Below are 136,685 nucleotides of genomic sequence, written 5' to 3'. Positions count from 1 at the left end.
AGAAGGGGCTAATTGCAGTAAACTATTTTTTGTTGCTGTAACAAAATGCCGGAGACTGAGAAGGAAGGCTGCTCTTTCCCAGTGTGATGCCATCCACCATGATGAGATGCAGTCAGGGCCTTCACCAAAGCTGAGCTATGGGGGCCACCAGATCTTGGACTAATAAGATTACAGAGGTTAGTAATCAAAATTACTACTCTCAAAATTAATGTTTTTTCTTTATAAAGTACTCAGTCTCAGGTATTTTGTTATAGCAACAGTAACAAACTAAGATAGCCAGTTGAGTCCTGTTTAACTCTGGTTTCCAATTTGTACTCTAACATAATGGATTTATTTCTGGGGAAAGAAACAAAGCTTTACTCTGCAAAATTCAACACAAAGTACCTGGGTTCAAAAAAGACAAGGTTGATGTAGATCCCACAGACCCTTATGAGTTTATTATCTGAGCAGTAGTAATAATCCTAATCATATAGACAAGGTGTGCTTCATTCTGGGCAAAGGAATACAACAGTAACTATACGACCTTATTATTTTAAAGTGGGCAACCACATAGTTCAGTAATTTTGGGTATGTTCCCCAGTGAGTTCAGCAGGTAGGGTACCAGCCTCCAGCCCTGACAACCTGAGTTGGATTCCCAGGCCCCACAAGGTGGAAAAGGAAGCAGTTGCTGTAAGTTGTCCTCCGTATTCTGTCCTCTGTACTCTACATGCATGCCATGGCACAGGCTTGTGCCCACATGCACAGTAAATAATGGAATAAAAAGTAACGACTTGAAAGTGGGGTCTTGACCCAGTATTTGTTCCCTAGTCCATTCTAACAATAGCTAACATGAAACTCAAATAGCCGTGGATAGACAGATGCAGAAGTAGAATACCTGTATGCCAAAGGCTGGGTCTGGAGTGTTCCCCCAAAGACCTGTATGCTAAAGGGTCAGTTTCCAGGGTGCTGCTATTAGCAAGTCTGTCTTTTTTTTTCAGTGTTGGATACTGAACTCAGGGTTCATATGTGATAGGCAGTCATTCTACTAGCAGAACCCCTTCCCTTCTCTCTTCATACTTAACTGTCATGAGAATATGTTACAGTGACAGAAAGCTGACTGACATCAGGCAGTTGGAATGTTATTTAACCTTAAGAAGAACCTTCTGACAGGCTACCCTACCAGCTTAAGGACATTCTGTTAAACAAGATAAGCAGGTTTCAAATGACACATGCTGTGTGACTTCACTGAGGGGAATAGCCACCTGGAGCCTTGCATGGAAGGGAAGAAGGAACAAGTGTGTAATGGATAGAGCATCTCAGGCAATGGATGGTGATGGTGGTGTAGAACCCTGTGAGTGTTTGTATTTCTATACTTAAAATGGCCGTGGTGATAAATTACATTCTGTGTATGTCTTAGTTTGGGTTCTATTGCTGGGAAGAGACACCATGACCAAGGGAACTCTTGGAAAGGAAAGCATTTAACTGCATTTAACAGCAGGAAGAGAGCTTCAGGGCATAAAGAACACAGCCAAGCACAGTGGGAAACCTCCAGGGACAAAAGCATGTACTGGTTAAATGCACAACATAATGTTCTTTTATGACAAGTGAGAAAGTTGTGTGCAATTATTAAAAATTGCTCCAAATCTTCCCAAAATGTCACGAATAAGAACATTATAGAAGCTATTTGCAGGCTGTGTTTATATCTATGTGGATTTTCCCAGAGGACTATGCATTTCTCTTTCTAAAGCTTTGGAGCTCAGATTGCAGACTGAATGTCACTGTATCACCTTAGTAAGCATACACAGTTCCTGTCTCTAAATGGAAGCCAATACGTTCTTGGTAGGCTTGCCTCCGGGAAAGCCAGGAGCAACCACTAGTGTATTTGGTGTACCACATGCCTGGTATCTGGACTCAAAGGCCAGCACAACAAAAGAGGAGGGAAGAAGAGAGCTGTGAGGTGGTTCAGTGTGTAACATACTCGCACATACACATAAAGACTCCAGTTCAAATCCACACCACCCCCATAAAAGCTGGCGTGTCGGGAATCCCAGTGCTGAGGACAGCGGCAAAGACATGCTTAACCCAGAGGCAAACGCAGAGCTCACAGCCAGGCTGTATAGCCAAATGGGTGTGCTCCAAGCTCAGTAAGAGACCCTGACTCACAAAGTCAGGAGGGGTTGGAGCGTTAGCTCAGTGGTAGTGCTTGCCTGGGTTTGAGTCTTAGCTGGACGTGGGGAATTTAGAAAAAGACACCCAGCATTGACCTCCAGCCTCCATATGTGCAAAAGCATGTGTGCGTGAGTACACAATGCCACCAGACCAACATGCAAACATGCATACATCACACATGAACAATAAGATAAAAGGGAAGGAAGAGGAGTGAAGGAAGGAGGGAGGGAGGGAGGGCGGGAAGGAAAAGGAAGCCATTGGCTCATTCTAGGAAGGGCCAAACTCCCACAGATGCTCTCCACACACTTACTTCTCCCCTGCCCCTTCTTACCTAGGCCTGCTAAACAGGTCACTGTGTCCTCTGAGCCCACAGATGAACCCACAGGAAGGGCAGTGCAGGCATTTCCTCTGAACATATTTCCTTTCCCCTAAATCAGTGGTTCTCAACCTTCCTAATGCTGTGGCCCTTCAATAGAGTTTCTCATGCTGTGGTGACCCCAAACCATAAAATTACTTTGACTGCTACTTCATAACTGTAATTTTGCTATGGTTATGAATTGTAACATAAATGATTTTTCTGGAGATACAGGTTTACCAAAGGGGTAGCAACCCACAGGTTGCTTAAAGGGTCAAGCTTCACATTTCATTCAAAGACTCTGCAAAGTCTGATGGAAATCTTCTCACCCAAACACAATGTTCCTGCTCTAGATGAAAACCTTAGTTAATAACTTTTGGTAGAAAAGCAGTTGTGTCTCCTCCGCTGTCCAGCAGGTTGGGTTCTATGGTCTACAAGGAAGTAGGATTTATGCCTTTTTATCAAATCACCATTTCTGTGATGAAATACCACAGCCAAGAGCAAGTTGGGGAGGAAAGGATTTATTTACACTTCCACATCATAGACCATCCCTGATGGAAGTCAGGACAGAAACTCAAACAGGGCTGAATGCTGAAGGCAGGAGCTGATGCAGAGGTCATGGAGGAGTGCTGCTTACTGGCTTGCTCCCTGTGGCTTTGCTCAACCTGCCCTCATTTGAACCCAGGACCACCAGCCCAGAGGTGGCACCACCTACAATGGGCCCTCCCCCATCAATCACTGATTAAGGCAATACCTTACAGTAGATCTTCTGGAGGCATTTTCTTAATTGAGGTTCTCTCTTTCAGATGACTCTAGCTTGTGTCAAGTTGACCTAAAACTGGCCAGGAGAGTGCCTTTTCACACTTCCTTGAGGAAGTGGCTACACAGTCAGGGAACTGAGAACAGCTTTGAGAAGTCAGCTTAGGAATGGGTTTCTTGATGGCTTCGGAAACAGTGAGTGATTTGGTCCTAACATATTCACCAGGTTTCTTTCCTTTTCCCTTCCTGTGACCCCATTCCACCCAGTGACTTCCTGTTGCGACATCTTCCAGGTGGTCACAGAGTCATCTAGATTTGGGGAGAAAGTGAGGATTTCTTGGCAAGGACCCTGAGCCTTGAGTCTAAGGCAGGGTTGGGCAGGAGCTAAAAGGTTAAAGCAGGGAGAGCCATAACCAGGTAGGTACAGAAGTCACAATGTTTTCTGGTTCTGCACACTGAAGCCCCAGAACCCACAGCAGGCGTCTCAGTGTCTCTGGACCCAAACCATGGCATGTCACCCAAGCCATGCTCAGAGTCTAGGGAGACAAATTCTGACATTTGGTGTCTGCCATGCTGCAGCCAGTGATGGAAGGATGTGCAGGAACTCACAGGACCAAAGCACACCCAGAGTTAAACAACCTAAGCAAATGCATTCGTGGCCTGTGCACTGAGGTGCTCTCTCTCTCTCTCTCTCTCTCTCTCTCTCTCTCTCTCTCTCTCTCTCCCCCCCCACCCACCCAGGGCCTTCTGCACACTGGACATTGCCTTTGAACTGTACCTCCCCACTCTGATTCTTATATAAGATTTTTCTTTCATAATATATTTTTGGCATAACAGGACATACATCTAGAGCAAGGGGGAGCTGGGTGACAGCCGTTCTCCTTTTGTCATTCTGACAGAGGACGTAGAGTTGACAAGCACCCATTTCTTACCCCTTCCATGTGGGCCTGTCCTTGTGCGGCAGGTGTAGGGGGAAGCGACTCCTGGCTGTGGACATGCCTGACTTTAGCCAGAGACAGAGGCTACACTGCTGTGGGAACTGGGCTTCTGTCTGAGTAGTGAGGATAAAAGTTATGAAGGAGCCAGGCAGTGGTGGTTCATGCCTTTAATTCCAGCACTTGCAAGGCAGAGGCAGGTGGATCTCTGAGTTCAAGGCCAGCCTGGTCTACAGAGTGAATTCCAGGACAGGCATGGCTGCTACCTAGAGAATCCCTGTCTCAAAAGATAAAAACGAAACCAACAACAACCAAAGAGAAAATAAAAGGTCATGACCTCACAGGGTGATGAAGACTGGGATGGAGCAAGGAGGGTTCCCTGATACACAGTGGGAAGTTACCTTTCCTTCCTCCCAGGGTGTGACCTGTGAAGACTCCTCCTAGTGACCTTGGCCCAGGCCTGTGGTCATGTCATCTTGTGGTCACGTGATCACGTGATGGCAACGTCAGGGCCTCCACAAAAGCTGCTGCTCTTCCATTTTACATGTGAGAGACTTGAGTTAATATTTTCTTCTAAGACCACTGGCCAGAAAGCGTAGCATTAAAGGTGAGCCCCCACTTCTGTGCCTCATTTGGAGGCCCATGTCAGACCTTCTGAGACCAGGTCACTGCAAGAGGTGGAATGAGGTAGGCAGATAGTTTCTAGAAAAGGTGAACCCTGGTGATGAGTGAGCCCTGTGCGTCCCTTGTGATGCATTGAGTACAGTGTGGGAGACAAGACACACACAAGCGAGAAACACACTCACTCACGGGCCCCAGAACTTCAGCACAGCTGTGCTCCTGGGTAGAAATATACAGACAGGAAAACCCCCCTGCCTCAAGGTGCTCCAGACTGAGCCCTCGAAAAGCTTCCTACCTTGAGCCATTCATCTTCTAAAAAACAGAATCACTAAGTGTTGAAAACTTTGAACAGGATTCTTAAGGACAGTTAATGTGATGGTGCCTGAGAATCAACATAGCACAGAGTCTTTCTCTCTCTCTCTCTCTCTCTCTCTCTCTCTCTCTCTCTCTCTCTGTCTCTCTCTCTCTCCCTCCCTCCCTCCCTCCCCCACCCCCCCCTCTGTGTGTGTGTGTGTGTGTGTGTGTGTGTGTGTGTTGCAAGTCGGGAGCTGGAGCACACGAGAGCTAGGGTGTGAATGTGGAGGTCAGAGGACAACTAGGGGAAATCCATCTGTGGGGCTTAGGGGTTGAATCCAGGTCTCTTGGCTTGGTGGCCAGTGCCTCTACTCACTGATCCATTTTGCAAGCCCCAAGACCAAGAGCCTCTGTTTTGATGTAATTTCCTTTCCCTTTTATCTCTATCCCTGTTTGTTTTGATCGTTTAATGTTGCAGAGAATGGGAGGAATAAAATGAGAAATGGGGAAGGGAAAGGCAGAAAAGGAGAGACAGGTGCACCCGTGTTCCCGCACCCTTGCCGTAGACACTCGGGCTTTTTCTAGATACACTTTCAGCACACATCTCTGCTGGATGTGCTGTCTGGGCTGGATCATTCTAGGGCATAACTGTATCCTCATGAGCGAGCATTCATTCTAAGACAGTCCTCATGGCCTGTCTCTCTTGCCTGCCCCCTTGAGCATTTCCAGGGTCATCCCTAAATGTAACACTTACTGAAGCCATGCCTCAGAGTCCAGAGAAGCATTATAAAGGCTAGAGGGCTGGAGAGAGGGTGCCAGGAGAAGAGGGCCCCTGGATGAGTGTGGCCACGTCAGTGTCCCCCTACCTCCACCCCTGACAGAAACCCTGGAGGAGATCAACCCTCCTTTGAGGGAGTCTGGGTCATGGGTCAAGCATTGTCTTCTGAGTGGTGGAGATTCTGAAGCAGAGAGTGTCACGCTGGGGTTCTTGTTGGTTCTGAACAAGACTATAGATCAGTAAGCAGTGTTGCACACACATTGATGCCCTCGTCTGCTAGGTGATAACATTATGGGAAGCTTCCATAAGCATATAGAGGAGCCTTATGTTCTATGTTCATAATAATTCTATAAGATTATAATTATTATTATTTTAATTAATCAATTCCATACAGGAGATCGAACCCAGGGTTTTATGCAAACTATGAGAGTGAACGGCAAGCCCAGAAGTTATTTTCACACACCCATATTTTGGAGGGGGAGGTTATTTTCACACACTCATGTTTTGGAGGGGGAGTGTCTTTTTGCTGGATTTTCACAATCTTCCTGTTCAGGCATCTTGAGGTCTGAAATCACAGATATGCACAAACACACTCAGCTGATTAAAATGAGTATTTTAATTATTCATGTGTGTGTGTGTGTGTGTGTGTGTGTGTGTGTGTGTGTTCAAGGCTCTGTGTATGTGCATGTGTATGAAGGCCAGAGAACAACCTCGACTGTCATTTGAATATGCTCTACCAAAGCAAGCACTCTCAGCTGACATTTGTAAAAATGCTCTTTTGAGACAGAGTCTCTCATTTTCCTAGAGCAGTAATCAACCTGTAGGCCATACCCCTTTTGGGGGCCGAATGACCATTTCACATGGGTCACTTAAGACTATCAGAAAACACAGATATTTACATTACGACTCGTTAACAGTAGCAAAATTACAGTTATGAAACAGCGACAAAATAATTTTAGGGTTGGGGTTACCCCAACATGAGGAACTGTATTAAAAGTTCACAGCATTTGGAAGATTGAGAAACACTGGCCTAGAGTTTACTAATTAGTCTCGGGGAGTCTCCTGTCTCAGCAACATTGGGTAAGAAGCATGTGCCGACATGCTTGGCATTTTAAACTATTTTCTGGGGATACAATTCACGTCCTCATACTTGTAAGACAAATGCCTTAGCAGCTGAGCCATCTCCCTGGCTTCTAAAATTGCATTTAAATAAAAGCTGAATCAACCCTGCCTTGAGGAGTCAGCAAAGCCCACCTGCTCTAATGTGGAGACTGTGAGGACTGCAGTTTGGACGTGATTCCTGAGCCCAGTTTTCACCGTCACATCAGGTGTAGCATCTGCAACAGCACTGTGAGTCCTGTTCCACCCAGTCCTGAGACATTCAGGGAGGGTGATCGCTTGAGGAGGGTCTGACATGTTTGATGGACGATTGGGAGGAAAAGAAGTTGCCAGATTTGCCCAAAGCGATGCCTATCCTTCCCTGAAGCAGCGCTTTGCTGCCCTAGAAGTGATGCTTGGTTTGAAAGGCTGGCTGCCTCCCTTTCTGCTATTGCAAGCTCGGGCAGCTTCAGGGCCACTGACTGCTCCTTGCTCTTCTTGTCTGGATGCCAGGCTGGTCTACAGGGATTGAGTCTCAGACCCTTTCAAGTAGGACCATCAGCCCTCAGAATTCTCAGGTTTGGAAGCCACACATTCAACCAGCTTGGTTTGAAACTATTAAAAAGAAAATTCCAGAAAGTTCCAAAGAGCAAAGCTTAAACTGATCGCACACACAAACACAACACACTGAATTTGTCAGTGTTTCACTGCCACGGGGCACCAGGCCTGTGTGGTCATTTAGGTGCTTCCTTCCCACGTCCTGTGTCATGAGGTTCATGGTGGCTGCATTGATATTAAAGATGTACAGGCATATGTTCTTGTTACAGGGACAATTACTTATGTACTATTCACTTTTTATTAGGGATTATGAGTTCTCCAGAGATTATTTAAGGCCCACAGGCATGTGTATATAGGTCCGGGTTCTATGTAAATGTTTTTCCATGCACATAAAGCACTTGACCACTCACAGACTTTGTTATCCTGGGTTGTGGGGTCTCACAGCCAATCCTCCAGCAGATGTGTGGCAACTGTATTCCCATTGTATTGCCCTGGGTGACATGTTACAGCCAATAAGTCTAGAACAGAGGGAAGGGACATGCAAAGTGTTGTTGGAATACATAAGACGGAAGGATTAGTACCACAGGAAAATTCAAGTGAGATTCTGAGAATAGGACACCATCAAGTATAAAGGTTTGTGGCTATTCACAATGTACTTCATGAGTCAAGTGTGGCCAGAATATACAACCAGGGAGAAGGAAAAAACCAAGAGTCAGCATAGGCAAATAAACTGCCTTCATGGATTTTCTCAGCACATTTAAAATACTAACTTCCAAACATTTTAAATTCTTACCACTCTCCCTCAGCCACAGGCAAATTCTGCTGGGTTTAATGTTAAAACCATGGCTATTTGACACTTAGCAGGCTAGAAATTTAGTCCAGAATTCATGGCCCCACCTCACCGTTTTATAGGCTTTGTTTTCTCTCTCTCTCTCTCTCTCTCTCTCTCTCTCTCTCTCTCTCTCTCTCTCTCTCTCTCTTCTAGCTTGAATGACCCACAGAGCTTCATCTTAGTCCTACATATTTGAAAAACCATCATTAGTTGCTTTCTGGAGAAAGGGCCAGGATTGATGGTGGGATACCCAGTACCCACTAGGGCTTGTGACCATCCTTATTCAAGGCCATCTTCAAGGACAGCAGGGGCTCCAACATAAATTCATGTTAACCTGCACCGATAGGCCCATGTTTCCTAAACACAAAATGGAAACGTGAGCCACCCCTCCTGACTCATGAGAAAACTGGAGTCAGTGAGTTTACTGCCTAAGTGGTGCTTTGAAGGGAGCCCAAGATGTGGCTGCCCTAGCACATCACAGATTTTGAGACATGAATGGGTGCAGCCATTAGGAGAATTGCTTTACAAATGCAGGCACATTTCCTCAATTCCCTCAATTCAATGGGCTTTCTGCCTTTCATACCAGATCACATCAAAGGTAGAGGGTGGCTCTTGGCAATGGCTGTCTATGACACACAGTAATATGCCTGCACCATTCTCAGTGCCTTTTCGCCCACATGCAGACGGTCACTCTTCATTTTAAGTGTCATGGCAGGCTGAATGGTGCTCCCTCAGAAGAGCAAGTTGCACTCTTTTTGAGAGGACAGGGGGCAGGTTCAAGATCCGGTAGCCTTGAATTCAGAGAGATCCCCCTGCTTTTGCCTCCTGAGTGCTGGGGTGGAAGATGTGCTCCTCCACACTGGCCAAGTTACAGTCTTAATCCCTGTGAATGGGTCCTTTCGGGGAGCAGGATCTTTGTAGTTGTTTTTAAACTGAGGTTAGACACAGACAGGGTGGCCTCTAGTCTAACCGGTGTTTTATGAGAAGAGGGGCCGTGAGGGAGGTGGCTCAGTTGGTAAGGTGCTTGGGGAGGACCCAATTCAGGTCCTCAGTGCCCATGTAAAAGCTAGGTTTGGTGGTACAGGCCCTTAATCCTAGCAAACAGAAGAGGAGAGAGGAGGGAGAGACCCCAGGGCTCACCGGCTAGCCAGCCTTGCCAAATCATCGCGATCCAGATGATCCAATGAATCCATTGAGACTCTACCTCAAAACCCAAGGTAGAGCATGACTGGGGAAGACATTAATATCGACTCAAAAAATAAATAAATAAATAAATAAATAAATAAATAAATAAGGGGGTGGAGGAATAAAAAAATATCAACTCAACCCTAGGAACAGGTCTGAGAGATAAAACCTCACACTGCATAGCTAGTACCTGTCTTGTTGAGGATCTGAGGAGGCAACAGGTGAGATATCAGGCAGCAGAGGTACCTCTCAAGTTTAGAAACTGTGGGGATTATTTAAACTAGCCAATCCTAAGCTATCCATGTGGCACTGTTACCTTTCATTTCCTGTCAAAACCTGAGGAAAGGCCCTGGCCACCCCTGATTATGTCGGTATCTTCTCGTGTGTGGGCCCATATGACTTACTAAGTCTACTATGTTTAGGCCTTGAGAGTGCAGTGAGCTTTCTCTCTCTCTCTTTCTCTGATTTCCTGTGCTTCTCCCATGTCTCTTGTAGTCAGACCTGACCATGCCATGAAAGAACACAAGACAAGCTTCTCCCTAAATGGCATCTCACTGATTACTGCATTCTACATCTTTATAAAAAAAGATCCTTCTCTATTATATAATGTGATTTCTGTATCTAATAGAAATCAGCAGGATAAGTGCTATGGTTTAGATCTCCAAATGTCATTTATGGGTTTGGTCACCAACCTAGGAAACTAGGAGGTGGCAGACCTTTAGGATGTCGAGCCTGGAGGGAACAAGTTGGGTTATTGGTCCATGTCACCAAAAGGGATATTGACATGCAGAAGGCTCTATCTCAACTTCATGGCTGCCTTGAAGTAAGAAGTTTTCTCTGCAGTGTGCTTTCTGCCAGAATGTTCTACCTCGACGCATGTAGGATGATGTCATTATGCAGGTGAAGGCAGGTAAAAGATAGAATGAGGCCTGTCATTGGACAAGAAGGAAGGATGGGCAGGAGAAAAGTTTTAGGAGGAGGAAGAGTGGAAGAGAAGCAGTGGGGAGAACATGGAGGCAGATGTTAAGATTCCTCTCTGCATTTACAGGTTGTTATGAATATTCTTAAGGCATGGATGTGTACAGGGCTTTGTATGCCTAGGTGGGCAATCATATATTTTCAATTGGATCAGAGGTTATTGTGTTGTGTGTCCTTCCATGTGGCAATTTAATTGAATTCAAGAGAGTATGTAGTAGCTGGAGACACTGGGCCGCCATGGAATTGGGATGTGTATGTCCGGCATGGTGGCAACCTGCCTTGGAAACTAAATGGGTAGAGAGATTGTTGCCAGGCTCAGAGAGTAGTCATTGGCAGTGTGATATGGGATGGAGCTAAGCGGGTGAGACGCTTTGCTGACTGAGATGAAATATCAAACAGATGTCATGGGGCACTGCGGTGCCAGATCTAGCATGGGGTAAAAGACAGCATTTTTTTTAATAATTTTACAGCAACAACTTCAAGCATCAATGCCAACTGACTAGGAACTTAAACATCAGGAACCAGGAGCCAAAAGACAAGGTTCTACAGGGCTGGAGCGATGGCTCTCTGGTGAAGAGCACTGGCTGCTCCTACACAGGACCTGGGTTTGGTTCTTTCTCATTGCCCATGTGGTGGCTAACAACCCTGCAAACTCCAGTTCCAGAGATCTGATGCCCTGTTCTGGCCTCTGCAGCCCACGTGGTGCACATTGCATACAGGGAGGAGAAACATAGATATAAAATAAAATAAATAAATCTAAGTCAAATAAAAACAGATTATTACAGAAGATGATGCTGTGGCTCAGAAATGCTAAGCAATGTGACATTGGCCCCCAAGCCGAGGAAGCCCTAGGCTGGGATCACATGGTCTCATCTGAGCCCAGCGGGCATCCATACTCCCTGGACAAGAAGAAAGTCTGCATCAACCTTCTCAAAGTTGTTAGAGACTTAGAAATCAATTGATGAATGAGGGAACTGAGATCGGAGAACAGTTTTGCCAAGTCTACATGATGACTGCCACATGCCCAGGCCTGTCTCAGAGTTATGTGACCACATCGTTCATAAAATAATGAAGCCCAGTGAGCCCATGAGATAGCTCAGTGGGTAAAGGACCCCGCTACTGGGACTGACACCTTGAATTTAATTCCTCAGAATGTTCTCTGGTCTCCACAAATGTGGCATGCATGAATGCATGTACACAGGCATTCACACAGACAGTCATGCACTGACATACACACCATCAATAAATAAGTAAATGCAATAAAAACAATGAACACATCGAATCAAACTTTCACCACTATACAGATTTGTTGTGTTCTGTCTGGTTACTTTTGTTAACTTGAGGCAAGTTAGAACCATTTGGGAAGAAGGGACCTCAATTGAGAAAGTACCTCCATAAGATCAGGCTGCAGGCAGGCCTGTTGAGCATTTTCTTAGTCATTGGGGCAGAGCCCAGTTCACTGGATGGTGGTGGTACCTATGGTCAGGTGGCCCTGGGTTGTATAAGAAAGCAGGCTGACCAATCAATAAGCTTCACTCCTCCATGATCTCTGCGTCAGCTCCTGCCTGCAGGTCCTTGCCATGGTTTCCCATTATACTGGATTGTATTCCATGCTGTGGAAGCCAAAGAAGCTCTTTCCTCTCCAAGTTTGTCATGGTGCTTATCATAGCAACGGAGAGTCAAATGGGACACACCAAGTCTGTTTAGTCATTTGGCATTCCTTAAGTATTTCCTGTGGTCCCCAATCTTGAGCCCATCAACTCAGCTTGGGAAGTGTAGGGCCAGAGCTCACACGACACTTGTGGAAATGTTACAGTCCATTTTCTCCTAGCTACAAGTAAGTAACGAAAGGCCTGGTCTGGTAATGAAACTCTTCAAATAAATAACTCTTCAGATAAATAACTTCCCTTTAGTAATCCCAGTATTCAGGAGGGCTGAGGCAAGAGGGCTACCATAAAGTCACTATCAGTCTAACCCAGTGAGTTCTTGTCTCAAACAAACAAAAAAACAAAGGAAAACACTAAAACCAAACTAAATAACAACAAAAACAATCTACTCAACACTGGGGTGTAACTAGGTGGTAGAGTATTCGCCAAGCTGGTTTCCATCCCTAGTACTTACCCCCCCCCACTACAAATAACAACAACAAAACCCCAAACAAACTAACAAACCAACAAAAAATTTCTACTTAGATAAATCTATCTGCCACAGCTGCCCATGGAGCTCAGTGTTCTGAGTCAGTTCTGTGGTTGACCCCTTTGTAAATCCAACCAAGAACCTTTGAATTCCATTCAGGAAAGTGAGCACTTTGTTTCCCAGAGATCAAAAGCTCCATCTAACAAGAAAGGTCCTCAGGCCCGTTTCTTTCTTCTTCATCATGGTAGATTTGCGAGCTTTTGTGGGACTCATAAACTGGCTTCGGGTCAGGCAAATCCATCACTGCGGAGGATGCTAAACTGTGAGTGGTCCTTCTCAGGACCATTAGAGTTTCATAGCAGAAATCAGCCGGCACTAATTCTCAGGATTAGCAGGGAGCTCATTGTTGGGAACGAATTCAATCTAAAAATACCACTGGGTATGAAACAGAAAATGAAGCACAGTGTGTAATGTTATCGTTAAAAATTTTTTTTGAGATAGAATTTTGCTATGTAGCCCAGAACTGCCTTAAACCTGCCATTTATCGCACGCTGTTCTCAAACTCACTCTTCCTGCCTCTGCCTTCCTAGGTCTGGGATTACAGATGCTTGCCACCACATGTGGTGTGGTTTCAATCTCTGAGAGATGACTTTTTTTTTCCCTAAGAGGAACTAAAATCCTTATAGATTATTTTAACCTTTATATATAAAGGATCATATCATTTATATATGATTTAAACCTTCCTTTAAACTATAGATATTTAAAATTGTTATATTGCCCTAATTATTATATTGTTATATTGAGCCTAATTTTTGCAAATCAGAGTCTGGCATGATGGTTACATGCCTAAAAAACAAAAAAATCTCAGGGGCTGGAAAGGTGGCTCAGTGGTTAAGAGCACTGACTGCTCTTCCAGAGGTTCTGAGTTCAAATCCCAGCAACCACATTGTGGCTCACAACCATCTATAATGAGATCATATGCCCTCTTCTGGTGTGTCTGAAGACAACTACTTGTATACTTGTATATAATAAATAAATAAAATCTTAAAAAAATATCTCGGCACTGAAAGCTGAGGCAGGAGGATTGCCTAGAGTTCAAAGTGGAGAGGAATGCTTTTTTGTTTGTTTTGATTTATTTTGTTTTGCTTGATTTTTAGTGAATTTGTTGGGATTGCCTCAAGAATGTATCACAAACCCGAGAGTGTAAACAACAGAAACTCATTTATTATGGGTGGGTATTGGGAGCCTACAGTCTGGGATCAAGCAGTTGGGGGTGGGGGTTCATGGAAGGACAGTTTCCTTGTCTGCCCTTTGCACTTTGTATCATTCTTCTTCTGGACACCTGACTCCATGTCTACATGGAGACATGCTCTCTTCTAATACATCAATCATATGGGAACAGGGCCCAGCCTAAGGACTTCATTTTAACTAGTTACAGCTACAATTTCCCTTTTGCCAAATAAGGTCATGTTCTTAGGTTCTGGGGATTGGGAAGTCCCTGTGGTTCAGGGAACTGCAACAGCCAACACAATGCTTGGACCACAGTTAAACAATGCAGGATCTTCACCCTAGCTTGGCAGAGATGGGACAAGGGCCTAGTGAGAGGGAAGGCTGCCGGGCTCAGAATGTCCGCTTGTTTGCTTGTTTATTTGTTTGTTTTTCGAGTTGTTGTTTGTTTTGTTTTAGTTTTTCCCTGGTTTGAGGGCCTCAGCTAGGCAACCCTTTGCCCACTGAGCTTCTGTCCTAACCAACTTTATCTGGAGGTCTAGAAGGGTAGGAGGACAAGAGACATACAGAACATCTTGTCCTCTGTGCCCTCTCAGGAAAGCCTTGAAAGGACCTAGTTAATGAGAGTAGTCCCCTCACCTTTATGAGGGGGGGTTGAAAATAGTCATGAGAAAATTTCTGCTAAAATGTTCTGTCCCTCAGCATAGCTTTCATAGCCATGGACAGAACCTTGAGCGTTCTTCTGTCCTCCTTTGGTTGCATTGGTCATGTGAACATGCGGCTGAGAAGTCCAGGTCCCTGTGTCGCTGAGCGAGGCCATCCCCCAGCTTACCAAAGAGGTCCCTCACCATCTCTGCCCTTCTGAAGCCACGCACAATACAGATGCAGGCGTCTGGCTTCCAGGAAGGTAGACTTCCTTTAGAGACTGAGGATCTTAATGAGTAAGAGCATCTAGTCTAACAGGATGGTACATTTGCAGTCTCTAGGGATGGTCTATTGTCGCTCACACTGTAAAACCTTCTATGTAAAACCTCTCTCCTGAAATCATTTCCGATCCAGATCTAAGAAGAGGCATCGTTGCTCCAGGAATTAGCAGCCCTCTGTTCACTTAGCTTTTGCCTCCAGACAGACAGCAAGGGACAGAGCTAGAGGAGTCCAGCCCTGAGTGCATGAGCACCTGACTCATCCTAGAACAAAGCCCTCACTGGGGAGGGACTAGAACTTGGACCTCTCATGATCAGCTTTCTGCTAGATCGGAAAACAGTATGAAACAGAAATGTCAGGGCATGGTGGTGCACACCTCTAATCCCAGCACTTGGAAGGCAAAGTAAGTGGGTCTCTGTGAGTTCAAGGCCAATCTGCTCTACATAGTGAGTTCCAAGACATCCAGAGCTACATGGTGAGACTCTGTCTGGGTCTGGGGGTTGGGAAAGAAGAAATAAAAATGTCTCCATAGATCCATGTTTTGAAATTGTATTCTGCAAATGGTGCTGCTGTTGAGAATGGCTGGGGAACTTTGGGGGTATCTGGGTCTGGGTCATGAGTTGGTGGGCCTTTGACGGTCATACCTGGGAGCTGTTCTAGTTATGGTTATAGAAACAGCTTCTGCCATACTCTTTTGCCACCAAGAACTGTGTTTCTCTTGCTGTGGTGAGTTTAAACCGTCTGAAACTGTGAGCAGAGATAAACCTTTGCTGTTGTGAGTTACTCCCGTTAGGTACTGTGACCCCAGAGAGCAGTGCCTTGACATACTGCACACTGCCAAACCTTGTCGTGATTCCCCCTTTTCTGTGCTTTCACCTTTTGCAGCTCAGTTCCTGGAGACCAACGTCAGTCTAAAAAATGTGAAATAGAAGATTACAGAAATAAGCAGTTCATAAGTGTTGGATAACTTTTACTACAGTAATTGTTAGTAATGCATATTCAAAAAGTCATTGTTCTTAATGTCTTCTTGTACCTACTCTATAAGTGAAGCTTGATCATTGGTAGTCCACAGAGTGAAAAGCACATGCTTCTTGGAACTATCTCTTGTTAGAGATCCCTGACAGATAACTGCCCTTTCTGCTGGGGCAAAAAGCAAGAAAGTCCTGGGATTGCATGGGGGACATTTATTGCCAGCTGAAGTCTATGATGTAGCCTTTAATGATCTCTCCACTGATGTCCCCCTTCTGGTCCTCCCAGACACTGTCATACTTGCTCCTTTGTCCCTCCTCTCCAGACACACATATACCTGTCCTGGGCACACACAGCCTTGTATCCAGTGCTGGGGTCTATCCTGTCTGGGGCCAGGAGTCTAGAGTAGGGTCTGGTGAAACATGGTTCCACGTGCTATTGGTTAAAAACATCTCCTAGAGGCTATTTCCTGGAGACGTGGGCCACGCCAGTATCTTTGTCTTAACCATCTGTCCTGTCTCCTTCCTCTTGGGACCCTCATTCTATATTCTCTTGCCTCTTTCCGTGTGGCACTGACTCTGCTCTCTGCCCCACATGTGAGCCCTGGAGGTGTGGTTGTCAGCTCCACCCCAGCCACCTGCTGACATCTGGAGCAGGAGAGCTGGGCTGTTCCACCCACGCACCTGTTACTGCACCCTGCACCCTCCCCTGCACCCTTTGGTCTACCTACCACCTGTTGAGACTCTGCTATTGCACTTTTCTTGCATGACCAGCTTCCCCCCACCCCCTTACCTCAGGCTACTCTAGCACCTGCCCCAGCTCAGCAGGAGTATCTGGTTCCATGCAGGGTTCTATGCGCACTGACATTAACCCTTCGGTGGCTATGGGCAAAACATGGTCATCTGCATACCATGTGGAAGACACACAGATACAGTGCCTTTGGTATTTGTGATGGATCAGTTCCAAGAATCCGATGGCACTCAAACCTGTGGATGCTCAACCTTCCTCTATAAAATGACATAGTGTCTGCCTGGAATCTACCCATAGCCTTCTTGCTCCAGGCCATCTCTTGAATACTTAATTCAGTGTGACTGCAGTGCACAGAGTGGTCATACCATATGCTTTAGGGGATGACGACAAGGGAAACCATCTGTCACATTCCGCACAGACATATTTATTTTCAAATATTTTCAACCCACCATTGGTTGAATCCGTAGACGCAGGATCCATAGATGTAGAAGGATGATGATTTCAATTCCTTAAGCTGATTCAGATAGCCTAAGATTGCTGCCGCCTTTTGGAGCACAGGAAGATTTGATTGAGTTGTTGAGGCTAAGGCAGTCTCCATGGGCTTCATTTCACTGAGACAAGCAGACAGTCCAGGTTCTCTTGCCCTTCCTGATTGGCTGAGCCAGGGATGTTTCCCAGAAGCAGTTGGCCTGTGCTAACTCTGATCTATACAGGCCTCCTGGTCTCATCCCACTGGTCTTTGGGTACTGGCATCATTCTTTACACCTGATCCTGAGCCCATCCTCTGCCAAGGGTAGCAGAAACACATTTCTGATGTTGGCTCCTTTCAATCCTCAACTGTGACATCCTTGTATGACACTTCTTGCCCCACCAGCCTTAAGTGCCTCTAGGTCCCTTAGCCCTCTTGTCTTGAAACATAACTCAGTACATCAGGAAGAATTTTCAATCTTTTTCTGTTCATAGAGTTCCCAGGAAACCCGCACACAGCACAGGGGAAGCCACTGTCTTGTAGTTCTGCCCCTAAGAGCAGTGGTGATGAACACTGAGGCCAGAGCCATTCTCCACTTTTGGCTTTTGTTGTATGAGATAGGGTCATAATATGTAGCTGAGGCTGGCCCAAGAGATAGGGTCATTATATGTAGCTCAGGTTGGCCTGAGACTTGAGATCCTCTGGCCTTGTCCCGGGTGCACGGATTGCAGGTGTGTGTCACCATGTCCGGCTAAACGTATTTGTTTATTGGGACAAATCTAACACCCATCTTTAGGCATGCTGGGCAAGTTCTCCAACACAGACCTACAGCCTCAGCCCATCAACTTCCACTTTCACAGATAAGGAAATGAGGCTCAGAGGTTCTGGACGTTTGCCTAAAGTCACATACTAATTAATCGGGTCTAGAGCCAGGACTTGGACTCAGCTCTTTGGCTGCCTGACAGGGTTCTCTATTTCAGGGCAGCTCGAGTCAGATTGTATTCTGCCAGCCATGGTGTGTGTGTGTGTGTGTGTGTGTGTGTGTGTGTGTGTGTGTGTGTGTGTGTGTGTGACTGGGTGAGGCAGGGTAGGAGGAGGTAGAGGGTGGCCTAACAAAACAGACTTAAGCTGTTCTGTCAAAACAGAAGACTGAAGACATATTCTGTTGCTATAAAAGAATACATGAGGCCGGATAACTTATTAAAAAAAGTTTACTCATTTTTGTCTTGTTGGTTTTTGATTTGTTTGTTTGTTTGTCAGACAGAGTTTCTCTGTGTAGCCCTGGCTGTCCTGGAACTCGTCGCTCTGTAGACCAGGCTGGTCTCAAACTCAGAGATCTGCTTGCCTCTGCCTTCTGAGTGCTAGGATTACAGATGTGTGTCACCATGCTCAGCCAGATCATGATTCTTAAGGTTAGATATCAAAGACCAGGAGGCCACTTCTGGTTTGGGCCTTACATGTCATAACATCATGTTAAAGTAGATGGGAATGTGTATGTGGGCAGATAAGGTAAAACATGGGGGGAGCCTCTGTTTATAACGATGGTTCTCATGGTAAGGAATCCAGAGCCTCGAGGAAGGGATTAATCCTAACAACGACTCACTCCACACTCCAGCACTCAGAGGACCACAGGTTAACATGATCTCCATGCTGTGGCATCTTCAAATGCAGTCAGGTTCCAGGACCTTTAGATTGCTTTACAGCTAACACCTGACTTTGGATCTATGGTGAAAGACAAGGTAAGCAAGATTTGGCAGTGCACGCGTATATGCCAGCACTCAGGAGACTGAGGCAGGAGGTTCACTGCAGGTTTTAGGCCAGCCTGTGTTACGAACTGAGGGTGTGATCTCAACTACCTTGTCCCAAATAAAAGAGATGGCAGGATGATTCTTTGATCTATGTAGCAGGAAGAGGGCAGAAGAATTAGGTAACATCCCGCTGGTCCCTGTCGGGACTTCTTTAAGGAGTTGTCCCAGAAACCCCACTTTTGACTAGACCTTATCTTATTGGCTGAACATTGCCATATGGTCAACCTCAGCAGCAAGGGAGTCTGGGAAGGTGGTGGTTCTCCCTCTGACCTTTTGGGAGGGACTGGGATGGATGGCGGTTTAACTTATCTGTCACAGGGCCCCTACCTTTCTTGCTTCTTCTCTTCCCTTGTTTTCTACCTACCAGCAACATTCCTGTCCTGTCGGCCTCACCTGGCTCTACCAGTCTTTCCCCCCTTAAAAGGGTTAGAATTTATCCCTTCTTATTCATTTGTGAGTAGGCACCCACAGTGACCCACAGTAGAAACCAAAGCCTTAGCTGTGGGAGGTCAAGGCTCTGCTCTTTAGTCATGGCTGTATGAAGCTGTGTGGAGGAAGCTGTCAACCACTGCATCACCTGGAGAGGGTGGACTCCTGGGCACAGAGACTTGTGACTTCCTGAGCTCCATTCCTTTACACGTGGTACCTGGCACCCACTGGGCACAGAGCAAACATACCTCCAGCAAATACTGGCCTTAAGATCTGATGACGTCAGCCTGCAGGCTCACTGCCAGGTCTAGGCAGAAGGAGACTTCCTTAAGGAAAGGGTCAGGGAGCTCCCAGATGGCCTCGGTTCCCTCCGCGCTTACCTAAAACTTGGAGGTCTTAAAGAAAGGTGACTCTGTGGTGCAGGATCCTTCTGGGCCCCTGGCTCAGGGTCATGAGACAATTTAAACTTTTACCCCTACCACTAGGGTTCAATACTGAATCTCTGCAGGCCATACTTAAGCTCCAGAAAATTCTAGGCTCTTCTGTATACATCTAAAACAAAGCGAAACAAAACAAACAAAAGCCTGCTTTTAGCCAAGGAATCCTGTGAACTAGTTGGGCCGGAACACCCTCTTCTGTATCTCAGTACTTTCTAAGTTAAGCAGGTGTCTCATGCTCCATAGCCCGGGGGGCGACAGCTGGGTACCCAGGCCTGTCTCCAGCAAGAATCCTGTTAGGTGGGTTTAGTCATTGTCCCTCTTATTCCTGAGTTCTCAGCCCATTTCCCTCCTCTGATCCAATCTTCTCCCTGACTCTGGAGTTTCCCTTGCTCCTGCTTCGCACAGAGACCTGAGCTCAGCTTCCTCTCCACAACCATGAAGCAGTGCTTCTGCTCGTTCTCCTTATCACTGCAGTCCCGAACAAAGCTGTCCTTACATCTCTCTCCTTAGTCCTTCCCTCCCTCCCTCCCTTCTTCCCTCTTTTCTTCTCTTTCCTTTAGTGCTAAGGATGGAACCCAGGATTTCAGTCATCTGGGTAAGCACTCCACCACTGGACCAAGATCCCCCAGCCTTATAATTTTTTATAATAACAATTTTTTTAAAGATTTTTATTTATTTTACGTATGTGAGGACACTGTAGAGGGAGTACACTGTAGCTGTCCTCAGACACACCAGAAGAAGGTTTCGGATTCCATTACAGATGGTCGTGAGCCACCATGTGGTTGCCGGGAATTGAACTCAGGACCTCTGGAAGAGCAGTCGGAGCTCTTAACCACTGAGCCATCTCTCCAGCCCATAGTAACAAATTTTTAAACGATTGTTATGGACTCTTTTTTTTTTTCCATTAAAACAAGAGACAGGCCTAGTTCCTCTTGGTTCTTGGCTTGATTCTTGTGGGAAGTTTGGGACTGAGGACTTTTGGCCAACAGAAGGACAGAAGTGCATTTGACTTCAGTCATGAATGATAAATGTGTGTCCATCACACAGCCTTTGGGCATCGTGCCCAAAGATACAGCCCGAAGACAAGAATCCAAGCCACCACGCTCCCTTTGATATGGAGGCTCCCTCCCATCATTTTCCTGCAGGTATACATCAGATTAAAGCTTTCCCCAGGCCGCCAGCAAAGGTCAAGTTTCTCCCTGGCCCCAAGCCCTGCCTGCCCAGTGAAGGGCATGAGAACTTGATCCAAACTTTCTCCCCTGCCCTTTACCAGCCTTGTCTGCATGTGGGGCAGTCTTTTATCCCAAAACTCGAGGGTTAAAAGGATGGATCATGGAAATAGAAGAATTAGTCAGAGCTGGGCTCTTGTCCCCTCACCCCTTCCCCAGCTGCCGCCCACATAGGACAGAATTCCCACTAATTCTTTGATCTCTGGGTGTTCCCCTGACCCTTGGCATTTTAGTGTGGGCCGTGGGAGGCAGACCTGCACCCTGGCACTGGACTTCAGACGATTCCTCTTTCAGCCAAAATCACTGGACTCTAGATCTAAAGTCTAAGGCTGCAGGAGCCCTCTCTTTAAAACTCACGCTCATTAGAGCCAGTCCATCAAAGGGGCTGGTGACCACAAAAATAGAAAGTGTTCCTGGGAGCTACATTTGCCCCATGGTTACGGCAAGGATGAGGTTGGTTGTTTTACTGCGGCTCTGTAAACAAACGTTATTTGGTTTTGGAGGGTGGAAAAAAATCTTTTTCCTTCAAGTTACCCCTTCGTGGGTTTTAAAGACTAAGAGTAGGGTTGGAGAGGTGGCTGATTGGTTAAGAGCACTGGCTGCTTTTTCAGAGGCCTTGGGTCTAATTCCCAGCACCCACATGGCAGCTCACAACTGTCTGTAACTCCAATTTCAGGGCTTCAGAAACCATCACACAGGCAAAACACCAGTGAACATAAAATAAAAATTATATGTATATATATGTATTATTTATATGTATATGCATTATTTATATGTATATGATATAATCCCATTTTACAAGAGATGTAGTCCAACTTCTTTGTTCCCAAACATTACAATAGTAGATACTAATTTGCATTTGGTAGTTTTTATAAGCAAAGACCATAATATAAGGTAGAATATTTATTTACATCTAAGGTCCTTCTTAGGAGTGGGAGATCAACCTGTCCTATGCACCTGCCCAGTTTTGGAGAGGAGACTTGGTGGCTGGCACCTCTGGGAACGCTCTCTGAGTCCAGTGCACCTGAGGTGGCTCATCAAGTACTTCTCACTTCCTCAGCCTCCTGTGTGGGGCACCTTCTGTCTTCCTGACTTGCCTGCAGATCACCTTTTCCTATCCAGCAGTGTCCCCAGAGGCCACTCCGTACAGCTAGATCTAGGAACTCTGGGGTCCCATGACACAAGCAGGGACTGGAAGGAGAGAGAGGAGGAAATGAGACCTTACGTCTGACCCCCTCCCTGCAAACCTCTAGTAACTGTTGCAGGCACTGACAAGGCTGTCTGTCTCCAGGCTTCTGCCAGTGTCCCGTGTCCTCTTTGGATGCAGAGCAGATGACTCTGCTGTCACTACCCTGGGCTGGGCACTATTCATGTGGTTACCCTAGGCCTGGACCACACCTCTGTGGACACTGGCACAGAGAAAGGGGTGCCTCAAAGTATGGCGTTGAGGAGTGCCCGCTCTGAACTGAGGGATACCAGATATGGAGTCTCCCAAAGCCGCAGTGCCCTGTGCCAGCTCCAGTGCCAAAGAGCATCACTCCTGTCCCTTTCCCCAACCCCCAACCCCTGCAGCAGACCCTGATGGAGTCTGCCAGGAAGAAACTCTCCACCAGCCTTGTCTGAGAGTGAATTATCAGACTCAACTTTAGAGTGTAAAAGGTCCTGCTTCAAACCTGGGGGGAAGGACTGCCACCCAGAGCCAAGAACATACCGGCCTGGCTGGGGGGCCCTTAGCCTGTTACCACTAGACCACACCCTACACACTTGCCCAGTCTTCGTTTAGTTAAGTAGAAAAATGAGCATTGTCCGGGGGCCTCTGTGTCTCCATTTCTGAATCTCCCATATCATGGAAGACTGTGATTGAACAGGTGCCACATTTTTCTCTCGCTGACCTGGATTTTGTTATAGCGCTCACCCATCCCATGGGTTGGAGAGATAGCTCTGTTCAGGTCTGTCATGGCCAGCCCTGAAGCCCTGGAGAGCAGGGAGTGCAGTTCCTCTGGTGGGGAAAGAAGTTCTGTCTTTTCTAGGTCATGATGGCAGGGACGAACCTCTCTAGGCCTGACACCAGGTACCTGGTTCACCTCTGCATAAGGGCTGGGCCAGAGCCTGTGGCTCTGCTGGGCAGATGCTACTCTGAGGAGAGACAAGATTTGAAAACTCTATTGCTCCTCACTCTTGCCGCTTGCTCTTTTCTTCCTGTTAAATGGTCACATTTTCCTGAGTGCCTATTAACTCCATGAGAAGTGCCTGCCTAAGGCTGTCTGACTGCCTTCTGGCTCCTTCTCTCCTTTCTGAAGGAGGGCTTGGCTTCTGCCCTCCTTGTTGCTTGCATTCCAGATGAACTCTTGCCTCCCTTTTGTTCCTGCCCCCTTCCGAAACAAAACAAAACAAAAGAAACAAAAAAATCCTATCTCTCAATTTTAAGATATTAGCCAAGAATGAAGAAATTCCATGGCTATTAATCTATACCAGGTAGACGGACCACTCTGTTTAACTCTCTTTACTCCTTAACACACTGGGTCTGTCATAGGTGAATTTGGGACCGTGTGGGAGGAAGCGAAGGATCTGAGTCCCATCTGTAGATATTTGAGTCCTCTCTCTAGGCAGAGGCTTATGTAGAAGAGGATCTCCAGAACTCCACCACTCACCTGCGACTGCTGGGAAACAAACAGGTGGCTCCTCTCGCTCTGCCTCCCAGGGACTTCCCTGGACCCAGGGGCTCCAAATGGTCTCTGCGTTCTCCTAATGCAGCACGGAAGCCCTTATTTGGAATGGGGAGACTTTTCCTTTCTCACTGTTAAATGTTTCTTTCTTTACTTTTGCTAGAGGAAGTGACTGTCACCAACCTCCCCATAGGCTCCAGAGCTGAAGAATACAGAAGAGACAGCTCCAGCTGGTCTGTGCCAGTTCAAAGCTATTACCTATGTTTCTGCTTCTGTGGACATGCTTAACTAACCTTAGAGGACACATTCAGGAGGGAGAAGAAGGGAGACACTAGCAAAGGAAAGGGGGACAATGGAGGGAGATGGCAGAGCCCTGCAAGCCATCACGTTCTCAGAGATTCCTGTTCACCTTCAGCTCTTTCTCACCCAGGAAGAAGTTTTCAGTTTCTGCCAATCAAAAACCAACGATACCCTATAGACATCTAATACCACTGCAGATGTTTGGGTCTGTGAGGAACAAAGAGAAGCAAGCATGGCTATGTGTGTCCCCTACCTCTGAAAATAGGAGTAGTTACACTCCTCTGGTTCATTGCAGTCATTAAAAGTGAGGCTTCAGAACAGGAGACAGCGAAATGAAACTTGAAAAGAGAGATCATATGTGTGCGTGTCTGTGTGTGCACGTGCATGTGAGCACCCATGTGTGTATGTGTTTGTGGGCACATGTGCATGTGTGCATGTGTATACTCAGGTACATTCACTTGTCTGTGCACATGTGAGGTCAGGAGTGCACATCAGGTGCCCCTCTCTATCACTATGTAATTTGTTAGTCAGGGTCTCTCACTAAAGCGGGAGTTTGTTACTTTTGCTAGAATGGCTGGCCAATGAGGCCCAGTATCCAATCACTCCCAGCACTGGGCTCACAGAGGCCTATAGCCACATCCTGCTTTAATGTGGGTGCTGACTATCTAGACTCAGGTTTTCATGCCTTTTGTAGCAGGCATTTTACTCTCTGAGCCGTCTTCCCAGCCCCTTCATGCTTCAGCTTTTGAAAGGGTTGAATGCCTCTGTCTACTTAAACTTGGTTGATAGTCAGTAAGAAAGCCCACCTTCGAGCTGCTCTTTTCAGTAAAATCTAGAAGTGAGCACAGCATTCTATGGTAGGGTCTGACTCCACTCAGGGAGGTGTGGCCAGTGTTTCCTCTCTACCTTGTTTTAAGTTATATTGAGTCCTGTTGGGGGGTGGTTCCTGCAGCTGCTCTTGGCAGTCAGTGACTTCAGAAAGAAGTGCAAATGGAGTATAATCTCAGCACTACAGAGTCTGAGGTGGGACACTTGGCTTTGCAGCCAGACTGGACTACAGAGAGGCCATCTCTCAGGTAAACAAACAACACGACCACTCTTCCTGCGCCTTCTCTCATAGATAGAAAAGGAGAAAGATTCTAACATGGTTTTTCTTAGTCTGTTTCTAGAGTAAAACATCTGAGGCTGGACACTTTACAAGGAAAGATGTTTTATTTTAAGTTCACAGCCTTAGAGCCCGAAAGTCTAAGACTGGGTGGCTCTATGTATTCCCCTCTCTGCTAAGGGTCAGAAAACATGGATGGCGCCACATGTTACAGATGGCACCATGGAGAGAGTGTACCTGAGAGACAGGACACCTGAGAGATTTGGGGTGTATACCTTCCCTGTGAGGGAACTGATGACAGTCCCTTGGCAACCATGTTAATCCCTTCTGATAGGAGCACCTCTGATGACATAATCACCTCTCTCAAAGCTTTACCTCTTAAAGGTCCCATCACCTCCACACTGGAGACCAAGTTCTCAGCAATGCACTTCTCAAGCATATCCAGGCTATGTCTAAACCATTGCAGGCTGCACAGGTCAAACCAAACGAGCATCTCACAATGATAAGGGAGTCTTTGGAAGCAGCAACTCAGTCCAGCAGGTGGGAAAGCCTGGGTTCGGTCTCCAACATTTGAACATAAAACAGAATCTCCAATGACCATGTCCTCATCGGCTGCTTTCTCTGCACAGGTTCAGACAGCTGCCTTCTGTGTTGAAGCCACATATTCTTTGGGTCTCAGAACACTAACCCTGAACATTCTGGGCTAGTCAGGAGGGCAAAGGCTGCTTGGACATACTTCTCACGAATCTTGCTTCTTTGTATGGAGACAGTTTGGATGCACACATCCCATTGCCAACCCTAGTCTTATGGGGTAGTAGCTGGAACACCTAGGGTTCTGGAACCTGGAACCCACGAGCAAGTTTTGTCCAGGTTATCTCAAAAGCCTGAAACAGGAAATACATTAGGGAATTAACAATAATAATACCTCTGGGTGGGGGAACGTTTAAGGACTCATTTTCTACTTATAAACATTCCTATGTATTTCCCAATAGATCTATGTTGCTTTTGTAACTTTTATTTATTTTTTTCTTAATTAAAAAGAGAAAAAAAATCCCAGCAAGGCTGAGGCAGCCTACTTCCTCTTCTTCATTGTTATCCTGCCTCCTCCTGCCCCAGAAACTCTAGTCCCGGAAACTTCCCACAATCAGTGCTCCCGATGTTGACTCCAGTCACCTTCCTGAAGCCAAGGCTGTAAACCTGTTTGGTCTCTTCTAGTAACTCGCAAGGACTCTGAGGCCACATGCCCTCCAGCTTCAACAGTTCCCGAGGTTTTCAAAGGTTGCTTTGGTTTCCCTGTTAAGCTTTTGCAGTAACAATGGCATTTATGGAGTTGAGCCTTCCTTTGTGCAGATTCCTAGTCCTGGGTGAGCCTTTGTGTCAATGGTGGAGTTTTTGCACAGAGTTCACACGCTTCCTTTTGAATACCTTAAATCGCCTGTAGCTAACGTGTAAATAGCACAAAGTAAACAGACGGTTCTCATTAAGGAATGATGACAGAGTCTGCATATGTTTTCGCGCACACGCGCATGCACACAGACACACACACACACTCGCATGCACACAAACAGTGCATGTGGATGTGCAGGTGTTCTGCACATGTCCTCTCATGTCTTTGGAGGCCGGAGGTCAGCTATGAGTCAATCTCAAAAGCCCTTGTCTTTTGGGGCAGGGTCTCTCCCTGGGACCCGGGGCTTGCCAGTTAAGCTAGGCTGAGTGGTCTGTGAGCCCCAGGAACCTACTGTCTCTGATTCCCTAGTGCTGGGATTACAAGCGTATGCCACCTTGCCTGTGGTTGTATGTGTGTATAGGGAATTGAATTCAGGTTCTCACGCTTGCACAGAAAGCACTTTACTGACTGGATTATTTACCCAACACCAAGCAAATACACAGTTTAAAAAGATAAGACATTTTTCCCTGTCTTTGATTGTAGTCCCTGGATGTGGAGGACTGACTGCATTCACTCTGTGCCCAATCTCTGCTAGCATTTGGAAGTGTTAATGTTTAATCTTGTTTCTGTTTTGAAATTTCATCGTTATCATTGTGCATGTGTGCGTAGCCAATGAGGGAGGGGCACATGAGCCCCGTTGTGTGAGTTACCTCTTTCCACCTTTATGGGGCGCAAACCTTGGCTGTCTGGCCAGAGTGACAGGTGCTGAGCCGTCTCCCTGGTCCCTTAATGTTTAATCTCATTTAATCTCCAAGGGACTCCCGGATCTGGGTATTTTCATCATATTCATTTTACAGGTGAGCAAGCTAAACACTGTGGTAGAGAAGCTTGCCGGAAGTCACACAGCCAGTGACTGGCAGAACTAGAATCTGAATCTCAGCAGTCCGCTCACAAAGACTCCTCGAGGGGACAATGTGGGGGAAAGTTGTTTTCCTTGTGGTTGCTGCTGCTGTTGGTACAAAGTTAGGGACAAAGGTGAGGAAAAGACAGGTGAGAGTCATAAATCTTCCTCCAAGCACAGCAGCGACAGAGAGCCAGTAGCCGGCAGTCTAGCCAACTCTCAGCAGAACCGCTCATTCATAGAGGCAAGGGGCTTTTGAACTTTCCTCTGCCACCCTCGGTTTCCTCTGCGATCATTAATAGGAAACTAAGTACTGAAGAAAAGTGGGTTCCCAGAGTCCACGGGAAGCAGGAAGCCCAGACTACTCAAATGCCAGGCACCCATCACAGCAGGATGCAAACCCATCCATTTGTCTCTAGACAGCTGAAGTAAACAAATCAACCCACCCTCCATTTGGCAACTGTTTCTTGTTGTTACACTGTCTGTATGAGACAGCCGATACCTGTAGCTATTTGGAGAAAGCCTGAGCTTTGACCCTGACTAAGGGGCTGGTGGGGATTCTGTCTAAGCAAAGGTAGAATCACCACTAGGAAGGGCTGTGGGCGAAGCCTCCCAGCTTTGACTAGGCTGCTGCAGGCTGAGGGGACTGCAAGCAGCTTGGGCTGATGGCCCCTTCCTTCCTGGGTCTCCCATTCAGCCTTAGGCCTTCGGTAGCTTTCAGAACAACTGTTGAAAGGGAAGGTTGCAGAAAGGATGTCTCACCAATAGTTTAGGGACAGGTCCAAAGCCTTAGCTGAAGTAGAAAAGCCAGTTAGAGAAACCTGAGGAGCCCACAGCTTTTCTGAGGGAGCCATTGGCTTGTAGGGATCCTTTTGGAGTGACAGTGGCTGACACTATGCAGAGGCTACCTCCGACTGGGAGCAAAGGCTTCTTTAAAGCCCTGGATAAACATCCCTTGAAGAGGATTGCTAGATGCTAGGCTCTGCAGGCCCAATGTCCTGCAGCTACTTAGGAAACAAACAAACAAACGAGCCAGCATTTTATTTGCAGAGACACATTAGGCTTTCATATATATATATATATATATATATATATATATATATATATATATATATCTGTGTGTGTGTGTGTGTGTGTGTGTGTGTGTGTGTGTGTGTATACGTGTGTGTATATATATATATATATTCTTTTTCAAAAATTTCCAAGTATATTCTTGGCAAGAATTTGGTAAGAACTTGAAAATAATAACCAAAAGAAAACATTGTGTAAGAGTCAGTCTGCTTCTCTATCTATCTATCTATCTATCTATCTATCTATCTATCTATCTATCTATCTAATATTCATTCTAATCTTCAAAGTATATACCATTGCCTACTGCACACTTACTGAAGCTCCTTCTTTCTTGCTGTAGAGTGGAAGCAAGCTAGCATCTGCTTGATAAGTGCTGTGTGACTTAGAGAAGGTGGTCCTTGTGTTGCAGTAGTAGTAGTAGTAGTAGTAGTAGAAGTAGTAGTAGTAGTATAGTAGTAGTAGTAGTAGTTGTTATTGTTGTTGTTGTTTGGTAAGTTCTGTGTGACGTAAAGAAGGCGGTCCTTGTAACGTAGTAGTAGTAGTAGTTGTTGTTGTTCTTCTTTGTCTAAATCCTAATTTTATTATTACATGCATTTGTGACTTTGAGGGTTTCATTTATTTTTAAAAAAATTTTTTCCATTAATTTATTTATTCATTTTACGTTCTGACATCCCTCTCCCCATCTCCCAGCCCCAGTTTGTCTTGTCTAAAAGAAATGCAGGGACAAAGGTGGAGCAGAGATGGAGGGAAGGGCCAACCAATAAGCAGCCCAACTTGAGACCCATCCCATGGGCAAGCACCAATCTAACCGGGATCCTTGAGGGCTCTCAGAGGCTGAGCCACCAACCAAAGAGCATGTACAGGCTGGACCTAGGTCCCTGGCACATATGTAGCAGATGTGCAGCTCGGTCTCCATGCAGGTCCCTCAACAACTGGAGCCGGGGCTGTCCCTAAAGCTGTTGCTTGTCTGTGGAACCTGTTCCCCTGTAAACAGGAGGAGGAGTAACCTGAGGAGTACTTGTAGTTAAGTGCCTAATACAAGTTGTTCTTTGTGGACGAGAGGCTAGGCGCTGGCACTGTGCCAGGTGGTTAAGACCTCATGTGCTCCCAGGCCCTTCACAGAAGTTCTCAGTGGTCCTAGAACCTGATACGCAACCATCCACAAGGAAATGCCAATTCTCAGGACTCACTCCACACATCCAGGAGCAGAGGCCCCGGCAAGCCATGATTTAACTTCAGGAGACTGAAGACGGGGTTGGGCAAGCTGAGGCCCACCAGTGAAAGAACACGACTCATCTGACTTGTACTCTGGATGGTGCAAAGTTTCAGTGAATTGAATACCTGTGCTTAGACACTTGTTGCTGTTGTTCCAGAAGCATGCAGGCCTAGGCCTGTAGCTAGTAGTCAGGAGGCTGAAGCAGGAGGATTGTGAGTTTGTGCTAGCTTGGGTTATATCTCTAGACCCAGTCCCAAACAAAACAAATCAAAAAAACAACACACACACACAGACACAGATACAAACACAGACACACACGCGTGCACACGCATGCACGCACGCACACACACACACACACACACACAAAAAAAACAAAAGCCAACGACCCCACATTCTTCAATTCCTGAACATATCAAAAAGGAACTCATGTCTGCCAAGAGCTGTCCATCTTCTGCATATTTTTAACAACTTTAAATGCTGCAAATTAGAAACAAGTTATTTAATAATTAGAAAGTATTTGTCACAGCTTGGGTGGGAGGCAGAGGAGCTCCTGGAGCTGGGACAGCTGCTGAGTTCAGCATCTGGATACATGGTCAGTGCTGCATAGTGTTGGGTCTGCCTCCTTGTGCAGTCAGAGATCGTCTCTGAATGTCAGGGTCTTTAGGCTTTCTGTCTTACAAGGTTTGGTTGTTTGTTCAAACGGGGTCTCCCTGTGTAGCCCAGGCTCAGATCCTGCTTTCTGAACTGCCCAAGTGCTAGGATTTCAGGCTTGTGTCATCATGCCTTCCACAGACTTTCAAGGGGCTTCAGTCTTCACGGGCTGCTTCTGGGGAGCTAGACTTTGCCTGGCATCGTGCCTGAATGATAAAATCTGACAGGACTCTTCATCACCCATCAGCGGCACCACACAGGAACGTGCCGAACTGCTCCACAGATGAGAAATTAAGTTCATGTTCTGCATTCAGACTTGTAGAACACATTTCCATCAGGAAGCAATCCTCACAGAAGCCCAAACCCACAACCACAGGGAGCACTTTGCAAACTTACATAATATATTCTCTGTGCTTTATGTCTGTGTTTTAGTTAGAAAGATAACATAGTCTAGTCAGAAGTTATCTTCATCAACAGTCAATTCAAAAGAGATTGGATGTTAGAAAGGAAGATATGGGCCAAAATATTTTCCTGAAGATATTAAATAACCAGTGCAAAGCTTTCTTCTTACTTTGTGCATGCCATGCAAACTGGACATCCATACTCAGTTTTCAAGTGTACATGGTCTGTCTAGCCTTCTAAGCCGTGCTCTGGGAACACTGCAGTAGGGGAGCCAGGACTGGCCTGACGCCAACATTCACTCTACTTCCTGGAGTATGCTATTTCTGTGAACCCAGCTTCCTGGAAGCTAGGCTTTCCTGCCTGTGATCTTTCGCAGTAAGCAGCCTCTCTCCTGTTGAGTGAAGACTGTGGGCATGAACTGTAAGACGACAGGGCTCTAGACAGGGTTTAAAGTGATTTGGATGTGGCAAGCCCCTTCCCAATATCCACAGGCTGGAAGTTTGGTGTTCGGTGTGGCAGTATTGAGAAGATATTTGTCAGGATAAATGTGCTCAAGAGACTGGTTAGTTTCTGGAATGCTTTGCTTCAAAGAAGCCTTGCATCTCCCTGGGATCTCCAGCTCCCTGTCTCTCCATGTGATCTCTCCCTCACCAGAGCCAAGCAGACATCACTGCATGTTCGGAGACAGACAAGTCCATCCAGGTCTAAGCTTTTTCTAAAACCACAACAAAAAGCTCAAACTGCGCCCATGGATTTCTGAATAGGGAACACAGGTCTTGGTGGCCAAGCAGTGGAAATATCACAGGAGAAAGTGGACAAGCAAAAACTGAATGTTACAACAGCAGCAGCTGGAGGTGAGCCCTCAGCTTCTAAGGGGACAGCATGGCAGACAAGACCTGAGAAGGCAGAGGGACTGAGGTGGGTGACCACCTGCTCAGACGCTGGTACAGTGGTTTATTAGATATGAAGGAACTACTCGTGGCCAGAAGATCAGCGAACCTAGTTCATTTATTCTGCAAATGATGACTACCTCTTTTTGGTGCCTGGTACAAGAAAAGGGAGACAATCATGGAGTCACAGGATTTACAAGGATGTGGAAGCACAGTGTGAAATACGCTTACTGTTGTTCTGACTGGAGAGAAGACACACAAGTGTCTCATAGCTCAGCGTTACCAGTGCCACTGCCTGGCAAATTCAGAGATAGGCTTTGGCCTTATTAGAGCATGTTTAAGTTGTCTTTGCAGCATCGCTTCACTGACAAGGATGCTCAGAAACAGCGAGACTGAAGGACCACTGAGAAAGAGGATGATCTGGACTCCAGAGAAAACGTAGTCAGGTGTGTGAACACTATTTCTAAAGAACAAGAGAGGAGACCAAAGCCCCTTCATTTTCACCCCCACCTCCCAGGGCAGTGACCTGTGAATGCTTACGGTTCCCAGAGTGGGATGCTCAATTCACAGTTGCTTGTCTGTGATAGGGCAAAGCTGTGTGCTTCGGTAGTAAACTGCACTCTGGTTTGAATTTGCACCCCTGTCTGTGGCCAGGACTCGGTTTGATCTTTCTCGTTCAGTGGTTACAGATCTCTGTGTTGCTGAGCTGATAGTTGGCAGGCTTTGAGCTCAAAGACACCTGAAGATGGCTTATCAGGACACGAATCAAGGAGAATCTACAATTCAAACTGTCTAGAGGGTGGAAAGACTGAGACGGAGCCTCACCAGATTATACAGACTTAGTCTAACTTGAATACAAGAATACATGTAAACTAGGAATCTCTGAGTCCGTTTGGATGATAAACAGGGAGAAAAAGCACCTCAAATCAGATGCTAGCAAATGACTCCAAAAATGCATTTCATACAGCTGCCATGGCCAGGGAGGGAGGACAAAGATAGAGCCAGGGAAGAAAGTAAAGGGGGAGGCAGTAAATACAGTTGCTTAAGACAATGCAGAAGCAATAAACGTCTCCACAGGAAGATGGATTCAGTAAGCAAGACCTATGCTGGAAAGCAGTGTCTGAGTTAAGATTAAACCATAAAAACCGGGTGGAAAACATTATAGTTTATTTTGTTAGAATTAGAAACATTTTCCCTATTCCCTTTTTATTAATAAAGGGAATGATATGTCACATTCAGACAAAGCAAACATATACCAATAACTAACACGGTCACTGTTCGTTGTGGTGTGAAAAGCAACTGCAGAAGAAAAGCTTTGTTCTGATTATGGTTCCAGGGGGATAAGAGTCACGAAGGCAGCAAGACAGGGTAGCAAGAGCAGGAGCAGGGAGCTGAGAAGTCATATTTCCATCCATATACAGACAGCAGAGAGAGCCAACCAGACAAGGTTATAACCAACAGGGCCAGCCCCCAGTGACATATTTCTTCCAGCAAGGCTGCACCTCCCATACCTCTCCAAACAGTGCCACCAACTGCTCCAGCAGTCCACAAACACCACACTCCAGCAAACATCACAACAGTCCTAAGCAAGAATCAGCCCAAACAGTGATCGCTTCTTTACCCAAGGTTGCTCCCTGAGCAGAAGCTCTCCCTTCCTGTAGGTGATTTCCTTTAGGATAATAAACTCATTTCTCTATTGCTGTTGTTCTTTTCCAAGTACCTTGCAAACATCCTGCAACAGGGGCACGTGTCTTATATTTCAGTGTTCCCGTGATCCGGCATAAGGTCTTTCGCACGCTGACATTCCATAACTTTTTGATGAATACATAACAACACTCATTTACCTGCAAGCCATGCTCCTCCACTGCCTTCCCTTCTGGAGTGAAAGGTCTGGGTGAGCCAGGCTGTGTGGGAGCCCAGGCTGCACCCATTCTTCAGGCTTTGGTTTCACAACTCCTTTTCTCTACCTGGAGCCAGCAAAGGTAAAGGAAGTGCCCCGAGGTGCACCCAGACCTGCCCACTCACAATACCAGCAGGGCTCTCATAGCTGACACGAAACGCAGCCTAAAGTTGAAACAAGATGGCATGTTCCCTGTCAGACTTGCAAGTTTAAAAGCACAACATCTGGGGTTGGAAGAAAAATCAATCCTAGACCTGAATAGGAGTATAAACTCTCTACAAGGCCATCAACAATGTGTGCTAAAAAACCTTAACAACGTCCAGTTCATTTGGATCTGACCGGGTGCACACTCTATGATACCCTAGCAGCATGTGCAATATTTTGTATGTTTTTATGTATCACAGAAAATAAAAACCGGGCTGAGCATTTCACTGCTGGGAATGTTAGGCAAAGGGCTGAGAGGCTTGTGGGTTATACTGAGATTCCACTGCGTATTTATTACTGAGAGTTAAGTGTATCAGCGAGCTCAACAGAAATGGGGATTTCTGTATATGTGGACTACTGTCCACACAGAGGTGAGAACGCTGCCATATTTGGAGAAGAATAAGGGGTAAAACTTCAAAACCTATGGGGGAGGGGGGTGGTGCTTTAAAATACATCCTGTGGCTACTTTTAAAAGGCGGTTTTAAGGAATTCCGAATAGTTCGATTTTGCTGAGTCAGGACACGGAAGTAGAGGAGGAAGACAAAATCCCAGTCACTTCTGCCTCCACTGCGGTCGGTCGCTACCAGTGTTTCCCCTCCCTTCTAAGACTCTAACTTGGTAACAGTAGCAGCAAAAGAAATCAGGCCTCGGTGGCCTAGAGAAGCAAGTGAGTGGTAGATTTAAAAACTTCCTTCAAGACAGAGTAAAAAAGTACCTTAGGGCTCCTCCCCTCAACCGGCTTAGAACACGGTGGAGTGTTACCATCCAGAATATCCACAAAGAGCGCTGAGGAGAATATGAGAAACATGTTTTTGAGCAAAACCTCTTGGAAGCTCTGTGTTCGGGGTCTATAAAGTTAAGGGTGAGAAGAAGGCAGAGAGCTGATATGATATAAACTGAGGACTACCTGGTGAGCTGCAGCCTGAGTCTCCCCTAGCCTCACTGTGTGGTGAGCTAAAGCCTGAGTTTCCCCCCCCCCCCCCAGGCTCACTGTGTGTAAAACAGCAATTTAGTGGGCTCTCCTGAAGAGAACCGAAGGAGCCAGTCGGGAGTCCGCACCCTTTAGCACCTCCCACCCGCAGGTGCAGAGGGCACTCCGGGAAGAATTCGAGGGAAACAACCTTAGACTAGATGCTCCCAGAATGCTCAGCCAGGGCTTTATTCTGAACTATTAACAGACCACATCCACACTGTAAACGAGAAGCTCTCGGGCAACAGGTCGTTCAGAACTGTGGTGGTTAAATTCCCAAATCCGAGACTTAACCACCTCTGCCGGGATTCAGAGGGGCGGGGCCTTAAGATGTCAGGGCAGAGCCCTCAGGGTGGATCAAGAGCTTTTCAGCACTTGAGAGTTGAAAGCAGATCCTGGCACTCTTCAGGCACCAGACCTGGTAGGGTCTCGATATTGGACGTTTAGGCACAACACCAAAACTGTGAAGAAGAAATGTCACTCAGTCTGTGGTGTTTTGTTACACCAGGACTTACAGAATAAGAATTTAAATACATGAATATTGGGAGAGTGACCCAAGTGCAGCAAAGGGAACATCCTGATGTAAACTCAGAAATTTGTACCTACTACTCTCTGCAAGGAAAAAAACCATTTTATTTAAACAAAGAGCTAATGTGTCTGGTTGCATTTTTTCCTAGGACTTCGAATTATTTTATATTTTATTGATTACTTGATAACCTGTTGCTGCTGCTGCTGCTGCTGCTGCTGCTGCTGCTGCTGCTGCTGCTGCTGCTGTTTCTTAGGACTACATGGTAGAGATTTTGATCATCCAGGTCTCTTTCTCTGGGTACCCCACGGACTGTCCACAGTGCTCCTGGTGAGTGCCAACACCTAGCTGTTCTGTAGTTACCTTGAGTTGTCCCCCTACCCCCTTTAACACATCTATTTTAATTTCTAGGATTTCCCTTCCCTGATAGAGTTATAAAAAGCCCCATTTATTCCTCCATGACTCTGGCAAGAAGAAAGTTCTTTCCTTTTCTTTTTTCTGTTCTTATCACCCCTTCATGTTGGACTTAATCGAAGGTTCCCAGGAATACAGTTTTCAGACAGGAAGTAGATTCATAAGCCTGCCAGTGTTTGCAGGAGTCACAGCCTCAGTGACATGTAGTCTTTGAATGTATGAACCCAGGCTTGTCCAGGGCTGTGGCTCTGCTTTATCTGGTATCTCCAGCAAATGTAGAAATGAAGAGTTTTTCTTTTCTTGTCTCTTTCTCTACAAGACAGCTATTATCCCGTTTTTTTTTTTTAGTGGTTCTGTTTTTAGAACTGCACTGCAGAGTCCCCATGGAGGGGACATGGTCCTCACCTTGAACTTACTTGTTGTTAGATTTTCCCCGGTCTGCGAGTCAACTCTCGTGGCCCTAGCTCCAGGAGGTTCCACATGGGAAACAATCGCCGGATTGTTGGAACTCAGAGCCGGAACACAATGTGAGAGTTGTTCCAGTGTGGCTCCTGCTGACCTGCTGCTAAACTAAGAAGCTTAGTGTCCACAGTGCAATCCCTGGGCCCACTTGAGAGGAAGAGCAGAGCCGAGAAGCGGCCATGACTCCTTTGATGATGCAACTGAGTACAATTTCACATACAGGGACAAGTCTGCTGCAGACTTGGTTTTAACATACGAGAAACGAAAGACAAGGGCTACATTTGCGGGGCTTGGCTGCTGCTGCTGGTGGTGGGTATTTTCTCTTACAGCTTATAGTTCGTTATAGTTCGTCAGAGAGCAAGCGGGAGGCAGAGACTGAAACAGGCCGTGGAGTAGGCTCATGGCTTACTTCCTACTTCCCGCTCAGTTTGGTTTCTTACACCATTGAGAAACACCTGCCTGAGATAGGCACCATCCACGTGAGCTGAGCAATCCTACCTCAATCATTCACCAAGACAATGGCCACAGGGTTGCCTCCAGGCAAGTCCTACAGAGCCAGGTCCTCTGTTGAAGGTCCCTCTCTCCAGAGGGCTCTAGTTTGTGTCAACTTGGCAGAAAACTAGACAGCACGCTCACCAACCTGATGTTTCCACCAATGTATTTGAAAAAGTGTCTTGATTTATGATGTTCTTTGTTCTATAACTGTAAAAACTGGCATGCAATAGTTATCACGTTGGAACATAGAACTTTTGGAGTAACCCAAACCTGTGTTCCCAGGCCATACTAGACGACACCATCTCATTCCCTTTGAGAACAGAGCTGTGGTTCTTCTTTTTAATTACACACACACACACACACACACACACACACACACACACACACACACACACACACACACACTTTAGTCAGACTTTTTAAAATAAAAAAAAATTCACACAATATACTCTGGTCATAGTTACCCTTCCCTCCCGCTCTCCCAGACCCTCCTTCTTATGCATTTGACTCCAAACTTTCTCTCTTTAGAAAACAACAGGCAAACAAAAACAAACAAACCAGAATTTAAAAAAAACATAAGTAAAGCACAGAGAGAGAGAGAGAGAGAGACAGAGAGACAGAGAGACAGAGAGACAGAGAGAGACAGAGAGAGACAGACAGACAGAGAGCAAAACCCATAAAACACACAAACTTGGAAACCATAATAAATATGCCAAAACAAAGCATTACGAGATGAAGATGCCATTGAGTTATTCTGTGTTGGCCATCCACTGCTGGGCATGAGGCCCACCCTTCACTGTAGTTTATACACCCAGTCAGACTCCATTGAAGGAGTTAAGTTTTTCCTTTGCCCGTGTTTGTCAGAGATGGCTTCTTGGTTAGAGATGGGAGCTCATGTCCATTTAGCAGCCCACTCGGTGCTGGGACTGTGTCTGCCTGGGGCCTGTCATGCTGCCACAGCCTCTTTGAGTTCATGTGCACATCAGTCCTGTTGTGTTTGGAGGATACTGTTTCCTTGGTGTCCTCATCCCCTCTGCATAGCTCCCTGAATGTGTATGTGTGTGCGTGGGGGGGGAGTGATGATAAAGACATCCCATTTATGATGGAGAATTCCAAAGGCTCTCACACTCTGCACATTGTTCAGGTGAGGGTCTCTCTGTATTAGTTCCCATTTACCACAGCTGGGAGCTTTCTCTGATAATGACCGAATGAGACACTGATCTGTGGCTATAGCAGAATGTCATTAGGAATCATTCTATGGCTGTCCCTTTAGTAGAACAATAGTATTTGGTTTTCTCCTAGGACCATGGCTTCATGCAGGCAGGTTACCATTGTAGATCTCAGCGTTTGTAACTGAGTTGGTAGGGTAGTACCTTTATCCTCTGGTACAGGGCAGAATACCTCCCAGTACCATGAGCATGGGTCAGCAAGAGTGAAGGGTTTAGTTACGCACAAGCTTGACTTCTCCATACTCAGGTATGATGTGGTGTCTTCAGCAATGCGGCCTTAACATCAAGTTGTGGACAGGAACCAAGAGCTTGGCCACAGCTTGAGATGTTTGGGGTTTCCATGGGGCCTCTTTGGCCAACAGCTCAATTACATGTAACCTATTCCTGGCACTGAGGTTTCCCTTGGTGGTAAAAGATGTCCAGGTGGGGCATTATCTCCCCTGGTATTTGGTGATTCCATTTAGATTTCTTTCATATATGTACATATTTAAATTTTTTCTACTGTAAGTTTCCATATGATCCCTCAAATATACCTTAGTTAGTTGTCCCTACCCGAATTTCCCTCCTTTTCCCCCTCTTCACTCCGTTTCGATTCTAGTCTCTACCCTGTCTTTCTATAGCTATCTATTTGATTTCCCTTGCCTTGAGAGAGCCTCCTCTCCCCATAGCCCTGTATTCTATTCCTAACCTTGTGGCTACATGGATTGTAGCATGCATGATGAAGGCTTAAAAGCTAACATCCATATATAAGAGAATGCATGCCATGTTGGTCTTTTGGGGTCAGGATCACCTCACTCAGGATGATTCATTTCTAGCTATATCCATTTACCTGAAAATTGAATGGCTTCATTTTTTAACAGCTGAATAATTTCATTGTATAACTCTACCAAATGTTCATTATCCATTCGTCTACTGATAGGCATCTGTTCCAGTTCTGGCTAATATGAATATAGAACGATAAACACAGACGAGCCAGTGTCTCTATGGTAGGATGTGGAGTCCTCCAGGGATACTCAACAGTCCTGTGGCTGGACCTTGGGGTGGATCCATTCCAGCTTCCTGAGGAACTGACACCCTGATCTCCATAGTGGCTGCACAAGTTTACACTCTCACCACAGTGGAGGAGTGTTCCCTCACCCCACATCCTCACCAGCATAAGATATCATTTGTTTTATTGGTCCTAGCTGTTCTGTCTGATGTGAGATGGAATTTTAAAGTAGCTTTGATTAGTATTCCCCTGTTGAATAAGGTTGTGGAATATTTCTTGGCCATTTGTGTTTTACCTTTTGAGAACTCCCTGTTTAGCCTACACCCCATTTTTAAATTAGGTAATTTGTTTTCTTGGTGTTCAATTTTTTGAGTTCTTCATATATTTTAGATATTAATCCTCTATCTGATATGTAAAGGTCTCTTCCTATTCTGTAGGCTGCTGCTTTGTCTGGCTGATGGTCTTCCTTGCTGTGCAGAAGCTTTTCAGTTTCATGGGATCCCCTCATTAATTGTTGGTCTTAGTGCCTGTGTTATTGCTGTCCTGTTCAGAAAGTTTTTTCCTGTGCCTATGAGTTCAAGACTATTTCCCTCTTTCTAGTCTATCAGGTTTAGAGTATCTGGCCATATGTTGAGGTCTCAGATCCATTTGCAACTAAGCTTTGTGCAGAACGGTAAACACGGATCTATTTGCATTCTTCTACATGTAACCTTCCAGTTTGACCAGCACCATTTGTTGAAAATGCTTTTTTCTAGTGTGTGTTTCTGGCTTTTTTTTAAAAATCAAAATTAGGTGTTCCCAAGTGTGTGTGTGGACTAATATATGGGTCTTTAATTAGAATCCACTGATGAGCATGTGTGTTTTATGCCAATGCCATACTGTTTTAGTCACTATAGCTCTGTAGTACAATTGGAGGTCAAGGATTGTGATACCTCCAGCAATTCTTTTATTATCCAGGATTGTTTTAGCTATCCTGTGTTTTGTTTTTCTGTGTGTGTGTGTGTGTGTGTGTGTGTGTGTGTGTGTGTGTGTGTGTTTCCATATAAAGTTAAAAATTGTCCATTCAACTTTTGGTGAAGAATTGTGTTGGAATTCTGATGGGGATTGTACTGAGTCTGCAGGTTGCTTTTTATAGGATAACCATTTTCAATAACTTAAATCCTACTTATCCCTGAGCATGAGATGGGAGATCTTGCCATCTTCTGATATCTTCTTCAATGTCTTAGGGTTTTCATTATACAAGGGTTTTTTTTTTAACTTGCTTGGTTAGAATTATCCTAAGGTTTCTTTGTTTTGTTGCTCTTGTTTTGCTTTGTTTTTTGAGGCTGGGTGTTATTTCCCTGATTTCTTTCTAAGTCCATTTGCCACTCGTATATAAGAAAGCTACTGGTTTTATGTGTTAATTCTTTATCTTGATATTTTATTGAAAGTGTATCAGTTGTAGGAATTTCCTGGTAGAGTTTTTAATATGTAAACTCATATCATCTGCTAATAAAGATATCTTGATACATTCCTTTCCTATTTGTAATGCTAGGGGCTACTTCTAAGAATAGGACTGTGATGTCAAAGCTTAAACAGCAGAGATCTATTTCCCACAGTCCTGAAGATTCCAACTCCATCACCGAAGCAGGGCTGGCTCTTTTCACGGCTGTGCTCCTTGCCTTGTAGGTAGCCATCTTCTTCTGTGTCTATAATGTTGTCTCTCCGAGTGCGTTATGACTGTATTCCAATCTCATTTCATAGTCAGTAGTCAGAGGGGACCAGGACCCACCCAGGGTGCATTTTAACCTAAATGCCTTTTTACAGCCGCATTTCCAGGGACTCTGCTTTGGAGCATTTCAGTCTTGAGGAAATATAATTTAGCCCACGGCTGTGAGCATGGTGTTCTTTAGACTCTTTTCCTTTCCATTTCTGCCTTTTGAGAACACGTTCCTGGCCGTTTTCCGCTCTAATTTCATACACCATTCTTCTCTCAGCACACATTGAACATGCGCTTTCTGAGCCCCACATTGCCTCTTAACACTAAGCATGCTTCCAAGTAGAAGCAATCCGAGGTTCCCCAGCGTAGGATGAGCCTAGCAATGTTTGTGATGCGAGCGAGGTATGCGGGAGTTCAGAAGACCCACATCTCCTGCCTGAAGCAAGCGGGCCTGAGAGGAGAGGTCAAGAAGAGGTCAAGTTAAGACACTGGATATGGGACTGGAGTTCATCTGGTAGGAAAATGGTGAGAACATTTCAAAAAAAGAAACAAAAGAATACAATTCAGAAGCAGGAGAGGGCGTGGCTGGGAGCTGAGACCTCTGGGAGGAGGTAGGGGTGATACTGAGGTTGAAGGACAATTAGATAGAAGAGCCTGATGCCACCACAAGCTGGCTGATGATCATTTGAAACATTAACAAGTTAAAGTACCATGTCTGGATTTCTGACACCATGTGCAAACGAATCATTTACATATTAGTTAACCATATCTGCAGCATATGACTCTGGCTATTATTCTGTTCTGTAAGAGTTTGCCTGATTCTCAGCTTATCGAAGACAGGGGACTCATCTGGTGCTTTAATTACATCCATATGTCCCTGTTGTCATTACTGTGTGAGATTAATAAGATAATGGAGAGGGGTCCTGTCCTTACTAGGGAAGCATGGTCCCTGCCTGCTCGACTGTGAGGGCGCAGATGCTTGTACACATGTACATACAAGAAACACAGATGTCAGGGGCGGTGGCTAAGTGGATTTAAGTCTGCTTTGAGGACCTTCACATCAGTATCTACTTGTTAATCTGGGTGCTGGTTTACTTCACTGTACAGACGGGGAAACAGGGTCCCTTTAAATTAATAAACACACGGTGACATTGGGTCGGTCTTTTGTTTGTTTGTCTGTTTGGTTTTGTTTTGTTAAATCCTTCACATTCTTTCCTTGGAAGGGTCTGTGCTGGCTTGAATAAGAATGGCCCCTCTAGGCTCATATATCTGAATGCTTAGTCATCAGGGAATGGCACTACTTGGGAAGGATTAGAAGGTGTGGTCTTTTTGGAGGAAGTGAGGAAGTGAGGAAGTGAGGAAGCACTTGGGCGGGCTTTGAGGTTTTAAAAGGGTAAGCCAGGCCCAGTGTCTCTCTCTTCCTGTTGCCTGCAGATCCGGGTATAAAATCCTCAGCTACTTCTCCAGCATCGTGTCTCCCCGCCTTGATGAAAGTGGACTAAAGTTCTGAAATCGTAAGCAAGCCCCAATTAAATGCTTTCCTTTAAAAGAGTGGCCTTCATCATGTTTCTTACCCACACGTATGACAGACAGCTTGTCTGGAATATTTTCATACCCATCTGCTGCTCTCTGGCAGACTCCTATTAGTTCTTTTGTTTATGAAGTCTTTAAAGTCACCACCTTCAGCAATGGCACCCAGCGAGCTGGAAGAAAATATGGCAAACAGTGTGTGCTACAAACGCTCTGTGTACATGGAACACATTTGGTTCTTATACTAACCTGGGAACATTTCTTTTTTATTTTGATCATATAAATTGAGGAACAAAGAGAGTAAACTCGCTCCCCACAGATCCCTGGTGGAACCTGAGCCTAGACAGAGCTCAGGGAAGGCTGAGGTCTCTGTCTTCATGACAGGAGCTAAGAAGGCTTCTTAGACTCAGCACCAGCTTACTGTTCAGCTCTGAAACCTGTGCAGGTAGTGGGAAGCATCTCTCCTCAGCCCACACAGTTGCACCAGGTGCTGGTGGGAAAGTGCCTGACACCCAGGACAGTGCCTGGAAGTGTGGTCCCCCCCTCCCAGCTCAGCCTCCAGTGCCAGGGCACAGGCCTCTGTCTCAACATCCCTGTGTATGGGGCTGGAGGGAAGAAGTGAGTAGATGAGGTCTCACCTTCTCACAGCAGGTGAATCCCCAGAAGGCTCTGGTTTCTAGGAATGAGGCTCAAGGCAAAGACACAGTAAGAACCGTGGTTACAAATTAGCTTGAATTTTCAGTTGAAACAATAGAAGATCCATTATAGTTAATAAAACCAATAATCATGATGATCATTTACTGACCCCTCCTATACAGCAGGTACTGGGCCCAGCAAGTTGTTTTCTGGTCTCAAACAACCTCAAGCAAGAGCCAGTCTCTGTCTGAAGGGGAGAATGTGAGCCTCAGAGAATGGAAGCCTTTGGAGGACTCAGCAGAGCTGAGGAGGGGAAGCTGGGTCTTCTCCAACTTCAGAATTCACCCTCCATTTCCTGCCTGTGCACCTCTCCACTCCCAAACTCTCCAGCGGGGCTCTGCTCCTTTATAAATTGAAGTTTAGCGAACACACGGTAAAGCAGAGCAGCAATTAGACAACAAACCCAACCACAGACCCAACCACAGAACCAAACCCAAACATTTTTCCATTGTGTGAGTGTGTGTGAGTGTGTGTGAGTGTGTGTGAGTGTGTGTGAGTGTGTGTGTGTGTGTGTGTGTGAGAGAGAGAGAGAGAGAGAGAGAGAGAGAGAGAGAGAGAGAGAGAGAGAGAGACCCACTATGTTCTGCAGCTCAGGCAAGCCTTGAACCCATAGCCTCCTGCTTTAGCCTCCCTAGTGCCATTATGAACATGTATTTCCAAGTCTGGCTTCCCATTGCCAGTTCTGTTTAGATGAGGTGTGAAATGAAGTTAAGTGGTTAAAAGCTCTCAGCGCCCACGTCAGGCTATGACTCTAGTTCTGGGGGTTCCAATGCCCTCTTCTGGCCTCTGTAAGGCACCCAAGCATGCGTCAAATACTCACACAGACAAACACACATTACATATAAGTTTTTGTTTAGAATAAGATAACATTGGAATTATATAGTTTTAAACAAATTCTGAGATCTTTGAGATAGACTCTAAGCAAAAATTGGTGAAATTGCTCTAAAATCCTCTATTAAAACAATAAGCAGCTAGGCATGGTGGCCTTTTATCCCAGCACTTGGGAGTCAGAGGCAGGTGGCTTCCTCTAAGTTTAAGGCTAGTCCAGTCTACGTAGTGAGTTCCAGGACAGCCAGAACTACACAACAAGACTCTGTCTTAAAAAAAAAAATGAACAAGTAAAAATAACGAAAAACAACACAGTAAGTTTTAGGATATGGATATAGCTTAGTAGTAGAGGGTTTGTTTACTGTATGTGGCTCTGGCTTCCATCTCCAGTGCCACAAAATGAATAAAAGTAGAAACTAAGGGGGCTCAGAGAAATGGTCCTGAGTTCAAACCTCAGCAACCACATGGTAGCTCACAGCCATCTGTAATGAGATCTGATGCCCTCTTCTGCTGTTTCTGAAGACAGCTACAGCATGCTCATATTCATAAAATAAATAAACGAATCTTTAAAGGGGGTGGGGAGTGAATAAAACACAAACCAGACACATTTTTACAGTGTCATTCCGTTCTTAGATTGGAGACATTTCCAACATCCTAAGGGACCCATCTCTCTGGCATGTTTACTAGTCCCTGGGAGGGTCATTAGTCCTGATGAAAATGTCCACAGAAGCTAGGGACTTCTGGGGCTGTACACAGGGGAAGCATCCGGTTTGACCAATAAAGTTCTCTGTGGCTGGGGTGTAAGCAAAGTCACACAAGTTAGAGGCCAACCAGTCTTGCCTGGTTCAGATATCAGCGGTTGTTTTCAGTGTTGATCCCATGTCACAGAGGGGGTAGGTATGTGTGACATAACTGGTAGGTGATCATGAAATACAAAAGAAACTGCCCTTGCAGCCCACCAGTCTGCACTCTGACGTGACCCAGCCACACGGGAGACCCTCCTACTCACTTCCTCTTTTTCCTACTTCCTGCAGCCATAGCCGGGCTGAGTCTCAGGACTGCAGAGCATCACGCAGTCACTGCTCTAGCGTTCTGCTTGTTTGTGTCACAGTAAGACTTGCTCACCGAGTCTGCGCTGTAAGCCAGGTATGATGACTCATGCTTGAAATTCCTGCATCCAGAGACAGAGGCAGCACCAGTTCAAGTTCATGGCCAGCCTGGTCTGCATAGTGAGGTTCAAGCCCTGTAGAGCTGTATAGTGGGACCCTATAACAAACCCAAGAGACTTCCATGTGCTTTTCTTTTCTAACACCTTAAAGCACTCTGCAAATGTTAAGTAGAAAAATGGGTCGATGAAGGGTATGCACATCATTAACAGTATGTTAATTTGACACAAGCTAAAGTCACCTGAGAGGAGGGAACTTCAGTTACAAAATTGCCCCTGTCCTAGAGTTTCTATTGCTGTGACAAAACACTATGACCAAAACCAAGCTAAGGAGGAAAGGGTTTATTTGGCTTACACTTCTACATCCTAGTCCATCACTGAAGGAAGCCAGGACAGGAATTCAAAGATAACTGGAGGCAGGAGCTGATGCAGAGGCCAAGGAAGGGAGCCACTTACTGTCTAGCTTCTCCATGGCTTGTTCAGCCTGCTTTCTTATAGAATCCAGCCTCGGAAGGGCACTACCCACAATGGGCTGGGCCTTCTTCCACTGATCAATCCTTTGTTAAAGCGGTTTGACACTCAACAAATGCTGTTGGAAAAATTAGGCAGGACATTGAACCCTTCACCTTAAGCTACATGCAACTCTGTAGATAAAGACCTAGGTGGAATATAAGGAACTCTTAGGTTCTAGAATTAAAATGTTGGTGATAGGAGAGGAGACACTGATGCAGAACTGAGCTGAGGGGGAGGCTCACTTCTGGTGTGATTTTTAATATAGTAGGATGATTTCAGGGCATCAAAATGAGAATGGCTAAAAGAAATAATGAAAGTAATTACCGCAAACTGCCTGGGTCAGCCTTACTCACTGGTTCCTGCTTTCTTGATAACCCAGGGAAAGGAGTGTGTGGCCTGTAGCAGCATGGCTGGAAAAACATTGCCTCTGGACACTGTCTGTAAAGAGATGGTGGCCAGCAAGATGGCTCAGGGGGGAAAGGTGCTTGCCACTAAGCCTGGCAACCTGAGTTTGATCCCTGGGGCCTACATAATGGAAAGAGAGAACTTTAAGCTCTGACTTGCACCCTTGGGCTATGGCGTGTATCCACAGCACAACCAGATGTATTCATACAAATAAAGAATGTAAAAAAGAAAAGAATCCCTCAAACCAAACACAGGCACAGGCTACTCTGGGGATAAATCCCATCTCACACCTTCTTGAGCACAAAGTACAAAGACACATGAGTCAAAAACTGGTCTGTTCTCTTACTGAAAAATAGTAACATCAATCAAACCTTCCAAGTAGGGCACAGCTACTTGGAGCACAAGTGTACAGCTTTATCTGCAGAGACAAAATCATGTGCACAGAACCTTCATGGTTGACCGGGCTATGACTGCTTTGTACTACCCACGATAAATAGAAATGCATTATTTTCAAATGACACATGTGCAAAGACCAGACATAGGCAACGAAAGTGCACAAACTGCCCGTCACGCTGTAACACATTTGCGACATTTGTTGGGGACTTAGCAAACACCCTGTGTTTGCTAAATTCTCATCTTGACGTAGGATATCTTTTATGTTTCCATGCCGAAGACCAAGCCCGAGGTCTTCTGGGTGCTAGCCGAGTATTCTGCCACAGAGTCATAACTTTAGCTCTACCAGATTTATTTTTTAAATCAACATTTGTGAAATTCTTCTGCTTGGATTCTGCCTCACAATAGCATCTGAAATTATTTTAATGTATGATCCAGCATGTTCTATTTTTGCCTTGAGGTAAATGGCCTCTTTACCATGTGGTGTTGGGAATTCTGGATTTCCACATGTAGAAGAATGACTTGAGCTCCCAAAGTGAGTTCACTTTACTCTGTGAAAAAGACAGCTTAGGACCCGAAGCTGCCTGGACAGACATCTGGAAGGAGACGCTGATTTTTCTGGGAATAGTGTTTTGGACATTGACGCCAAAAGCACAGGCACAAAAGACAGGTGGATGGGCTGCATCAAAGCGAAGAACTTCTCCACAGCAAAGGAGACAACCAGCTACGTGGAACAACCCAGGGAAGGGTAGAGCACCTGGCACTCACAGACAGGACACAGCTAGCCTCGCGCACATAAGAAATCCACCCCCTCAACAAAATGGGGTAATTAGTTGGCTAGTGAATTAGGTAGGCATTTCTTCAAAAAGAAAGAAAGACAAATGCCAACAAGAATATTTTAAAAAACCAACAGCCTCATCATTAATCATTAGAGAAATGTGGGTCAGAACCACAGCAGGTATCCACATCATTCCTGCCTGTGGCATGGCCGCCCTCAACGCCCTCCGAAGTGCTGCTGGAGATGAAGGGCAGTTGTAGTCCTTGTGCAGTATGGACAGTCTTTATAGAACAGAATCATCACATGGCACAGCAACCCCTTGTTTTGATCTAGATCCAGGAGGACTGAAAGCTCCACTCTCAAAGTTGCTTTTACCCTTGTCCACTGCAGCTTTTATACTGACCAAGAGGAAGAAGCAGTCTTCATTCATCAGTGGGTAAATAGATAAACTGTGTGTGCATACAATGGGATGTTACTCATCCCTGAGGAAGAAATTTCTGTCATGTACTGCACCATGGATGGAGGTTGAAGACACTGAGCTAACTGAAATCAATCCATTATAACAGACAAAGCCTGCACAATTCTACTTATAGGCAGTATCTAATTTATGGACCCGGAAAGTGGGAGGGTAGTTATGTAAGGGCTGAAGGGAATAGGAAGACAGTTGTTCAATGGGTTTATAAAATGAGATCATTCTAGAACTCTGCAATACAAAATGCACGTACCCTTAACAGTGCTTTACTGTACACTTAAAAATGATTAAGATCCTAAAAGTTACGTTGCCAGGCAGAGGTGATGCACACCTTTAATCACAGCACTGGAGAAGCAGAGGCAGGCAGATCTCTGAGTTCAAGGCCAACCTGGTCTACAGAGTGAATTCCAAGACAGCAGGGCTACATAGAGAAACCCTGTCTTGGAAAACAAAAAACAAACAAACAAATAAACAAAAACATTATGGCAACATTTTTAGCACCATGAACGTAGTTTTACCAAAACACACCAGCATCCACTAGGAGGATATGAAGAACAAATTTGAGGGTGACAGAAAATGACAATGCTGTCACAACCTAGCATGGAAAATACTAAGGTAGAAGGGGAAAGCATCCAGCAATACTCATAGCACCTACAGGGCGAGACGAGAGCCCCATCCAAACCTGAAGAATGCTCCTGGCACAAACGGCTTCAGGATGTGATGCAGTGGCTATTAAACCATAGCCACCAGTGGCAGCCACCATCCAGATTCTTGTCTTTATGAATTTATCACTCTGAATACCAAATAGGAGTGTTGTCATAGACATCAGTTTTTGTGACCAACTTTTCCCATCCCCCAAAGTCCATCCATATTGTAGCAGACGATGAGATTGGTATCTGTGGCGTGTGTGTCACAGTTTGCTCATCCAGTTGTATTAGTCACTTTTCTTTATCAACATGACGAAACGCACTATGGAAACAGCTTAAAGGAGGAAAGACTCATTGCTCTCTTCCCTAGCCTTTGGCTTCCTAGCAACAGCTCCTAAACCCTTAGGAGTCTTCAGGGCGCTTAGAGGGTCGTCCCTCTGCACGCGGCATGATTAGGGTATCTTGAAAGAGGAGGGACACTGGTCATGGAAAAGACTAAAGCTTCAGAGGAGGGAACAGGATAAAGGGTCAGCTGATTTGCAACAGCTCTAGATTAGAATTGCACTGCAATATAGGGCACTCATCATACTTGAGATAAGAGAATGTCTTTGTGTGTGTGTGTGTGTGTGTGTGTGTGTGTGTGTGTGTGTGTGTGTGTGTGTGTTATTTTTTGTTTTATTTTTTGAGTCAGGGTCTCAACCTGGGATCCACCTGTCTTTGCCTCCCAAGTGCTGAAGTTTCAGGTGTGTGCCTACACACACACACACACACACACACACACACACACACAAACACACAAAGCAGATTCTTGGGGTCTCCTGACCAGAAGCTCTGTGGCTAGAGCCTGGAGTACTTTTTGGTAGGTGAATATTTCTGAACTAACTAATGCTATGCCGCATACTCAGCCTGCCTAGAGCTCTGTGCTGATCAGTCTTATGTCAGCTTGATACACAGTCTGGAGTTATCTGGAAGGAGGGAACCTCAATGGAAAAATCCCCTCCATTATATTCAGCTTAAGGCATTTTCTTAATTAGTGATTAATAGGGGAGGGTTCAGCCCATGTGGGTGGTGCCATCCCTGGAGCCGACAGTCTGGATCCTATATATAAAAAGCAGTCTGAGCAAGTTACAGGGAGCAAGCTAGTAAGCAGAACCCCTCCATGCCCCACCAGCTCCTGCCTCCAGGATCCTGCCTTGTTTGAGTTCCTGTCTGACTTCCTTCAATGATAAACAGGGCTGTGGAAGTGTAAGCCAAATAAACCCTTTCCTCTCCAACTTGCTTTTTGGTCATGGTGTTTTGTCACATCAACAGAAACCCTAAGACATGTTCATTGTGCAGCCCAGGGTGGCCTCAAATTCATGACCCTTTTGCCTGGGCCTGCTGAGTTCTGGGATTACATTCACGTACCACCATGATGGGATAGCAATGTGCATTTTTAATAGGCTCAGAGAAAGGACGGAATGAAATCAGGCATTGAAGCACGCAGGAAGTGACCCGCAGGAAGGCTACGGCCAGGGCACTTAAGGAAACCTTTCTTCAGCTGTCAGAAGACAGAACGAGAGAGAAGAAGCTCAAGAACAGGAGGGCAGATCTCATAGAGTTATCCAGGAAAAGCCCTAAGCAAGCAAACAACAGCAGCCACAGCATGTCCCAGAGACACAGGAGAGAAATTAATTTTTATTAGAATGTATTTAATAGCTATTATTTATTTATCACTTAATTATTATGTATTTATATATTAAAATAGTATAAATATATTAATTAATATATTTTAATGATTAATGACATTAAGAATATAAATGTTACAATATATTATATAATAAATAATGTAATGTAAACTATATATTAATACATTAAATATAATTTACTTAGTATTTAAAAGATCTAGTTATTTTCTTAACTAGAGAGAAAATTAGGGTCAGTATGATGGCTCTTCTGTAAAGTGTTTGCCAGACAAGATCGATGACTTGGCTTCTTTCCTAGAATCCATAGAAAGATGGGAGGGAATAGCTAAATCCACCAAATTGACCTCTGACCTCCACACATGTGTCATGGCACATGTAAACACACACACACACACCACACACATACACACACACCACACACACCACACACACACACCACACACACACACACATACCACACACACCACACACACACAAACACACACACACCACACACACACACAAACACCACACACACACACACCACACACCACACACACACCACACACACACCACACACACACATACACACACACCACAAACTCACAATAATAACTGAAGTTTTAAAAAACAAAACAAAACAGGAAATATAGTCAAACACGGTACAATGCACTCAACAGAAACTGGCCTTGGGGGAGCCCAGATTAGATTTTCTAAAGAGGACCTTAAGGCAGACACTGCAAATATGTACAAATCACTAAAGGAACTGTGTCTAACTGAAACTAAGTCATCTATCAATGAATATCAATAATGGGATAGGACCTATTTTAGATACTCCGTGGCCCCATCAGCTGAAATTATTCATTCTGGTGAACAAAAGGGAAGTGGTGTACAGAGCCTTGAGGTCTATGCAGCACCATTGGTGAACCAACATATACATAATGGCAGCCTCATGGCGACAGTCAAAGAAGGAGAAAGAGGAGAGAGAGAGTGTCTGACAAAGAATGGCTAACTCTTTTTGAAATGTTATTTAAAGAATGTTAATGAACATGTCTGAGGTCAACAGGCCCTGCACAAGATAAGGTCAAGGAGATTTATCTCTAGGTCTATCGAAGGTGAAGTGTTGGAAAGGTAGCTGGCTACAAACGAGAGATCTCCAGTAAGATTATCAGTTGACTTCAGAGTACCTGAGAGACCTGAGAGACCGGTCTCCTGCAGTGTGGTGGAGCGGATTCACCAACCAAGAGCTTCAGAGCCAGCAAAGCTACTCTTCAGAATCAAAGGCAATTGTGTCTTCCTAGCTCAGCAAAGACTGGGGGGGCTGTGTCTAACAGTCCAGCTGTCGGAGAAAAGGAGTCACACAGAGTGAAAGGCAGAGACATTTGTACAACTTGATTGCACAAAAAGATAAAGACCTGGGGGTAATTACAGAAGAAGATTTTAAAGTCTCATCCAAATGTATTTTTGTTGATGTCAGTTTCTTTGGCTGCCATATTTTTAAAATGACTGTATAAAAATTATAAAATTAGTGCTGGGTGTGGTGGCACACACCTTTAATACCAGCACTTAGAAGGCAGAGGCAGACGATTTGAAGGCAGTCTGATCTACAAAGGAGTTCCAAGAGGAACAGGGCTACCCAGAGAGACCCTGTCTCAAAATAAATAAATAAATAAATAAATAAATAAATAAATAAATAAATAAATAAACTGTGTTTTGTGCTTATAACTATATAGAGACGAAGACTGTGTGACAAGGAGGAAAGAAGGGAGGTGAAGGGGGCTAACACAGAGCAAAATTCTCTCACCCTACTGAAGTGACATCATTAAGTTAAACTGGAGGCAGCCATCGAGGAGATTAGAGGAACAGGGCATAAAACATGTTGAAAGTGATGTCACCGAAGCACCTGAGAGGTAGAGGCAGGAAAGGGATTGCATGCTCAAGAAGAGGGGGTAGGAGGAGAGGAGAGAGGACAGAGACAGACACACAGAGAGAGACAGAATGAGAGAACACAGATGCAAATTCTCTCCAGTCAGTGAATACATTACACATTAAGTGGACTATTATTCTTCATTCAAAAGACAGATTGGCAATCTGGGTAAATATAAACCCAAATAAAATGGTTCAACTCTAAGTAGCTCGAACAGCCACATTTAAGATTCCCAAAGGTCAAAGGATCTACCCAGAGGTGTTCAACAGTCAATCTAGGAAGTGTGGAGATAGAACATGTAAACAGGTCTGATGGATTAAGGTAGCTGACTTGGTCTAAGATACTCTGATCAGACTGGGGTAAACTGGACATTCTATCTTTCCGGAAGTGCAGCGTAGGCTGCTGCTCTGGTTGGTTTTAATGCCAGCCTGGCACATATTTGAATCACTTGAGTTGGGGACCTCGCCTGAAGAACTGTCCAGATTGCCTCAACTACTATGACAAGTCCCATCCCAACCACCCTGATCATAACAGCAGATAAAAAGCATCTGCCAGAAGGAAGATCATCCATCTTCCCCTTGCCTGACCTTCCCTCTTGGGCTGAGCTGAGCTGCCCTGTTGTTGCAGCAGGACTGACCCTTCCCTCCCCTCCCCTCCCCTCCCCTCCCCTCCCCTCCCCTCCTCTTCCCTTCCTTTCCCTTCCCTTCCCTTCCCTTCCCTTCCCTCCCCTTCCCTTCCCCTCTCTCCCCTCCCCTCCCCTTCCTCCCTTCCCTTCCCTTCTTCCTTCACACCTATATTCTAAGCTTTCATCATGGATTAGGGATTAGTGGCTCTTCAAGGAACTTCCCAGCTTCAGAAGCCAGATCAGAACTGCTGAGGCACCAAGTCTTGTGGACTGAATAACTAGTGGCTGTCCCCATCCTTTCCCTCCCAGTAAGAGAGAGCCACCTTAGGACTACTCCAACTGCTGAGGCCCCAGCCGAAAGGACCGAGAAACTACTAGGTTCTCAGACTCTCAGGTGTGATTCTCTGTGGTCACCATTTTAAAGCCGACCCAATAAATAAATCCTCTTGGTTCTGTTCCTCTAGAGAACCCTGACAGTACAGTTGGGATGAAATGTTGTTGGCATTCCCAGGGACAGATGTCATCATCTTATAATTGTGCGAGAGCATGTCCTGAGAATCGAGAAGGCTCTATTCAATGATTCTTCCAGGATAAAGCCTTTGTCACCACATTCCTTTCTCCTCAGCATTCTGGCACCTGTAGAAAGCTGCATGTAAAGTCGTACAGCACGCTGTGGAGCAGAAGAGTAAGCACACTAGAAATATTAAGAATAAATGCGATGCCAGGGGGTGGGGGTGGTACAGATCTTTAATCCAGCACTTGGGAGGCAGAGGCAGGTGACTCTTGTTCAAGGCCAGCCCAGTCTACAGAGTGAATTCCAGGACAGTCAGGCCTACACAGAGAAACCCTTTCTGGAAAAAACAAACAAACAAACAAACAAACAAACAAACAGAATGAATAAGATGGTTTTTGAGGGCCTGTGCTTAAGTGATTCCTACTACCTCAAAGTTGGACAAATGGCGGTCCTGAGATTCTCTCAGAGGCTGCTCTCTCCTTTCATAAACTGCAAAGATCTATGATTAAGTGTCTGGAACTCACCAGCTCTGGTCTGACCCTCTGCCTCCCTCCTTGCCGCCTTCCTCTGTCCTCTGTGGGCGAAGCAGGTAAGCTCAGAGAAGAGGCCTCTACTGAGCTATCCAGGCAGCAGGGCATTGGTGGGAGTGGAGAACAGCATGGAGTACAGGGTGGGGCTCTAGGTTGCAGTCTATGCTGTGGTGCACGGTACTGCATAGTTGGTAAAGCAAGCATGCCTTCCTCGCGCTCTGCCAGGGCATCCAGTGAACCATCTCTGGAGCCTGTTACAGTGGCCTCTCTGCTTGCCACCCTAGCTACCAAGTGCCTTAGAACAAGAGTGATGCCTTCCCATAGGGCCTCTGTCTACCTTTCTGACAAAACCAGCATTGTCGAGCTGAGAGCAGTTTCCCTATCACTTCTGAGATCTGTTGGAAGCAAGAAAAAAATGGCGAGACCTAAATCACAACCTGGCTTTCACTGTTGAGTCCAATTGGAACACCACACTGAGAATCGTGAACTTCTGCCTCAGCTCTGTGTGGGTCGCGTCACTTCTCTAGCTTACCTACCCTCCAGCTAAGCCAGCAAGACTCCCATGATGTCCTGTCAGGAACTCCTTAGCCCTTCCTGATCCTGTTCCCACAGGCTTCCTCTACTGTAAGGCACTTTTGTGTCCCTTCAATGGGGAGCAAACGCAAGTTGCTCCTTGTGTCTTCTCCTTTCCTGATCGCCCGCTGGGCCTATACTGGCTGCCCACCCCTCAGACCTCCACACTTGCCTGGAGCTTGCCTGGAAGGAGCCCCTTCACACCCATTAGGTCCTCTAGTCAGACCATTCTTCTCCCCAAAGACAGCGTGTTGACTTGATGAAAGGTGCCACAGTTGTCTGATTACTTGTTTATTTTGGCTTCCATTTATAGACCAAAGGGTACACAAGCAGGGATTTGAGTTCATTTAGTTCCCCAAAGTCTGGCACATTCATCAGAACCTTGTGGAAGTTTGGACTTAATTGTGAGAAAAATTAAATTCATAGCCAAGCAATGACCCAATCAGCTTTTCTGTTACTTACGGGGCTGGAGGTATGGTTCTGAGGAAGGGTGCTTGCAAAGCATGCAGGTGGACTTAAGTTCCATTCCAAGCAGTATAAAAACAAACAAATGAGATAAATCAATCAATCAATCAATCAATCAATCAATTAATCAATCTACCTCTCCCATCTGATTGCAGATATAGCGATACAGACAGAGAAGTCAGGGACATCAGTGGAAGTCGTTGGAGAAATACGGGCTAGAGATGTTGGAGATGTGACCTTGGTGTGTGAGAGTGCACCCAGAGAAAGAGAACAGATGGGAGCTCAGGAGGAAGGAGTGGCCGACTAGCCAGGGAAGGAGCCAGTAAGGTCAGAGGTCAGAGGTGCTGAGGCCAAGTAAGCGGTGAGCACAGAGGCCTGATGGGCAGAGATGTTAATTGCTGACACAAAGGTGGCAGTTCTGTCAACATCAAATAGTGTTCATAACACTGTGCGTAGATGGGCAAGGCCAGCAAGGGCGAGTGTGACAGGCCACCCTGGATGAAGAAATGCTTTAGTTATGTGTATATGCTCCTATGTTATGTGTATACGCTTCTGTCTGTGTATGGGTACATGCATGCTGGGTACCACCCCTGATGAGACCAAAGGAGGGCATTCGATTCTTTTGAGCTGGAGTTACAGGCAGTTTGGGACGCTGGAAAAGTGAACTCAGGTTCTGTGCAAGAGCAGTGTGTGCTCTTAACCTCTGAGCTGTCTCTCCAACCCTGTGTACCAGTTTTAACTGAGGCTAGCTGCAAATCTACCTTAAAATGCCCAAGACAGATCCTAAACACTAGTGTTGTCAGATTTAGAAAGAGAGTGAAAATGCACAGGCTGTCTGTCACATGCTGGGAGCTGAGAATCTCCCAAACTTCATGTCCTGAAACTTGGTGCACTTAGATGGAGGAAGGGCCCTGAGGAGGTGAGTATGTTAGAGCCTCATGTCTGAGTAACCCTGGAAGAGGCCCTGGGGAAGTTGAATGTTTTCTTTCTGTCCCCATCTCAGAGTTTGTCCTGACTGGAGGACAAAGTTACAGGCACCATCTTGGAAAGGGAGCCTAGGTCCTCACCAGACACTGACCCTGATAGTTTGTTGATTTTAGATTTTCATCCTTTGGGATGGAAGAAAACGTCTGTTGTTTGTAAGTTACCCAGGTCTGTGGCATTTTGTTATAGTAGCCAAAATAGACTAATTGAGCTAATTTGAGTTGCAGAAACACAGCAACCCTTACGTATGCCTTACATACCCACGTACTGACCTTATCTTAGGGATTAGTTTCCTGTGACTGTGCTCACTCCATCGCAGCCCCAACTATAGCGACTGCTGAAGCCCCAGGGCTCTTAGTCCCTGTTCTATTGTGTAGAAAACTCACCAGATTTAGAATGAGACTAGCCTTTGAGCCCGGATGCTTCCACTTGCTAAATATAGGACGACAGGAAAATTCTTTGCTTCTCTGGCCCTTAAGTCCACAGTGGTGCAGACCCAACACAAAGAACTCTCATGTTTTGTTCTGTAGTCTCTAATCCAGTGGCTCTCAACCTTCCTGATGCTGAGACCCTTTAATACAGTTTCTCGTGTTGTGGTGACCTCCAACCAGAAAATTAATTTCGTTGTCACTTCATAACTGTAATTTTTCTACTGCGATAAATCATAATGCAAATGCCTGTGTTTTCTGATGGTCTTAGGTGACCGATGTGAAAGGGTCATTCAACCCCAAAGGAGTCACGACCCACATTTTGAGAGCCACTGCATTAATTCAACCAACCTCAGACCCTAACTATTCAGAAGCAAACGCTACCATGTCTACCCTGGACAGGAACTGAGTTTTTCTCACCACTGTTCTCCACACAGCATAATGAGTCTTCATGTGAATGTATACTGCACTAGGTTTAATAAGTCATCTCAGTAAAGATTTAAAGTATGTGGTAAGGTGTTGGTAGGTCTTGCAGATAGGACCCATTTTTATAGATGTGCCCTGAGTATCAGTAGAATTTGGGTATCCTTCCCCACAACTTCCCAGGACTGGCTGGCTGTGTTTACATGGGCTTCTCTTGGTGAACTGAACAGCTGAGATTAAAAGTGGGAGCCCTGTGCTTAAATAACGTGTGGGAGTCTTATTCCTATGTGAGTACGTTACTCCCCGCTTAATAAACTGTTGCTATAAAAACAGCATTGCTGGTTCAGGGAGCTGAGCGCTATTAGGGGCAAATCTGTCCAGAGTGTCTGAAAGGCAGATAGAATAGAGGCCGAGGGAAAAGAGCACAGCGGCACGAGGCCCTAGCACCTGTGCTCCAATGCCTTCCCCCAGGGAAATGTCTTCAGGCAGGCCAAGAGGATGTGGCCCTGACCCACGGAGGACTGGAGGGCTGCCCTACCTGTAAAAGAGGCCCATGGGAGGTGTCACATAACACCAACTAAAGTTATGCAGAAATATTTTCTACCCTTCTAGCATTTGTAGGGCTTGTGATGGTCAACAAAGCCAGGCAGCAGCCCCTGGTCCCATCTTAGAGTGAACCATGGCAGACGGTACAAGCAGGACCAAGAACCCAGTGAAGATAAGAGAGCCCCAGTGGCACTGGACTTGTATGATTGGTCACTAGAAGTGAGACTCGAAAGCTTTGGTTTCTACATATAAAGAATTGGAAAGTGAGACAGAGAGGTGTGTCTCCTGCACTGGCATGCCACATTGTACCCCACAACCCCATATAATTATTCCACATCCACTTGAAGTGAAGTAGGCTTATTTTGTTGTTATTTGCGCAATCAGTATCATGGCTACCTGCTAGGCAGGATTCAAGCTTCGCTGCTTTGAGTTTCTCTCAGAGAGAAGCAGGGACTACCCAGATAGATGCTCCTCTCATAGACTTAATAATCTCAGGAGGAAGTAAAAGAAAACCGGAGTTTCACTTTGGAGCCTGGAGTAGAGTTCAAAAGTTGAAGTCAGTCAAGTTTAATCTTAATCTCAATCCTGACTGAGTAATTTCTAGGACTCTCGGGGCTCATCTGTAAAGTCGTTTTGGGGTTTGTGATGGCTAATACGGACTGTTAACTTAACAGGTTGCCTGGGAGACACCTCTGAGTGCGAGGATGTTCCTAGAAAGTTTTACCTGAGGCGAGAAAACTCTACAGTGGATGTGGGTCAGCCCAGCCCGTGGGATGAGGTGCTGGGCCATACAAAGAGGGGAAAGTGAACTGAGCCACACTGTCACCTCTCTGCTTCCTGACTGTGAATCCGGTGGGACCAACCACCCCATGCTCCTGCCGCCGTGATTTCCCTACCATGACTAAACGGACATCCTCAGACTGAGTCAGAACAAACCTGTCCTTCTCTACATTGCCTTTGTCAGCTTTTGTATGCGAGATAAGAACAGCGAGTAACACAGAGACCCAGCTTTTGACAGAATGGTTTCTTGTCCCCTGAGACCTTGTCTCAGCTTCAGCCCACAGAACATTGCCATCGTTCCTTAAATTAAGATCACAAGCTCAGTGATGTGAGGTCCCTGGGGTCAGAACCCTGCTAGGCATTTGGTACGTTTCAAATCAAGTATCAAGTCAGCCGTAGAACACTATGCACTGGCTGCTAAGTGGGTAGGACAAAGATAGCTTGGGCAGGAGGAAGGTCAGAGCTTGGTGGCAACAGACCCATGTGACCCATGTCAGAAGCAGGGTGACCTCGGCCCATAGCCAGACTCTGGTCCTGATCAGAATCCTCCCCAGATATGCCACTTCCAGCAGTTCCACCCCAGAGATAGGGGTTCAGCAGTCTCCCAGAAAGCCAGGCTCAGGGGAAATGGACTGAGTTACAGATAGAGGAGTCTGGGGGGCTGAAGCTTCTCCCCTATCCTTCTGTGGTATAGATGAGTGTTGGGGGATATAAAATGTGAATACCTTTGTTTGGCCTGTCAAACAGTGAAAGGGAAAGGGTAAAAGGGAAAAGTGAAAGAGTGAAATGGAGCAGTTCCCAAACACCAGGTAGAGTGGTTAAAACTCACAAGACACACTGTCACCTGCTCAGGACCCACAAACCTTCAGCCAAGTTGCAGTTGGCTTAGTTGTTGTTAAGGTGCTGGATGCTAGTCATGGCCAAGAGTCTCAGAGTGAACACACTACTCATTCACTGTGTGTGTGTGTGTGTGTGTGTGTGTGTGTGTGTGTGTGTGTTCGAGCATGTGCAAATGTACGTGTGTGTCTATCTGTCCTTTGAGAGGGAGGGAGGGGAATGAGCTATCAGCAGGTGTCTGTGACTTATGCACTCTGCAGAACAAGCTGGAAATAGCTTTCTGATGCTCAGGCCATGGCTGGGAGGACACCTCTCTTCCTTCCACAGCTTGGCAAGCACGTCCTCTATCATGTGTGTGGGACTGGCTGAACTACTGGGCTTCCCTTGTGATGTTCAGGTAGGGCCCACATCACCCTTAACCAGGGCAAGGAGCCTGTGAAAGCAGCCTCAGATAATCCCCCATCTCCACTTTAAAACAAAACAAAACAGTTACTTTGGGCTACAGAGCAATCGACTTGGTTGTGTCTCAGGCTAGCGTAAGGCCTGGCCCCTGCTATTCTGCCAAGGACCTCGCTTTATCCCATTCTCAGCTGCTTATTCTCCATCTAGTCTCACCTCACTCTTGAGGACTTCTCTTCTGCTTGATTCAGTGACTGCCACTGCCTCGGGACCAGCAAGCCCACAGCCCCAACCCATTTTGTTCTGGAATACAGTCGTCCTAAACTTCTATTGCTGAGTCTTCTGCTGAGGGACTACCATAAAGAAAATTTCAAGAGAATTCAAAATTCTCCCATTTCCCTCTTCGCCAGGTAGATTTGGTACCTGGCTAGAAGGTAGTACAGACACTGGAACAGAAGTGATTGGAAGGAGAAAGGACCCACCCAGGATTAGAACCAGCAACTGGAAACAGTCAGTGAGTGAGAAACAATTTGGCTGAAGGTGTGCATACGAGATGCACGTAAGAGGCTCACTGTTTCGGAGGGTTTAGTGCGTGGTGGCCTGGTCCCATGGGCGGGTGCAGAACAACCTGGAAGAGTGTGTAATGGAGGCGGCATGGAGGCAGAAGTGTGTGTCGGAGGAGGCATTGAAGAAGGAGTGTGTGATGGAGGAGGCATCGAAGAAGGAGCGTGTGATGGAGGAGGCATGGAGAATGGGAAGCAGAGGAAAGGTGGAGGAAATGGGGACCAAGTAAGACCTTTAAAGCCACCCCTTCAGGTAGGCCATGCCTCCAGAGATCCACAGCCTCCCCAAAGATCAGCTAACAGCTGGTGACCAAGTATCCCACACAAGCTGCCTCGTGGACTTCCGGTCAGCGTTGCAGCAGCATGAGACCTGGCCCGGACGACCTTGGACTGCTTGCAAATCTGACAGGTGCTCTCCAGAGCCCCGCGGCGCTCTGCTAGAGCTTGCCAATGGCGCTGAGCAGTTGCCACAGATCCATCCCTAGCTAGAGAACCACAGAGTAGGTTTCTTCCTTTAAGGAAAACATGAAACCTACACTCGCGTCAGCTCCCGAAAGGAAAGACAGGAAAATGCTTTCTTGAGCACTTTGTGCCTGGTAAGCCTCAGCCTGAATGCTTGGAAGTGGCCAGTGGGTGGTCTGAGTCCCTCCCTGGGCACCTACCCGCCTCAAAACAGCCACATCCCTCACTCCTGGCACAGCTCCGCCTCCTCCCCGGCTCCAAATGCCTCCTTGTGCTGCACCTGGGGCACCGCTCCTGCTCTTCCCTCACTCCACCCACATCCTACGAGTGAATTTGAATTGTTCCCCCTCCTGCCCCACTCCTCCAGTGTGTTGCTAAGTTACAGAAGACAATTAGGACCGGCTTTGGGAGCTCTTTACCATTCCAGTCACGAACTGCTCTTTCTAGCTCCCCTTTCTTTCCCTGGGAGCGGCAGGCAACGCTTGTTAAACTATAATGGAGAAAAACCTTCCCTGTTCAGAACAGGCAGCAGAGGAACTTTTCATCACACGGCTCTTGCAAACTGCACAAGTGGGCAGGCACTGCTCAATTGGGTCCGGCCCTCTTAAGAAGAGCCCCAAACCATCATATACCTGCACCCAGGGGCGGTCCACCAGGCAATGAGGGAAGCAGTTGCCTTCCCCTTTGGAAAGGGCAAAAAGCACTGTACCTGGTGGGGTTGAATTTGGCTCCACTGCCAGCACAAGGAAGTCTGCCCAAAAGGCGGCTCACTTTGCTTTCCAAAGAAACTATTGCAGAACAGATCTAAGGAGAGCAGTTTTCATCTGCTCTGATTAATATCACGAAACGGCTCGCCCACATCTGTAACACAGTTCTCTGAGCAAACGGAGGCCCAGAAGTATGTGGACCTTCTACCAGCTGCTTCAGGGAGAGCAGTTCAGGGCAGCAGCCCTCCTTTGCCCCAGCAGACTGCTAGTGACGTTTAGGTCCCAACTTTGCCTGAGGAGGCAGACTCAGGACATTTTGACTGAGCCCAGCAGGCTGTTACCACAAACCCTCCTGTGAGAGTCAGAGTACTTGGGGGAGGGGGATGGGCTAGGGGGCTTATGGATTGGGAAACTGGGAAAGGGAATAACATTTGAAATGTAAATAAAAAATACACAAAAATTAAAAAAAAAAGTCAGAGTACTTCCCTTGGGTGTCTCTACTGTCACCTAAAGGCATGTCTGCCGGCATGATCAGAACCCAGCTTATCCCCATATTTTATTGCACTGTTTATAAACACGCCCGAGGCCACGGTGGTTTAGACAGCAATGTTTTTTAGGGGGCTGGAAAGATGGCTCAGTGGTTAACGACTGCTCTTCCAGAGGTTTGGAGTTCAATTCCCAGCCACCACATGGTGGCTCACAACCATCTGCAATGGGGTCTGATGCCCTCTTCTGGTGTGTCTGAGGACAGCTACAGTGTGCTCATCTACATAAAATAAATAATTCTTTTTAAAAAATGTTCTGTAACTAAGAAAATAAAGTTTCAGCTTTAAGTGGAAGCTCTGGTGTCTGGTCTACCATGCAGGGAGTGCTGGTTAGGGACCATGGCATCCTTGGCAGTTGGCCCTGGCTTGTATAAGAAAGGTAACTGAGTGGTCCATGGAAAGCAAGCCAGAAAACAGCATTTCCCCCATGTACTGCCTTCAGTTCCTGCCTCTTGACTTCCTGTCCTGACTTCTGTCAGTGATGGACTCTTGGTAACCTGGAAGTATAAGCCAGATAAGCTCTTCAGGAGCAGAAAGCAGTTTAGGACAGAAGACTTGGGAGAGCCTGACCACTGCACATTTAGTATCAATGTTCATCATATAAAAACCAGAAAAAAAGTAAGGTTTTCCAGAGAAGGTGACTCCTCTGTGTGGAGACTCCTTATGAGTTTTTGTGGTTATTACATGGAAACAACACATCCATCTACGTGCGTCCACTGTAGCTAAATACAAGAGTCTCCATAGCGTCTAAGCACTCACGTAGTAGGCGAGACTCTCCAAAGGTCCAGGCCAGGAGAGTTCTCTGCCAGGACCACCTGCCCTATCCGCATCACTGCTGTATTTATTGGTTTTAAATGGCTGACATGCTGGCTAATGTCTACTTTTCAAGTCACCCTTTGGTCTACCCATCGCTGCATGGAGGCAGGGCAAAGCACATCTCTGCATAGCTGTGTGCCTCTGTGTAGGGAGCCTACCCTTTCTGACCTCGGAATCCTTACGTGAGGAGCAGACAGCGAGCTGGGCCTTGCAAAGATGGACGGTACTGAGAAGGCTGCATCTGAATACGGAGCACAGAGCCAGGAGACGGCGATTGCTCAACCAGTGGACTTGACCTGTGTTACTCTGGATTCCAATTTAATGCATATGAAGAAAAGGTCTGCTGCTGGACTACATGAGACTGGTTCAGCCGTCTGAGGGCAATGTGGCAGCTGTCAGTGACCTATGACCCACCCGGGGAGAGCATCTGAAAGAACACCAACCCCAGGGGGACGGCCTCAGAAGGCTCGCAGAAGTGTCTTGTGTGTCTGTGCGCAAAGTAAAAAGCAACGTGAGGCTCAACCTATGGAAACAGGCAAGGAAAACGGAGGCTTCTGGAGACTCGAGCAGATGGAGGAGTGGGTAAGGCAGCGGTTCTCAACCCCAGGGGTGGCATATCAGGGTTTTACACCACAATTAATAATCATAGCAGGATTACAGTTATGAGGTAGCAACAAAGTAATTTCATGGTTGGGGGTCACCACAACGTGAGGAATTGTATTAAAGGGTCACAGCATCAGGAAGGTTGAGAACCACTGAAGTAGAGGTAGAACGGGAGACACCTGTACTCACAAAACCAGCAAGTTGTACACAGTAAGACACAAAGGGCAATCCTCAGCACAGAACCACTGATGTGTGCTTAAATATCCGCTCACAGCTGCCTTTCCCACAGATGTTCAGATATCTACGTCCGACCGTGTGTCAAACGTGCTGTGGCGTCGTGGGGTAGGGGAGGGTCAACAGGTATGAAGATGAGGTGAGAAAGAGGTAAATTAAAACAGGATAAAGGAGGTTGGGGATTTGGCTCAGTGGTAGAGCGCTTGCCTAGCAAGCGCAAGGCCCTGGGTTCGGTCCCCAGCTCCGAAAAAAAGAATAGAAAAAAAAAAAAAACAGGATAAAGACCCTGTACGGACTATTAGTGAATGTGGTGTAATCAACCCTTCACTTCATGTCAAAAGAACAAAGTGGTTTCTTTTATGTGGCTTGGCTGTGGGTTTTGTTGCTGTTGTTGTTATTTTAACAAGTCTAATTTTGTTTATCAGTTCAATGGCAAAGGTGAGCTGGAATTCTCTTCCAGTCCTGGCTGATGTTTTAAACCCATTTTATGGCCAAGATCCTTAGCACAGTGCTAGGCATTCAACAGGCAGGGAGTAGATGTCAGTGAGGGAATAAAACAGAACATATTGCTGTCCATGCTCAGTGTTCCTCCCTGGGCTGGGCAGAACTTAGGACGAGCCAAGGAGGCACAGGGTGCTTTGTGGAGGGGCAGGTATCTGTGGCTGTGATATAGAGACAAGGAGCTGGCTTCCAACCTCCAACCTCCTGGCCTTTTCTTAGCAAGGAGCAAAGGCTGGAGTGATGCAGTCTTCCTCACGGGCCCCTGCAGTGCACAGTGAGGACCGGGCTTCTCAATCACCATAGTGTATCAAGGAAGACAGCTCTGTTCCCCTGGCTGACATCTAGGGGGTGGTACATGGTGTATCACACAGTATAATCGATACTGTGTGACAGCAGGGTCACAGGCCATATCCCAGAACTAATTGCACATTTAGGGGGAAACTGCCTTCTAAGTGACATATGACACACCAAGGTTGATAGATTCCAGGGTCCAGCCTGGCCAGGCTCTGGCCCAGACATCATGTGTGTGCACAGGACCCCCGACTTGTCCATCCTGCCCAAGTTGGCATCTCTGAAATGAGAACATGAATTTGAGCGTTTCCCTCTCTCTGAAGTAACACCATGACAGAGACAAATCGCTAGGCTCAGTCTTCAGTCACTTATTCTAAGCTGTTGGCACCCCTGTAATCTCCCCAAAGTCCTTTCTTCCACAGCAGGGGAACAGCTTGCTGCTGTTAATGCCCCTTTGTTTGTCGCTAGAATAAAGTTTGCTGGAACATCCTTTAAGGGCCTTATCCCACCCTCATGTTTGACATTTAGTCAGTGGAGGGAGATAGATGGTGACAGGGAACTTTGGGGCTAAAAGGGTTCAGGATTTAACTTTGCCAGCTCTTGATAAAGGCCCAAGAATTCCAGATTATTCACCCCATTTTCCTTCGGTTTGGAGGAGCTGAAGTTTTTCATAGGAAGGCTCTCATTTCTGTTCTGAAATGACAGGAATTTTGGAAACCACAAATCAGGCCTTACGCAGGAAAAGCCGAGGTCATGGCTTGAGAGTCAAGGAGAGAGGTTAGCCCTGTGATGGATTGTAAACAGCAGGGAGATGCCTCGAGGGAGGGTACACAGGATGATTTGTCTAGGGACGAGGTGGCCGTCTAAAGACCAGATAGTAACTTCAGATGGAACCTGGGAATTTGCCAAGGGACCAGATTTTCGGGTTCTTTCTTATGATACAGCAGAGAGTAAAGGAAGAGACGAGATGACAACTGGTTCCTCACAGCTACAGCAAATGTTATCGCCCGCCTTCCAAGGGTATCAGCTGCCAGACACTGTGTAGGAGATAAACACACGCTATATACAGAGGTCGGATGCATAGACCTGAGGTCCCACTGACTGCTGTACTCTATACCGAATGTCCCAAAGGCCTTCATAAAGGTGCGTGGCTTTGGATTGAGCACATTTCCTCTAACACCTACTCCTGCACTGCACGGCCATGGGTCCAGTGCAACTGAGCCTCGCAGCTGTGGACTGAGCATCTGAAATCGTAAGCCCGACCAGTCTTGCCTTCTTTTGCTTTCTCTTAATTTTCAGAAACATTTAGTTATTTTGTATGTGCAGATAGTTTGCCTACAAGTATGTCTGTGCACCATGTGCACACCCGGTGCCTTCAGAGGACCAAAAAGAAGGTTTCATTCCCTGAGACCTTGACTAACACATGGTTGTGAAACACACGATGTGGGTGCTAGAAGTCAAACTTGGGTCCTCAGCAAGGCTAACAAGCATTCTTCACTACCGAGATATCTCCCCAGAGGGCATCCCACTCCTTTTTGATTGGTTATCTCTGGCATCTTTACACAATCTTGGAAAACAGATTGACACACAGCATTGGAAAACTGGCAAGAAAAGAAGCACTGTGGTGGTCTGCATACCCTTGGGCCAGGGAGTGGCACCACTAGAGCATGTGGCCTTGTTGGAGTAAATGTGTCACTGTGGAGGTGGTCAATAAGACCCTCCTCCTAACCACAGGGGAACCAGTCTTCTAGCTGCCTTCAGATGAAGATGTAGAACTCTCAGCTCCTCCTGCACCAGGCCTGCCTGGATGCTGCCATGTTCCTGCCTTGATGATAATGGACTGAACCTCTGAACCTGTAAGCCAGTTCCAATTAAATGTTGTCCTTATAAGAGTTTCCTTGGTCATGGTGTCTCTTCACAGCAATAAAACCCTAACTAAGACACATGGTATTTGATGCAAGTCTTGAGCAAAGAAAACACAGCATTTCTGTTTCCCTCTCAGATCATATATTGTCTTCAGACATAGCTGGTGGCCCTTGAACTACTTGTATCCTAGGACAGCTATGAACACAGCCCCAACACATTTGTACATGGCAATGTTGTATCTGAATGCTAGAGGTTGCACACCCCTAGGACAGAGCCAAAGTCAGGTTCTCCTTTGCTTCATAAGTAGGAAAGTGAGCTTCCAGGGTGGGAAAGGCAACAGTCCACTTTGCGTGCATGGAGAGATGCTATCATTTTCCCGCAGTTTTCTCCTTTTATGTCTGGTTTTCCTGTTCTAGATCATTTTTAGTTATACGTCTCCTACTTAGATTCTTTCTATAGCAATTTCTATTCTATAAGAGGGGACTATCAGAAAAGATGAGATAGCAATCATTGTATGGCTCTCCCGTTCCTGTGGGACACAGCCATCCCCAGGTCCAGTGCAGGGGGAACCGTGCTTCGTGGCCGGGTTCTTTCTGGGACTGTAATTGGAGGTCCAGGTGGAACCTGCGTCATCTTAAATCCAACTAAAATGATAGATGAACTTAGCATCTCCTTGAACTAAGTGCTTAACTTCCACAGAGCTAAACAGGCAGTGTTGTCCCTACATTTCCGGTTGCGTAGCTGGAAACAACATCACTGTCGCTTGTATAACCAGCAGTTGTGCTACAAGGTGCCAGACTGCTGTGTGAGCATCGGAAGTAGGAGAATGCAAATTTAAAGTAAGACTCCTGCTTAACCCTGAGTTCATCTAAACTCTTGCCCCATGCAAAGACTCCTCTCCTTTTACTACATTTTCTTTTCTTTTATGCCTTTTCTCTTCTCTTTATTTCTCCCTTCCTTTCTTTCTTTCCTTCTTTCGTTCTTTCTTTCTTTTTTTCCTTCCTTCCTTCCTTCCTTCCTTCCTTCCTTCCTTCTTTCTGTAAACAAATATCAACTGTGCCCTTGCTATTTGCTCCATGACCATCTGCTTTTTGGGGGTATATGAGTGTAAAGTAAGTGTGAAGTCTGTGGCACATCGAGGCTCCGCTTTTAGGGGCATTGTTATGAACAAGAGGCAAAGGAATATAAAAATTTAAGGAGGATTTCGGGCTAAATCGGATTCTAGGATAATTGCGTGGTTGGGAATGGTCCTCGTAAGCAGATGCTGGTTCAAGGAGGTGGGAACACAGGAATAGCGCCCACTCCGATCCTCCTGGACTGTGTCACACCGCACCACCGACAAGCTACCTGCACGCTCACAGGACAGCATTGCAATTATAGCTATTCAGTGGGCTTGAGAGCCAGACTAGGGCTTTGGAACCTCATCTACCCCAAGGATCGGTTCCCTGAGACCTGTGCTTTGTGTCTCTTCGTTCCCCCATTGGTGACGTATGAATGGTAATGCTTCCTAACTCACAGGGACGCTATGAAGTTTGAAAGAATTAATGTGTATTTTCTTGGTGCCTGTCATGTATGTGGTCAATACTACATAGGGTGGCCATCATTACTAGAATTAAAAGGGTTAAATAGGAATAGCCATTTTCACAGACCATTGTTCACAATAGCCCCCAAATGGAAACAATGTAAGAGACAATTAGGGGAAGAGTTGTTAAAGAGATACAATGGAAGAAAACGTAGGAGACCCAGCATATTCCTAGCATGGGTGAACTTTAAGTCTGTTCTGACGAATGATGAAAGCCAGCTACCTATGGACAGATGTTGGGTGATTCCATTTGTGTGCTGCAACCAGAGTTATCAAATTTAGAAAGAGAAAGCAGAATCAAGGTTGCCAGGACTTGGGCCTGGGAGAAGGAAAGTTGCTTTAAATGGCCACCGTTTCAGTTTTATAAGACCCAAGGGTCCTGGGGATATCAGCGTAAATGCATGGGACATCATTGAACTGCACATTTAAAATAGCTAAGAAATAGCAGTGAATCTTATGCTGTGTTTTTACCATGACATTGCCTCAAAGTGCAAGTTAAGATTAGGATGAGCATGGAATGGGTGTGGCAGCTGTGCAGCAGGGGGATGGGGGATGGGGTCTGGCTCACCAAGACCTCCCATGTAGATCTGGTTCTGCAGAATCAGTGTACTATGAGGGCTCAGTCCACAGCTTGCCTTGACAGTCACCGAAGCCCTGAGCATCATTTAAGACCCCTCTCTAGCTGACCTTTCCTTTGTTCTTAAGGGTCCTCAGACAGACGGAACACGTGCTGCCAAGGGGCTGCCTGTAAGAACCATGCCGTAGATGTCACCCATGTTCTAGTGTGAGGGCAGACCAAGAGTCTCCTGTACTAGCTGTTGCTCACAACAGCTAGGGTGAGTCCTACTCCTCAGTTACTACATAGACGATATGAAGCTCGAATGGAAACGTCATACAGGCAGCCTGCAGGTAGAGTGTTAGAGTAGCTGGCTGGGCCCTGGGTGATAAGGGCAAGGCTAGAATGAATTTCTTGGGTTCCTGTCTTGGGGTCATTGGATTCTTAAATCTGGGGACATTTTTAAATAGCAAGGAGACACGTGCAGGGCATTCCTACCCACAAGGAGAAGACATTGGGAACCGCCAATAGATAACAGCAAAGTCTATATTTGTCCCTGTACAAACACATCCATGGCTGAGCTTAGTTCAGAAAGTACAGTGGCTAATAATAAGTGCAATCACAGCAATTTTATATTCAGAGCTATGGGAACACGGCCTGTCTACACCTCTCTGAGGACCAGCATGAGAAGACACGGTGACTGTGTGATGACATGTGTTGTCACAGAAGTGTGACAGCGTTCAGTTACAGTGTACCACTTGAAAAAGAGCACCACGATGCCTGTCCAGTCACTCCCATAACCTGCACAGAGTAACATGCACAGTATATAGATGCCAGACAGAGAAGGATTCATGTCCAAGGTATGTAGGAGTCGGGCAGCACAGGATTTCATCGCAGCATTCAAGATGGAGTGCCATTTATACTTAGTAGCTCTGGAATTTTCTACTTAGTATTTTCTCAGTCCAAATGACCATGGGTAACTGCACTGAGACCTTGGATAAGCACATAGTCTGTACTTAATGGTCATGATCTTATCTAGAAAAATGATGCTTCCAACATTGTCCAAGATAGAAAAAAACAATGTTATAAAACAAAAGTGCACAGGGGCTCAGCTTGAGAGACTTGGATCAAGAGCTCAGAAGCTGTTGTACATCAGTTTTAGAGCAGCTCATACCTGCCAAGGAATTGGCTCCAGAAACACTCAAGAATGTAAAGAAGGAGCCAACCATGGATATCAGATGGGCCATGGAAAACACAGGTGGATATGGCGGGTACATACATGTCATCCAGCAGATGGGATGGCAAGGCAGGATGGGATGATCCCCGAGCTCCGGGCTAGCCTGGGCTACAGAGTGAGAGCATGCCACAAACAAGCAAACACACAGAAAAGCCATCAGGACAGCTAGCAGGAAAGTGACCCAGAGGAGCAGATCTTGGGAGAATTGCACATGCAGATGCTGAATCTGAGGATGAAAGGCATCTCACATCTGACAGGAGGCCACTGGTAAGATTGAGGAGCACAGCTATGGTGGAATCACAGGAATGGATGCAGAATGTAGGGAACTGAGCTAGGCAGCACAGGGACAGCCCCACAGGGAGGAACAAGTCTAAGCAAGCATCATGGAGTTTATCCCTCAAGGAAATAGGGAAGGGCAGCTTCGTTCATTTCTAGAGATAAAACACAATACCACAAACTAAATAACTTATAAAGAAAGGCTTCTTTGGTTCATAGTTCTTACCCATGGTCAAGGAGATTATAAAGTGATGGCCCTTGTCATGGTGGGTCCCAGGATGTGCACAGCAGCACACAGCCAGGGATATGTGAATATCTATCCACTGCTGTTCTACAGATTCACTCAGAAGACAACCCGTGGACCCCCTAACCACCTACTGAGTGAATAAGGGAGGAACTCTAATTATCTCTTTAATTTTTTGATGATTCCTTTGTATTCTTTATGTGCCTTGGTGTTCTGCTTGCGTGCATGTCTGTGTGAGGGTGTCAGATACCCTAGAACAGGAGTTACACAATTATGAGCTGCCACGTGGATGCTGGGAATTGAACCAGGGTCCTCTGGGAGACCCTGGCTCTTAACCTCTGAGCCAACTCTTCAGCTCCTCTAATTGCCTTTTAAAGAACAACTTCTCCTGGCGGGGATTGAATTTCAACAGGGGTTTCAGAGAAGACAAAAAGCACAGTGGCGGTAGAGGGGTGATCTGCAGCAGATGAAACGGGAGAGACACTATCTACTGGGACATTAGCACACACCAGTGGAGGATCAAATCCTGAATCCAACTTTAACTTCACCACTCACATGTCCAGCTCATACACACTCTTGGCTTTCCGCTTGCCTTTCTGCAAGAGCCTGCTGGATTTACTCAGACGTGAGAATTATAAAGATGGCTCAGTAAATAGTAGTTTTTGAAAAATGAGTGTGTAAAAACAAACATCACTTTGAACAATGGTTTGGGGAGTTTTTAAAAACAAAATTGGGGCTGGCGATATGGTTAGGGGGCAGACTTGGCCAGGATGTGTGAAGCCATAGTCTCAAACCTCAGCACCAGAGGACTTGTGTCGGTCATCCCCTTACTCACAAATTCTTCGAAGCCTTGCAGTGCCAACACTCTTATTGACAAGAGCACAGAGCATCCGGGTGCGTAGGCAGAAGGCCATGTGAGCAGCAATGCCATGAGCCTCCCCTTTGCTCACGTTGCAGGCAAAGCGACCAACATCTGTCAGCAACCATGCCACCAAAGGATATCAAACCTGACATATAGTGCAGAAAGGCCATGTGGACATGCAGCCAGACACCCTATGGTCACCTCCAGGCGGCGGAGGACGGAGCCATTGATGCTGCCCGTCTTTGAGTTGCTTTGTTTCGCCTAAGAATGGGTGTTTGGAGGGACAGGTGGATGTAGGTGGTTAGGTGGGCAGGTAGATGGATGGATAGATGGATGGATTTTCCTGGCTGTCCTCACCTCTCAAAAATCTGTTTCTGTTCCTCTTGCAGGCTTTGTCTGTGGCTCAGTATGTCGTTTGGAGTGAGAAGTATGCAGCTGGATTAACGAGGGTGCTCCTGTCTGCTGCTTCCCTTTGACTGACAACAACACAGAGAGATGTTGAGCACAAGGAGGAGAGAGCCTGGGGGGTAGCCATGGACTTTGTGTTTCTGAATAAAGGTTTTGTGTAGAAGGGTCTAGAGCACAGAGAGCTCCCCTTTGCCTCTCATGGGTCCCTTATGGTTAACATTTCCTTCCTGTGGAACATTTGTTTCATAGATTCATAGTTCACAGCTATGAAACTGGGATTATCATGCTATTCATTGACCTTCTCAACTGGCTAGATTGGCTGATGGGCTCCTCGTGCTTTTCAAGACACTTTAGGAGAGTGCTGGCTAAGCATTTCACAGATCTTCAGACAAATTCTTCTCATAATCCTTCTCATAATTAGCTGGGGAAAGGAGATGCCAAAGGTGAAGTCGTCCTATAGTGATGGGGTTCTCGGGAGCCTCTCATCGCTGGTTATGGTGGTCCCCACTTGTATGGACTACTACAGCAACACCTCATAGCTTGGTTTATAGATCTCAGAGTGACTTCTCACAGTTCCGGAGGCCTGGGGTCAAAGACTGAGATGCTAGCAGATGTGGTATCCTGCTGAGGAACCACTTTCTGGACTCTCTTCCCTGTTATTTTGCTTTGTTTAAAAGCATGACACAAAACCAAGAAGATGGCTGACCTCTCTTGCTGCAGAGGACACGGGAGTCCTGGGCACTGAGGCAGGCTTTGTACAAGCAGAGTACTTGAGCGATAACCAGGGTTTGACTCAGGAGGGGAGGTGAGGTGCTTGGTGGGAATGTAGGAATGTCTGTTTTTTTCTGGATTGAGGGCTCTGCAGGGCTGAGGATGCGTATTGGAGGGCAGGCAGCTGAGGCACGAGGGACAGGAGAGAGCAGCCTTCAGGAGAGAAAGATGGTTGACTGGACGGCTTTGCATCTGGTCATAGATGAGTTGTTATTATGACTAAAACTGGAGAGTTGTGAGAGCTGCCTGTAACCCCAGCAACTCAGGAAGCAGTGACAAAGAACTCCTACCCCCCACCCCCCGGGTAAGCCTGTTAGCTAGACTGAATCTGGTGAGCTCCACTGGTTCTGTGAAAGGTCTTCCCTCAGTAAGTACAGCGAAAAGTGACTGAGAAAGACAAAGATATGACGTCTCCACACTCATGTGGATACATATATGTGCCTGAATACTGTCTTAGTTACTTTGCTATGACCAGGGAAGTTTATGGGAAAAAGAATTTATTTGAGGGCTTACAATTTCAGAAGGTTAGAGTCTGTAATCATCATGGTGGGGAGCATGGCAGTGGGCGGGCAAGCATGGTGCAGTCACAGCTGAAAGCTTACATCTTGGTCAAGCGCAAAGGCAGAGGGAATGGTGTGACCTTTTGAAACCTCAAAGCCTGCTCCCAGTGACCCAGCTCCTCTAACAAAGGCCACACCTCTAAATCTTCCCCAAATAGTTCCTCCAGTTGGATCAAGTATTCAAATATATGAGCCTATGGGAGCCATTATCATTCAAACCATTACATCCACACATGCAAACACCATGCCGCATACTATACACAGGCATACATACATGGAAAAAAAGGGAGTTAACAGTGACTTGATAAGAATATAATGAAATGCATGTATGTTAATTAGCTTTATTAATCACTTCAAAACACTATGCAGTACATGATAAACACATGCAGGTTTGTGTGTTAATTAAAAGGAGAACTATGGTCGATTCATTCATACCTCCCATGAGTGTTTTCCCTGTGTTACTGGGGTCAGGGAAGGAGGATGCAGTGTGGAGAGGGCTCAGGGGATGGCCTACTGGGGAGTAAGTGCTGAAAGAAACAGGCAGGTAAGGGAATAGTGTGGGCCTGGGCTGGTCCCTTAAGGAGCATGGTTCAAGAGGAATGATGTTTAAGCAAAAAACTGAACAGTTGTTGGAGGAGGCACATTCCTCTTGTCAATCAGAATTGGGATGCTGGCGTACTATGCATAAGGCATGTGGGAGGAAAGAGGCAGGAAGGATCAGAAGCCCTGGCCTGACCTCTGACCTTCCTCCTGAATACAGTACAAGGCCAAAGTCTCACTGGGGCAGCCTTAAGGCCCGACTTTTCATGGGTGACTTAATCTGGTGTGCTGGGGCAGCTTGAGGCTATCTTCAGCATTCAGTCCTCTTGTACCCATGGAGACACAAATTCCTAGGTCTCTCAGAGGCAGTATTGTATCCAGATCGGTAGTCATCTAAAGGGAAGCTGCAAGTCTTTGACTGTGAGATTGGTGTCCAAAATTCATCAACATCTCAGAAGCAGAAGTGTTCCTGGATTGGATGTGGTGTCAGCAAAGGACAACCTCTGTTGTAATGGGGTCTCCAGGCCAGAGTGTCCACCTTCTACCTGCAGGCAAGGAGGGAGGCCCCAGGCCCTCTGGAAAGCTATGCTAGTGAGTGCAGACTCCTACATTGTTACTCCAGTTGCATAGAAAGGCCTTCCTGTGTAAGACTGCTGCCACATAGACCCCAAGGGAGGGACGGAAAGTAACTCTTCCATCCTCTGCTTGGTCCTGGGCTCCATCCATGTCTGCAAGGTCCAGTGGCGAGAGAGAACCAAGAGGGCCAGACACTGCTGACGGCAGGACTGTGGCCTTAGTTAGGACAGAACCCACTAGAAGCTCACAGTCAATAGCAGCTTCCGGACTGACTTTCTGGCCAAGCCAATCAAAGCTTAGGCATCCTGATTGTTATGTTACTTAATCCTGAAAAGAACCATGAGGAACAGATGATGACAGATCCAGGCACGAAGCCAGAGCCCTCCCACACAGGCGTGCCCACACAAACATGGGCCCTCTGTGGAGTGGATGTCAGGATTTGAACGTGAACTGCCTCCAGCAGGCCCATGTATGCTACCGTGACTGGATCTAGTTATTTCAATTTAGCCAACATTCTTCCTGAACTTTCTCTGCTTCTTGTTGAGCTTCTGAGATGTAAACAAGCGAACTTGCAGTCTATGGAGAGCCAATCCTCCACCACCACCAATGCATCATGCTTCCCCACTGTGAAACTGCAAACTCAAGTAAGTTCTTCCTAGGGCTGGGGATGCAACAAGGCAAAGCTAAGGAGCAAAGTTCAGATCTTTCAGCCCACATAAAATGCCTGAGCAGGCAAGTCAGTCTCCCTGTGACTTGAGCCTGGTAAGGGGGAGGGAAGCAACCGAGACTCGCCATCTCTGTGAGCTTCGAGACTGATTAAGAAACATGCATCAGGCTGGAGAGATGGCTCAGAGGCTAAAAGCATGCATGGGCTGCTCTTCCAGAGGTCCCGAGTTCAATTTCCAGCAATCACATGGTGCTCACAACCACCTGCCCTCTTCTGGCCTGTAGACATACACACAGGCAGAATGCTGTATACATAATAAATAAATAAATAAATAAATAAATAAATAAATAAATAAATAAGTAAGTAAGTAAGTAAATAGGAAAAGGAGGAGGAAGAAGAGAAGGAGGAGAAGGAGAAGAAGGAGAAGAAGAAGAAGAAGAAGAAGAAGAAGAAGAAGAAGAAGAAGAAGAAGAAGAAGAAGAAGAAGAAGAAGAAGAAGAAGGAGAAGAAGGAGAAGAAGGAGAAGAAGGAGAAGAAGAAGAAGAAGATCAATGAGTAAGATGGACCAGCAATCAGGAATGATTCCTGACTTTAGCCTTCACATGTGTGTTAATGCACATGCACCCCCAATCGTATTTCTCATACACACACACACACACACACACGCACTAGTGAACATGAAAACAGGTAAAAAACTTTCTTCCTCTCTTAAGGTACCTCTGTTGGGTAAGTAATTAGCACATATGGTCATAAAAGCACTAAGTCAGTCCCTTGTTCCCTGTCCTGAGCCCCCGAGGAGGCCTAGTGTTTCTGAGGATGTGGACAGCTGGATCTGGCTAGGGGCTCTTTTTTTTACATAGCTCAACATTCTCTGCTTAGCAAACAGGAAAAGTGAGCCTCCAAAGGGAAAGGTGACAAGGCTCAGGACCTCAGCAGGGCTGGCTGGCTGACAGCACCCTTTGAGTACTTTGGCTCCTGATTCTGAGACCTTCGCTTTCCACCACCTGACCCGAGCCCCAATTGTTCACCTCTCCTCGAAAGAATACAGCAGGCTCTCCCAGGCCTTCACCTTTTGAGTTCCTGTTCAGTGAACAGGGCATTCTTAGCATGGGGCTAAGAACCTCAAAACTTTTCACAGAACATTAATAAGCAGTAAGTGTTGGCCTGGAGAAATGGCCGGGGTGATAAAGACTCACAACCAAAAATACAAGAAACAGTAACTGTGCTGTTTTGACACAACACTGCATGCACATAATTCCAGCCCTTGAACACCACAGGTGGGAGGATCTTAAGTTTGAGGCTAACCTGAGCTATACATTGAGAGCCTATCACAGGAAAAATCAAACAAACAAACCATTGAATAAATGAGAAACTATACCAATCACAAGATGATCATAAAGCAATCAGCAAAGTAACCGTGCAAACAAGCATGCTTCCTGTTGACATCCCCACCCCCGCCCCCGCCCCCAGTGGGTGGCTTTTGTCTCCCTCCATCCAGTGGCAGTTCCTTGCTCATGACATCTCTAGAGCTCTACTAGATAGCAATTTCTTTTTAATTTTCTAATTCTAATTCTGATTCTTTTGAATTTCTAACTCAATTCGGGCCCCATTGCATACTGAGTATGGGTTTTACACTGAATACGCCCTAGCCTTTGAAATAGTCCTAGCCTTTGAATAGTTGAGGATCCTACGTTCAATCTTGGTTCTGGTTGAGGCTGGCTAGCTGCATGGTTTCAGGAGAGTGAATTACCAACCACAACTGCAAAGGGAAATTTGCTATTCAACGTTCAAAACCGATAGGAGAGGCGAGTGAGGTGATCAAAGTGCACGTCCCCACGTCCCCACGTCCCCACGTCCCCACGTCCCCACGTCCCCACGTCCCCACGTCCCCACGTCCCCACGTCCCCACGTCCCCACGTCCCCACGTCCCCACGTCCCCACGTCCCCACGTCCCCACGTCCCCACGTCCCCACGTCCCCACGTCCCCACGTCCCCACGTCCCCACGTCCCCACGTCCCCACGTCCCCACACAGAACAGCTTTAAAAATGCTTTCTACCTCCATCTCTGAGCATCAGCCTCAGACACTGCGTTCAAATAAATGTAGCGCTGACTAAGCAACACTTAAAGATCGTGTAGTGGTTTAGTGAGAACTTTCTCTGTGGGCTCATATATTTGAATACTTGGGCCCCAGTTGGTGGAACTTTTTGAGGATTGGGAGGTGTGGCCTTGTTAGAAGAGGTGTGCTATGGGTGGAGGGCTTTGAGGTTAAAAAATTCCACAGCAGGCCCAGTCTCAACCTTTCTCTGCTGTTTTTGCTTGCAGATCAAGATGTAAGAAAGCTCTTGGCTACTGCTGTAGTGCCGTGTTGCTCACCACGATGTGTGAACTAACCCTCTGAAAGCATAAGCGAGTCCCTAATTAAATGTTTTTTTAAAAAAAGAAATTAGCAAGGAGGTTGGGATGAAAAAAATTTGCAGGGCAGTGGTGATGCACAGCTTTAATCCCAGCACTTGAGAGGCAGAAGCAGGTGGATCTCTGTGAGTTTGAGGCCAGTCTGATCTATAGAGTGATTTCCAGGACAGCTAGGGCTACATAGAGAAACCCTGTCCCAAAACACAAATGTAAAAAGTAGCCTTTGTATTGTCTTTTCAAAGCAACAGAACAGTAACTAAAACAATGGGTGAGATAAGGACAGTCTGGAAAGGTTAGAATATAAATGTACAATACTTTAAGTTAACCAGTGATCACATACAAGATGTATCACCACCACCATCACCATCATCATCTCCACCACCATCATCACCACCACCATCACCATCATCACCACCATCACGATGTTTTTGATACAAGGTCTCACTCTGTAGCTCAGGCTGGCCTATACGTAATCATGTGCCCAGGCTGGCTTCATATTCACAGTGGTCTCCTGCCTCAGTTTCCCAAGGGCTGGAATTATGAGTGTGAGCCACCATAGTCTGCAACACACATCATATAACAAACCAGTCACTTCTCCCCACTGGTGTGCCATGTTTTACTAAACTTAAAAATAAGAACTCAGAAATAAGCAATTTAGATTTTGACATTGTCTAGGCATTTTGCAAGCCAGGACTTTCGAACCAAGGAGATTTTTTAATTGACAATTTCTTCTACTGTAATCTCTGAGTTAATAATTACATACATGGTAAGTAGCATGTAATGCTTAAGACGTAAAGATAAGTCTAAAATTTGTGGGCTTTCTTTCATTCTGTGGTAATGGGCTTAGATGTATTCTATTTAGTGTCCATTTCCTCAACTCTAGAATAAGAACGTCAGAATCACCCTCAGAAGGATGGATGGAGACTGAGTTGGTACTTGCTCCTTCTCTTGTGACGGGATCATGTCCTGACAAAGCCAGTGTGTAGGTTGGTAAAGATATTGCAGGTTGGTTCAGCTAACCTGCTGACGTCCCAGCTTAGCCTGGCCACTCAGATGTGCTCAGAACAGTTCCATTAGCTCACAACTGGTCAAGTTATCTAACACAAAGCCGACTTTTACTAAAATGTTGACCATCTCACGTGATTTACTAAATCCTGTATGTTCTTTAAAAATTTGGGGAAGGGGAAGCATGTTAGGCTGGAGACTGTAGGTTGATGTCATTATGCAGGTGAAGGCAGGTACAGGATAGAATGAGGCTTGTCATTGGACCAGAAGGAAGGGTGGGTGGGAGAAAAGTTTCAGAGAGGCTGAGGAGGCTGGAGCGAGGAGGAGGGAGTTGAAAGAACATGGCAGCGAATGTTAAGATTCCTCTCTGCATATATTACAGGTTGTTATGACTATTCTTTTTTTTTTCTTTTTTCTTTTTTTCTTTTTTTTTTTTTTTTTTTTTTTTTTTTTGGAGCTGGGGACCGAACCCAGGGCCTTGCGCTTGCTAGGCAAATGCTCTACCACTGAGCTAAATCCCCAACCCAGTTATGACTATTCTTAAGGGACTAATGTGCATAGGATTTTATGTTGTCTAGATGGGCAAATTATATCTTATCAATTGGATCAGAGGATATTGTGTGATGTGTTTTTTCGTGGGGTGACTTAATTGAGTTCAAGAGAGTATATGGTGACAGGACGCACTGGGACCTCCATGGAATTGGGATATGTGTGCCTGGCATGGTAGAAACCAGTCAAGAGAGCTGTGAGTGAGAGCAAAGCGGCCTTACAGGGTGCCCTGTTGGAATGGAACACGGACAGTGGGTCAGAAGGTTGATGGGGCAGTGTGGAGCCCCTGAGATAAATTAGTGCTAGTTCCAATGGCCCCCTGGAGCTAGAACTAGTGAGAGAGCACAACTGCCAGAGTACGCACAGGAACAGGTTCTGCCATTTTTTTTAAAATTTTTTATTTTTACCACAACAGGAGACCACCTGACATTAACTTGGCACAGTCCTGGAGTTCAGAGCAGTTTCTGTTCCCACTGTTGTTTTGATCTGATGCCCACAAGGGCAGCGGGAGGTACCAACGTTTCCTATCCTGGTACCCTCACCCTATGTTCCCATATGACTGACAGCCTCATCCTAAGTAAGCTTTCAGTAAACCCAGCATCACTGTTATGCAAAAGAGAAATAAGCAGAAAGAGAGGCTTCCAAGGAATACCCACTGTGGAACCAGTGCAGGGGAGTGAGGAGCTACAGGAGAGACAGGAGCCACAGCGGGGAGCCATGAGACACCAGGTGGAGTGGGGTGGGGTGGGATGTAGCTCATCCTACTGGATGAACATTCTGTGCCGGAAGCAGCTTGCCAAGTTTGGGTTTGACTTTGAACATCTCTCTTTTCACTTTGTAGCTTTTTGCTACAGGGTCCTCAAATGGAAAATTCAACAACGGGATTTGGGTCCATAGTGCGAGCCAAGATCCAGAGCAACCACAGAGAAGGCATCTGCTGTCGACCTCAGCTTATTCTCCGTCCCCGTTTATCCCCCCCCCCCCCGATCTTCTAAGAGGATCCTCTGGCTAAGAACCCCATTCTCACCCCCAACCCCATCCCCGCGACCAGCAGGCCTAGTTTAGAGTACTGGTACCATAGGAGGGGAAACAGTATGAGCGCCTCACACACACGGTGTGGAAGTTTTAAAAACACAGGTATGCAAGCCTTCAGCAAGCCGCTTTTGAAGTCATAGCAGACTAGGGATGTAGAGTTTATGCTCTAACAAGACAAATTAAATTCCATGCTCTGGACCAGAATTTTCTGTGCCTTAGACTATCAGACATTTGTGGAGAATGCTTCACTAGTCCAACGAGGACAGCATCTCGGGATTCTGAGAAGATGCCCAGTCGGTGCTGAATTTGCTGACATTTGAGTGCAGCAGAAAAACACATCGCTAGAATAGCAAAGACACACTGTTGCAGACAGAAAGAGAAACCCAAGAATTCCGCAGGTAGCTGGAAGACATAACAAGCTGCCAAAGACCAAGGAAAAGGTTTCATGAAGATGTCCTCACCCATCTACGACCAAGCATCCTAAGGAAGCTGGAAGCCTCAGGTAAAAAGCCACTCCCTTTTTATCTGAAGGACTTGCAGGAAAATCCGACTCCCATCCAGCTCAGCTAGGGAATCTGGCCAGCCACATACGACAGCTTTCTCACCCCCCTGTCACTGTTCTCTTTAGGCAAGGCCACCAGAACACAGAAATCATGAACTGCCAGATTTAAGTATGGTCCTGGTTGGTTTTTGTCAACGTGACCCAAACCTAGACACATTTGGGAAGAGGGACTCTTAACTGAGAAAACGCCACCATGGGATTGGCCTATAGCAAGCCTATGGGCTTGTCTTAATTAATGATAGATGTGGGAGGGCCCTGTCCCCTGTGGCTCGTTGTATCCTGGGTTGTACAAGAATGCAGACTGAACAAGCCATGAGGAGCAAGGCAGTGAGCAGTACTCCTCCGTGGCCTCTGCTTCAGCTCTTGCCTCCAGGTTCCTGGCCTGACTTCCTTTGAAAATAGATTTTTGGTGTGGAAGTGTAATCTGAAATAAACCCTTTCTTCCCCAAGTTTACTCTGGTCATGGTGTTTTATCATAGCAACAGAAACCCCAACTAAGTCAAGTGCCAAGTGTTCTTAGATCAGAAGGTGAGCCTTCTAAAAGAAGCCACTCTGTCCACTTGTGCAAAGATAGTCGTGTGTCTGTGTACTCTCTCCTACAGGCCGGCATTGTGCAGGCCCCAGGGTTCAAGAGTTCAGGTAATCCAGAGCTCAAATTGCAGAGGAAAAGAAAGAGCAGAGCAAATCATCACGTGACACCAAGGACAGAGCTAGAGAGCTATGGGGCATCTGCAGACGAAGCTGTAGATGAAGTCTGTAGCTGTGGTTATGACTTGAACGGAAATAAAGTAACAAACCCAAGGTCGAGTTTATACGAGACACCTCAAAATGTTCCCTAAAGCTCATGCAGGAGGATGCCTCCTAGAAGCCATCCCAGCACCGTGTCTTCATCATTCTCCTTCTCCGTCTGACCATAAGGTAAGCGATTCCCTCTATTTGGTTGTTTAATATCCATGATATGCTGAAGATGTCCCCTCCTCCTACTGCAAAGAAGCTATGGCGTCTTCCGGGGCTTTTCACAGAGAAATGTACTGTGCTGGCTTCTTCCATCAGCAAAATCTCGTCTTAGGATGCGTTTCAAATCGTTCAACCTGGTAATGTTAATATGGGCTATCTTTACAGCCCCTCATACATCAAACATCTAAAGTAACTTTCCACAGCAAAGGCCCACCTTGTAAACATCATTTGTCTGATGCACCAGTTACAGCTACTCGGTGCCTTGGGGATCAGAATACCCAGCCGGGATGGTGTTTGACAGAAAACATTTGACTTAAAATTAGAACATGCCAGGACATTTTCAAGTTGGAAATCATTTAGAGACTGTGCCTTCCTCTCACCCTTGAGGAAAGTTGAAGGAGCCTGAGTGACACCAAAGGCATCAGGCTGGTAAAAGTTAGCGGCACACGAAGACTGAGAGGGTGCCAGAGACTCTAGCGCTTTTCTGTGAGCGTCACAGAAAGCCTAGCACCATGTCTGACACACAGCGGCCCACATGACATGCGCAATGTTGAAACGAATGAATGATTGCTGACAGCATGCTAACCCCATTCAAGGCCTCTGGGCTAGCACAGTTGCTCCCTTAACAGTCTCAGGAGGTAGGTACTGTTAGCCTCCATCTACTAAGGTAAGGGGCCCCGGCCCGAGATAAGAGATAGAAAAGGAAGGGGCAGGATTTGAATTCAAGTGCCTTCCTAACTGCGTCTATGATGTGCACAATGTTCTGATGGAGAACGGATGAGTACACAACACATTCAACACGGAGGAAACAGGAGGGGGCCGGGAAAACCACTTGGGACCCACAACAGTGAGAAGACTTGAACTGAACCTGTGGGTGGAATCCCAAGCAGGCGCTTTGTAGCACATGGGCAGTGCAGCGCGAGAACCCCTGGCCCTACACACAACATGCAGCCTCCGGGCTCATGGAGACTGCTGTTTACACAACCCAATCCTCCAAGGCTGTGTGAAATAAGACAAGGTACAGCATTTCCGTTCTTAACCAGCCTTGTTTTCTTCACAAACACACTGAATGATGAGTGTGAATGCACAGTCACAGTAAGTCTCCTCTGAAAGGGTTAGCTAAATTTGCCTATTTTTAAGCGCTGGCAGGCATATTATCAGAGGGATTAGCAGGAGCACTGCGTGTTCTGTCAGCGCACGACTGCATGTCTCCTGCCGCTGACCCGGGAAGGCCTCTGCTGGCAGGCTGGGATTTTAGTGTCTCACATTGCTACCTCTGAGAGCAGCTTAGCAATTAATTATTCCCAGGAAACCTCCTATTTAAAAGCTCTTTTGGACAGAGCATGTTTTGTTAGACTTGACATGTGTCTATCCAAGGTGACTGCAGAGTGCATTTGCGGATCTCTGCAGTTCCACCGTGAGTGGGGTTTCTTCCTGGCTAATGGCTGGTCCTGGACCTGTGGGATTACACGGGGGTCCCTAGTGTGTGCTCCTCAGTGTGTGGGGAATGGAGGCTTCCTGGCATAGGGAGAGTATGAGGACCCTTCATATCATTTTTGCCTTTTTAAAATACACTTTGTTCCTTTTTGTGTCAGGATTTTTTTTTAAGCATTAGTGTCTGTGTGCATGCACTCATTTCCACAGGGTGGGGGCATGTGGAAATCAAGGACAAGGGTCAGGAGTTATCTCTTCTCACTGTGGGTTCCAGGGATCAAACCGATGTCGGGTTTTTGCTGCAAATGACTTTACCGATTGAACTTTCTTGCTGGTCCCTTCACAGTGTCTCAAAGTGACCCCTGGCTATAGTTTGTCCCCCAGGAGTTCATGTGTTAGAGCTCAGCTGGCAGCTTGGCACTACTGAAGGTGATGGAACCTGGTTAAGAGTTGGGTATACTGGGAGGGTTTCGTTAAAGGTGTGTCCACAAGGACTGCAAGACCCCAGTCTCTTCCTCCTTGTTTTCCTTTTGGCTTCTGGCCATGGGTGAGCACATTTGCTCTGCCACGCACTGATACCACTATGTACTGCCTGCCAGAGACCCAAAGCAACTGGGCCACATGCACTGGAATTGTGATCTAACCCGACCCTCTCCTCATTATTTTGTCTTTTTTTTTTCCCCCGGAGCTGACCCTCTCCTCATTATAAGTTGATCGTTTTGCATCGTTTGTTACAGCAAGGGAACGCTAACGCATTCTTCTCTGTGGACAGCTAGGGCAGCGTGTATTTTGTTTTCCTGCATGGACAAAGCTATGCAGGGCCTCCATCCAGCTAAAGACACAGACCATCTTGTTACAGTCTTAGGACCTGCACCGTAAGTACATCCATAACCCGTAACAGCTCTTCCTCTGTGCTCTGTGAGCCTGACGACGTCTGAAAGATCTCTTATGAACTTCCCTGTTAAAAAGATAATGGGGCAGGGGGTTTAGCTCAGTGGTAGAGCGCTTGCCTAGGAAGCGCAAGGCCCTGGGTTCAGTCCTCAGATCCGAAAAAAAAGAACCAAAAAAAAAAAAAAAAAAAAAGATAATGGTATTTTATCTTTACCCATTTTATATATATTTATTTTACATCCAGATCACAGCTTCCCCTCTCTCTCCTCCAAGACCCTCCCTTTCCCCCTTTTCTCCATTTCCCCCTCCCTTTCTCCTCAGTGAAGGGGAGGCCTCCCATGGTTATCAACCCACCTTGGCATATCAACTTGCAGTCGGACTAAGCACATCTTCTCCTATTGAGAAGGCAGCCCAGTTAGGGGAAAGAATTCCAAAGGCAGGCAAGAGAGTCAGAGACAGCCCCTGCTCAGGTTGTTAGGAAACCCCTATGAAGACGAAGCTAATGTCTGCCACCCGTATAGGACTGGGTCTGTCTCTCTGTGAGCCTCTAGGTTGTATTAATTTCTACCTATAGCACACAAGAATCAGTTCCTGAGATTGAAAATGGTTTCTAGTCAAGATTCAATCGGATATTAGAATTAAGGACCACCCCCCTCCACATATCTCTTAAAATTTGAATCTGGATCACAATCCAAGCCACCAGCCTCTATACAAACTGCTAGCCAGAATACTCTTTCTCTCTTACCAGAAGGATAAGACTCCCACTCCCCAACTCCATCTCAGCCTAGCAGATATGCAGGTGTGCAGGTGTGCAGGTGTGCAGGTGTACAGGTGTGCAGGTGTGCAGATGGGCAGGTGTGCAGATGTGCTCTTCTCCACCATCTAGTGGCTGTAGAGAGAGATGCTTTTCAGAGCGACACTAGCCCTGCCTTCCACATCCATCCTGCCTGTAGCAAGGTGAGCTTACATGACTGTTAGGTACCCAGCTGGCTCATCGCTCTCTTTTCTTGGTGCAATCCGAGGTAAGAATGGCTTGACAGATTTCACAGCCCTACTAGGTGATGCTGGGTCTTAAGTCCCAAAGGCCTTTTCTAACTGAATACTGACATACTGGGAGTTGAGGCTAAGGACCCAAGGGTGAGTGACAGTTTCAGGTGATAGAGAGACAGCCTCGGTGGACCATATTCACAAGGTGTTCGTATCTGAAGCAATAACATTCCTCCACACTATTGCTTAGCTTCTATCAATCGTGATTCTGCTTCAGGACTGGCTTTGAAACTTTAGGCAGGTGGATTTCCTCTAAGACCTTGTCTAAATTTTGTGATTTAAAAACAAATGGAAGAAATCAGAAACATTGTTGCTAGCTAGACCCTTGATACTTTATATCTAAAGTAACAATGTCACAGAGGCAATGACTGAACTGGAGATACTGACAGGTCTTGCAGACCCACAGCAAACTGCTTAAGGACTAGCCCCTAAGAGCACCAGGAGAAGAGAATTGCCAACTATAGCCTCATGCAAGGTGGAGGGGAAATAACAAAAGCCGAGGTTCTTAGGCCCAAAACAGCCTTACAGGAAATTCCATAGAACAGTCTTCTATGGAAAACAGGAGATGTATCTTATAAATAATGAGGTGGGCAGAGCTGTGAGGAGATAAGGCGCCATAGCGGAAGAGGGGAGGCTGGACAGAGGACGGACCTTCCTGGCCGGAAGAAGACAGCGTCCGGCGCAAATGATAAGGAATCGAATATTCAAGTGCTGCCTATAAAACGTCCTTTACACCGAAGGTCGGTGCGTCTTACTGTGCCTAGACAGCTCTTAAAGCAACCCCTCTGCTCTCTCTCTCTCTCTCTCTCTCTCTCTCTCTCTCTCTCTCTCTCCCCGTCAGGTTGGTGTTCACTGAGAAATGGGGAAGCAGGGAGAGACGATCTAGAGGGGATTCCTGACAAATGACTATAACATGATGTCTTGTGATGGGTTAAGACGGAGAGCGCACACAAATACATCTACGACAACACACATTTGCATACACATTGTGTTCCATCAGTAGTGAGTGACCTTGAGTGTAAGTGTTGGTCATTCAGAGTTTAAATATTAAAAAGTAGCTGTTATATCAGTGTGACCCCCTTCAGGTTGGAGAGCCTTCAGACCCAGGCTTTTTCTCTCGGTCACCCATTTGGTGCTGCATTAACAGCAGAACTCTGAGGAACCCCAGAGGCTGTGCTGGATGGGTGATCAGAAAAACTGGTCCTAGCCTGAGGCCAACCCACTCCTGCTTCCCATGAAGGACGGGAAGGCTGAGGTAGAGCACAGGCACATTGGGAAAGATAGGTGGGTGGAGCTGCAAGTGGGCCAGAGCCGAGGAGAGAAAACAAGCCTGAGGGTTCCTATGAGGCCCCAAGTCAGTACACTTCTGTCCATCTGTCCCCCCAGTACTCCCACTTGGTCCTCCAGGTCCCAGGAGTGTCTTCTACCCCAGTTCTTTTTTTTTTTTTCTTTTTTTTGGAGCTGGGGACCGAACCCAGGGCCTTGCGCTTCCTAGGTAAGCGCTCTACCACTGAGCTAAATCCCCAGCCCCTCTACCCCAGTTCTTGATGGTGCTATCTTCTGCTCATCTCCTTCTCCTCTCACTCCAAATCACCCACCCCCATCAAGTCTCTCATATGACCTCATCTAGGGAATTTCCTGATCTCCACTCCTGGCTGTCAATGAGGAACATTCTCTAGACAACTGCACTGCCCTGGGCCGCTGAGGAGCCTGGCAGAATTGTAACGAAGCCAGTTTCTTCTACCAGCTCTCACACTGGGAATGATATCATCCCTGAATCCAGATCCTGCATGTATACACTCAGCACCTTCCCCTGGGATTCCATTCTGTCACTCTGGAACCCCTAAACAGGAGGTAAGGGGGAAACATCCTTAGGCAAAGACCTTAGAGGTGCAGGTAGTGAAGCAGGTAAACTGAGGTGGCGTGGCTGGAACAAGACAAGGGGGAGGCATTTTTTAAAGGACTTAGGAAGTGCCAGCCACAATGCTGCCAATGCCATCCTGCTGGCTGTTGGTACAGCCCCCTCATTCGATGGGAAACAGCTTGCTTATGTTCACATCCTCTTGGCAGGTCAAGCGGACTCTGCACCCACATGAAAAAAGATGTAAGATGTCTGAAGTCTCAGGAGGGCTGCCCTGGCAGCTTTCCTGAGAGTCCATGAACTTTGTCCTTCCCACACATAGTTGGGAAAGGCCAGAGATGAGACTGATAGCCAGTGGTGGTCTAGAACCTGGCTTAGCTCACAACATGTACTCAGGTAAGAATGTTCTCGAGGAAAAAACCCCACAGTGGTAACACAGTCTTTATGTTTTAGCAGAAAAGTCAGAAAACAGCACATTTTGGAGAATAAGGTGGGCTTCCTGTCATAGGGAAATAGTTCATACTTGCCCCTGTTTTATTACCTGAGTGTTGTGTAACGGCGACAGCCATCCATCAGGCAGTGCCCCATGGCACACAGGCTGGTGTTGCTTATGCTATGCCAGAGTTCTGGCTCTGAGCTGAAAGCAAGTCACAGAAGACATTCAGAAAGTTCACAGATAACCCCAGTCAAACTCCTGGCTGGGACACAGGTCAGAAAATGACTTCATCTTCTCTGGATTCTTGCCCAAGGTTGAGCCCTGGCAGCTGCCACCCTCTGTCCTGGTGCTGTTCTGGCTGGACACCAGCTGGGTTCCTTCCTTCTGCCTTGGCTGCTGGCTTCACTCAGGGACAGCGGCCCCTGAATGATCGTTTCTGGGTCTGAGCCATCCTCTAAGCCTGCACAGCAGAGGGCATCAGCTGTAGCATTTCCTTTGTTTTGTTTTGGCATCAGCTCTTTTAGTGCCGGGGGTTTTTATTTGTTTGTTTGTTTGATCTTTTCTTTTCTTTCTCTTTTTGGAGAACTGGCCTAGTAGCACTTCTGGGGAAGTGACTTGTCAGCATTATCAGACTTCAAGGAACCAGAATCTTCTGACCTGGAGGACTTCTGTTTTCTGTAACGACCTCGGACAACCGATTGCTTAGTCATGTTTTACACGATGTTTAATTCCGACAGTTCCTCAGACGCGCATGGGTTATGTCGATTCTTGAATTTCTACAGGTGGTAAAAGGCGGGGAATGTCTGCAGACGAGGTCACATGATTTGTACCTGCCTGACTTGTGGAAGCTCCCGAAGGTACCATATGCTGGCGGCCTGGTAAAGGGACTCTAAAGTATTTACACATGTGGAGTGAAGGCCCCCTGGACAAACAGGTTCTCTACCCTCCCTGTGGCTTGACTGGAGGAGGTGTGGCCTTGTTGGAGGAAGTGTGTCACTGTGGGGTGGGCTTTGAAGCTCTGCCCAGCGTGGGAAGAGTCAGTCTTCTCTTGTTGCCTTTGGAATAAGATGTAGAACTCTCAGTTCCTCCAGCGCCAGGCCTGCCTACACACCACCATGCTTCCTGCCGTGATGACAATGGACTGAACCTCTGACCCTGTAAGCCAGCCCCAGTCAAATGTCTTTTATAAGAGTCATACTGAAACATTTCCACCACTGCCTGCCATTACTCCTTGACCAATATAGTCTGATGACCATTCATGCAGCATTGACACTGTGTTGCAAATTCCAGGTTGCCTGGGGAAGATGTCAAGTATAAGAGGATGTCCACTGGGTCTACGCACATATGACACCGTCTCACCCAAGGAACATTTCAGTCTCTGGGTTGTGGTGTGTTTGAGAGCACGGGACCAACTGTATACACGTATATGCAGTAGACTTTCCAGAGAGACTTTTTGTACTATGTAACGTTGCCTAATTAGAACTGTAAGACGCACATTTTAGTGTTGTCCATGACGCAACAGGGCCCCTCGTTGTCGTTGTTGCTGCTTTTGATATTTTACAGCAAAGGAAGTGAACAACTATAGAACTAGGAGTTTTAGAGTCCTGTTATGTTCGGGGTTAGAACTCAGACGCTTCCTAGCTTGAACCCTAAATTTAGTAGCCGAGGACTTAGCCCCTATGTCTGTTTCACTGTTTGTCAACTTAACCATGTAATTGCTTCCCTTGTCTTAAGTCCCCTTTTCTTCTTTTTGTTGTTATTTTTGTCTTCTAGTTTCTTAAGATGAATTCCAACTCCTATTTTTAATTTTCTATTATACTAAAGACAGTGTTTAAAGCTATTTTCTCTAAATACAACTTTTTGTGCATGCTGTAGGTCTGCTATGAGGACTCTGTGTGTGTGCGTGTGTGTGTGTGTGTGTGTGTGTGTGTGGTGTGTGGTGTGTGTGTGTTTGTGTGTGTGTTTGTGTGTGTGTGTGTTTGTGTGTGGTGTGTATGTGTGTGGTGTGTATGTGTGTGGTGTGTATGTGTGTGTGTGTGAGTGTGTGTGTGGTGTGTGTGTGGTGTGTATGTGTGTGTGTGGTGTGTGTGTGTTTGTGTGTGTGTGTTTGTGTGTGGTGTGTATGTGTGTGGTGTGTGTTTGTGTGTGTGTGTGTTTGTGTGTGGTGTGTATGTGTGTGGTGTGTATGTGTGTGTGTGTGAGTGTGTATGTGTTTGCATGTGTGCGTGTGTGAACCACCTGTTTGTCACTGCCTATAGAGGCCAGAAGAAGGCATTGGGTACCCTGAAGTCACTGTGTAGGTGCTGGGAACCAAACCCTGGTCCTTTGCACGAGAAGCTGGTGCTCTTAACTGCTGAGCCATCTTTCTCTTCCTTGCTTGCTAAATGACACACTTTCAGCCTCGGCTTCCTGTTTGCTCAGGAACATTTAATGAATGTCCCTTTGTTTCCTAACTATAGAACTTTATGTGACTCGTCTGTTGGGAGGGGGTGGTACGAGTCCTATGACTCTAAAGTCTACTTTCCTAAACTCTCAGAAATGTTCTTCCTCATCAAGTTTCTGACTGGATTTCACAAATGCTATAAAGTTCATCTTTTGAAAGACAAAAAAGCAAGGAAAAGTTACATATTTCCAACTTTGTGCTGCATATTTCACATATATTTTTGCATGAGGAAAGACTGCCTTAAGAATTCTATTTGTCTTCGACTATGTGAGGTCAATTCATCTGAACTCTTCAATAAGAATATTGAAAGCCTTCATTCTATCTGTGCCCTGTCAAGTTTGTTTACATTTCAGTTTCTCCATGTGTTTGGGCCTGTGTTGTTGGTATAGACAAGTGCTTTAATTTATCTAAATGACATAATGTAATGTTAAACATGCAGCGGGCCCGCCAGTCATCTGGGATTGCAAATAAAATGCACAAGGAGGCACAGGGTACGGGAGAGGGGATTTGCCTATCAACCTGCTGTGCTAAGGGATGACCAGTTAGCAGGTAGCTATTTCCAGGTGTGTCTGTGAGGTGTTTCCAGGAGGGATCGGTGTTTGAATAGTGGACTGAGAAAAGGAGGTTATCTCTCTCTAGTGTGAGTGAGCACCGTCCAATCAATCGAGGGCCACGTCAGGACAGAAGGGCACAAGGTAGAGCGACTTTGGTGAAGACAAGACAACAGCAACAAAACTCACAGTGACCAAGAGAGTAGCAGAAAAGCAGGCAGCTGGGCCGCTCTGGGCCTGCCCTTGGGCTTGGGACTTCTAGTTCTTGGCCCTGAAAACTAGGGACAGTACTTGGGGTGGTGCTGGCTTCCCTGTTCTCAGACCTTAGGGTGTGGACTGAGCACATCACCAGTTTTCCTGATTCTCTAGCTTACAGATAGGAGATCCTGGGACCTCATAGTTTTCACAATAGCCAGACTCTGCAAACGAATCTCCTTCTCATGTCTGCGCAGAAATGCACAAACTGTACGTTCATATTCTGTTGGCCCCGCTCCTCTGGAGACTCCAAACCCAAAGAGAAGAGATTTCTATACTGCTTATCGAGGATGAGGGCCACCTACACTCCACTGAGCGTAAAATGGGATTGGCTGAAGCTGAATTCATGCCTTCCGGTCAGCAATACAGGTTGAATAGTAGAAGGCACACGCAAGAATTTCACGGTGGCATGGCTTCAGAGTCCTTGCTCTGCAAATGTGAATCCCATCACTGTTGGAACGAAGAGCTGAGGTATCAGGTGATCTGTAGAGCCAAAGGAACGAGCGAGCTCTTGTTCTACACATGCCATGGTATATCTTGCAAACGAGAGGGAAAGAAACCAAGCACAAAATGCAAGCCTCCATGTGTGTGAATTACTGACCAGACACAGCCCATCCATAGGGTGTTAGGTAGTGGATACAGGATAGCGGGTGCCCTCTAGTGGTCAGTTGTGAGCAAGGGGGACAGAAGGCGAGCTCCTGGAATCTGTGAGTTTGGAATCTTACATGAGTTTGCAGGCTGGAGAAATCAAGGGAACAGAACACTAGCGAGATATGAATGTCTCTGCATACGTAATAACTGACGGCTTGTCTTTTGATTTTGTTTTTAATCATCGTTTAAAATCTAATGTAAAGCTGTGCACAGGATTCTCTATGAGACAGAAACTGCCACGGTTCATCTTCTGACAAGGTACATTCAAATCTCAGAGGAAACTTCAGACACTGCACTCGTTCCTCTGATAAGCCATACGGTTTCCTTTTCTGGGCTGCTCAGTGGGCGTGAGGACTGTGACCCCATTTGATAGAGTAAGAAAATGAAACTCAAGGGCTAGAGATGGTTCAGGGGTTCAAAGCTCTCCCAGAGGACCAGGCTTTGAGTCCCGGTATCCACATGGTGGCTCACAACCATCTGTAACTCCAGTGTCAGAGACCTGACAGGCTCTTCTGGCCTCTGGGTACCAGGCATGCATGTGCTGCAGGACATACAGGCAGACCAAACATCCATACACACACACATACACTCAATCAAGAAATACTTTTTAAAAAGACCAAAACAAACAAACAAACAAACAAACAAACAAAAACAAATGAAAGTGAGCCCAGCCTGGAATCCTTCTGCCCGTGCAGTTCCTGGTTCCGATCCCTCTGACTAAAGGCAGCAGCCCTCAGCACCATAACAGTGGGTTGTCTAAGGACCAGGGCCCATGGTTTCCTGCTGGTGTCCCAAGTCACAGGGACCCTGTGGCTCTGCTTTTCATTTTTTTCTCTGTGAAGTACAAAGATGATTTTATCCCGTGACGTTTTACATTAATTGCTAAGAGAAACTCACATTAAGCCTCAATGTTCCTCCATCCAACCGTGAGCGTTCCTTGTTCCTTGGTTTAGTGTCTCTGCTCTGTGTCATAAGCCTGGTACTGCCACCGTGTCATCTCACGGCCACGTTTCTTCTATAAGAACACTCACTCTGAAGCACTCTCAGGGCTTACGACAACAATGACTTGTATTGTGTGGTCTACCCAGTTCAATTGTATGTGTGTGCCTGTGTGTGCATGCATGTGTGTGCATGCTTGTGTGTGTGCTTGTGTGTGTGTGTGCACATGCACATGTGGGTGTATTTTTGTTTATTTGAGACAAGGTTTCATTCTGTGGCCCAGACCGACCTTGAACTCAGGACAATTTTCTTGCCTCAGCCTTCTGGATGCTAGGATTATAGGTGTGTACCACCATACTTGGCTTTCAACTTAGCAATCTTATGGTTTTGTTTGGGGACATGACGGCCTGGGAAAGGGAGAGGAGGAATAACAGAGAGAGTTGGGGGTGTTAGATGAGCACAGGACAATGTTGTGTATGCATAAAATGCTCTAACAAAACCTAGAACTTTGTATGCTTTAAAAATTAATGAATAGAACACTTCTTCAAAGGACCATGTTTCTAAGGAGCTTTGGCTCAAAATCGAATGGAGCTGAAGTGCACACTTTAGAACTTCATCATGGGAGGGGAAAACATCTTTAGGGTGGTCCAGAGGCCATGGCTGAATGTTATATTCAGCTCTGGGTTTTCTGGAAGAGGGTTATAAATCTCCTTTGATAACAGGAAATCGGTCAGTTATTAAAAGACAATTTTTCAGTTGCAGATTCCCAGAAAATATGCCAAGAAAGCCCTCTGCAGGTCCCGCAGGGAGGGCACCGTGTAGGTGCAATGAAACTGGAAATCCCACTGACAGGAGAAGCTCACAAACTCAACAGCCTTGAGTTTTATTTTTAGAAGATATGTTCAAAGAGGAAAAAGATTCAAAGGAATAATGGAGAAAGGAGGAATCTGGGGTTACAAGAGAGGCCCAGGCAATGCGGGCAGGGGGCAGATCAGCCCCCAAACCTGCCCTGCAAGGTGCCTGGAGTCACAGGCACAGGCAAACCGTTCTCTCTGTCAGGTCTCCTACCATGAGAGGGGGTGGACAGGCCTGGGCTCTCCAGCTTCCTTCCCGTAAAGCAAAATGCACAACGACAATCTACCAACTTCTACCTACACTGCCACCCAAACAGCGAAGATGAAATGTCCACGCTTCTGTGTCCCTACAGCAGAGGTGAGGTTTAAACGTCCCCACTGTCTTCCCTGCTGCCCTGGTCTGGAGGGGTATCTCACTTTTCTGCGTGTGGTCCTCAAGTCTGTGAGGAAGGCTATTTCTTGGAAGATCTGAGTTAGAAGAGAATTACGAAACTGGATTGCAAAGAATGTGACCTTTCACTGTGAGCTGCGGTCACACAGCACTTTGTCCTTTCTCTGTTTTGAAGGGACACTCACTTACCCATTAAAGTTATGAGGCACAAAACTCGGGGACGAATTCAAGGAGGACCCTATTTTTCAAATATTCGTTCTCTTAGGGCTGTGGAGATGGTGTGTGTGTGTGTGTGTGTGTGTGTGTGTGTGTGTGTGTGAGAGAGAGAGAGAGAGAGAGAGAGAGAGAGAGAGATTAAAGTTGTGTTTCTGTATGCCTGTTCTCAAACTTTGTAAGCCTGAACCTCTCAGCCACCCTGCTGGCTAGCTGGGGACAGGCTCTCCAGGGATGTTCATTTTGATCAAGCTCCTCAAATTATATTATATGTAATTACATGCATGGTGCATTTAATGAATTTCTGTCCCTGCAGTTAACTCAGAAAGATGGTGAGTTAGGGGCGTGTGTAGAACCACACGTGTCTCTGACCAAAGTGGTCTATGGGCCTGCTTGCTTCATCCAGCAAGCTGCATTGCTGTGAGAATGGGAAGTGTCCGCATGCACCTAGAAAGCATCTGGAGGGTCCTCCCTCTCCACCGCAGCCCTTCCCACAGTTTAAATTACTTTTCCTTCATTTCTCACTGTTAGAGCTTGAAATTTCACCTAAACCAACGGCGCTTACCCATAAACCTTTGGGACAAATACAACATCCCCAAGATGTGGGAGTAACAGCAGGAGTCACGTGTCTGGTACCTCCTGAAAGCTGCGTTGTCTTGTGATCCACACCCATGCTCTACCTGACACTCCCCCTTGTGTACACAGGCGTGCTGTGAACTGTCAGCACCTGTGCCTCTGTTCCTAGAGACAGTCAACCTGCCTGCTATAGGACAGAGTCGGTCTCCGTGTTCCAGGTGGGACCCAGGAGCAAGGGGTCGCTACTGTATTCTCAGAAAAGGCTTTGTAAAGCAGCTCTTCTTGACAGGACAGTGAAAGGCTCTGGCTGTGGGTGGAGGACCGCAAGCCTGGTCTTTAGATCCTAATACTAATGGTCTTATGAAGCAGCCCCTGGTCACAGATTCTCTCCATCCTCGGCCCAAAAGAGCCCAGGGACTTCTCCTTTTGAGGCACAGTGTGATGTGACGTTTTTATTTGATGGCCGGGAATGAAGGCCACACCTTAACCTGCCATGTGCCCTTCCCTTACCCCTTTCTCCTCTACGCCCCAATGCATACTTTTCTACTCAAATTGGAGGCAAGAAAATTGGAGTAATAGAACAGAGTATTTCTTATCACCACCATGATTCTTGATCTAAGTCAGTTTGTCAGTGTCTTAGTTAGGGCTTTACTGCTGTGAGCAACACCATGACCAAGGCAATTCTTATAAGGACAACATTTAATTGGGGCTGGCTTACAGGTTCGGAGGTTCAGTCCAGTATCGTGAAGGTGGGAGCATGGCAGCATCCAGGCAGACCTGGTACAGGAGGAGCTGAGAGGTCTACATCTTCATCTGAAGGCTGCTATGAGACTACTGACTTCCAGGCGTCTAGGATGAGGGTCTTAAAGCCTGTGCCCACAGTGACACACCTCCTCCAACAAGGCCACACCCACCCCAACAAGGCCACACCCACTCCAACAAGGCCACACCTCCTAAATAGTGCCACTCCCTGGGCCAAGCATATACAAACCATCACAGTCAGCATCTCCAACAACTTTATCTGATGAAGCTGTCACCGATTTGTTGGCTTAGCTTTATAGGACACTTTTGATACCAGGGCATTTGCATGTGAGATTCTGAAGCTGAGGCATTGGCCTCAGATGTAGACATAGTATGTTCCAGATGCTACGTTAGTCAACCAAGGTAACACCCAGCCACACAACCATAGCCACACACTTAAGTGTGCACTTATGTGTGTGAGTGTGTATGTGTGTCTGTGTGTGTGTGTGTGTGTGTGAGAGAGAGAGAGAGAGAGAGAGAGAGAGAGAAGGGGGAGCTCCAGGGGGAGGGGAAGGGGGAGGGGGAGAGGGAGGGGGAGAGGGGAGAGGGGGTAAGAGGAAGAGGAAAGACTATCCCCAAAGTTCAGTTAAAAAATCCTATTTAAACAACCAATAGTAGTAACACATGTAATCTTGATTTGCCGGGCGAGTGTAAAAAGGGAGCGTGCTGCTTTCATTCCAATAAACAACCTTTGCAGAACCTGGAGCGTGGCTTGAGGAACTTTGTGGTATGGTTTGGGCTTGAATCAAGCTAAGTGGACAGACTTCAGCCATTCTAACCCCGCTCCGCTGCTCCTTTAAACAAGGCACAGGCCGAGGGCAGGACACCTTTCTATATCTTTGCTTCTGTCCACAGTGGCTTCCCGTGATTCTCCAGGACCCAGCCACCATCGCACAGCACTGTCTCAAGGCTTCCTGGTGGACCACACTGCAGTACCTTCGTTTATACTGCATTCTCTTCTGAAAAGTTGCGTCCGATTGGCCAGCTGTAGCTTAACCTCAAAAATAGGGGGAAAGTTCCGTAAAAGGAGTTGCTCTTGGGTGCTCTCCTCCCGTATGATAAAACACTGACCAAAAGAACTTGGAGAGGACAGGCTTTATTTAGTTTACACTTGCAGGTCTGTCCCTGAGGGAGGCCAGGGCAGGGGCTCAAGGAGGAACTAAAGCGGAACCACAACAGCACTGTTCACTAGCTTACTCTCAGCCAGCTTGCTTATACACCCTGGACTGCCTGCCTAGGTGCAGTGCAGCACACAGCAGGCTGGGCCCTCCATGCTAATCATGAATCAACACAGTCTCTTACAGACGTGTCTACTGGCCAGTCTGATCTGGTCAGCTCCTCAACTAGGTTCCTTCCTTCCCAGGTGACTCTAGGTTGTGCCGAATTAAAAATTAAAAGTTACCAGGACAGGAATTGTAACAAAGGATCACCCAAACTCAGAGAGAAACGGTATATAAACTACTGTGGGGTTTAAAGTTCAAAGCCCAGAGGCTCCATTCTCTCACTTGGTGTAATCTGCATCCACAGTGGAGAGCCCTGGTCGGAGTTCCTCCAGGCACTTCCTCCTCACAGGGAGGGAACTTTACACAGTGGGTGCTTGGATGTCTTTGTGTCTTCTTTCACTGGGCCAGATGGCAGCATCTGTGCCTGTCTTCCAGAGGCCACAGGCCCACAAGGTTATCTGCCTTTCCAAATCTCACTGGGCCTTAGAACACAGCTGGGTTTACACCCGGCTTCTGGGTAGCAGGATCGGTTTCTCCACCCAATCTAATTACTACTCAATATGCTGTGATTAAGACTTGGACTCACCTCGGCTCAGCTACCTGTCACTTCCAGGACTTAACCTTCCATATTCTCAGAGGTTCAAGTCTTCTGAGTTGAAAAATAAAAGTGTGTGATATGTACAATCCCTTATTTATAACTCATTTTTTTGTTGCTAAAACAAAATACCAAGAACTGGGTACTTCATAAAAAAATCTTTTTCTTGCTTGCTTGCCTGCTTTCCTCCTCCTCCTCCTCCTCCTCCTCCTCCTCCTCCTCCTCCTCCTCCTCCTCCTCCTCCTCCTCCTCCTCTTTTAAAGATAGGATCTTGCTCTGTAGCTCTGGCTATCCTGAAGCTTACTGTGTACAGCAGGCACAGAAATCCTCCTGCCTCTGCCTCCTGCATGAATCCACCATGCCCACCATGCCATGCCCAGCAAGGAATGTGGTTTACTTTGTTTCTAGTCATGAGGGTCCAAAGCCAAGACTGTTCAGTCTATGGAAAATGCACCATGCTGTGTGGCACCATGAGAGAGCTTGTTCTCTCACAACTCACTCCTGTGGGAACCAGCTGGGGCTCTCCCATGGGAGCTATGCTAATCTCTCGGAGAGTGGAATCACCAACGACTTTCCAGTGCCTCCACCTCACAGAACTTCAAGGGCCACACAAGGATCAAGCTTTCGGCAATGGAAGCAAATATATCCTACCACGACACTTGCTCGAAGGAGGATGGCAATGGTGTGTCCTTCCAGGCTGCCTCTCTGAGATTGGAGCCTTGCTGCAGTTCAACTGTGTGAGATACAGGCACCTGCACTGGCCATCTGGTCTACCCAATCAGCATCTCGAGCCTGTCTGTAAGATTTCCTGTTGGATGGGTTTTAGCAAAGGGCTAGAGAAAACTGTAACTGAGACATCCATTGAATATGCTCCTGTAGCCTACACGTTCCTGGGTCTGGCTCCACATGGCTATGTCCTAAGTCTCCTTGTTTCTTCCCTCCGTCTTCTCTTGGTGGGGACCATGATGGTGACCAGAAGACTGTGTTTCTTGGAAAGCTGCACTGATAACATGCATGGCTGCCTTAAAGCTAAGTTCTGGGGCACAGAGCTCAGGACTCAGGCCATCTCTTGGATTTCCTCTTAATGACAGGCAAGATGGAGACAGCAAATGACAAGTCAGAAAAGACAAGAAGATGGCTGCCTATAGTTAATGACAAACGGAGAGAGGAAAGGAAGAGGCACAAAGCAAAGACATATGGGATTTTTGGGGCCCAGAGCCTCCTATTGAGAGAGTGTGTTAAGAGCCTTAGAGGAAAGTGGGTGATAAAGGAGAACTGAGCAAGTCAAGGCTTGGAACACATTTCAGATGTGATGTGCTGGTTGGCCTGCCTCAGGCTCTTCTGTCTCTGGATGACTCTGGTTGGGTGATGCGTCAGTGCCCTCTCTCAGGAACACACCAGGCTTTCTCCTACCAGGAAAGGGCTGCAGCAGCTCTCCACATTGGTTTGGTACTAGTAACTGATCCTGGAGGGAATGGCTACCAGTTCAGGTTCCTGCCTGTGCAGGGTCAGAGTTGAAGGTGAAGTATCACGAGACTGTTTTAAGATCTCTGTTGACATCACACACTAGCCAGTCTTTTATTTATTGTTTGCAGGAGACAGAGGAGGAAATGGCCCCAAACTATAGAAAGACGGAGCAGAACAGAGTTTCCATGCCTTCTCCTTGTTCCTGTGCTGTAGACAATAATACTTGTTATTGTCTCTCATAAAGGGTATGTAGAAACTGAGGCAGGGCCATAAACTTCACCCCCATTTTTCTTTTAGTATCAGTGGGCCACCTTGTTTGAACCATTACCTATGAGAGCTACTGCCTCTGAATGTTAGGACTCAGTCCTTAACCAAGGGTCTCATTACATGGTGTGGGTGAAAGGTAGAGGCCTGGGTTTTACCCAACTTGTTAGTACTGTGTTCCTTGATTGTAAAGTGGGGATTTGTGTGTCCTTATTAGCTATGGGTGAAATGAGAAGCCAACATGCTCCTACTAGGGACTCCTGTACATTCCAAATAGGCTGAGGCTATACAGAATACACCAATGAACCGCAGATTCCAGAGCACAGAACACTGGAGATGACAGCCATGCACCCTCAGGGTCCTGGTGCTGCCTGGAGCTGCCTGGAGCTGCCACTACCACAGTGTCCTGGAATAACGAGAGGGGATTAGACTGCATATGTGCAACCCAGGAAAAGATCCAGATTCAAAATTCCAGCATTTTCTACTGTGTGAGTAGTAGTACTGTGTGTCACTTCTGCAGATGAGAAAGTTGTCTCGTCTTAAGTTGGGTGCCACCTATCAGACATTTGTCCAGCTTCCCTTATATAGAATAGCCAGCTATTCTCACAGGATGGAAAAGACAAGAGGTTGTCTCCCAAGCAGACACCTTTGCTGAAGTGACCAGGTAGTTGGAATTCCAAGGTGAACACAGAGCAGAGGATAGGAGAGCCCTCGGCACAACTGAGGAAAGTCAGATAGGCCCTTAGGTCAGAGGGCCGGAGCGTCCATCTGGTGGCTTTTCTGGTCACATCTAGCAAATCTGCTTTATAATTCCCGAAGACCAGCATGAATATAGCTGTCAGGAATGTGGTTTGGTTGTTTTTAGTTCTGAGAGGGGAATGAGAGAATTAATAACAGAGGGAAAACACTTTACACACAGATAGCCATAATTTTATTTACAGGCTCTGGGTGTGCACGCACCCTGAAAAATTTATCCATGAACCCTAGATTGGTAAACATAATTTTTGCTTTTGCTTCTTATGGGGAAACAAAAATTTTATTTAAGAAACCCTTCAAGGATCTAAACTAATCCTTAGACACTTTTTTTTTCCGGAGCTGGGGACCGAACCCAGGGCCTTGCGCTCGCTAGGCAAGCGCTCTACCGCTGAGATAAATCCCCAACCCCTAGACACTTTTTTTTAACAATTAATCTAAAATGGACAGCAACTGCAGTTTAGCTACTTCTGAGGCTTAAGGAGGTGAGAGAAACATTCGTGGAAGAGGTGGGATTTGCCTATGACCAGAGCGCCAAGGGTGGAGACACCGGGGGAGGAGTGGGCGTGGTTAGGTTGCGAAGGTCTTGGTACTTCAGTCATCACCGTAATCTCCCAGAGTGTGAGCCTCAAGCAGGGCAGACTCAAAACTTGCCTAAAACTGCCACCACCAGCTAACATCCCATTGATCAGATTTCCCATGGCAATCAACTTTTAGAAATGTATGTACATCTATGTCGACGTGTTTGCATGTGCCTTTGGGTGTCTGAGGAAACCAGAAGAGGGTATCGGGTCACGTGGGGACAGTTACAAGCAGTTGTGAGCCACCATTCGAGTTCTGGGAACCCAACTCCGTTCCTCTACAAGAGCAGCCGGTGTTCTAGGTTGCTGAACCATCTCTCAGACCCTTTCAAAGATCTTAAACTCCTCTTAGGAAAGGGCTCAGACAAAGCTACCATTATCTAACGGACTGCTCAAGTGTGCCTCCTTTCCCACTTACATATCTGGGTGAGGCCAGATTTTCTACATCAGCTACAACCAAGACAACGTATTTCAACAGATTCCAATTACTCCTAGAGCAGATAGGAGACTCAGCTGTCTTCCGTTACGGTCTACACCGAAAGGGTCTGCGGAATTCCAAAACAGCACCCTTCTTATGCAATGCCCTTGGCTCTGGAAAATGCAGTTATTTTTATAAAAGTATGTACGTTGTATAATGGGATTACTATTTTTTAAGGAATTAAAAAGAACGCATTAAGCCTCCCAGGTATAATATCTAATGCTGGAAACGTTCAAGCTAGTTCTTGCCAACCTGAAGCTCTTCAGTCTCAGTTTCCAAAACATTCAGCAGGTAGGGCAATGGCTTCTGTTCACTGAGTTCTTGTTGCCGAAGCAGTTTCCTGTACTCTTGCTCTAGAGTGGTCCCTACTCTACTGCTTGTGTTTCTACGTCACGTCACATGCGTCTACAGCCTCCAAGACGAGGCTGCCCTCGTGGCTTTTGGAAGCTCCTGTCATTCTGCCCACTGTTCCCCAATCACAGCTCAAGCTGGTGGGTTGGCAGTTCACCCAGGAAGTGCACAGTTGCCTGTGAAGGAAAGCAAAGGCAGGTGTGCCTCACGCTTTGGTTATGAATGTGCTTTTGCCTCACGACTGTGGACACTTAAATCCCCCAAGCACACTGCTTAATGGAAAGGAAGTTTCCGTGACGCGAAGGCTGTGGTCACCTCTGACATCCTCATAACATCAATATGGAGGAGCTGGCTGCTGCACACCTCTCTGTTTGGCTGTCTTTGTCTGTCTGTTATCTGTCTATCTGTCTGTTGTAGATACCTGTCTATCTGTTATTTTTACTGCACCTGGCTTTCATTTTTATCGCATTTTAGGTCTATATTCCGAGCACTTTCATTGCGTTTGGTGGTGCCAAGCAGTGTGGTGGTGATTTTGACATTCTCCTCCTCATGGGTTTCTCAGGCTCTAAAAATTCTAATGCCTTAGTTTTTATGGTTTTACGGTGCTGGGAATGGGACCAGGGCCTTGCTAAACAGGCTACATGTCCACCAAGAAGCTTCTCATTGGGTGCTGCTATAAAAAGGCAAGAGGAAACTTCTCCCACTCAGCCACGTGAATGACTATACCAGGGCAACTCCCGCCCCAGCCGAAAGCGACTCCCCGTGACTCCTCGGCAGACAGGTGCCGATCTGGACCAACTCCCAAAGGACCCATTTCCGGAACAGCTACACGTATGCTCTGAGCACAACTGTGCGAAGAAAGGCCTAACGTTGAGTGGAGGCAATAGTGTCTCCAAAGGAAGAGCTCCCCTGTAGGAACACAGAGTCTGTAAACAGTGGGAAGAAAAGCTCTCGGACCTGAAGGCCAACCGAAGTGTGAGATCCGCTGACGGCATCGCTCGCGCTTATAGAAAAGAGCTTTCTAAATCAGTAAGCCTAGAGGTCCAAGATTACGGACTTCCCAAGGCTGGGTCAACGACCATGTGCACCTTCTTAAATGCTACCTACTCCTCTCTTCTAACACCTTGCTTCTCTTTTTGGACACAGCACACATTTATTTTAATGGTTCTTAGAATTTCTAGGCCATATGTTTGAATAATTTACTCCAAGATTTAGTACTCAAAAGCGTAAACATTTCGTTTAAGGTTAAATAGCTCCCTCGTGTGGCCGCTGAAGGAAATACGATTTGTGGGTCTAGAGCTCTGTGAAGCCAAACTTTGAATTCATTTTCAGAACTTAAAATTTGAAGTGGTTCTTAAGCAACTTCCGTTTTGAGATTTTAGATCAATTACAACTGGTTGGAAGTTCTATTTAAGAAAAGGCCTTATTTCCATGCCTAGAATAACTATCAGTTGTTTCAATATATAGTTATAGTTTCATCTCATATTTTTAAATGTGCTTATAAATACTTATTACTAAACATTGTAAAATGTTTATTAGGTTAAAGTGAAAACCTTTCAGGAAGTGGCATATACATTCCCAGCACATGGGACAGAAGGGATTCAGGAACTCCGTGGCATGCGCAGCACTGGTATGTTTTTAAATGAACGGTGACCTGGAACAAGTTAAAAGTCTGAGCATTAGAAAGAGAGAGCCAAACCCTCCCAAGTAGGCGGGTTTCATGTTGAGAGGGAGAAGCTGATGCAGGTCAGGCCTGGCTGTTGGTGGGCGTCAGTGCTCTTGGGTGGATTTCCCACAGAGTAAACTGGAGTCCACACATCACACAATGCAGGGAAACGTGACTGATCGTTGACTCTGCTTGGCTGGAAAAACCTCAGAAAACTGAAAAGCAAAGTGGTCATGCTTGCTTCCAGTCCCCACCAACGTGGATATCGATTGACGCCGGCATTGCTAATGTGATAAGGTTCAAGCCACAGGCTTTGCCTGCACACAGGGAGCTACCTGCTAGCTTCCTTTGCTGTAAGGAACTGCAAATCTGCTGGGGTTTCTAGAAACTCTCTCCAAACAATAGAACAGGTTAGTCCCATTCTATAAGGCTTTCCCACTACAATTTTATTTTTTAAGAAAAAAACTTTATTAATGATATTTATTCTAATTATAAAGTGATATTCAGCCTAACTATAGGAGAAAACAAGAGAGACTATATCTTGTGATGTTCTCTTAAAGAAGAGTTAATAACCACGCTGCTTATGACACTTAAAACTGTTCTATAACAGAGCCATCTGTGGTGGCTTATGCCTTTAGTCCCAGCATTCAAGGAAAAGCAGGCAGATCTCTATGACCGAGAGGCCAACCTCATCTACCTAGGGAGATCCAGGCCAGCCATGGATCAAGACCTTGACTCAAAACCCCAAAACAACAATAAATTAAACATAACCTACAGCTAGGTCTCTTAGAAATGAAATGCAAAACAAAACAAAGCAGCAGCAACAGCAATAAAGAAACAAAACCAAACAAGCACAAACCCACAGACAGCATGAACGAGTTGTAACTGGTCCCATTTGCAGTTCTCGTAGTTTGCATGAAAGCGTGGGTGTCCCCTGTTACCAGTAGTATTCAGGGGCCATCAAGATGACTTAGCAAGTAAACAGGTGGTGAGACTTACACTTTATTAGTTACCATATGAGTGCTGGGACTCAAACCTGGCTCCTCTGGAAGAGCAGCCAGTGTTCTTAACCTCTGAGCCATCTCTCCAGGCCCCATGGTTTGGATCACCAACACCCATGAGTCGAAACTTGCTTATCAGCTTGCGACAATGTTGCCAGGCAGTAGACACTTCAGGAGGCAGGACAGGGAGAAGAAGTCAGGTATTCCCTCGAAGTTGACTGTAGTGAGAATTTTGGTTTCTTTGAAAACCACAGAAGAATTATGGGGCTATGTTTTCATTCTAATCCCAGGTGTGGGGTGTGGGGCTGCTTTAGACCATCCACAGCAGATGACCGTGGTTTGCCTCGTGCTGTAGCAGGGGCACGATTTTGCCAGCTGCAGAGAGTTTCTGTGACTGTGTGACATTTGGGATTCTGAGAGCTCTTCAGAGGGTCTATAAATGCTAGGGCCCCGAGAGAGGGGGTGGGTTGTTTGTTGGTTGTGGTTTGCTAAGTAGTCGTGCACAAAGAAGAAACAACACGAAAAATTAGATATCCTGACAGCAAAGATTAAACTCACTCCAAGAAACTCAATGCCTCTAATCGGCAGGAAGTAGTCTAAGGATAGCATCAACCCTTTCCCCTCCTCCTTTGTTCTCCTATGTAGTTAGCATTAGGGGGTTGAAAGGCAGAAAAGAGGTGGGGAAGGGTGGAAGAAAAAAAGAATCCACAAAGTAGCTTAAGCCCGGCGCTAGAAACACTAGTCTGTCTGCCACCCCCAGTCCACGCCTGTGTGTGTGTGTGTGTGTGTGTGTGTGTGTGTGCCTGTCTATCTGTCTGTCTGTATCCGTCTGTCTGTCTGTCTCCGTCTGTCTGTGTCTCTGTCTGTGTATTTCTGATTGTCTCTGTTCTGTTTCCTGTCCCCCTAACCCCCATGCATGTCTCCTCTCTTTCTCACACACACATCCTCACCTTCCTACTTTGATTAACACAAAAGGCCTCATTGCACCATTTGCTCATACCACAATGTCTGCCTTAACTACAGGCTCAAAGCAACAGAACAGAGAGTACAGGGATCGACACTGACACAACCCAAGAGAGATCTCCCCTCCTTCCAATCACTGATGACTCCTCACTGCAACGGAAGGGTAACGGACAACTTTGCTGCTAACACAAAGATTTCCATTTCTTCTCTATGGCCTTCCAGGGGACATCTATGAGGCCTGCTTAGCTGCTGAGGGCTAAACTGTATCTGCTACACAACATGTGTTGAAGTCCTAAGCCCCAGGAAATTAAGGGTTGTCTTCATTTGGAAATAGGGATGCCACAGAGGGAATTCGTTAGGATGAGGTTAGGAGGGAGAGCCCTAAGTCAGTAACTGGTCTCCTTATATGAATTCGGACAGAGGCAACCCATAGTGACAAGCCACAGGACTGGTGATCAGGAGGAAAGGACTGCTTGTTTCTGCTGCCACAGAATCATTCCCCTGGCTCTACAGCCTGGTCTTATGGGGAGCCCTCTTTGCTACCACATAAGAAGTTCCTGCTCATCTTCAGTGTTTGAATCACAAGTCATTTTTGCTCTTTCTGGGATCACAAGTGTCTCCCAATAACGAGCCTAAGATTGATGTCTGGCAAGTCTTCCTAGGACCCACGTACATGTTCATGAGTTAGTGATTACAAGTCCCATAATAATTCGAGTGTAACAACTTCCATGTGTCATAGGACTAGGAAAAAAGTCCTTTCTTTGGGGTGAGGGAGACAAGGAATCAGGCCCTGCTCTGTTGTCATGGCTGGTCTTAAACTCCAAGGTTCAAGGGAATCCCCTGCCTCAGCCTTCACAGTAGCTAGGACTACTACAAGCATACACCACTAAGCCCAGCTTAAGAAAAAAAAATAATTCAAGGAAATAAGTTCTAATGTGTACGCATTAGTCTTGCCTTCTGTATGACTCCTGCTCCCACTTCTTAACCCCCCTGCTGCTACCACTCCTGTCCCCTGCCCTTGCTTCACTCCCCAACCCAACCCCATGCACTTCAATATGTCCACTATTACACTGATGGAAACCAATATTACTCTAGATCTTAGTAAAGGCCAGGACATGACAAGAACATGCACATCACTAATCTGTCATCTGATAACAGAATCACGGCTACTCACGAAACTGCTGCTGTTCTCTGGAGTTTGCACTGGAAACCGAAGAAACGTCACTGGCACCTTTGATTGATAGCGTCCCACCCAACTGCCCCCTTCCTGAGATTTCACGGAAGGATGTTCAAGTGGGCCACCATGGAGGCAAACAGGTGATAAGTGTGTAAGAAACAGCGCAGTGTCTATTCAAAGGTCGGCTGAAAAGGTCAAGGGGGTGGAAGCCTTAAGGAAGGAAAAATGTCAGCTATGCTGTTATGAGCGAGAGCAAAAATCCACTCCTCCATTGTCAAAAATGTCCAGACAGCCGCTTGCTCTGCCCCGGATCTGAGTTTTAAGGCTGGCTTGCAAGTGGGAAGGAATGTGCGTTGCTTGAGAAATGGCCCTCTATGTTTTGAGTGGCCTCAGAGCCACTAAAAAGATGCTTTTTAGCTGTTCTTCATCATTTTGATTTTCTGAAGTTTTGTGAGCAAAATATCTTTTCTATGCCTCTCCCACACCTGATTTTCAATCCCAAGTGGTCGTGATTGAAACACATGAATTTATTCCCTTATTGGATAGTCATGGGGTTGGAACTGTCACAAGCCAATCTATATTCCCCCAAACATCCTTAAGATGATTTCTTTCTCTTTATTTTAATAGAGAACCTCATGTAGACCAGGCTGACCTCAACTCACAAGGTAGCAACAGATGACCTGGGATTCCTGCTGCTACCTGCTTCTTCCTCCCATGTAGTGGAATAGCAGGTATGTGCCAGCACACACCCAGTTACTGTCTTTGTTTGATATCTGCACACACATTCCATGCTTCATACTTAAATAGGAGCTCATGCCCTGTAGCCATCGCACCAACTGAACACTAAGTGTATGTATATTAATCTATGGTAAAGATACAAGACAATTCTCCCATGCATTGAAGATCCTCTCTTCTTGCCTCTAAGCCTATGTATTTTTTAAAAAAACATGGTTCCATCCATCTGTCAGTCACTTCAGACATCTACCAAACATTATGAGGATTAAAATCATTTAGAAATGTGAGCATTATATATCAGGTTCCCAAGGGGAAATACTAGTTTGCAATTAAACCCTGATGCAGTTTCCTGGAGTCTGACCCTCCTCCCCCTACCCGAAGTCAGAGAAGTGAGGTTCTTTCAGATTTCAGATTCTCAGAGAACTATTCACATGGAGAAACTCTTCAAGCTTTCAAAATTAGAAGCAAGTTGACAAGCATTTCATATCTGCCATGAGAAGACATTGAGGTGAGGATGAGCTCACTTGAGTCATCCCCACACCTGGGAGATTGTAGAATATCAGAAACCCCCAAATCCAAGGCCAGGATTTACACATTTACTGCAAATCTGATGCTGGGAAGGAGCTCTCTGTCTAGCTCGGGGTTCGGGGCAGCTGGCTTTTTGGGTTACTATGACTAATTCAGACCGTTTTGGATTTGGGACCATCCCAGGTTTCAGGCGTTTGGATGAGGAATGTTCGTCCTAGTTTGCTCTCTACTGGTGCTGTGATGAACAAGATCAAAGCAACCTGGGGAGGAAAGGGTGATTTCACCCAAAGATTAGTCACCATTGAGAGAAGTCAGAGCAGGGACTCAAGACAGGAACCGGCAGGCAGGAACTGAAACAGAGGCAGTGAAGGATACTTAATGTTAGCCTCTTCCGTGGTTCTCTGAGCTTGCTTTTTTATACAACCAGCACTACCTGCCCAGAGAACAAGAACAAATACTGCCCTTGTGGTCTGCTTAAGCCAGATTCCAAAGCTGCTTCCCTGTGTGCATCCACTTACTGTTTGAACAGTCGATCTTTTTAAAAGTCTTATTTGTCCAGCTCTTTTCCCTTATAAACCTGGTTATCTTGAAGCCTAGAAATGAAGCAGTTTCTGGTTCCAAAGAAGCTACCTTCAGGGTTTCCATCACTGAGACATCAAAGTAAGTACTTCCCTTGATATGGTACACACACACACACACACACACACACACACACACACACACACACCCCACAGTCACACAGTTGTATTTCTAGACCACCATGGGAGAAAATGTTCCAAACAGAACAGTCAGACAGGTATTTCATGGTGGTGACACAGTTGACTAACACAGAGCCTCATTTCCAGTGTGGGTGGCCAGTGCACCAATGCCTGTTGCTTAGGCATTTATTGGGGAGCTAGGCAGGATGCCAGTGCAATAAGGCATACAGGACAGCCTAGCAGCACTTGTAACAGGTCCCCAGACCTTAGCACCACTGAGACCATGATAGAAGTAGCATTCAAGTCTTGGAATCCAGCATTTAGGCAGCAACACCTGCCAAGACCAGAACAAAGACCTATTCCATCAAAGTCCATAGTTCTGGGAAATCCCCTAGATGTGCTAATCTTGCTTTTTAGCTTCTGTAGTTCTGCTCCTGGCTAACCGTTCTTGCTAGCTGATGTATGTGAATTTAGGATGTGGTTTTTAAACTTAAAGTTCACTCCGAGAAAGACTTAGGACTGCACTCCAGTCCCAAACACCCAGTGTAGTTACAGGCAAGCTAATAAAGACATTCTATTGGCTTTAACCCATGTCCAGGTGGTCTTCTATGGTGGATACCTCACAACACACCAAAGGGCAGCCGATTTCCATCAGTGCCCAAGCAGGCTCTGAGGGATGGCCAGTGGACCTCATACCTTGCTGCTCATTTTCATCAGCACTTACCCAGGCCATGAAGGATGATCCAGTGTGCTCCATACTCTCTACCCTAAGGGCAGACAAGACACGAGGACAGTCTTCCATCACAGGGATTCTAGAGTCTGCGGTGGAAGCTTCTTGATACTTCCTATCCTTGTAGTTTCATTAGCAACATGGAGGGATGAGGATATCCCAAAGAGCAATATAGGGGCCTCATCTGTCTACAATTCAAGCTGTATAGACATTTTATATTTTCCCAAGCTACAAAATTTGCCTGAAAGCCCATCAAAAGTTCCCCACAGACCTCTTCCCAACTGAGCTTTTCTCCTCTGTGGTGAATCTTATCCATTTTAGGGATATATAGTGAAATATAATCTTTTTGTGGTTCTAATGAAAAAATTAAGTCAATAGCAGAGAGCTATGTAAGCATTTAGTCCTAGCACTCATGAGGCAGAGGCAGGCAGATCTCAGAGAGTTCAAGGCCAGCCTGATCTAAAAACAACCCTGTCTCAAAACAAACTAAGGAACAAGGGCTGAACAGGTATCTGACTTATTCTCTCACCGTAAAATAACAAACAAACCTAAAACAAATTCAAATGTATGAACCTATGGCCTCCTGAGAGATGACACAAAGAGAGAAACACTTTTGTTGTCAGAATCACTGACCAGAGGGGATCCAGCAGCAGCTCAAGGGGAAAGAGAGGGAAGAGTTGGGTGTCTGGGAGGACAGGGGCTATCCTACTGAAGACTGGGTGGGGTTCAGTATTGTCTGCAGCATGCCTCAGGTCTCCCCAGCTCCAGCTACACACCCTATATAATAGAAGCCAATAGCCCGACACACATTTTCTTTCTTGGATGAAAATAAGAATCTATTCCAACAGTGCATGAAACGTAAAGTACCTAAAATAGCCCAAATGTGGGGCATCTGGTCTGAGGACTTAAAAAGCTACAGCTATTTAAATAAGTTGGTACTGTTGGAAAGATGGGAAACTGGACATTGCACAGAACAGCATCTAACAATAGATCAGATATGTGGTTGATTGATTTTTCAGCAAAAGCACACAGACAATTCCATGGAAAAACAGATTATTTTGTCAGAAAATGGCGGTAGACCAGATGGACATTCTTATGCGGAAAGATGAAGCGCAATCACGTCTGTGCCATATGTGAAAATCAGCTCAAGCATCGCAGGCTCACAGGCAAAGTCTAGCTGTGTAATTGGTACCAAGGAAACTGGGATCCCCTCATGGAGTCTTACTCTCACAGTAAAAGAATTTAAGAATGATCTCAAATAGGAGCTTGAAGAAAACATTGTTAGACTTGGTTTTGAATACCAGGGCATGCAACCCTCCACCTGGAGGAGGAGAGAGAAGAGGGGAAAGGTCATGTCATTTGAGTTAAGCTGGGGTAGTCTACTATGTGATGCCAGGCAGCCACACAGCAGGGATTGGGAGAGAGGGTGCTTTAAAGAATGATCAAGGAAGCCCAAAGTATTAGGGAAAGTATGTTCAGAACAGAGACAGAAGGAAATTACAACCACTTATGCCTTTATGAGCAATTCTGAAAAGCCAGTAGACTTACCATCCTTAGCACGGCTTGAGATGAACCCACCTTCCTAAAGTAGTCCCTTGGCTAGGTGACTGAGGGGCAGCTGAAATGTCTGGTCTTTATGCTAGCCAGAGAGATTGCATTCTCTTGACCACAGGAGATTTCCCTTAATGGCCTCTACTGCTCTGTGACAGAGCACAGAGGGGCATATGCTGGGTTGTCTACAGGAACACCTAACAGCACAAAGTTTCATCAAGCGTTTCAGCTGTTCCTGAGGGAATGGCCAACCAATAACCAGCCCAACTCAAGACCCATCCCACGGGTAAGCACCAATCCCTGACACTATTAAAAATACTCTGTTTATTCAATGCAATCCCCATCAAAATACCAATCCAATTCTTCAAAGAGTTAGACAGAACAATTTGCAAATTCATCTGGAATAACAAAAAACCCAGGAGAGCTAAAACTATCCTCAACAATAAAAGGACTTCAGGGGGAATCACTATCCCTGAACTCAAGCAGTATTACAGAGCAATAGTGATAAAAACTGCATGGTATTGGTACAGAGACAGACAGATAGACCAATGGAACAGAATTGAAGACCCAGAAATGAACCCACACACCTATGGGCACTTGATTTTTGACAAAGGAGCCAAAACCATCCAATGGAAAAAAGATAGCATTTTCAGCAAATGGTGCTGGTTCAACTGGAGGTCAACATGTAGAAGAATGCAGATCGATCCATGCTTATCACCCTGTACAAAGCTTAAGTCCAAGTGGATCAAGGACCTCCACATCAAAGCAGACACACTCAAACTAATAGAAGAAAAACTAGGGAAGCATCTGGAACACATGGGCACTGGAAAAAAATTTCCTGAACAAAACACCAATGGCTTATGCTCTAAGATCAAGGATCGACAAATGGGATCTCATAAAACTGCAAAGCTTCTGTAAGGCAAAGGACACTGTGGCTAGGACAAAACGGCAACCAACAGATTGAGAAAAGATCTTTACCAATCCTACAACAGATAGAGGCCTTATATCCAAAATATACAAAGAACTCAAGAAGTTAGACCGCAGGGAAACAAATAACCCTATTAAAAAATGGGGTTCAGAGCTAAACAAAGAATTCACAGCTGAGGAATGCCAAATGGCTGAGAAACACCTAGAGAAATGTTCACCATCTTTAGTCATAAGGGAAATGCAAATCAAAACAACCCTGAGATTTCACCTCACACCAGTGAGAATGGCTAAGATCAAAAACTCAGGTGACAGCAAATGCTGGCGAGGATGTGGAGAAAGAGGAACACTCCTCCATTGTTGGTGGGATTGCAGACTGGTACAACCATTCTGGAAATCAGTCTGGAGGTTCCTCAGAAAATTGGACATTGAACTGCCTGAGGATCCAGCTATACCTCTCTTGGGCATATACCCAAAAGATGCCCCAACATATAAAAAAGACACGTGCTCCACTATGTTCATAGCAGCCTTATTTATAATAGCCAGAAGCTGGAAAGAACCCAGATGCCCTTCAACAGAGGGATGGATACAGAAAATGTGGTACATCTACACAATGGAATATTACTCAGCTATCAAAAACAATGACTTTATGAAATTCGTAGGCAAATGGTTGGAACTGGAAAATATCATCCTGAGTGAGGTAACCCAATCACAGAAAAACACACATGGTATGCACTCATTGATAAGTGGCTATTAGCCCAAATGCTTGAATTACCCTAGATGCCTAGAACAAATGAAACTCAAGACGGATGATCAAAATGTGAATGCTTCACTCCTTCTTTAAAAGGGGAACAAGAATACCCTTGGCAGGGAATAGAGAGGCAAAGATTAAAACAGACACAGAAGGAACACCCATTCAGAGCCTGCCCAACATATGGCCCATACATATACAGCCATCCAATTAGACAAGATGGATGAAGCAAAGAAGTGCAGGCCGACAGGAGACGGATGTAGATCGCTCCTGAGAGACACAGCCAGAATACAGCAAATACAGAGGCGAATGCCAGCAGCAAACCACTGAACTGAGAACGGGACCCCTGTTGAAGGAATCAGAGAAAGAACTCGAAGAGCTTGAAGGAGCTCGAGACCCCTTATGAACAACTATGCCAAGCAACCAGAGCTTCCAGGGACTAAGCCACTACCTAAAGACTATACATGGACTGACCCTGGACTCTGACCTCATAGGTAGCAATGAATATTCTAGTAAGATCACCAGTGGAAGGGGAAGCCCTGGGTCCTGCTAAGACTGAACCCCCAGTGAACTAGATTGTTGGGGGGAGGGCGGCAATGGGGGGAGGATGGGGAGGGGAACACCCATAAAGAAGGGGAGGGGGGGTTAGGGGGATGTTGGCCCGGAAACCGGGAAAGGGAATAACACTCGAAATGTAAATAAGAAATACTCAAGTTAATAAAAAAAATATTTATTGACCAAAAAAAAAAAAAATACTCTGTTTTGCTTACAGACAGGAGTCTAGCATGGCTGTGCTCTGAGAGGCTCCACCCAGCAGCTGACTCAGCCAGATGAAGGCATCCCTGCCAAACAGTGGATGGAGCTTGGGGACTCTTATGAAAGAATAGGAGGAAGGATTGAGGGGCCCAAAGGGGATAGGAACTCCACAGGAAGACCAACAGAATCAACTAACCTGGACCCATGGGGCTCTCAGAGACTGAACCACCAACCAAGGAATATATACAGACTGGATCTAGGCCCCCGCCCCACATATGTGCAGATGTGGGTTCTGAACAGTTGGAGCGGGGGCTATCCCAAAAGCTGTTGTCTGTACATGGGATATGTTCTTCTAACTGGACTGCCTTGTCTGGCCTCAGTGGGAGAGGATGTGCCTAGCCTGGCAAAGAGTTGGTGTGCAAGGGCGGGGAGATACCCTGGGTTTATTTGGCTCACAGTTCACATCACCATTCATTATCAGAAAGTCAGGACAGGAACTCAGATAGGGCAGGAACCTGGAGGCAGGAGCTGATGCAGAGGCCATGGAGGGTGCTGCTGACTGGCTTGCTCCTCATGGCTTGCTCAGCCTGCTTTCTTATAGAATAGAACCTAAGACCACCAGCCTAGGCATGGCCCCATCTACCATGAACTGGGCCTTCCCCATCAACCACTTATTAAAAAATGCCTTATAGCTGCATTTTATGAGGCATTTTCTCAATTGAAGTTCCTTCCTTTGAAATGACTCTATCTTGTGTCAAGTTGACATAAAACTAGCCAGGACACCTGCTTTTAGGTATGACAGAAAAAATGCTCAGATAAAATTTCAACAATATGGTTACCTGAACACTGACAACATCAACTGACGCATTACTTATATGGTATTATAATTATTTAATTACTTATTATATGACTATTTAATCATTATGCTGTAATGATCTAATTAATAACAAATATAACTATTATATTGTAATATATTATAATGACATATATAATAATAATAGTTGAAGAATTAGAGATTTTGAATTTGGGAAGGAATAGTGGGGCACTAGAGGAGTGAGAGATGAGAGAGAAGGTTGGGAGTGGTGTTTATACAGATTACAGGATAAAGCAAATCAAGAAACACACATATAAACTTCAGTTCATGCAAAGTCACTGGGACACAGTGCCAGTGGAGGCAGTGGAGAGTGAAATGACATTAAAGTCTTTGAAAGTTAATTCGTCAGTCTCTTAAGAATCTGAACACGTCTACCCAGCAACCCAATCCTTGTGTATGCAGGTAGCATACAAGGAGGAGAGCCTGTATCCACTGGGTAAATGATGGGACACTACCAAGCACTGAAAAGGCTTGAATGAGTGATGTGAGGTCCAGCATGACTATATCTCAAAGAAACAGAAGCCAGACAGAAAGGGGGAAAAAAGCGGAGTTTATCTTGGATGATTCACCTTCTGTATTAGTCCTAGAAAATGTCAACTTCTGTTTGGTGTTGGGAAAGAGGTCGATGTTCCCCAGGACCAAAGAGCATCAATACTCTCCTTTTAGTAGTGATGGTTACTATCATTCTCTTGGATGAGATGCTCATTTCCTGAGTGGAAACATAACATTAAAACTTACAAACTGGCTTCCGGTTTCCATCTGCACCTGGAGCTGACCCTGAGCTACAGCTCTCTGCGCCCGGATCCCGCTGGGAGAGAGCTGGTCTCCTAGGAGTGCTGACACACCTGAAAGCACAGGTAGGATTACCACTTCTGCTCTGTGGGACACGCCTGGAGACCTCCGGACACAGAAGCCAAGGAGCAGTCTGGGACAGGATCCCTCCAGTTTCCATCTGTGCCTGGAGCTGACACTGTGCCACAACTCTCTGTGCCCGGATCCTGCTGGCAGAAAGCTGATCTCCCAGGAGTGCTGACACACAGACTGACAGGAGGATTAAGCCACTGTCAGAGACAGCAAGACCAGCTAAGACCAGAGACAACCTGATGGTGAGAGGCAAGTACAAGAAGCTAAGCAACAGAAACCAAGGACACTTGGCAACTTCAGAGCCCAGTTCGCCCACCACGGCAAGTCCTAAATACCCCAACACACCAGAAAAGCAAGATTCTGATTTAAAATTACATTTCATGATGATAATACAAGACTTGGAAGAAAGACATAAATAACTCCCTTAGAGAAATACAGGATAATGAAGGTAAACAGATAGAAGCCCTTAAAGAGGAAATGCAAAATCCCTTTAAAAAATTACAGGAAAACACAACCAAACAGGTGAAAGAATTGAACAAAACAATTGGGATCTGAAAATGAAAATAGAAACAATAAAGAAATCACAAAGGGAGACAACCTTGGACATAGAAAACCTAGGAAAGAGATCAGGAGTCATAGACGCAAGCATCACCAACAGAATAAATAGAAGAGAGAATCTCAGGGGCAGAAGATACCATAGAAAACATTGACAAAACATCAAAGAAAATGCAAAACACACACACACACACACACACACACACACACACACACACACACACACACACACACACACACAAATTGTAGCCCAAAACATCAAGGAAATCCAGGGCACAATGAGAAGACCAAACCTAAGGATAATAGATATAGAAGATTTACAAATTAAAAGGCCAGGAAATATCTTCAACAAAATCATAGAAAACAACTTCCCTAACCTAAAGAAAGAGATGCCCATAAGCATACAAGAAGTCTACAGAACTCCAAATAGATTGAACCAGAAAAGAAATTCCTCCCATTGCATAATAGTCAGAACACCAAATGCACTAAACAAGGGAAGACTATTAAAAGCAGTAAGGGAGAAGTCAAGTAACATATAAAGGCAGATCTATGAGAATTACACCAGACTTCTCAACAGAGACTATGAAAGCCAGAAGATCCTGGGCAGATGTCATACAGACCTTAAGAGAACACAAATGCCAGCCCAGACTACTATATTCAGCAAAACTCTCCATTCCCATAGATGGAGTAACCAAGATATTCCATGACAAAACCAAATTTACACAATATCTTCCCACAAATCCAGCCCTACAAAGGATAAAATAGATGGAAAACTCAAACACAAGGAGGGAAACTACAGCCTAGCAAAAGCAAGCAATCTAATGTCAACAAACCCAAAAGAAGAGAGCCACACAAACATAACTCCACCCCTAACAACAAAAATGATAGGGAACAACAATCATTGGTCCCTGATATCTTTCAACATCAATGGACTCAATTCCCCAATAAAAAGACATAGACTGACAGACTGGATACATAAACAGGACCCAGCATTTTGTTGCATACAGGAAATATACCACAGTGACAAAGACAAATACTTCCTCAGAGCAAAAGGCTGGGAAAAAAATTTCCAAGCAAATGGTCCCAAGAAACAAGCTGGAGTAGCCATTCTAATATTGAATAAAATCAACTTTCAACCAAAAGCCAAAAGTTATCAAAAAAGATAAGGCAGGACACTTCATACTCATCAAAGGAAAAATACATCAAGATGAACTCTCAATTCTGCTCCAAATGCAAGGGCACCTACATTCATAAAAGAAACTTTACTAAAACTCAAAGCACCTCACACAATATTGCGCCTCATAAAATAATAGTGGGAGACTTCAACACCCAACCCTCACCAATGGACAGATCATGGAAACAGAAACTAAACAGAGAGCCAGTGAAACTAACAGAAGTTATAAACCAAATAGATTTAACAGATATCTATAGAACATTTTAACCCAAAACAAAAGAATATACCTTCTTCTCAGTACCTCATGGTACTTATTGACTCTATAATCAGTCACAAAACAGGCCTCAACAAATACAAGAAGATAGAAATAAACCCATGCATCTTATCATATCACCACAGACTAAGGCTGGTCTTCTATAACAAAAATGCCAGAAAGCCCACATACACATGGAAATTGAACAATGCTCTACTCAATGATAACTTGGTCAAAGAAGGAATAAAGAAAGACATTAAAGATTTTTTTAATTGAATGAAAATGAAGGCACAACATGCCCAAAATTATGTGACACAGGGAAAGCAGTGCTAAGAGAAAAACTCACAGCTCTCAGTACCTCCAAAAGGAAAGTGTAGAGAGCATACACTAGCAGATTGACAGCACACCTAAAAGCTCTACAACAAAAAGAAGCAAATACACTCAAGAGGAGTAGATGGCAGAAAATAATCAAACTCAGGACTGAAATCAACCAAGTATAAACAAAAAGAACTATACAAAGAATCAACAAAACCAGGAGCTGATTCTTTAAGAAAATCAACAAGATAGACAAGCCTTAAACCAGACTAACCAGAGGGCACAGAGACATTATCCAAATTACAAAATCAGAAATGAAAAAGGAGACATAACAACAGAAACTGAGGAAATCCAAAAAGTCATCAGATCCTACTGCAAAAGCTTATATTCAACAAAACTGGAAAATGTGAGTGAAATGGACAATTTTGTAGACAGATACCAGGTACCAAAGTTAAAGCAGGATCAGATAAACCATTTAAACAACCCCATAACTCCTAAAGAAACAGAAGCTGTCATTAAAAGTCTCCCAACCAAAACAAGCGCAGGACCAGATGGGTTTAGTGCAGAATTCTATCAGACCTTCAAAGAAGACCTAATACCAATATTCTCCAAACCATCCCACAAAATAGAAACAGAAGGAACACTACCCAATTCATTCTATGAATCCACAATTAAACTTATACCTAAACCACACAAAGACCCAACAAAGAAAGAGAACTTAAGACTAATTTCCCTTATGAATATTGATGCCAAAATACTCAATAAGACTCTAGCAAACAATCTAAGAACACAGCAAAATCATCATACATCATGGTCAAGTAGACTTCATCCCAGGGATGCAGGGATGGTTCAATATATAGAAACCCATCAACATAATCCACTATATAGACAAACTCAAAGAAAAAAACCACATGATCATCTCATTAGATGCTGAGAAAGCATTTGACAAAATTCTACACCCCTTCATGATAAATGTTTTGGAAAGATCAGGAATTCAAGGCCCATACCAAAACATAGTAAAAACAATATACAGCAAACCAGTAGCCAATATCAAACTAAATGGAGAAAAACTTGAAGCAATCCCACTAAAATGAGGGACTAGACAAGACTGCTCACTCTTTCCTTACCTATTCAATATAGTACTTGAAGTCCTAGCCAGAGCAGTTAGACAACAAAAAGAGGTCAAAGGGATACACATGGGAAAAGAAGAAGTGAAAATATCACTATTTGCAAGTGATATGATAGTATACTTAAGTGACCCCAAAAATTCTACCAGAGAACTACTAAACCTGATAAACAAAGTGGCTGGGTATAAAATTAATTCAAACAGATCAGTAGCCTTCCTCTACTCAAAGAATAAACAGGCTGAAAAAGAAAATAGGGAAACGATACCCTTCACAATAGTCATACGTAATATAAAATACAATGGGGTGACTCTAACGAAGCAAGTGAAAGATCTGTATGACAGGAACTTCAAGTCTCTGAAGAAAGAAATTGAAGATCTCAGAAGATGGAAAGATCTCCCATTCTCATTGATTGGCAGGATTAATATAGTAAAAATGTCCATCTTGCCGAAAGCAATCTACAGATTCAGTGCAATCCCCATTAGAATCCCAAGTCAATTCTTCACAGAGTTAGAAAGAGTAATTTGCAAATTCATTTGAAATCACAAAACCAAAACAGAACAAAACAAAACAAAACAAAACATAAAAACAGGATAGCCAAGACTGTTCTCAACAATAAAAGAACTTCTTGGGGACTCACCATCCCTAACCTCCAGCTGTATTACAGAGCAATAGTGATAAAAAACCTGTATGGTATTGCTACACAGATAGGCAGGTAGATCAATGGAATAGAATTGAAGACCTAGAAATGAACCCACATATACAATCACTTGATCTTTGACAAAAGAGCTAAATCCATCCAATGGAAAATAGACAGCATTTTCTTTTTTTTTAAATTTATTTATTATCTATAAGTACACTGTAGCTGTCCTCAGACACACCAGAAGAGGGCATCAGATCCCATTACAGATGGTTGTGAGCCACCATGTGGTTGCTGGGATTTGAACTCAGGACCTCCGGAAGAGCAGTCAGTGCTCTTAACCACTGAGCCATCTCTCCAGCCCCAGCATTTTCAACAAATGGTGCTGGTTCAACTGGAGGTCAGAATGTAGAAGAATGCAAATCAATCCATTCTTATTGCCTTGTACAAAGATCAAGTCCAAGTGGATCTTGGACTGTCACATAGAACCAGATACACTGAAACTAATAGAAGAGAAAGTGGGCAAGAGCGTCGAACACATGGGCACTGGAGAAAATTTCCTTATGCTCTAAGGAATTAAGAAAATTTCCTTATGTTTATGCTCTAAGACCAAGAATTGACAAATGGGACCTCATAAAATTGCAAAGCTTCTGAAAGGCAAAAGACACTGTCATTAGGACAAAATGGCAACCAATGGATTGGGAAAAGATCTTTACCAATCCTACACTGGATAGAGGGCTAATATCCAATATATACAAAGAACTCAAGAAATTAGACTCCAGAGAATCAAGTAATCCTATTTAAAAATGGGGTACAGAGCCAAACGAATTCTCACCTGAGTAATATCAAGCGCCTAAAGAAATGTTCAACATCCTTAATCATCAGGGAAATGCAAATCAAAACAACCCACCTCACAGCAGTCAAAATGGCTGCTAAGATAAAAAAACTCAGGTGACAGCAGATGTGGAGAAAGAGGAACACTCCCCCATTGTTGGTGGGATTGCAAGCTTGTACAACCACTCTGGAAATCAGTCTGGTGGTTCCTCAGAAAACTGGACATAGTGCTATCTGAGGACCCAGCTATATCACTCCTGGGCATATACCTGAAAGATGCCCCAACATACAACAAAGACACATGCTCCACTATGTTCATAGCAGCCTTATTTATAATAGCCAGAAGCTGGAAAGGACCCTGTTGTCCTTCAACAGAGGAATGGATACAGAAAATGTGCTACATTTACACAATGGAATATTACTCAGCTATTAAAAACAATGACTTCATGAAAGTCTTATGCTAATGGATAGAATAGAAAATATCCTCCTGAATGAGGTAACCCAATCACAAAAAGACATAGATGGTATGCACTGATAAGTGGATATTAGCCCAAAAGCTCAGGATACCCAAGATACAATTCACAAACCACATGAAGCTCAAGAAGAAAGAAGACCAAAGTGTGGGTGCTTCAGTCCTTCTTAAAAGGGGGAACAAAATACACACAGGAGGAAATATGGAGACAACATGTAAAGCAGAGACTGAAGGAAAGACCATCCAGAGACTGCCCCTCCTGGGGATCCATCCCATATACAGACACCAAACGCAGACAATATTGCTGATGCCAAGAAGTGCTTGCTGACAGGAGCCTGATACAGTTGTCTCCTGAGAGGCTGTGTCAGAGCCTGACAAATACAGAAGTGGATGCTCAAAACCAACCATTGAATTGACTCTGGGGTCCCCAATAGAGCAGTTAGAGAAAGGACTGAAGGAGCTGAAGGGGTTTGCAACCCCATAAGAACAACAATACCAACCAAGCAGAGCTCCTAGAGCTCCTAGGAACTAAACCACCATCCCAAGAGAACACAGGGATGGACCTATGGCTCAATCCAAATATGTAGCAGAGGATGGCCTTGTCAGGCATCGCTGGGAGGAGAGGACCTTGGTCCTGTCAAGGCTCGATGACCTAGTGTAGGGGAATGTCAGTGCGGGGAGGTGGGAGCGAGTGGGTGGGTGGATGAGGGAGCACCCTCATACAAGCAGGGTGTGGATGGGATAGCAGGTTTCTGGAGGGGAAATGGGGAATGGGGGATAACATTTAAAATGTAAATTAAAAAATCCAAAAAAAGAAAAAACTTAAAAAAAACCCACAAACACTAAAAAAAAATAAATAAATAAACCTTACAAACTATACTTCAAATATAGACAGCTATTGTATGTGTATAGTACCTCAACAGCAACAACAACAGCAACAAAAGCAAAGATAAAACAAAATAGACACCGTCTCTGCTCTCAAAATGTTTATTTAGTTCTGATGATTGTTTAATAGGGAAAAACCCCATTATTTTGAAAGCCTGATTTTTGTGGAGGGATCATGACTGGTCCTTACTGATCATGACTGGTCATGAGTGTGTGGAAGCACATGAGTGTGGGGTTTCTGTGTTCCAGTATTCATTAGAGCAGCAAGGTGCCCTGTGACAATATTTTCCAGTTATGAAGTGGAGGAGTACATTGAAGTGGGTGCCATGCCTGGGTGTGTGCCTTGGAAAATCTACACAACAGAATCAGGAACTGAGGCATTACTTTGCCTGTCCAATAAGTGAGCTCAGAGGAGCATGCTGAGTTTAGCGGTGCAAGGTGTAGTTATATGGATTTTGGAAAAGTAAACTTAATGGCAAGGCATTTCCCCCCATTTATACTGTTATTCATTATCTTCAGTTCAGACTGAACCTGTAAAAGGTAAGTTGAATAGATCTGAAATGATCTCCGTGATGCTCTCACAGAGAAAAGCACCCTTCTGAGAAGCCTGGACCAGAGCCTCCTACAGCGTCAGGTACTCCTCTGGAGAGAATGTTTTGTCATGGAGCCAGCATCTGCTCAATGGTCATGAAAAGCAGGTTTCGCTGTTCCCAAAGTTCCTGTCGCACTGCCCAGTTCCAAAAGACTCCCACAAGGCGATGTGAAAGATGCCAGACAAAGGCAGTTTTCAACAATACCCAATACAGAGAAGAGAGAAGAGAAAAACCTCAACAGCCCAAGAGATGAACAAAGAAAGTGAGCCCAGCAAGTAAAGTGCAAAAGCCTGGAGTGGTGAAGCATCGAGCGGGAGAACTGAACTCAGCCGACACCGAGACATCGCTTCCCACCAAGTGAGCCCGGCTGCTGTGTTAACAGGATGCCGGTCAAGGTCGAGGAGACAGATTCTCTCCTCAGCGGTGCAAAGCAATGCAAACAGAGGGCAGCTTAGCAACATCCCCAAGTTTAGTACCCCCAAACACTTTTGGCCAAATGAATGCATATCAAGAAATTCTGTCGACAAATATCCTTGCAGGCCTTAAATTCCCAAAGATGTATTTGAAACATGGAAAAACTTAAATCCTGTCAGCAAGGACTAATTTATATGATGTGTTCTAGCCACAGAAGAGAATTCTACACTGCCATTGGGAAGAAGGGGGCTGTGGAGGTAGTTGATTATGAACTGCACGACTGTAATCCCAATGTGCCCATTTAGATGAGAGTGAGAGACAGGAAGTTACCCAGAAGCTCACAGGTCAGCTGGTCTGGTGTACTTAGTACTGAACAATAAAGGGACACTTTCTCAATCAAGGTGGAAGACTCCTGCCCAGGGCTCTCTTCTCTTCTCTTCTCTTCTCTTCTCTTCTCTTCTCTTCTCTTCTCTTCTCTTCTCTTCTCTTCTCTTCTCTTCTCTTCTCTTCTCTTCTCTTCTCTCTCTCTCTCTCTCTCTCTTTCTCTCTCTCTCTCTCTCTCTCTCTCACACACACACACACACACACACACACACACACACACACACACACATGAAAATGGTGTGAGCCACCCATTTGTCCATCAACAACTCACATATCCATGGATAAATGAAGCATTGATAAACACAAAAACATGTCGTTTGGCCATAAAAAGGGAATAATATCCAGACAGATGCTGCAACGTGGATGAAGTTTAATGACATCATATAAGTGAAATAATCCAGGTAGAATGAGACAGCCATGAGTGCGCATCTCCTGAGGCTCCTTGTGTCATCAAATCTGTCTAGAACGACAGAAGACAACCATTGTTGTAGGGAATTAGTGCTGGACTATGGAAGCAGGGCTTTGCATGGCTATGGAAGCGGGACTTTGGATGGCTTTGGAGGCGGGGCTTTGGAGGGCTACGGAGGCCGGGTTTTGAAAGGTTTTGGAGGCGGGGCTTTGAATGGCTGAAGAGGCGGGGCTTTGGATGGCTATGGGAGCTGGGCTTTGCTAGTGGGGTACTGGAGGTGGATAGTGTTAATGACTGAACGATAAATATGAATATGATCAGTTTCACTGTTACTTAAAAACGATGAATGAGATACCAAACTTTCCAAATGCAGGGCTTTAACTTCTTACTAGTCAATGTATAATTGCACAACCAAATTATTTCTGGGCAATTATGTATTTTAGATAGAGAAAATAAAAACTCCAAGTCAACTGCCTGAGTTGGCTGCATAAGAATCGTGTTGAAGACTGACTCCTTGGGGCAGGTTCTCACAACTAACAGACATGAATATAGTATTAACTTCAAAAGTCCTTAAACTCTCTTCAAAGAACACAGTCCTTCAGTCATGGAAGCTGTTGGTTTCTTCATGGTTTTAGCTATCTCCCACCCCACTGAAAAGGGGTCATTTTCCACGTGGCAGGGTGTTTTTAGGAGACGGACATGTCCTAAGAGGTAGACATGACAACACTTTCTTAAACAACATACTTACTACCTAAATAGAGAATCAACCACATGAAGGAACTCTCTCAAATACAACCCCAAGAATAGACAGTCTGTGAGCCGAGCTGAAAGGCCCACTTTTACCAGGTGTGAATGTTTTGTTTCATTAACAAGCTCAATGCTTCATTTACTCTGAATCCATCATTCATTTACAATGTGAACATAAATGTGGATCTGCAGCCCTTGGGGATGTTATCAGCAGGGAAAGTGACGAGTGACTCGGGAGCCCGTATGTCTTGCTGCTTACAGAGAAGCAGATGCCTCTTCATTTCCAATCAAAGGAGCCCAAGGTGGGTAAGAGACACGGTGAGAATCTACTTGAGATGGGACACGACCATGGCAACAGTCCAGGGAACTGCCTGTCTTTCCTGTGGCCCTGTGTTTACTGTGTGGCCCTGAAACTCTCTCAAAGCTGAGATCTCTCTCCCTGTCACTGAAGGCAGGAGTACTGGGAGACATTTGACGATGATATGGACCTAAAAGAAAAAGAAAACAGAGTAGAGAATGCTTCCTAATTAGGGAAAATAATTTTTGTATTAGAGTAGGTTTTAGATATGAATTTTAGAACATGAGGGGACCCTAGAAGCTAATCACATCTGCCCTGTTACAGATAGCACATTCTTGTCTCTCAGGATCGGCTCACCAAGTGTTTGGTCGTCAATGGAAGCAGGACTTGCACCCAGCTGCTCATACCCTCCACCAAATTCTGATTTATGGTCTAGATAAAGCCCCAGTTTTCCTAATTTCTGCACTTCAAAGGGGTTGTTCAACAAAAAAGTATCTCACTTGTTGGGAATTTACCATATATTTTCCCTAGAAATAGGAGGTGTTGGGAAGGGCTGTAGTTTGCTGAGTGCTTGCCTAACATGCACGAAGACCAGTGTTTGATCCCCAGCACCACAGAAACAAACCTAGCGTGCCTGGAATCTCAGCACTCAGGAGGAAGAGTCAGAAATTCAAGATAATCCTTAGCTATACAGAGAGTTTGAAGTCGGTCTGACCTATGTCAGATCCTGACAAAGACGGGAAAAACAAAATTTGTGATGAGTGGGTTCTAGGCCAGGCCTACCCAGATATCTAGTACATGTGCATGAAAATGTAATATGCCAAGCTAAGCCAGCAGTTCTCAGCATGGGGTTGTGATCCCTTTGGGGGTCAAATAACCATGTCACCGGGCAGGGGGGGTGCTAAAACCATTGAAAAACACAGATATTTACTTTATGCTTCATAACAGCAGCAAAATTACAGTTACAGAGTAGCAATGAAAACATTTTTTATGACATGAGGAACTGACTGACAGTGTTGCAGCATTGGGGATGTTGAGAACCACTGGGGTAAAATAAAAGAATTAAACAAATCCACAGAACCTGCACACCTCACAGCCTGGCAGAATATCGTCATTCTAACTTGAAGTGCCAGGAAGAATGGGGTGACAATTAGTTCTGCTCCCTTGATGACCAGAGTCATGACTCCAAGTGCGACCAGGAGCACTCAGTGAGGCAGAGTTGACAAGAAGCTTGCACATCGGTTACAGTTCAGAAGGTTCTGATACTGCGTGGGGACAGAAGCTTGAAGCCTGAGGTAAGATTTCTTAAGCCATCTTCTCTGGCTTGGAGTAGCATCCAGGCTGAAGAGCAAGAAAGCTAAGGCTGTAGCCAGCAATAGAGGGTTTGTCTATCATTTGGGAGACCTTAGGTTTGGTACCAGCACTTGATATATGTGTGTGTATATGATGTTTATGTATATGATGTATTTGTATGTATATATATATGTATATAATGTATTTTGATAATGACATACGTGTGTGTGTGTGTGTGTGTGTGTGTGTGTGTGTGTGTGTGTGTGTATTAAGGCTGAGCCCAAGCCCACTTTAGAAACTTAGTAAAGGAGAAATTGCAAAAACAAATTAGACATTCTGGAAAGGAATTCCAGATCCAGATATAATGGTGCACACCTGTGAGCCCAGTGTTCAAGAGGCTGAAGCGAGATTGTTAGTTCAGGGCCAGCATAGACTGCATAGCAAAACTTTACATTAAAAATGAGTGGAGGAGGGGAGAGGAGCTCACAAGCCACTGTACATAGAGACACATGGCTTTTCATCGTTCTTTTGTATGCTCACATCCCTTTACCATGAACCATACTGTAAATCACTGGAGGAAAAAGCCAGTGGCCTTGTGTGTCATAGCCCTGTCAGTCAGCACAGTGCATATAGTGATGACTGACACACGCTTGGGAGCCTCCAAGCCACTGCAATACCATCCTTTCTTCAGCGGCATAGAACAATGAAGGGTAGCTCATTCTGTCCAACTCTGAGAACACCACCAGCATCAGGAACATCTGGGTCTCCTCATCCTTTATCCCCCATGTTTGGCTCTCCTTTGTCATCGCCTGAGTCGAGCATTTAGTGACAGGGTGCTACAAGAAGTAGCAACTGAGTCTCCTATCAACCTTCTGGAATTGTCACTTGTTGTGTGTAATGACCCAGGGAAAGAGAACCACCCTAAAGGACTTACCTTGCCTGACAAACCTGATTTCTCAAACTCTATGTGGTGGCTTAAGTATGCTTGTCCCAGGGAGTGGCATAATTAGATGTGACTTTCTTAGAGGAAGTGTGTCACTTTGGGGGTGGACTTTGAGACCTTTCTCCTAGCTGCCTGGAAGCCAGTCTTGTGTTTGTCTTCTGAACAAGATGTAGAACTCTCAGTTCCTTTCTCCAGTGCCATGTCTGCCTGGATGCTGCCATGCTTCCTGCCATGATGACGATGGACTGAACCTCTGAAAATGTAAGCCAGCCCTAATTAAATGTTGTCACTTATACACGTTACCTTGGACATGGTGTCTCTTCACAGCAGTGGAAACCCTAACTAAGGCACAAGTTCGTGCTACTGATCCACATACTGATCAAGTATGTGCTGTACTGAGAAGGAGGCATTCTTCTTGGCTGCATAGCGGCAGCTGTCTACATAAAAGTCTGTTTCTAAAACCACCCATCTGCTGGACTGCATCCAAAGAGCACATTTGGAAAGTGCTCTTTGACAAGGTCTCACCAAGTACACAGAGCAGAATTTTTCTCTAGAGACATTCCTGAATAGTTTAGGGCAGCGGTTCTCAACCTGTGGGTCACGATCCCTCTGGGATCATGCCTGAGGTCATCAGGAAACACAAATATTAACATTATGATTCATAAGAGAAACAAAATCACAGTTATGAAAAAACAATGGAAATAATTTTGTGGTTGGGGGTCACCATGACATAAGGAACTGTATTGAGGGGTCACAGCATTAGGAAGGTTGAGAACAACTGGTTTAGGGATTCGCATAAAAAAGAACTACTGTGGTGCTCAAAGGACGACGACTCAGGGAAAGGCAAGAAAGAAATAAAGATCCCAACTCCACAAGAAACAGGTGAAGGGAGAGTTCTGTTATAGGAACATCCCCAAAACTGTGGACAAAATTTCCATGCAACTTGTAAAGATGGGCCGATGAGTTACTTACTAAACTGCTTTTCAAACATGCAGGATAGACGACATTCTATGTTCCCCAAAGGCGGAGCACGGAGAACTGAGGGATGCTGAGGAGACAAACACACGTCCTTTGAGACTCTGGTGATTGACGAATGGTATTGAGGAATAGTGAAGCCCTTATTGTGGAAATTTCTGGAACTCTCTTTGGCTATCTTGATGTCTAGTATCAATTACTCCTTTTACAAAGCAGGTTCTGTGTGATCCAGCCAACAGCAAAAATCTGGCCTGAGACTTGCAGCCTTCTCCTAGCTCCCGTTATTTTATGACCATATTTCAACAATTTGAAGTCTTTAGAACACATCTCAGTTACAACCTTGGATAGTTATTCAAACCCCTCAAGGTTCCCTGGCCACCTTCCCAGAACTCTGAAGCAAGCAGGATGCCAATAGATTTCATTAGAAAGAACCGTGGAGTGGGGTAGGTAGAGGTGGCCTTGACTTACGGCTCCGCCCCTTGTCACTTCTCTTTTTTTCCAGTCTCCACAGCATTGCCATTGAATTAATTTTATTATTACTAGACATGCCAATGACTGTCACTCCACTGCTCACCAAAGGCAGGCAGATGGGTCACGTCTAACTGGAGACCAAGTCATTGTTCAAACTTGATCTGCCCTTGTCAAAACCTCAAGGCTGGAAGCTATCCCACAAAGCTGAAAATGAAAGCAAAGTACCAAACCAGGAATGCAGAATCCATGTCTGTATGCCTTTTCTTCAAAACAGACAGCCAGTGGAATGTACTAGCACAAGAGATGACCGCAGGTAGCTGAACCATTTACGTGCACCTAGAGAGAAGACCAATGGTGATGGATGAAAAGCCAGGTGGCTGGGTTAGTTTTCCTGGTGATGGGCCAATGTCACCTTCCAAGGCCTTAAAGTTCTTGGGGTGGAGTTTTACTCCTCAGTGCCTCAGAATGTGGTTGCGTTTGGAGCAGGGCCTTTAAAGAGGTGACTGAGGTAAAAGAAGGTCATTAGGGTAAGCTCTAATCCAGTAGAACCCTGTCCTTCCAGGAAGCAATTAAGGTGCAGGCAGCACAAGCTGTGAGGATGGGGGTGAGGCAGCCAGTGAGAGCAGCCTCAGAAGAGACAGCCTGAGGAGTAGACCTCTCAGCTTCTAGTCCCCAGCACTGTGGGCTCAGCCAGATGAGGAGGCTCCTGGCCTCTGGTTGTTTGCTGGAGTGGCCCAGGCTGACCAATTGGCCTAAAGTCCACTCACTGCTTTACCTGCTTCCTTTCTCCTTGTCCCTTTGTGGCCTGTGGGTCCTTTATTGATTTCTCTTCCTTCGTCCTGTTCTCTCTGCTCTCTTACTCCTTGGAGCCCCTCTTCACCTCTTCCCTTCTGCTCTACCCCCTTCTCTCTTTCCTCTTTCTAAAGAGCTTCTCTCTCCATCTTCCCAGAGATAGAGCCTTGGAAAGGTAAGAGCACTTCCTTCCTTACACCTCCAGCTGTGATGAGAGGCAGGTCTGTTCCCTGAAGCTCAGGAACACATCTGGCTTGCAGGGGTTGGCACGGTGCATCACTAGCGAGCCTCTCTCTTTTGGGGTCACCTTGGCTCCTCACTCACCATTTCTGAACTTGTTTCTCCAGCCATATTTTAGATGGCAATATAAATTCTTGTATGATTTCTGTGAGATACAATTAAGTGTTCGCCTAGCTCACATGGGCTTGAGTACACTTGTAATCCCATCAGTCAGGAGGCAGCGGCAGGAGGATCACAAGTTCAAGGTTCAAATCCTTGCTATAGAGGAGATTTGAGACTAAGCTGGGCTACATAAGATCCTGTCTCCAAAACCAAACAATTCCAATATAAGGTATTGTTAAACATTTTGCATTATAATCACTATAATGAATTTTTTAACCTAGCATTTTGATATGAAATAATGAAAAATATAATAACTAATCAATAAATAAGAGACTCTATAACTTCGAATAGCATACATAAAAGGATTATCCATCTATTTTCCCCTCCCTGTTCTAAAACAGGGTTTTTTTACTTGAACTTTTTACCTCACCCTCACCACTCAGACCACTTCCCACAAATTTAGCACTGTGCATTTTAGATAGCCTCAAAGAGCATTAAAAAAAACTGACTGAGTGGATAACACATTATTTTTAAAAAAAAGGCCAAGGAAGGGCTGGAGAGATGGCTCAGCGGTTAAGAGCACCTGACTGCTCTTTCAGAGGTCCTGAGTTCAATTCCCAGCAACCACATGGTGGCTCACAACCATCTGTAAGGAGATCCGATGCCCTCTTCTGGTGTGTCTGAAGACAGCTACAGTGTACTTATATATAATAAATGAATAAATAAATCTTTAAAAAAAAAAAAAAGCCGAGGAAGCAGCCAGCTACAGTTCTTACTGTACTGTAATTTACTTCAATGACTAAGAGCATAGTAGCAATACCTTTGGCAAGCACAATTAAACTCTGAAAAAGCAAATTGAAAACATAAACAGTGTCTTTACTTATGAGGATAAGAAAGAAAAAGAAACTAAAGCTTCAACTCCTGCTGTCTTTGCTTCAGGCGGTATGGCTAAGTGAATAGGACAATAAGCCAAAATGATCTGGCACCTTCCATGGGAAAACATTCCCGGTGAAATGAACTGAGTCCTCTCCCATGCTCTCCTGAAACACTAATGCAACAGCAGAATTCTGACTTCCCCAATGCAGCGAACTACCTGACACCTGTGCTTTTCCTTTTGCAAAGATTTTGGGAAACTCGGAAGACAGAAATATTGTCATGGATAGAAACCGTGTTATTTATTATTTTTAAATAATACTTAAGGAATGGAAAACCTTGAAGACAAGAAAACAAAATATCTCCTTTATTTTTTATTATTTTTAATCGTGTATGCGCATGTGCACATGTTAACTTTCTGTTACCTTGACACAGCTAGGATCAGTGGGGAAAAAAGGAAAAAAGGAAAAAACAAAAAAACAAAACAAAAACCCACGACACCTCAACTGAGAGAAATGCTGCAACAAGATTGGCCTTAGGCAGTCTTGACGGATGTGGGAGGGGCCAATCCACTGTAGGCAATGGCTGCCCTGGGAAGGTGGCTTGTGTAAAATAAACAAGCTGTGAGAGAGCTACCTAAGAAGCAGCAGTCCTCCACGGTCTCTGCTTCAGTTCCTGCCTTGAACTCCTGCTCTCTCTCACTGGCGACTGTAAGCTGTGGGGTGGAACACTGCCCCCACCTCCACCCCTACCCAGACCCCTAGCTCCACCCCACCCCCAACACCCCAAGTTACTTTGCTCAAGTTTTGCATCACAGCGGCAGAGAGCAACTAGGACAAGCATTCCTCATCGAGAACACCTGAAACCTGGGATGGTCCCAAATCCCAAACGTTCTGAATCAGTCATAGTAACCCAAAAGGCCAACTGCCCACGGACCCTGAGCTAGACTGAGAGCTCCTTCCCAGCATCAGATTTGCAGTAAATGTGTAAATGCTAACCCTGGACTTTGGGTTTCCCATATCTTACAATCTCCCAGGTGTGGGGACGACTCAAATGAGCTCATCCATCTGTACTTGAAAGGTGTCTCTGTCCCTTCACTTCACTGTCTTCTCGTGAAAACAGAAAAGTTGAAATGTTTATCAGCTTGCTTCTGATTTTGAAAGCTTTAATATGAATAATTTCTCTGACAGGACTCCATCTGAAAGAACCCCACCTTTCTGATTTCATAGGGGAAGAATCAATGACTGGAGGAAACCTCAGCGTTTAATTGTGTGCGTGTGTGTGTGTGTGTGTGTGTGTGTGTGTGTGTGTGTGTGTGTGTACTTGTTAGTACAGATGCCCAAAGAGCCCAGAGGAAGGCGCTAGGAGAGCTGAAGTTACGGGTAAGGTTGTGAGTCACTTGTCTGGGTATTAACATGGGTGCAAGGACTCCAGAGCAATACTTAACCTCTGAACCGTCAGTCCCGACCAGAGAATGCATTATTTTAAACTTTAGAAAGGACCACCTAACTTTTTCATATGTCCATCCGATCACAATCCAAATCAGTGTCCATGGCAGAGCTAATGTTACGATTAGAAGCCTAATGTCCTAATCACAGGACAAGGAGCTACTTACACGCAGTGTGAGTGAGCGCAGACACACACGTGCCAAATGAAACCTTACTTGAAAGCTCATCCTGAGGCTCAAAATAGCCAGAGGGGCCAAGTCCCCTGAGCCCCAAGGTCTCCCAGCAACGCAGGCACGCCGAGGCTTGACGCTGCTCCCGCTGCCATGGCAACCTGTTTAGTGCTGTGCCGTTCCGCCCTGGCGCCACGCACCTGCTGTGCCCGCCGAAACTTTTCAAATCTCCTAGGCAGGAACTGTAGAGCTGCCTGTTCCCACTACTGTGCTCTTTTCAGGAATAAAACGTGACCCAGGATTTTGGGTACACGCTGCTGGGGAGGTGGCAGCCAGCAGGCAGCACCTCTTACCTTTCTCAGCATTTCTCCACGTTAGCGGGGAGTCCACGGAACCATCACGCGCAGAGCCCGGAGTCTGGAAAGTCACCAGCGGAAGATAGGCACAAACTTCTCCGGGCGCGCGCCCTCCTCTTCTGCTCGACAAAGGCAAGACCTGCCTGACCACTCGGTCCCCTAGTGGCTGTTGCAACAGTGGCCGGAGTTCTGATGGGCTAGAAAGGGCGAATGGTGCAGCTGCCTCATCGAGACTCTGGCCACTGTCTGATCTTCTAGGACCAGCCCAGGCTGAGGCAGGTTTCCTCCGCCTGGACTCAGGGAGAGTTCCGAAGGGTTTTTCCTTCCACACTCCGGCCCAGCCTTGCTGCTGAATATTCATAAGAAGGTGTGGTCACTGTCCATCTCTTTGGGATCCTCCAGGGTCTCACATGTAGCAGGAAAGAACTGGGAAAGATTTGTGTCTGAAGGAATTGAAGATGGGAGTAGGGCGGGGGAGACACTATGGTTGATACATAACTGGGATTTACCTTCTTCTCCCACCTCAGGCTGCACCGGGGTGCTCGCACAGTATCCGACACCCCTACCCAATGCTCAGATGGAGCAAATGAAGTTTCAAGTAAGTCTCAATTAAACCCCTTGCTATTGGACTTAAACCAAGGGGTGTTTCTTTCTTGTCCATGATCTCATGATGGGCCTCTCGTGCATAAAACAGTTACAAAGATACGTGAGCCGAGTAATTGCATGAACTCGGTTGATTCTTCCTAATGGGTTAGTCTCCGTTTTAAAGTATATGCAGCCTACTCTGGCTTTCACCCAAGCCTGGATTTCTGATGTGCAATCAAGTTGCTGTTTCAAATGGGTTTTGATGGAGTTGGGGTTAAGAAAAACGGCAGGGCCTGAGGACTTCCACTGTTTTAGCTGTTTCTTCTGTGATGAAAATACGTGAATCAGGCAAATTATAGAAGGATGTATTTCCAGATGGCAGAAGGTCCACGGCCACAGGGGCAGGGAGCTGAGAGCTATGAGCAGAGGGAATAACCTGGGACTCAGAGCCCACCACTTCCTCCAACAAGACCACACCCATAAACCTCCTGAACAGCACCTTCAACAGGGGACTAAGTGTTCCAATGTCCTAACCCAGAAGTCTTCAACCTCCCTAACCCTTTAATACAGTTCCTCATGTTGTGGTGACCTTTCTAACCATAGAATTGTTTTTGCTGCTACTTCGTAACTATAGTTTTGGTACTCTTATGAATTATAACATAAACATCTGATATACAGAATAGCTAATATGTGACTTCCAAAGGGGTCGCGACCCACAGGTTGAGAACCACTGCCCTACACTGACTCTATCACTTTCGAACCACCACAGGGACCTGGTGATCTTCCAGGCATTTCTCCATCCTGAAAACTTCGACATGGGAACCGTCACTTGCTTACCTCATGGAATCCAATCCAGCTGGCCACTTCAGGTTCATAGGCAATGACCCCAGAAGGGCGGGCTGAGGCACCTTGCTGTCATGTGTTCCAAATACTTTACTCATTGTCTTCGCTCCTGCTGGATGGGGTCCAAAACGAGCCTTGAAAGTAGTCTGCCTTTTCAGCGATACACAGCATACTACCCAGTGTAAGGGTTGAGCTTAAATAAATCTGTGCAGACCTAAGAACAAACCTGTGTAAGGCTCTCCTTCAAGAGCAGGAATGAAATAGGCTGCCTTCCCTAAATTGGATGCCACCCTGTGGTTCAGAAGAGAGAGGCAAAAGTGTATAGGACACTTTTTAAAAAGTTTAAATTAACTCCGTGTGTGTATGTGTGTGGTGTATGTATTTGTGTGTATGTATGTGGTGTGTGTGTATGTGATATATGGGTACATGTATGCATGTGTGTGTATGTATGTGTGTATGTGGTGTGTGTATGTGGTGTGTGTGTATGAGTTTGTGTATGTATGTGTGTGTGGTGTATGGATGTGGATGTGTGTAGATGTGTATGTGGTGTCTCTATGTGTATGTGTGTGGTGTATGTGATGTGTGTATATGTGTGTACATGTATGTATGTGTGTATATGTGGTGTGTGTGTATGTGGTGTATGTGTGTGTGTGGTGTATGTGATGTATGTATATGTGTGCATATGTATGTGTGTATGTGGTATGTGTGTATGTGTGTGTATGAGTTTGTGTATGTATGTGGGTGTGATGTGTGGGTGTGGATGTGTGTAGATGTGTGTAGATGTGTATGTGGTGTCTCTATGTGTATGTATGAGTACGTATGAGTATGTATGTTTGTATATGTATGTATATGTGGTGTGTGTGAGTATATATGAGTTTGTGTATGTGTGGTGTATATGATGTATGTGTATATGTATGTGCATTTATGTATGTGTGTGTATGTGGTATCTGTGTGTGGTATATGTGATGTATGTATATGTGTGTATATGTGTGTGTGTATGAGTTTGTGTATGTATGTGGGTGTGGTGTGTGGATGTGGTGTGTGGATGTGGATGTGGTGTCTCTATGTGTTTGTGTGAGTATGTATGTTTGTATATGTATGGTATGTGGCATGCACATGTTTACCACAATGCCAATGTGGAGGTCAGAGAACAACCTGCAGGAGTTGGTTCTCTTCTTCCACCATGTGAGTTCCAGGGATCAAAATCCGGCCATCAGGCTTGGAGGCGAGCATCTTCACCCACAGAGCCATCTTGTTGGACCAAGGCGTATGATTTTTGGAAATGCTAGTTGCCAGCATGCCTTTATAAATATGATTATTTGTTTACACTCATTATATGCCCCCAAAAAGAAGTCAAGTGGCAAACAAAACTCCAACAGCTAAAGAGGCAAGAGTAGACAGACAGGGAAACGAGCCACTGGGAATGAGAATGGAGCAGGTCAGTGAGCATTCAGCTCATGTTCACATACTCACCAGGAGACGTCATCGACTCACGCCTGTAGCTTAAATGACAGTGACCCCCATAAGCTTGTATATTTGAATGCTTGGCCCCAGTTGGTAGAACTCCTTGGAAAGGTTAGGAGGTGTGGCCTTTCTGGAGAAGGTGTGTCCCTGGGGGTGGAGTTTGAGGCTTCAAAAGCCCAAGCCATTCACAGCCTCACAGTTGTTTCCACATGTGAGCTCTCAGTTGCTGCTCCCCCACTGCCTGCCTGCCTGCTGTCCTGCTTGCAGTCATGATGATCAGGGACTAACCCTTTGAAACTCTAAGCAAGCCCACACTAAACAACGTTTGTCTCTGAGCTTCCTTGGTTTGGTCATTTCTTCACAGCAATAGAACAGTAATGAAAGCTTCTCTTTATATGAGACCATTTTGAATGTGAAGTGTCCCCAATAGATGTCTGCATTTGAACATGTAGTTTCCTGCTGGTGGCTTTGTTTTGGACGGTTGTGAACCCTTCAGGAGAAAAAACTTCACTACAAGAAGAGGGTCACTTGGGGTAGGCCTTGACGTTTTATAGTCTGACTCCACTTACTGCCCATTCTCAGCTTCTTGCTCTGCTTAGATGTAAGGTAAAGGGTCCCAGCTGCACACTCCTGCCACCATGACGCCACCTGCCACTATGCCTTCTCCACCATTGTGGACTTTGTCCTCTCAAACTGTGAGCCACAATAAGTATGTCCTGCTTTAAGTTGCTTCTTGACTTAAAACTTGACAACAAGAAAAGTTCACCAACATTTCTACTCCTCCTGAAAGTGATTTTATGAATGCCTTTAAGATATTTAGTTACATTTTTTTTTTGGTTCTTTTTTTTCGGAGCTGGGGACCGAACCCAGGGCCTTGCGCTTCCTAGGCAAGCGCTCTACCACTGAGCTAAATCCCCAACCCCAAGATATTTAGTTACATTTTTAAAAAGAGTGGGTTATATTTGAGAAACAAAGACATAACAGACCACTTCATAGGCTCCTTTCCATAATAAAACAGGCAACAGTAACATATGTTCAGATATTCTGACAGTCACACTAGTGGAGCAGCTGTGAAAAGACCATGTGTTCCTAAGGAAATGTGTCACAAGGCACAATGTATAAACACACTTCACAATGGATGGTAATTGGTGTGAACCAGTCTTGCCACTGGTTCATCTGGAAAAATCACAGAGTACCTCCAAACTGCTTTTATGAAATGGGGGACCACTGTACACATGGTCACCCAAGGAGCTGTTTTATCATACAAAAATGTAGATTTATATTGCAAGGGAAACCCCACCTCTTAATGTACCCATACAAAGCCAGTGTGCAAGCAGTGCAGAGAATGTACTTTGGTGTAGTCAAATTTGCAGGGAAAAAAAAAGGAGTATGATGAATTGAAGCCTTTTAACTGTCACTGTGTAGTTTACATCTCCTGAGCTGGAAGGATGCAAACGGGAAACACCCAGCGCCATGACTTTGTGACAGAGAACACCACTGATGAGTAACAGCATGGAACACTGCAGATACTCCAAACAGGAAGCACGTTTGTTTATAAAGTCCTTTATGGGACTCCGTAGGAGACTAAGTGTTATTGTGAGGAATAAAATTAAATATAGAACAGAGTATTCTGTCTGCCCTTCATGAAGACTGTGGTCCAGATGCAGGGCCCAGAAGTCTTAACATACTGCAGTGTGTGGGGGCCACCTCAGAACCACATGGTAACAGTGTAGCAATGTGTTCTTACACCTTACTATATATCACATTTTCTCAAGCTTTAAAATTGTTATAAACTTTATTATTAAAAACTTGCAAATGAGGGGACTGGAGAGATGGCTCAGAGGTTAAGAGCACTGACTGCTCTTCCTGAGTTCAATTCCCAGCAACCACGTGTTGGCTCACAGCCATCTGTAATGGGATCCAATGCCCTCTTCTGGTGTGTCTGAAGACAGCTACGGTGCACTCATATAAACAAAATAAATATTTTTTAAAAAAGCCTTTTTCTAATATATTTTCATCTGTGTACATATAGGTACTTACAGATCTATTTGAACAGACTTATTTTGCTAAGGGTTTATTTTTATTTATTTTTATTTTATGTGTATGGGTATTTCGCCAGCATGCAGGTCTGTGTCACATGCATATAGTGCCTGCAGAGGCTAGAAGAAGGTGGTGGGTCCCCAGAAACTGGAGTACAGACAGTTGTTATGTGCCATTAGACCTGAATTTAGATCTGGAAGAGTAGTCAGTGCTCTTAACTGTTGAGCTATTTCTCCAACACCTAAGGGTTTACCTTTATGCCAATATAAAAAATATATTTAATCATCACAATGCCCACTATAAATCCTAAAAGCTATAACCTGATACACACCACACACACACACACACACACACACACACACACACACACACACACACACTGTATAGATGAGGGATATAGATAGATAGATAGATAGATAGATAGATAGATAGATAATTTTTCTCCTATGAGAATTACAGTTTGAGGGCTTTTAGATTGCAGGATTTCCACATTCATAATTCTGACCTCTCAGGGCTGTTTCCTTTGGGGCCCTGACTTTGGCACTGGGCATTCTCAGCTGCCTTTTTCCCAGTCTTCCTTCAAGATCATGTTCAGAGTGCTTAAGGGTGAGACATCTCTGATGTTGGGTATACATTTATCTGGGGATTTGATTTTAGTTTCACCCAAGACTTAGGAAGAGAAGTGGTGCTAACGGCGTGTGTGTGTGTGTGTGTGTGTGTGTGTGTGTGTGTGTGTGTGTGTGTTTGCGTGTGCACACACACAGGGTGGGGGGTGGAGCATCAGATAAACCTGGTGTGATGAGTTCTGTGATGTAGTCTCATGGGAAAGAGTTGGGATGTCAAACCACAGACATCACCATCTGACCTCGGCCAGCAGGCCATACCGCTTCGACAGGTTCTGGAGAGGGATCATGGACCAGGGAATGAGAAGATAGAGATGAGAGGAAAGCTGGGGTCAGGCGGTCTTTGCACAAGATAAGCCTTATGCCAAGCAAGTATAGCATCTTATATACCGTTTTCACTGGGAAATGGACCAAGGTCAGCAGAAAGCTACATCAATTAATGTGAGCAAACATTAGAACACAGCCATTTTAGGACTGATAATCTCAACCCTTCAGAGGCGAAAGCTGAGTTCCCAGGAAACAAAACCTTAATTCCTTCAAGGTCCTGGTTCCATCCACAGACAAGACCTTGCCAAGTCAACCCCTGAGCAAGCACACAGAGCTAGTGTTGCCTTCATGCTTTTCTAGGGGCCTCGGAGAATGCCCTGGATCTGCCCGACTCCCGGCAACTGTTCATCACCCCACCACACCTGAGGTGTCAATTTCTTCCCAAGCCAATGGCTCACCAGGGTTGGCCGAGCACTAAAGATGCTTCTTGCAACAGAAGGTGCAGCTGACCCTTGTGTCTCCCCAGGGGATTGGGTACAGGACCCTTTGTGAATTCCTAAATATGTAAGATGACTGGGTTCCTGGTGTAAAGTAACATAGTATTTTCACACAGCCTACACATATCTTTCAATACCATATGTCTACAGACCACTTACTATATCCAATACAATGTAAATGCCATGTAAAATGGCTACATGTTGTGCTGTAAAAATAGTGAGAAGAAAGTTTACATGTGCTAGACATAAGAACAGTGCTCTTCCGAATATGTTTGCCCTATAGTGGGCTGGCAGAGGCCACTGCCAAAGAGTAAACTTTGTTCCCTAGGCTGGAAAAATCATACCTTGACATGGGTGCACTGCGTTATGAGATTTTCAGCTCTGTTTTTTCAGTTTAACTCCTGTCTGGGTCTCCATTATCATCTATGCTTAACCAGTTAGGAGAAAAATGTCTCTTATTCTTGAAACAGAGAAATACATTGTGTACCGTCACTGGGTCCTAAATTAAATACACAAAGAGAATTAGGGGAAAATATCCTTTTAAAAATGTATAGGCACAGAAATCTTTCTGAATTTCTAATTGTAATATAACCCCCCATGAATTCCTCTCATACATTATTGGGCCTTGAATTAAGTAATAGGAAATAAGGTGTGGGGGAAAAAAAGTTAAGGTTCCTCATGTCTTCTGCACTGAATTCTTCTAAGCATACAGCATATACTGCACTTTGGGACTCCACGTATAGTCACCGTGGTGGGTTGAATAGGAATGGCCCCCATAGACTCATGTGTTCGAATGCTTGGCCCATTGGGAGTGACATTATTAGGAGATGTGGCCTTGTTGGAATAGGTGTCACCTTGTTGGAGGAACTGTGCTACTATCGAGTGTGATACAGTCCCCTTCTACTGACTTTGGATCACGATGTAGAACTCTCAGCTCCTTTTCCAGCACCAAATCTGCCTGGGTGCTGCCATGCTTCCTACCAGGATGCTAATGGACTGAATATCTGAAACTGTAAGCCAGACCCAATTAAATGTTTGCTTTTATAAGAGTTGCCTTGGTCACGGTATCTTTTCACAGAAATAAATCCTGAATTAAGAAAATCACTTTCTGTAGCAGAATTCTCCCCTAGTCAACTGAATAATAAAGATGACAAGAAGCCAATCACTGGGCAAGGAGGAGGAGGGCGGGTCTTCTGAGGGGAAGAGGGAATGCAGGAGGAGGGCACTTCTTTTTGGACAGTGAGGTGGGAGGAAAGCAGGCAAAAGGTAGACCAGAGACTGTTAGATCTGCTGGCAGAATTGACCAGGATTTGTCACCAGAAGATTTCTAACAGAACAGTTAATGAGTTTAGGATGATAGATTCAGCACCCAGCAGTTGTGTTATCCTGTTGATTCTAAACTAAGATTGTCTGGTGTTTTCCATT

At 45.6% G+C, this 136,685-nt stretch overlaps 3 long non-coding RNA genes across 7 annotated transcripts; 2 read left to right on the top strand and 1 right to left on the bottom strand.

The window, feature by feature from the left end:
* Positions 1–25,080: 25,080 nt before the first annotated feature.
* LOC120097002 (uncharacterized) lies at positions 25,081–128,773 on the bottom strand. 5 transcript variants are annotated; one of them, XR_010057923.1, is made up of 5 exons: positions 128,583–128,773; positions 125,186–125,296; positions 124,487–124,562; positions 123,506–123,767; positions 120,178–121,468 (listed from the first exon to the last, which is right to left on the bottom strand). It is a non-coding gene; the product is annotated as an uncharacterized LOC120097002 (long non-coding RNA). The 5 variants fall into 5 exon arrangements; XR_010057924.1 differs by having other exon boundaries at positions 120,178–120,284; XR_010057926.1 differs by lacking the exons at positions 120,178–121,468; positions 123,506–123,767 and adding an exon at positions 25,081–25,877.
* On the top strand, positions 84,334–88,337 carry LOC120097003 (uncharacterized). The gene is made up of 2 exons (XR_005493999.2): positions 84,334–85,134; positions 85,351–88,337. It is a non-coding gene; the product is annotated as an uncharacterized LOC120097003 (long non-coding RNA).
* LOC102553694 (uncharacterized) lies at positions 128,731–130,594 on the top strand. Its single transcript, XR_596154.4, has 3 exons — positions 128,731–129,308; positions 129,469–129,539; positions 130,296–130,594. It is a non-coding gene; the product is annotated as an uncharacterized LOC102553694 (long non-coding RNA).
* Positions 130,595–136,685: the final 6,091 nt, after the last annotated feature.

The sequence above is a fragment of the Rattus norvegicus genome, chromosome 15 (assembly GCF_036323735.1).
Source record: "Rattus norvegicus strain BN/NHsdMcwi chromosome 15, GRCr8, whole genome shotgun sequence".
Classification (NCBI taxonomy): Eukaryota; Metazoa; Chordata; class Mammalia; order Rodentia; family Muridae; genus Rattus; species Rattus norvegicus.
This window is presented reverse-complemented; position numbering and strand designations above follow the sequence as displayed.